Here is a 144,179-nt window from a genome sequence, read left to right as displayed (position 1 = left end):
GATCCTGGCACAGATGTCCGGATCCATGGTCACGTGACGCTCTTGTGAAATCTGGGTGCAGTGGTGTGTGAAGTCATCGTAAGAGGCTGTCACGAATTTCAGACTTGATAGGAGGGACAGGAAGCACCCAATCTGCACAGGGATCATGTGAATGCATTAGCAATCATAGATATCCTACCACTAGATGCTGTTTGGACCTAGCTTGCATGCATGGAGACGACAGCCATCTTGGTGAGGTATACTTGCCAGACGTTGCAAAAATAAATGTTACAACTTATAATGTCATTCAATGATGATTCAAAATACCAAATAAATTCGCATTTTTTTAAATTTGAATATTTTTCTCATAATAAAGTACTAAAACTTTCGTAAAACGTAGTCTTCTATTTTTTTTTCACAATCAAGCATTAATTGAAATGAAATATATAACTATATTTTTTCTAAATTTTACATCTCTCATTCTTTTATCTTTTTACACTTTATTTCTATCATGGTTTCATTTCCCTCTTTTATTCATTGATTTTCCTTCTAGAAGTCCATTTATTGCTTCACGATTCACTTATGTCTCCTTTCCCCCTGAGATGTTAATACAGAATCTACTCTCGTGTTGCGTTACTCTGTGATTTCCATGTTTTCGGTCGATATCAATTGGTAACATACTACCCTCTCGCTGGGGTTCTTTATGCTTGAACAGGGAATTAGGAACTTGGTGGTAAGTCGACTGCAGAATAAATATATGTTGACATTTGCACGTATGTATGTATGTATGTATGTATATATGTATGTATATATTTACACACACACACACACATATATATATATATATATATATATATATATATATATATATATATATATATATATACAATATCATATACAGTATATATATATATATATATATATATATATATATATATATATATATATATATATATTGAAACAAAATGCACTTTCACTTGCAGTGCCCAACATCCCAAGACAGAATTTTTTTCCAAAGCCTGTGTAACTTTCTCATCTTCAACGTTAAAAGAATTGACAAAAATTGTAGCCAAGTTGTAGGTCTACTATTTGTTTACCGACAGTTGTTTCGACATTAATGCTTGGCTATCGTCAGGGCTACTTTTCTTGAACTATAGGATTCCCCTTCAATATATAGATTACTCCAGGCAAAGCAAAATACAAAATAAATTAAATTGCCAAAGAAGAAAGATTGATGAGAACAATTTTCATTAAAACTTCACAGAATTACAAATTTATTTTATCTGGGTCTGTAAAAGGTTGTTCTAAACCTGTCGGCCAAGATGAAGCCCACGAAAGATGAGGAGGTTTTTTCAAGAAATTAAGTTCTACCACCAGTCAGAGGATGAAGGAATGCTTACTTTCCACTGGTATTATAGCATTCACTACTGGTACTTTCAGTTATCTAATAGTTACAGATATTACTATTGGCTGCATCGAATGATAATCATAACTAGAGATCAATTTAGATGTATCGAAGCAATTGCTATTCCAATATCAATGAAACCTCGAAATCTCCCGACCCTTGGCTCTTGCAATTTCTAAGCTTCATTTCATTTTACGCTGGTAATTATCCAATGTCAACTCTAGAGAAGAATGAACCAAAGTAATAAACAATGACTATATATACTAAGTGGGGAGTTACAAGAACAATGCTGATACTTACCAGAGAAATCCATCCAAGTATGAGCGTTCCAACTCTGATGCTTATACAGAGACAACATGATCTAGGTTCCCACGCCATCTGCAGGTCTGAAAAAAAAAATGGATAGAAAGGTTTTCTAAATCGCCAGTTCAATAGCAAACAAACTAATTATCTCTACAAGAATATAAACAAAGATAGGATCAAAGGTAGATTCAAGGTGCTTTGAAACATTTTTGTCTCGAGTTTTGTCAATTTTGTCATGTGATTTTTTTGTACACAATTTCAAGTTTTTTACCCAGGTAGTTATTTTTATTGAGGATATAGGAATTTCAGAAATCAAATTTTGCATTTAATTTGGACTTTCTTGCTCAGATAGATAAATAATATATCCAGTAATAGAGTTTTGAGAATCTGCTCTAGTAAGCAGAAATTGGATAAGTTGTACAAAATTGCCTTACAGATGACTTCAGATATTATGACTTTCATGTTTAATACTAACTCATACCTCTGTAAAGAGGGTACGAGCAATAATGTCCTTTTTTGGAGAACCCCTCATTTGATAACTCTACATAGTTTTTTTTTTATGTCAATATGCTTAATTCCACTTCATTTTTGTCACAAACGTTCCAAGTTCTAAGTCTCTTTTATTCTCACTGCCCTTATGTTTTGATATAACCATATTACTTGCTATTTCTCTAGTAGCATTGGATTTTCTCATATCTTTTTTACCCCCTCCCAAAAATCTATAAGGATCTTTACTGATTGTATTAGACTCTGCATTAGATGACTCTCATAAGGTATACATTAGGGCCTTTGGATAAGAGTATATCCAAGATCTTGAAGTTGATGGGGGTACAGTAGCGAATGAGAAATCGAATTGCCGATTCATTGTGTCACTGGGGCAGTTACCCACATTAGAGCCCATTAGTCATGGGGATATGCAAATACTCTCTCAGAATCCAAGATCTGTGGTTTATCCTTTGGATTTAGTTAGGTTTTCAGTAGATTTATTAAATAAGTCAGTTTTAATAAAAAATGAGGATGAAATATTCATGTTCCTTCTTTCATGTAGACTTTTTTCATAAGTGAAGCGATGTTAAGTACTCTTGCTCTAAAAAGATTCAAGGACACTATAGTCGCTACAAAGATTCCGGGCGAAATAAGCCCCACCCCTTGATTACGTCATATCCAATCACATTGTCTCCCATGTTAGCAAGGGTCACAATACATCCCCTTACAAGTTTCAAGCTATACTAACTTATAATCACTTTAAGAGGATTTTTTTGTGACCGCTGTTAATGCGGGAAACATGCTTATCAGGGGTGAGGCTTATTTTACCTGGAATCTCTGTGTTGACTTTAGAACAGGTCCTACTCTAACATCTCTTAAGAATCAGTCCAGTGGATTCCAACCATCACAAACATTGGTCTATCAAGTTTCCCATATTTCCCGTTTTTGTTTCTCAAAAGCAATAATATTATTATTATTATTATTACTATCCAAGCTACAACCCTAATTGGAAAAGCAAGATGCTATAAGCCCAGGGGCTCCAATAGGGAAAAATAGCCCAGTGAGGAAAGGAAATAAGGAAATAAATAACTGAAGAAAACAAATTAACAATAAATCATTCTAAAAAAAGTAATGTCAAAAGAGATATATCATATATAAACTATTAACAATGTCAAAAACAAAAATGTCATATATAAACTATAAAAAGACTCATGTCCGTCTGGTCAACAAAAAAGCATTTGCTCCAACTTTGAACTTTTGAAGTTCTACTGATTCAACAACCCGATTAGGAAGATCATTCCACAACTTGGTAACACCTGGAATAAAACTTCTAGAGTACTGCGTAGTATTGAGTCTTATGATGGAGAAGGCCTGGCTATTAGAATTAACTGCCTGCCTAGTATTACGAACAGGATAGAATTGTCCAGGGAGATATATATAGTAACTTCAACTTTACCTTCAAGAATACTTTACTTATTTATTTTGAAGAAAGTTTTCTGGTCTTACTATGCACAAAAGTGCCTCTCCGCACTTCAGTACCCAAAGGATTTGTTTATCCTATACATCCTTCAAGTTTTTAGAGAATCTTACATTGTAGTTTACGTTATCCTTTTGAACCCCATTGGAAGTAATGTACGTTCACCAATTCTACCCCCTTCAGCACCATATGACTTAATTCATGTCTAGTAATCACCAGTTTTTTCTTTTATTATTTAATTAGAGGAAAATTTCACAAAACATGTGTTGTTATATACAGTCCGCCCTTGCTTTTCACGAGTTCATTCTTCGTGATTTCGCTTGATTGCGACAGAGAACTTTATACTGTATCAATGAAAAGGAATATCAGTCAGCTATATGATGATAAATGTTGTAAAGTCCTATCTCATATGGATTTTGTGCTACGATGAGTTAAGTAAAGTATCCCCCCCCCCAAAAAAAAGGGGGCCTGAGGCTTGATGGCCAAATCCTTAGGTGAGGGGTTTGTGTTCAAAGGGTTGATTGTCTAATCCACGTTATTATAGCACTTTGTACATAGAAAAAGTATCTTCAACTTCTTCAAAGCCTTTATATCATTATTCCATTTATTGTCTAATAGGGGCTGGAAAAAACTCTAGTGTCTTATATTTGAAAGCTCTAAACCCATAGTTAAGGTGCTTCTTAGCTTCAGTAACTTTAAACCATCGGTAACTAGTCCCATGTCGGTTTGCTGGCCACACGATGTGTAGCAAATTTCTTGAATAGTTTGGTAATCCTGTTCTGATGACTTGACAATCATTACACATATCTTTAGATTTATTCTATCATTAATAGGCAATTAGGCAGTCAGTGTGGTTCCACCATTACTGGGTTAATATTACTTTTCTCGAGATGCAACACCACTTATCAATTTTGCTCCTCTGTTTATTATGTTTCGTAACTTCTCAAGTTGTACATTAGGTAAGTTGCAGTTCATAAGAGTTACAGTAATCAGTTCTGGTAATAACACACTTAATCGTCCAGACATTTCATACAAAAGCAATATTTGTGAAGTGATATCCAGTAATTCTTACATTATTTAAATGAGCAATCGAGAGACAAATTACAGTCCAATAACACACATCTAGATCAATAACTCTACTGTAGTCAATTCTTTTTAGTGAGGCAGATTTGCACCGACTCGCAGGGGTGCCCTTTTAGCTCGGAGAAGCTTCCTGATCGCTGATTGGTTGGACAAGATCATTCTAACCAATCAGAGAGCAGGAAACTTTTCCGAGCTAAAAGGGCACCGCTGCGAGTCGGTGCAAATGCGCATCATTAAAAAAAATTGAGTATTGATACCTGGACCAAATTGTTATTAATATTTATTTGAATGTCAACACTCTTAAATTCTTTTGCTTCTCCGCTACGTTAAAAACATTAAGGATGATTTTGATTACATCAGCGTCAATGAATCGTGATATAAAATGTATCAAAAAGTAACAAACCGTTTTATAAAATGTATCATGTGACGGTTCAAACATCTTCATTCTTATACTTTAGTGTTTGACTGTGACATAAAAACTTACAACCTTAAACTACAAAGTTTTATGCACATCAGTATATAGAGAGAGAGAGAGAGAGAGAGAGAGAGAGAGAGAGAGAGAGAGAGAGAGAGAGAGAGAGAGTAGTTTTATGCACAAGTATATTTGAAAATAACCTCGAGAGAGAGAGAGAGAGAGAGAGAGAGAGAGAGAGAGAGAGAGAGAGAGAGAGAGAGAGAGAGAGAGAGTAGTTTTATGCACAAGTATATTTGAAAATAACCTCGAGAGAGAGAGAGAGAGAGAGAGAGAGAGAGAGAGAGAGAGAGAGAGAGAGAGAGAGAGAGAGAGAGAGAGAGTAGTTTTATGCACAAGTATATTTGAAAATAACCTCGAGAGAGAGAGAGAGAGAGAGAGAGAGAGAGAGAGAGAGAGAGAGAGAGAGAGAGAGAGAGAGAGAGAGAGAGTAGTTTTATGCACAAGTATATTTGAAAATAACCTCGAGAGAGAGAGAGAGAGAGAGAGAGAGAGAGAGAGAGAGAGAGAGAGAGAGAGAGAGAGAGAGAGAGAGGTGTCAATACTAATTAGGTCATAAAAGGAACCCATATAGTGCTTCCAATAAGTTCTCTTGCTTGAGAGTATATTTAGGCACACTATTCTACCCTATTTCTTTACTTCTTGTTTTTTATTTTTATAGTTTATTTATGTAAGATCTATTTTAATATTGTTACTATTCTTAAAATGTTTCATTTTGATTGTTCATTACTTCCCTTGTAGTTTATTTATTTCCTTTCCTCACTGGGCTATTTTTCCTTGTTGAAGCCCTTGGACTTATGGCATCCAGTTTTTTCAATTAAAGTTGCAGCTTAGCTTGTAAAATAATAATAATAATAGTGCCATAGCCTCTGTACCATGGTTTTTCACTGTCTGAGGTTAGAGTTCTATTGCATGAGGGTACACTCAGGCACACTATTCTATCTTATTTCTCTTCCTCGTGTTTTTTTTGTTAAGGTATCATAGTTTATATAAGAAATATTTATTCTAACGTTGTTATTGTTCTTAAAATATTATATTTTCCCTAGTTTCCTTTCCTCACTGGGCTATTTTCCCTGTTGGAGCCCCTGGGCTTAAAGCATCCAGCTATTTCAAGTAGGGTTGTAGCTTAGTTTGTAATAATAATAATAATAATAATAATAATAATACATCCTTTTCGCTAGCATTCACAAGCCACAAAACATCAGAATCCCTCCGTTCTATTCCTTGTGACCCCTAATCAATAAGACCGTACCAGAGAATAGCCGGAGTTTTGCCAGTTACCCCTCCCCCTCACTGGTCCTTTAGCCCCTCCCCCTTAGGCTCCTCCCCTCCGCCCTTTCCTGCACGCACCGCAGATAGTTACTACAGTATAGACACGCCACGATCTCCATGCGAAGGCTTGGAGAATTGACTTTCTTCAAAATGTTAAATCCCTTTCTGGTTAATATCATAGAAATCTAATCTAAGGATGTGTCTTCTTCTTAGTCTTTAGTTAGTTTATTTATGTTTGGGAATGATGTTTACATCGATCAGTGTACGGTGGCCGATGTCTTCCTGAAAAAAAATCTACTTCCATTTGCTTGTTCGTGTGTACGAAATTCCTTATCGAAAGTGTAAGCCGAATCGATAGAGAACCCGCTTATGAAAGCGAAAGGGTCATTGTGTCCATGATACGTAATGCGTTCAGCTACATTTCCATAATAAACTTCTAAATATCAGTCATTAGCAGTTGGTGCCTCCTAGACCGTGGTCCTGGGAAGCCATCTATATGTGCCTTATTTATTGGAATGCTCAAGTATCATACAATCAGAAACTACCCGTGAAATTCACCATCCTGTAATTACAATTTAATTTTATAATATATTTTCTTTCGAGGTTTATCCTTTATAAGTAGGCCTATTTTATTTCAAGAAACATTATAAGTGGGCCTATCATTGTCGGCCTATGGAATTCATAATCTGATGCGTTCAGTAGGCTGTCAGTCATTGGATCAAATTGAACTGATGGGATTCAAAGAAGAAATTCTCAATACTCTTTTCTTTTAACATTTTTGGTGAAAATTACATTTCTTAGGCGGGAAAAAATATAATCTAAAGGAGTTTTAAAATTAAACCTCTAGTCCTTTCAAACCATATTCTTTTTCATTTTCAACTAGAACAACTTAAGTTATATACAGTAGTGATGCACCAATTTTGTTTAAGTTTTAAGCAAGTGTTGTTATTGATCTAGGTAATTTTGTAAGAAAAAAAAAACTCCTTTTGGTAATTTCAGTGAACCAAAGTTTGAAGTAGGCCTACTCCACATTCATTCATGCGAGAGGTTAAGTAACTCGGATGGATAATCTTCCTTTTTTTAATATTGATAACCTTTGATGCTAGTTGAATAACCCGATCCCATCTACGTTGGCACCACTGGCAGCAGTTCCTTTGCAAACACCTTATTGATCCCAGTGTCTCTCCTTACTACTGCAATCTATTAGTTGTACAAAATAGACTTTAACCAAATTAAACGATTGTTAAGCGATTTATCTCGGAAGGATATTAGTTCATTATTAATTTGATATTTTATATATGTTCTGAGATTGATTACTGCACTAAATTGGACAGCTAACATATCTAGTAGAAGTGGACTTATGGACTTGACAAAATTGGGTCACATGACCTATACCGCTGGGGCCGGGGATGCCATCCAGCTCAGATTAGTCCTTGAGAGAATGCTGACAGTTTATTAAGAAATAAAAGCTTAAAAGAGGAAAGCAGAAACCAATGAGACGGTTAGCTTTAGGTTCAGAAGAGGAAGGCGAATGGCAAGAGTGGGTCCTTCAACTCCAGATAAAGCAAGATTGAAATTAAATCCAATATTTTACCATGATGTTTTTTTCCAAACACAAGCTCTTCTCAGTCGTTTAAAAAAACGAAAAAGAAAGCTATTACGACGTTCACATTAAGCACAAGTTTACGAAACTCGTGTTCTTACAGAATAACTTTGCTTCTTTTTTTTTCAATTAATTCTAGGAATTTTATGTAGTTCCTTCATTAATTGTATGATCATTCATCCACGCTACGAAGCCAAATTCCAATGAACACATCTTGCAAAACTGATGAAAAACATATCCTTCCTTACCTCGACGATGTGTATAAACTCCTCACAAATTTCCAAAGCTAAATTTCAAGAATATGCATATACAGATATGTACAAAACTTACTTTTTTAATCCTTTTATAATCAAAGACGCACAGTTATCCAGCTAAGCCTGTCCTTGCACAAGTAGCCCACCACAACTACTGTCTGTAACAAATCTATTGGGCTAAAAAGGTTAGGTGACGTCTGGCAACAAGCTGTCGCTCTCATGACGTGTCCGTGACGCAATTATATCGAGCTGTTTAATTTCTTCGATTATCATAGCTGTAGATTCAATCTATATCTGTTAACATTTAGGTGCTTGTCTGTGTGTCCGGACATTTTTCTAGAGTCTGGACTCTAGACAGACCTATGGCTTACTCATATTAGGCCTATGTACATTAAAACTTCGATTTCAATTCGAGGAAGTAGTTTTCAAGTCGATTTGTTAACAGATATTACTACAATGCTTTAATATAACTCATTCCACTTGACATTTGGTTCATAAGATTACTTGCTCGATTTTATGTCTGGATTCACGTTTATAATAACATGAAAACGAAATAAAAAGTTGAATATTTATGTTGTAATAGAAAGTAAACGATTAGGCCTTTTCTGGGGTTTGAGATTATATATATATATATATATATATATATATATATATATATATATATATATATATATATATATATATATATATACAGTATATATATATATATATATATATATATATATATATATATATATATGTACAGTATATATATATATATATATATGTACAGTATATATATATATATATATATATATATATATATATATATATATATATATATATATATATATACAGTATATATATATATATATATATATATATATATATATATACAGTATATATATATATATATATATATATATATATATATATATATATACAGTATATATATATATATATATATATATATATATATATATATATACAGTATATATATATATATATATATATATATATATATATATATATATACAGTATATATATATATACATATATATATATATATATATATATATATATATATATATATATATTGATCAGCAGCAGCCGTAATTAGTCCACTGCGGGATAAAGGCCTCAGACATGGCCTTCCACTTGCTTCTGTTTATGGTCTTTCAATGCCCGCAAACTTTCTTAGCACGCCTTACTATTGTCTTCTCTTCCTTCTGTTTCTTTTACAATCTCTAGGAACCCATTCTGTTATTTCTAATATCCATCTGCCATATGTCATTCTCATTATATGTCCTGCCCATGTCCATTTCATTTTCTTACATGTTAGAATATCCTCTACCTTAGTTTGCTCTCGTATCCATGTTGCTCTTTTTTTTCTGTCTCTTTAGTGTTATTTCCATCATTATTCTTTCTATAGCTCTGATTTGTAACTAGCATATATATATATATATATATATATATATATATATATATATATATATATATATATATATATATATATATATGTATGTATATATATACATATATATATATACGTGTACTTATATACACAACTATATATATACATATATATATAATCTTTCGTTGTTTTATTTCTCTTTGTATTTAGTTCTAAGCATTAGCATTTATTTCATATACTGAAGCATTTCCAAACTAAATAATAATAATAATAATAATAATAATAATAATAATAATAATAATATCCTACTATTTCATATAGCAGATATCCAAAGTTCGTGTAACTAATTTAACATATTTTCCAATTTTTTGCATCACGTAAAACAAACAGAAAATTCTTATGATTAGCTTTTTAAGTCTGTACTAAAAATGGTCTTTCTAAATAGAACGATGCTGAAACCTAGGGATATCAACCTTAACTCAAATAAGTCTAATTCAGTTTAGAGGTAGTAGGTTGGCCAGGGCACCAGCCACCCGTTGAGATACTACCGCTAGAGAGTTATGAGGTCCATTGACTGCCCAGACAGTATTGCATTGGATCCTTCTCTCTGGTTATGGTTCACTTTCCATTTGCCTACACATACACCGAATAGTCTGGCCTATTTATGACATATTCTCCTCTGTCCTCATACACCTGACAACACTGAGATTACCAGACAATTCTTCCTCACCCAAGGAGTTATCTACAACACTGTAATTGTTCAGTGGCTACTTTCCTTTTGGTAAGGGTAGAAGAGACTCTTTAGCTATGGCAAACAGCTCTTCTAGGAGGACACACCAAAATCAAACCATTTTTCTCTAGTTTTCGGTCGTGCCATAGCCTCTGTACCATTGTCTTCCACTGTCTTGGGTTAGAGTTCTCTTGCTTGAGGGTGCACTCGGGCACACTATTCAATCTTCTTTCTCTTCCTATTGTTTTATTAAAGTTTTTATAGTTTTATAGGAAATATTTATTTTAATGTTACTATTCTAAAGATATTTTATTTGTCCTTGTTTCTTTTCCTCTCTGGGCTATTTTCCCTGTTGGGGCCCCTGGGCTTATAGCATTCTGCTTTTCCAACTAGGGTTGTAGCCTAGCAAGTAATAATGATGATAATAGTAAGGTGAATCTAAAGTTGTATATGTGTCCTTTCTTTGGCAATTATCGATTCGACTAAGAATTTCCAACAGTTTTTTAAGAGTTCAAAACGCTTAAATATCCATAGGAAAACTATAGAGTTAAATAGTCTTATTCGTGCCTTATTACTGTATTAAACTCAGGATACAATATTTCATTTAATTAAAAGTGTGGAATTTATAGACAGTCCGGATACAATATCTCATTTAATTAAAAGGTGGGAATTTACAGACAGTCAGGATATAATGTCTTATAAAAGAGTGTGACATTTATAGGCAGCCAGGATACAATATCTAATTTAAAAGTCTGGAATTTATAGAGTCTGAAAACAATATCTTACTAAAAAGTGTGGATTTATAGAAAGTCTGGCTCCATGTTCCATACTTGATCAATACGTGAACTTCAACTATATTAGCCGTCGTTATGCAGCAACCTACTGAGAATGAGCCTCCCACAATCTTCGAGTCTGCTGTAATGTCCTTGATAAGACATTACTCATGCACTTGCTTGATAGTTAACTGTCCTTTTGACGAGCATGAGAGGCAGAGACTCACCCCATCCCCTGTCAAGTAGACGTACAAGGAAAAGTCGAGCGGATGATAACAATTATAGTTAAGGAGATAGTGGAAGACCAAATAAGGGAATCATGTGGGGAATGCTGGGGGGAAATATTATAGAAATATGCAAAGAGTATGATATTAAGATTGAAGAAGTGGGAAAGTATAAAAAACAAAATTCAAAAAAAAAAAGAAATAAAATGTAAAGTGGTAAATCAAAGGAAAAGAAAAATAAAAGAAAAGAAAGCTGAAGTGACCAAACTGAGGTTTGTAAATAGTAGTTGGCAGAAGAGATTACATGAGAGAACTTAACACTATGGAAGCAGTAAAAATTATGAACACAAGGTAAAATACTTAGATTTAAAAGAAAGTTATAGAAACAGGAATGAAAAGGATAGGCTTTGTGTGTTGTGTGGGGAGGCAGAGGATACAACTGAGCATTTTTAGTCATCATCTCCTACGCCCATTGACGCAAAGGGCCTCGATTAGATTTCGCCAGATGTCTCTATCTTGAGCTTTTAATTCAATACTTCTCCATTTATCATCTCCCACTTCATGCATCATAGTCTTCAGCCCTGTATGACTGGATCTTCCAACTCTTCTAGTGCCTTTTAGAGCCCACCTGAACGTTTGGCGAACTAATCTCTCTTGGGGAGTGCAAAGAGCATACCCAAACCATCTCCATCTACCCCTCACCATGATCTCATCCACATATGGGACACGAGTAATCTGTCTTCTAGTTTCATTTCGAATCCTGTCTTGTCATTAAATCCCAATGATCAGACAGGAAAGCAGATGAGGCTGACAAAGCTATGAAATCACGGAGTGGCTATGGTGTAAGAATCACACATAGAATTATTGATGAAATCTCTACGGGGGCAAAGAAGAAGAAGCATATACTCATAAAAAGAGAGTTGGATCTCTTATAGCTACAGAAGATGAAGAAAGGCTACGCTGTATGGAACACTTCTGTGAGGTCTTGTATATGAGATGCGAAGGGAATAATTTGATTGATATACCCCCATTAAAGGACCTTGGATATACCTGAAGCTGATGAAGACCTTGATGTGCCCATGGGTGAATTCAGTGTGTTTGAAGTCGAAGCTATCCTAAAAAGAACTCAGAATATGGAAAGCCCCTTTTACGATGGAATAACTGCTGAGATGTCACTGGCTGAAAATGAAGTGACCCTCAAAATACTTCATCATCATCTCCCACACCTATTGGCGCAAACGGCCTCGGTTAGATTTCACCAGTCTCTCTATCTTGAGCTTTTAATTCAATACTTCTCCATTCATCCTATCCTACTTCACGCTTCATAGTCGTCAGCCCTGCAGGCCCGGGCTTTCCAACTCTGCCAAGCCTTGTGAAGGCCAGTTAAACGTTTTGTGAACTAATCTCCCTTGGGGAGTGCGAAGAGCATGCCAAAACCATCTCCATATATTGGTGTGCTACTGTCTTAAGCACACATTTGAGTATGAGTTGTTTTCAGATGTATTTAGATGGTTTATTGAACACATCTTGGTGGTTTTTAAGTTTTATTGTATATAAACAACTGAGTTAAACATCTCCATCACTGGAGGAAGCTGTGTTGGTCCACATGACCAATTCTGGTGAAGTTTAGATAAGAACTGACTAAACTATCGATATCACAGATATCGTATGCTTGGTTTACTTTAGACACGTGACGGAATCGGAAGACACCTGCATCCGGTGACGTCACAAACTTTCACACGAAGAGTTAATGTGTTGACACTAAGAAAGAATGACAACTTAGCATCTTACATCCTGTACACAATTTGAGTTGACCATAGCAAATCTCACGGCCAGCTCTTCCAACCAACATGACATATTACGTCATTTGTTTTAAACATGTAATATTACTATTCTAATCATTACATATGCTCGGCCAGCTATCTCAATTTTTTTACAAAAATTTAACAACAAGCCGAAACATGGTTATTAGGTGTGACTGGACATACGTATCATTCATTGTCCAAAACTAGCTATATCCAACTGAGGACGAATGTCCAAATAGGCACATCAAAATTAATAACAATAATGCATACAAAAAAAGATATTACCAAAGCAAAAAGAAAAATGCATGATAAAACCAAGATCATATATATGGTACATTGCTAGCAAATGATTACATGGTACCAAAAAACAAAACAAATTCTGACTTACAAATGATTCGGTAACTTGATAAAGAATAATTGTTACCTTTGTCAGAAACAAGATACTCAATATTCAGTGCACAAATACGAATTCCTGGTACGTACACGTACCACGGTTTCGTACATATATATATATATATATATTTATATATAGGGCTGATACATTTTATTAGATGCCCATAGATTCTGTTATATATCTTATATTTTTTTTTTTTTTTTTTTTCTCTTTTCTTTTTTAACATTCCGGCTTATATATTTTTATTAGATGCCGAGAGAAAAAAAATGATTTATATCCTTTTTTATTTTATTTATTTTTTTAAATGTTATTTTAAATGTATTTTTAACAATGCAAATGTAGAGAATTTCTTTAATTACATATTACTGGCGTACTAGTCAGCTTTTCATACAAACATCATCCTGACAAATTACTCCCTTAGCGAATGAGGTGGCCACTCATACAGCTTTGAATTGTATCAGGTAAGGGGTATTGTCAGGGCTATTCAACTCGTTCCTTTGTAGCTGCTTGCTGTGCCGTAACCTACGCCAAACAAGGATGTTCACGGCGATAAAAATTAACGCCGTTCCAAATAAACCTGCTAGTAATATAGGTCGAAGAATCTCTTTGTAAGTCGGCGACAGGTGGTCCTTTTCGGTAAGTTTCATTAAGTGTTTCGCCACACTTCCTTTATAGGGGAGAGGAAGTGCGGGCGTTATAGAGGTCCACGTGAAGTTCGCGAAGTAAGCACGTTCTCTGATGATTGTCCGTAGGCCAGTCACCATGGAATTCGGGGAAGTCCCGATACAGCCATCTGCTGCGACGAAGATGTGGTTAAATGATGTGGATCCGTCAGGGCATGATACATTGAAGCCGTCCTTGTCGTATCGTATCCACGAGCCATTATTTAGTCTGCAATTGAATTCTTTATTGTCAAAGGGATAAAGCTTATCCAGACAATTTTCACTTGTATGGGAGAGAGCACCGTCTAGCACTATACCTAACTCGCATGAATCCATTAAGTTTTTACGGAATTCAAATGAGTCAGCTGTACATATTTTTCTATCCATTGCGTCTGAACAGTGAGTTAATTGATTTAAGTCTTTAATGACCGTATATGTTTCCTTGTCTGGGGAAATCAATACGTGTCCTGTCAAACTGGATATTACTGGATTTGAGTGATTCGTCATGAAAGTCGGAAATGGTGATATCCTGTAAGATTGCCAGGCATCAGAAGAATCAAAGGGAATTGTAATCCTAACCTTGTTATTATCTACGTTTACTGTAATTAGGCTGTAATAAAATTCTAACCTATGTTCGTCTAACAAAGGAACATAGCCTAGTTTATCCCTAGTGTTCTCCAGAACCAATTTTAAGTAACGTATAGGCAACAAATGGGGCGACAATACACCTTTAGTTGCTAACGTGATAGCTTCTACATAATCCTTGGATTTCTCAATGAAATGTGCAATTCTGTTATGTATGTGATCTATCTTTGAATCATAATACGTTAATGTTGCTAACAAATCCTGTACTTCCATAATTTGAACGATATTATCTGAATGTTCATTTAACAAATCCATAATTTTATTGATTGAAGCTAACTGATCCCTTAGTTCTGACATAATCAATTCATCTTTATGAGTCAAGAACTCAATTTTCTTATTTTGATTACTAATTTTAAGACGATTGGAAAGTCCTAAACCTAAACTTGCAACAGACCCAAAGATGCTTAATGCAGCATAAATGAACGGATTCCGTCTTTCTTTTTGTTCGTGTCCTACAGTCCACATCAAAAGGTCATAAGCCAAAGATCCTGTCTCTCCAGTCTTATTTTTTAAGTCATCAGATAGCATCTCTGCAACTTTAAATGTTGATCCAAGCAAACTCTTAGTAGTCAAATGAAAATGTCTCCTATGCAACTCATCCAATGATGCAGAAAACCTTGAAATGGCGGTTCTTAAGCTAGTGACATCATTCTCTTGAAGAAAAATTGCTTGCATATGCACTTCGACAATTACGTTGGTTGATGTAATAAAAATGTCTTCTTGTCTTTCAACTATATTTCCATATTTAAAATATATATTCTTAGTCTTAGAACTCATCCCATACGAAAAAAATGTCTGAGCGAACAATATCACTCCCAACAACAAAAAATTCATCTTGGAAACCTGTAACGAGAAAAAAATATATGTAATTACTCCTGTATTAAAAAGAAAACTTATTAGTTACAAAAATTAAAATTTTTCCTCACTTCTTTTTAATTTCTTATGTGAGACAATGGTACTATTCTCTCATCCGTGGGTTGGGCTACGTTTTGAATTCTAAACCTATTGGCCGTTAATATTTCCAAAATGTTAAATGGGCCTTCAAACTTAGGTGTTAGTTTATAGTTGAGCCCTTTTCTGACATTGATTTGAATATAGATGTTATCACCCACGGTATATGTTTTAGTTGGTTTCGCTATTTTATCATGATTCCTTTTCATTATGATTTGTGATTCTTCTAAATTCTTTCGAAGGATATCATATCGACTTATACTTGCATTTATACATTCTTTTAAAGGATTTGATAGATTAGTTGTAGGCGTTAATACATGGAAAGGTGTTCTAACTGGGGTACCATACAATGCTTCATGCGGTGACATTTTAATTGATATATGATATGAATGATTCAGAGTACTCAGTGCCGCCGGTATTGCAATATCCCAGTTGGGGTCTGATCCCCCTAGTGTTACCCTCAATATATTTAATATCTTCCTATTTGCTCTTTCCACTAGCCCATTAGACTCTGGGTGATATATCATGGTATTGATCTTCTTTATTTTGAGGAATTCACACAATGAGATAAGAAAGTGATTATTAAATTCACCACCCGAGTCTGAGATTATCATGTGTGGAATTCCATGTTTACAAATGTAACACTCGTAAAACTTCCTAGCGCATTCAATCGCAGTTTTAGTTTTAAGCGCTATTAGTTCTGTATATCGAGTTAAAGCATCTATAATTACTAAGAGGTGCTTATTCCCTCTGTCTGACTCGTAAAATCCTGTTAACAAATCTAAATGTATTCTTTCAAAGGGTTGATTGGGAACAGGATAAGCTCCTAAGCTAACAGGTGTTTTCGTATGCCCTTTGTTTTCCTGACATGTGCGACAATTAGCTATGTGTCTTTTTATATCTGTAAGCATTGTATGCCAATAAAACAATGATTTGGCTTTCTGTGACATTAATGAGAACCCAGGGTGTCCATGTAATGGATTTGAATGCAACCAATTCAGGACAGTGGAAACAAGTGAGTTTGGTACTACTACCTGGTCGTTAGTTACATGTGGTGTATTGCGGGTTTTCCTTGTCACAGTCCTACACAGAATATTATCTTTGATTACATAATTCTGCTGCTTATACTTTATATATTCTTTTTCTTTATGATTGCCTTTCAAAGCATTTATAATTGTTTCTATTTTCTGATCTTTTCTTTGCTCAGTCTGTAACAATTCAGCACTCCAGCCTAAATCTTCTTGTTCAGATATTGTTTCTACAATAGGCATGGATGTTGATATATCTATTAATTCAGCTAAAGACTCCGTACAAGATGACACGGGGTTGCGTGATAATGCATCCGCAATGATATTTGCTTTCCCAGGTAAATACCCGATTCTTGCGCCAAAATCTTGAATGATTAAATGCCACCGAGTTCGTTTAGGGCTGTGATTGAAGCCTTTAAAGAACTCTGTTAGTGGTTTATGGTCAGTAAGAACCTTAACGGGATAACCGTAAATTATGAACTTAAAATGCACTAGCGAATTAACAATAGCTAGTCCTTCCTTGTCTATTACTGCATATTTACTTTCGGAAGTTCTCAATTTTCGAGAATAGAAAGCTATCGGGAAAAACTGTTTATCATATTGCTGAAGCAATACCCCTCCTACTCCTAAGTCTGAGGCGTCTGTTGCAATGAAGAATTCCTTACCGAAGTCAGGAAATTTTAAGATAGGAGAACTACACAGTTCATCTTTCAAAGTATTAAACGCCTGTTGATGTTGCTCAGACCATATGAAATCTACGCCCTTCTTCGTAAGATCAGTTAAAGGAGCGGCTATTATTGAATAGTTGCGTATAAAACGCCTGTAATATCCACTACAACCCAGAAATTGCTGTATTCCCTTGACATTAGTAGGTATGGGAAAATTACGTATAGCCGACACCTTATCATGGACTACTTTAAGACCTTGGCTTGACACCATGAAACCCAAATATATCAATTCTGTTTTGAAAAATTCACACTTACTAATCTTTACCCTTAAGTTATGTTGTCTTAATCTCTGTAGTACTAGTTCTAACTTACGTAGATGTTCCTCTAAGGTGTTGGAAAAGATTACAAGATCATCCATATAGGCATGCAATATATCCCCTAACAAGTCTCCAAACACTATGTTAATCATTCTTGTAAATGTTATAGGAGCACAACGTAAACCAAAAGGCATCCGTAAAAATTCATAATGTCCCCTGGCTGTGCTGAAGGCTGTGTATGGGATACTATCTTCTTCTAATGATATCTGGTGAAAGCCTTTAAGTAAGTCCAAACTGGTAAAATATTTATTCTGACCTAACAAAGACAAAATATCGTCAGTACATGGCACTGGGAATCGATCAGGGATCGTTTCCTCGTTTAGACGACGAAAGTCGACGCAGATACGCCATGTTCGATCTTTTTTCGGTACAACTATTAAAGGAAAATTATAAGGGCTATTTGATTTTCTAATGACTCCTTCCTCTAACATTTTACCTACTTCATCATTTATTTCATTCTGGAATTTCATAGGGAGTCTGTACGAGGGTACATATATAATTTTCTGTTTGTCTTTTAACCTTATTTGATGCTCGATCACATCTGTTTTCCCTAAGGATCCATCCGTAGTGGAAAAGACATCTGTATATTTATTTAAAAGTTCAAAAATTTTCTGCTGAATTTCTTCGTCTTGAATGTCCTTACTGATTTTATTTTTAATAGATCGTAAAAGGGATTCATCCGCAACTGATTTAGAGTGATTGATTTCAGCAACGGTAAGAATACGATGTTTATAAACTTCTACATCCAAGATATGTTGATTTTTGTGAATTACTAAAGTGTTATTTAAATGATTACAGACTTCGATATTACATTGCTGATGTGAGCCTACTGTATAAATAGCTTGTGTGACAGACAATCCGTTGGTTTTCAAAGTATCGGAAAGGATTAATATTTCAGATCCCGGTAGTGTTTTCTTTATTTGCACTATTAAATTCGAAGGTATGTTTGGTTCGATATATTGCGTGCAAGATGATATTACGGGTGAACGAGAATTCTGCTGGGTCGCGTGTATTATTTCTTTACTAGTGAGACAAGTTATTGGTTCTTCAACGTACGTTACGGTTACATTTGTCGTCTCCTTTTTATCCAAAACTGACTTTAAAGTATTAGAAGACTTATAGAATTTCCCTTTGATATACACGCCGTGCTTTGCAGGAGCTAAGATAATGTTTTGATTTCCCATAGATGGGTATCCTATAATTACAGCTGGATACATATTAATGTTTTTCACAACAACAAATGTATCGGCAAACGTGCGATTACCGACTCTGAACTGAATATGAGTTATGCCTATGACGTTTAATTCATTATTTCCTATACCTGAAAGTCTGATTCCTGATTTTTCAATCGGAAAGTTCGAAAACAACAAATGATGCGTCTTCAAATCCATAATATTACGTGGACTACCAGAGTCAAAAAATAACGTAAAGGATTTGTGTTCTAAATTTACAGCATATAAGGTTGGCCGTAACTCATTTTGGCTTATTATTGTATGAATTCGTTGCAAATCTACGGGAGCATGCACTGTTTTACTTAATTCGGCCGTGTGTTTCATAGGAAAATCTATTGTCTCACAATTATCTGATAAAACATTAAATTGATTATTCAATACTATTGATGTTGACATAAATGACCTTGACCCATCATCACTCTCTTCCCCTCTAGAGTTAACTATGTGGTATTTGCTTTGCTCTGCACATTCTGAAAATTAGGCTGACTTTGCGAGGTCTGGTTTGACGGCCCAGGCTCAGCGATATTTGAAGAAGTGTTTGTTTGTTTCGGACTCTGAACTGCATTGACATTTTGTTGTTTCTTCTTATTGTTAAAATGAGGATTTTTCTTTTTATTTCCATATGGAACTGACTGTGGAATTGACTGTGTATTTCTAGGATATTGTTGTGTCTTACGCGCGTAACATTGACTATAAGAATGTGATCCTGTGTTGTGAACTGAACAAAATTTCGTTCTACAGTCTGCGCTTATGTGACCTTGACGTTTGCAGTTGTAACACGTCACTCCCGCTACTGGATTATTAATTACGTTCACTGTTTGTGGTTTTGTTTCATTCTTAGCAAAAACTTGAGTTAACACGGGATCGAGATCTGGACACTTGGACATGTGCTTCTTTATCTGTTTATAGACATCCAATTCCGTACTTGCAGGCATTAACTTCTTATCAAAGCACCGCACTAAAGCTTCAGGCAACATAAGTGTCATGCAAGTTAAATACATTAATCGTAAAAAATCTTTCACGGAGATATTATCGTTAGTAACCCAAGTGGAATTACCTAAAATGTCCTGATATTCGTTAAGCCTATCAGCTATGAGAGCTGCTCTCTCAACAACATTAAGCCGATTCATAGTGGCTTGATTAAGTGTATTTCGTAACGTTAACACTACATCCAAAGCTTCTTCACCCCCATAGATCGCGCGTAACCTAACTTTGAAATCATCCCAAGTAACTGCTTCCTGAAATGAAACACCTCTTAAATACGCACTCGCATCCCCCTTAGAAAAATCTATAAAACTTTTAGCTTCTTGTAATTGTACAAAAGGATCTACGATTTGTTTGGCATTTAAATGGGCATCAACGGATGAAATCCATGACTCCACATTTTGTGGCAAGAACCCGTTGACACGGCCTTGAAAAGGAAGGATTGCTGACCTGGCATTTACAAGCGTCACAATTGGAGGAGGATTAGCCTGGCCTACACCACTAGGTCCAGGGGTAGGGCTGACAGGAGGAGCCATGACTGCTGTATTCTTTTTTTTTTTCTATCTCTTTGACCCCTTTCAATCCTATCAAAATATCTATATGAGTACAGACGCCCACTGCGTAAACGCATATGTATAATAAAATTCCCCCAACAATGTTACTAATCCCAATACATTTCCCCCCAAGAGTTTATGAAAGAAAAAGGAATTAGCACAAAGAAAGAAAAATTCTAAATGAGAATTAGCACAAAGAAAGAAAAATTCTAAATGAGAGTTCGGAGTTTCTTATAACAAAGTTTAGGAATTCACTCACCCCAGTAATAATTGACTAACGACTTGTGATAACTACACTTCACTGCACAAACTGAAATGAATACAAAATCTCTGTACTTAGCTTATATATGAAGTCGAGTCGTCTCTCTCTCTCTCTCTCTTGATGTTTTGTTAGCGATGTCTCGTTCTAGTTTCTTGTAGAATGTAGGTCTTCCTGGATATGTTTTGCAATAGTTGAATGCCAGTCCTTGGGTTTCCTAGGATGTTGATTGAAGATTCTATTTGTATACTAACATATGTTGGTGTTAGCATTTTCGTTGGACTTAGTCAAAATTGTAGATTTTTGTAGATAGTTCTGAGTTCTTGAAGATCTTTATCAGGTATTACAGCTTTTATGTTGAAGTCTTGAAGATCATTCTTTGGTTTTACAGCTTTTATGTTGAAGTCTTGAAGATATATCTCTGGTTTTACAGCTATTTATTTTGAAGTCTTGAAGATATTTCTCCAATTCTTAGAGTTTAATCGCTGTCTTTGAGTTTAACCGCTGCCACCATTTATTGGTGTGCTACTGTCTTAAGCACACATTTGAGTATGAGTTGTTTTCAGATGTATTTAGATGGTTTATTGAACACATCTTGGTGGTTTTTAAGTTTTATTGTATATAAACAACTGAGTTAAACATCTCCATCACTGGAGGAAGCTGTGTTGGTCCACATGACCAATTCTGGTGAAGTTTAGATAAGAACTGACTAAACTATCGATATCACAGATATCGTATGCTTGGTTTACTTTAGACACGTGACGGAATCGGAAGACACCTGCATCCGGTGACGTCACAAACTTTCACACGAAGAGTTAATGTGTTGACACTAAGAAAGAATGACAACTTAGCATCTTACATCCTGTACACAATTTGAGTTGACCATAGCAAATCTCACGGCCAGCTCTTCCAACCAACATGACATATTACGTCATTTGTTTTAAACATGTAATATTACTATTCTAATCATTACACATATACCCTTCATCATGATCTCATTCCCATATGGCACTCGAGTAATCTCTGTTGTAGTTTTTTTTTTTAATACTGTCCTGCCATTTAACTACCAATATCCTTCTGAGGGTTTTGTTCTCAAATCTAATAAATCTATTGGAGATTGTTTCATTGCCATACCATGACTCGTGTCCATATAGTAACATCAATTTCACTAAACTGATATATGGTCTGATTTTTATGTGGTATCAGGCGATTTTATTTCCAAATCTTACTTAACCTAACCATTGTCTGGTTTGCTTTTTTCAATCTTTCACTAAACTCCAATTGTTAAGCCCCTGAATTAGAAATCATAGTTCCTAGATACAGTACTAAAATGATTCTACCTTATTAATCCTTTCTCCTTCCAGTGATATTTCATCTTCCATTGCATATTCCGTTCTCATCATCTCTTGTCTTTCTTCTATTTATCTTAAACCCAACCTCGTGTAATATTTCATGCATTCTTGTAAAGAAGCATTGCAAATCCTGTGGTGTTCTGTTAACAAGGACATCATCAACATACTCTAGGTCTGCTTTTATCCTATTACCAATCCAGTTCAATCCTTCTCCACCATCTCCGACTGTTCTACACATTACAAAATCCATGAGGAGGATAAACAGCATAGGCGACAACACATTCCCTTGGAGTACTCAACTGTTTACTGGAAATTCATTTGATAGGACTCCACTAACATTAACTTTGCACTTGCTTTGCTCATGAACTGACTTAATCAACTTTACACATTCAAGAGGAATTCCATAATAATGCAAGACTCGCCACAAAATTGACCGGTGTACACTATCAAAGGCTTTATCATAGTCCATAAATGCCATCAAAAGGGGATTTCTATATTCTGCACATTGCCGTGCAATGTGTGTGTGTGTGTGTGTGTGTGTGTGTGTGTGTGTGTGTGTGTGTGTGTGTGTGTGTGTGCCGTTAGACCATTCATTTTTATCACTACAGAACCGAGAAAGAGCCTCAGTGAGCTGGAAAAAAAAATTCCACATAATTACTTGCTTGACATTAATATACAGTATACCAGAATGGCAAAGTCCCACCAATGGAGCTTCAAACTTGCTATACACACAATACTCTATTTACATAAACTTTGATCCAAATCTTGCAATTCCTGGATAGGCTACTAATACAGAAGTAAGTAGCTGAGATGAGAAACTACGAGTATCACGATAGGAAAAAAAATGATAAAGAAATTTAAAGGAAATTATTTTAAGACTAATTTCTTTATAAAAAGCTAAGGGAAAGGAGATTTTATATATATATATATATATATATATATATATATATATATATATATATATATATATATATATATATATATATATATATATATATATATATGTATATATATATATATATATATACATACATACATACATACATACATACATACACACATACATACATACATACTGTACATATATCTATCTCAGACTATGGTGCGCCGTTACAAAGGCAAAAGTTGGCCACCAACAATCCAGTTCTTCCCAATGTGTTGGGATAGCAACATTTAAAATGACGTCTGTCAAAACAATTGCTATCTTATTTCTATTGCAAGGACTTTCAGCTTTGGGAAATGTAGATGAAACATGTGAAATAGGAGCTTCGAAAGATGAAAAGTAAGTATGTTATACTTTACACAAATGTTTTTTTTTTAGGACTGTCATTGTATCCTTCCAGCTTAAGGACCTGGAGTCCGTAACCCAGGCAACGCCTTCTCCTCCCATAGGGTGTTAAGGCCGTCAGTGAACCTAATGTGGAACACTGTAGGCATTATTGAAGATGTCTTTGTAACATTCACATCTAAGAACAAAGGTAGCTAAAGGGGTACCAATATATGATACCCTTGTATTTAATTAGAGAAATATGAGCGTTTGTATATTGACAGACAGGGTCTCCCGTACGCTTAGAGAATGGGAATTTCCTTCCCATTTTCTAGTTGTACGTAGCTGTTGCCATCATACCTCAGAACCCCTACGCTATAACACTACCTAACCTAAGGTTATGCATACCAGCCAATTCAAGTGGGCCTACTAGATCAGATGAATTTTAGGTAATATTTCGGTAGAGTCCCACCCAGCCATTACTGCTTGCTAGTACATAGGAGCTTGATGTTTTTCTTTTTTCGTAAGCGGAAAAAACCATGAGATTTAGATATTATTTCGATGGAGTCCTTAATGGGTTTTGCTGCGCCGTGTGCTCGCTTCGCTCATAAAACCAAAAAAACACAAAAAAAGATATAGCTCCTATGTACTGGCAAGTGATCATGGCTGGGTGGGACTTTACCAAAATATTACTGAATGTTAAGTAGACATAATGAACTACAGTAATTAATTTTGTTTTTTCAATATTAAACTTACCCGATAATCATGTAGCTGTCAACTCCGTTGCCCGACAGAATTCTATGGAGGGATACGCCAGCTATCACAATACTAGAAGGGGGTGTATTTACCAGCGCCACCTGTGGCCAGGTACTCAAGTACTTCTTGTTGACACCTCCTCAATTATTCCTCTGTCGTGCTTCCGGCAAGACGTTCTGGGATACGCTTATGTTCTTGGAGTATTTTCACGACTTTGGTGAAGTATTTCTCTTTGATTTCGGCTGTCGCTTTACTGGAAAACTTCTATATTAGCTTAGTTAGCTTTTGGAATTATTTTGATTAATTTTGGTGACGAGAGAGTATGAACTCTCGTTCACCTTTCAATGGCCGACCCTTCCCTTAGACGGAAGTGTTGGTGTCTAAGAGAGTATAGACTCTCTTTCTTAATTTTGCCAACAAAGTTATAGATTTATTTTATATCTCTCCGCCTCTTATACGCCTCTTCGATTAACTTCCTTTTATTATAAACTCATTAAAATTAATTTTTATATTTGTTTATATTCGACCTTCCTAATAGTAGGCGGTCTTTTACCGAAGTTAATAAACTTTGAGCCCGTCATTTCGGTTTTACCTGTTAACATATTATGCTATTTCCGCCACAGAGTTTGAAAGATTTTCTTTGACAGTCTCGTACTGTTTTCAAAGCTGAACTAACGTTTTGTTTTGTCTCTGCAGTTGTTGACGTTCAGAACGTTCAACTTGCACTCTATCGTTACGATAGAGAAAGAATGTTCACGGTTTCACGTTGCAGTAAGAGTAACCGTGTCTAGCGTTTTGTTCATTCTTTCTTAACTTAATGGTTTTGATCCTAATAAAGGAACTTTTCAGTTTTTTCCTTTAACAATAATATGTTTTAACGATATATATGATTGGGCTCTTCTCTCAGGTTCTAAGTCAAGAGAGAGAGAGAGAGAGAGAGAGAGATGGAGACGGAGGGAGAAAGAGGATAAACGTTTCATTCAAGCCTGCCAGGCGTACGAGTAACGTCATTATCGATTTTTGCTCTTCTCCCTAGTCTCTTTAGGGGAAGAAACTAAACGTTTCTAGAGTGATCTAGTGTTTAGTCTCTTTCCAACCACTGATTTATCTTTCATTAGATTTTTCTGTTACATTGTAATTCTGTTTTCGCAATTACTAACTTTGAGAAAGGATAGAATTGCGTATTTCAGGTACAAACCACTTAAGTTTCGAGTTCAGTGAAATAAGTGCAAACAGAAATCAAAGTGATAAGTGATTAGTGCGTGAGGGTACTTTTGTGCGCGCCAGTCGTCCTCCCAGTCCGGGACCTCTTGCAAGCTCCCAAGCCCAGGGGAGAAGCAATGTCGAAGGGCATAAGGGTTCAGCAGGCCTTGATCGGCGCACAGAAGTATTCTCGGTGGTTGTGGGCGTGTCTTACCGAGACCGTCACTCCCACCCGCAGACGATTGAGCCCTTATTTTGCTCGTCTGCAGAAGAGATTAGGGGAGAAAATAAAGGCAGAGTAACGCTGGTCTCAGGTCTCAAGACTTCTTAAACGTTAAGTCCAGACCTATGCCAGACGTACGAAGTTAAAGTTCACAACCCGAATGCAGTCGTTGGGTTAGCTCTGACTCTCCTAAGTCATCAGTTGATTACACTCCGACTAAGAGGAGTAAGGTTCTGCCACAACAGATCTCTGCTGTTAAGGCTTTACCTCAGCAGAACTTAGTGTCTGCCGACCCCAAGTTAACTCTACTGCAGTCCATACAGTCACAACTTTCGGTCTTGATGCGTGAGTGTCGGGCTGAGAGTGTTGCACCGCCTGCACTCCCTCCACCTGTTCTCGCTGCACCTGTGCTCGCCCAGCCTGCACCTGCTCCGCCTGTGCTCGCCCAGCCTGCACCTGCTCCGCCTGGTCGCAGCACCATCTGCCAGGCGTACGATGTTGTGAACTCTACTACAGTCCATGCAAGCACAGCTTTCGGACTTGATGAGTGAGTGTCGGGCTGAGAGTGTTGCTCCACCGCCTCCGCCTACACTCCCTCCTCCTACACTCGCTCCGCCTGATCACAGTACCATCTGCCAGGCGTATGATGTTGTGGACTCTACTACAGTCCATGCAAGCACAGCTTTCGGACTTGATGCGTGAGTGTCGTGCTGAGAGTGTTGCACCTCCTGCACCTGTGGTGCACCAACCTCCTGCACCCGTTCAGCCTGTGCTGCACCCGCCTGCACCGGTGGTGCACCAACCTCCTGCACCCGTTCAGCCTGTGCTGCACCCGCCTGCACCGGTGGTGCACCAACCTCCTGCACCCGTTCAGCCTATGCTGCACCCGCCTGCACCGGTGGTGCACCATCCTCCTGCACCCGTTCAGCCTGTGCTGCACCCGCCTGCACTCGCTGCACCCAGTCGCAGCTCCATCTGCCAGGCGTACGATGTTGAACCACTTTCGGAGTTTGCTGTTCACAGTGTTGTTCAGCCTCAGCCTTCTTTAAGGCAACCCTTGCTTTGGGATCAGGAGAGTTACACTCTTCCTCCTCCTCCCCTTGCTGCTCCTCCAGTGGTGCAACTCTCGGTTGGGGTACAACAACCTCTCCCCTCCGTGAGTCTGTCTGCTCAACCAGCGCTGCACCGAGTTCAACCCTCATCTAGGCAAGCTCATCTACACCATGCACTTGCGCCTCAGGAGCCTCAGCTTGCTAGAACTTTACCTTGTTCTGCGCAGCCTCAACCTTCTCATGCTCCACTCATCTCTCAGGAACAGGAACGGACTACTCCGCCTCCGTCCTCCGCTTAGCTGGTACAATCCTTGGGTGCAACTCTTGCTAGGAGTCAACCTCCTTCACCCTTGCACCTGCCTTCTGCTCCGTCTGTTGTTCAGCCTATGCAGTCTGAACCTCAGGTTTTCCCTCAAGTTGAGGAAACCTCTGTTGTTGTTCCAGCTCGTTCTGACTCTGCTGTTCAGCATACCATGGTTTAAACCCCATGCAAGCATGCATTAAGCACTCTAGCACTGGTCATGGAATTTCTGAGAAATGTTAAACGCCATGCACACGCTCTGCTTTCCTTTCAGCAGGCTCTGCTTACAGCAGGCTCTACTTCCTACATGCTCAGCATTCAGCATGCTCTGCATTCAGCATGCTCTGCATACAGCATGCTCTGCATTCAGCATGCTCTGCATACAGCATACTCTGCATACATCATGCTCTGCATACCTTACCGCATGCTTCTCAACACATCTTGGGTTGTTGCCAACTCACTAGACTGTCAAGCAGTTTCATAACGTTGCCTTCTAGTCTGCTGCTTTGCACCAGTGAACCCTCACTCAGAGAACTTAGCTTTTCTAGGATAAGGTCCCTGTAGATGAGAAAGTTCTTTTCTCCCTCCTTCTGATATTCCCTTGAGGACTCTGTCATTTGGAGGGAGCCTTTAGCTGCATAACCTCTTATGGACTTTTATTTAAGCATAACATGCTTACAGGGAAGGTAATGGTTACACTTCAGCCGCTAATCCCGTCTGTTACCACACCTGCTCCCATAGACCTTGAGCTGTGTTGCATGACATGCAGTCCAAGCTTAGTCCTTGTTAGAGGATTTTTTGTTTACGGAGTCAATGTGTCACGGGGAAGACGTTCAACAACCAACAGAAGGGACTTGTTGTGACGCAGTGGGCAACCTCAGCAACCCGTTAAGGAGTTGTCTGTACGACCCAGACAGTCTAGACAGATTCGGGTTGTCACTGTACTTCCTCGCTTGCCCATGATTGACAGTTTACAGACTGTGCAGCAGTATCATGATCTTGTGTCCGGCTCCGTCAGACGACTGGCTTTTAAGAGCTCCCTCAAGTCGTCGCTGTCTGGAGATTTTCAAATGGACTATGGATCTGACCAAGGAACTGGGCCTCCTGGTCAATTTTGAGGAGTCTCAGCTCGTTCCATCCCAGACCATTGTCTCCTTGGGTATGGATCTTCAGAGTCGAGCTTTTCGGACTTGTCCGTCGGCCCCAAGGATCTTCCAAGCCCTAGAATGCATCCAGAGCATGCTGAGAAGGAACCGATGCTTAGTCAGGCAGTGGATGAGTCTAACAGGGACACTTTCATCGCTGGCCCTGTTCATCGAGTTAGGGAGACTCCACCTCCGCCCCCTTCAGTATCATCTAGCTGCTCACTGGATAAAGGACATGACGCTAGAGACGGGCTCAGTTCCTGTTTCCGAAGAGATGAGGTCTACTCTAACGTGGTGGAAGAACAGCATTCTTCTCAAGGAAGGTCTACCATTGGCTGTTCAGTCCTCCGACCACCGTCTCTTCTCGGACGCATCGGACACGGGCTGGGGTGCGACACTGGACGGACAGGAATGCTCGGGAACATGGAATCAGGAGCAAAGGACACTTCACATCTATTGCAAGGAGTTGTTGGCAGTTCATTTGGCCTTGATAAACTTCAAGTCCCTCCAGCTTAACAAGGTGGTGGAGGTGAACTCCGACTACACCACAGCCTTGGCTTACATCTCCAAGCAGGGAGGGACTCTTTCGAGGAAGTTGTTCGAGATCGCAAGGGACCTCCTCATTTGGTCAAAAGATCGAAAGCTCACGCTGGTAACGAGGCTCATTCAGGGCGATATGAATGTCATGGCAGATCGCCTCAGCCGGAAGGGTCAGGTCTTCCCCACAGAGTGGACCCTTCACAAGAATGTTTGCAGCAGACTTTGGGCCCTGTGGGATCAGCCAACCATAGATCTATTCGCTACCTCGATGACCAAGAGGCTCCTCTTGTATTGTTCTCCGATTCCAGACCCAGCAGCAGTTCGCGTGGATGCCTTTCTGCTGGATTGGTCCCATTTCAACCTGTATGCATTCCCGCCGTTCAAGATTGTCAACAGGGTACTTCAGAAGTTCGCCTCTCACAAAGGGACACGGCTGACGTTGGTTGCTCCCCTCTGGCCCGCGAGAGAATGTTTCACTGAGGTACTGCAATGGCTGGTCGACGTTCCCAGGACTCTTCCTCCTAGAGTGGACCTTCTGCGTCAACCTCACGTAAAGAAGGTACTCCCAACCTCCACGCTCTTCGTCTGACTGCCTTCAGACTATCGAAAGACTCTCAAGAGCTAGAGGCTTTTCGAAGGAGGCAGCCAGAACGATTGCCAGAGCAAGGACGACATCCACTCTCAGAGTCTATCAGTCTTTATGGGAAGTCTTCCGAAGCTGGTGCAAGGCCAATGCAGTTTTTCCTCAACCAGTACCAATGTAACCCAGATTGCTGACTTCCTGTTACATCTAAGGAACGTAAGCTCCCTATCAGCTCCTACGATCAAGGGTTACAGAAGTTTGTTGGCAGCGGTTTTCCGCCACAGAGGCTTGGATCTTTCCTCCAACAAAGATCTACAGGACCTCCTTAGGTCTTTTGAGACCTCAAAGGAACGTCGGTTGTCCACTCCAGGCTGGAATCTAGACGTGGTCCTAAGGTTCCTAATGTCATCAGGATTTGAACCGCTCCAATCAGCCTCTTTTAAGGACCTCACATTAAAAAACTCTTTTCCTCGTGTGCTTAGCAACAGGTAAAAGAGTAAGTGAGATCCACGCCTTCAGCAGGAACATAGGTTTCACATCTGAAACGGCTACATGTTCCTTACAGCTCGGTTTTTTGGCTAAAAACGAGCTTCCTTCCCGTCCTTGGCCTAAGTCGTTCGGGATCCCAAGCCTGTCCAACATGGTGGGGAACGAACTGGAGAGAGTACTTTGCCCAGTTAGAGCTCTTAAGTACTATCTAAAGGTCAAAACCATTACGAGGACAATCAGAAGCCTTATGGTGTGCTATCAAGAAGCCTTCTCTACCAATGTCTAAGAACTCAGTTTCTTACTACATCAGGCTTCTGATTAGAGAAGCAAATTCTCATCTGAAGGAAGAAGACCTTGCTTTGCTGAAGGTAAGGACACATGAAGTGAGAGCTGTGGCTACTTCAGTGGCCTTCAAACAGAACCGTTCTCTGCAGAGTGTTATGGATGCAACCTATTGGAGAAACAAGTCAGTGTTCGCATCATTCTATCTCAAAGATGTCCAGTCTCTTTACGAGTACTGCTACACCCTGGGTCTATTCGTAGCAACGAATGCAGTAGTAGGCGAGGGCTCAGCCACTACATTCCCATAATCCCATAACTTTTTAACCTTTCTCTTGAATACTTTTTATGGGTTGTACGGTCGGCTAAGAAGCCTTCCACATCCTTGTTGATTTGGCGGGTGGTCAATTCTTTCTTGAGAAGCGCCAAGGTTAAAGGTTGTGATGAGGTCCTTTAGTATGGGTTGCAGCCCTGTATACTTTAGCACCTTTGAGTTGATTCAGCCTCCCAAGAGGAACGCTGCGCTCAGTAAGGAAGACGATCTTATTAAAGGCAGAGTAACGGTTCAAGTCGACTTCCTTACCAGGTACTTATTATTTCATTGTTATTGTGGATAACTGATTATATGAAATATGGGATACTTAGCTATCCTTTAATCTTGTACACTGGTTTTCACCCACCCCCCTGGGTGTGAATCAGCTACATGATTATCGGGTAAGTTTAATATTGAAAAATGTTATTTTTATTAATAAAATAAATTTTTGAATATACTTACCCGATAATCATGATTTAATCGACCCTCCCTTCCTCCCCATAGAGAACCAGTGGACCGAGGAATAATTGAGGAGGTGTCAACAAGAAGTACTTGAGTACCTGGCCACAGGTGGCGCTGGTAAATACACCCCCTTCTAGTATTGTGATAGCTGGCGTATCCCTCCATAGAATTCTGTCGGGCAACGGAGTTGACAGCTACATGATTATCGGGTAAGTATATTCAAAAATTTATTTTATTAATAAAAATAACATTTTTAATAAATCCTTGAAAAAAATGAGAAATTATGTTACTGTACCAACATTCAGTGTTACTTATAGCTTGTACATCTTTATTGAGAAAAAATGAACAAGACCATTTCGTCTCTTAATTGACATTCAAGTTAACTAATAAGTCTTTAATTGCATAGCACAGTCTAGCATACATGATAGACCTTCTATCTTTGCCATATCTTTCCGCTCACAAACAGTAGTGAGTCATCCGGTAACCTTTGATAGGTCTTGAAGACTTCAAGATTGTTTATAGAATACTGTATAGTGACAATATAATTTGCTATAGAAACTGTCATGTTATTTTTCTATGTTTTATAACTTTTTTTACAGTAACTTTTTTATATTGCAGGTATCTTTTGTATACTGTGAACCCGGGAGAAGGGTTTAATCTGCGAAGGGATGTGTATTTACGAATAGCGAATTTAGTACGCAAGTTGAATGAAATTGACAACTGGGTTTTGGTAAGTGTAAAAAGTTAGTTATGTATAAATATAATCATACTTGTTTCTGTAAATGGGAAACAAAATATTACACCTAACTTTTGGCTTTCAGTTCAAATCTGCTTTTGTGAATTTTGTTCACATTCTCTGCAATTAAAATTATGAATTTATTAGAAAAAGAATAAGTAAGTTAAAGAGTCAAACAACTTATTGCATTTACAAGAGAATAGGGTTGCTTATAGCAGTGGACAGAGTTTCTTCGTTTTTGACATCATACATACATATACCAAGGCACTTCCCCAATTTTGGGGGTAGCCGACCAAACAAATGAAACAAAAAAGGGGACGTCTCCTCTCTATGTTCCTCCCAGCCTGACAAGGGACTCAACCGAGTTCGGCTGGTACTGCTAGGGTGGCACAGCCCACCCTCCCACATTATCCACCACAGATGAAGCTTCATAATGCTGAATCCCCTACTGCTGTTACCTCCGCGGTCATCCAAGGCACCGGAGGAAGCAGCAGGGCCTACCAGAACTGCGTCACAATCGCTTGCCATTCATTCCTATTTCTAGCACGCTGTCTTGCCTCTCTCACATCTATCCTCCTATCACCCAGAGCTTCCTTCACTCCATCCATCCACCCAAACCTTGGCCTTCCTCTTGTACTTCTCCCATCAACTTTTGCATTCATCACCTTCTTTAGCAGGCAGCCATTTTCCATTCTCTCAACATGGCCAAACCACCTCAACACATTCATATCCACTCTACAGTAGCTGCTAACTCATTTCTTACACCCGTTCTCACCCTTACTACTTCGTTCCTAACCCTATCTACTCGAGATACACCAGCCATACTCCTCAGACACTTCATCTCAAACACATTCAATTTCTGTCTCTCTGTCACTTTCATTCCCCACAACTCCGATCCATACATCACAGTTGTTTTTTGAAGGGCTATATAAATTATCTCCTTATTTTCCATGTCAAGTTTCAAGTCTGGATACCAATTAATGACTACAATGAGGTATAATTGAAGAGTAATAACTGCTCTTTTGAAACTGGTTAGTTTTTTATGGTATCTGTACAACCAATATTTAAATTTGGTAATTATGATTTTTATTTACAGGAAAAAAGTTTTGTGATTTAAAAAAAAATTGTCTAGTATTTAATGAAATTTTGATTTTAAATATTAAACTTAGCCGGTGAATATATAATAGCTGCAACTCTGCGGCTCGACAGACAACATACTCAAAAAAACTCGCGAGCGATCGCTATGCAGGTTGCGGGTGTGCCCACCAGCGCCAACTGTCGGCCAGATACCACTCTTGTATGTAAACAAAACCTTCAATTCTTCTCTGTCGACGTTGACGACAAGACGTACTTATACTCGCTGTAGAACCTGGAGTTTTCCCATCATATTTGGTGAAGTACTTTATTTTGGTTTGAGCTTTCGCAGTACAGGTGTTTTTTCAATATTAATCTTACCCGATGATCATGTAGCTGCAACTCTGTTGCCCGACAGAAAAAACCTACGGTCGGGATACGCCAGCGATCGCTATACAGGTGGGGGTGTACAACAACAGCGCCATCTGTCGAGTAGGTATTCAGGTACTTCTTGTCAACAAGAACCAATTTTTCCTCTGTCGTGCCACCGGCAAGACCTACTTGATACGCTGTTGTTTCTGGAGTTGATTTCACGCTTTTTGGTGATGTATTCTCTCTAGATATTAGCTTTCGCTGTACAGGAGTTATTATCATTAGCTTATCAAGCTTTTTTGATTAGTTTTGGATTAATTGTTGACGACTTTGATAGATTTTGGATTCCCCCCTTGGCTAATTCAAGATGTCTGACCATACTCAAGTCCCCAAGTACAGGCAGTGTAGCGCTAGGGACTGTTCTAGGCGTCTTCCGAAGGCCTCTATAGATCCTCACACCGTTTGTTCCAATTGTAGGGGTAAATCCTGTCAATTGGAAGATCGATGTGAGGAATGCGCTGGGCTTTCGGAATTCGATTTTAATGAATTCCTTAAGAATGCACGTAGGCTAGAGAAGGATAGGATCAGGAGGAGTTCGTCTCGCTCTTTTGATTTTTCCTCTCCCCATGCCCCTCAACCTATTCCTTCCCCTGTAGTGGTGACTCCCGACCCTTCTACTAGCTCTCAACCCTCGATGGCGGACATGATGCGTGCCATTCAGGCTCTTGGTGACAGAGTGGAGTCATTAGCTAATGACCGCAATCAACTCTTGGCCGATGTCAAAGAGTTGAAAGAGAAAAGTGCAGTGGGAAGTGTAGTGAGTGCAAGTGCGGTGAAAAGTGTCAGTGTCAGTGTTACGCATGAGGGTGCATCTGTTCGTGCCAGTCGTCCTCCCAGTCCGGGACCTCTTGCAAGCTCCCAAGCCCAGGGGAGAAGCAATGTCGAAGGACCAAAGGGTTCGACAGGCCTTGATCAGCGTACAGATGTACCCTCAGTGGTTGCGGACGTATCTTGCAGAGATCGTCCCACCCACAAACAGACGAGTGAGCCCATTCATTCCTAGTCTGCGGAGGTAGTTTCTCGTCAGAAACGCTGGACCAAGGTCTCACGACCTCTCAAGCGCAAGGTCCCTTCCGAGCGAGTCCAACGGCCCAGGTGTAGCCACTGGGTCAGTTCGGACTCGCCGCAGTCTTCCGAAGACTGCACACCTCCCAAGAGAGGTAGAGTGGTTCCGCAGCAGGCAATAACTCCGTCTGTTGCTGCACCAACCGCTGTAGACCCTAAGTGGTCTTTGCTGCAGTCTATGCAGACTCAGCTAGCTTCCTTCATGCAGGAGTATCGTGCTGAGAAGGTTGAAGCTGCACCCGTTAACCCACAACCTGCCACGGTTGTGCGCTCAGCTGACACTGCGGCTGCCTGCTCCCACACTCCGGCTGTGAGAGCTCCACCACCGATGCGCAGTCGACCCTGCCAGACGCATGTTGACGTTAGCCGACATGCGGCACCCTCCGTTGACATGCGTGAGCTACCGCATCAGCAGTGGGAAGGTGCTGTCAAGCTGCCGTGTTTTGACGCAATGCGGCAGTCTCCGCAACCCACGGCAGTCCCCACCACGCACCACCACTCCGCTTTTGTTGTTGCCAGCTCTCAGACTGACCAGCAGCGGCATGATGTTGGATCCAGTGCAGCTACGCATGCACCCGTGCTGCCGGATTCAGCCGTTCAGCTTTCTTCTCCTCCTTTGCCGCTTCCTCCTCAGCATTCGGATGAAGGAATCTCTGATGACGACGAAGCTGCTCATTTGGATGATCAACACTCCGACATAGATGAACCCAAGACTACGCCTCCCTCCTTAGACTTTAGGAAAGTTCTTGCTCTGTTTAGGGAGTTGTATCCGGACCAGTTCGTGTCTGCAGCCCCACGCTCACCTCCCTCTGAGTTTGCTTTAGGCATGCAGTCAGCAGCTCCTGCCTTTACGAAGCTCGTACTCGCGCGCTCATCCAAGAGAGCTTTAAGGGTACTGGGAGAGTGGTTGCAGGCCAAGAAGCAACTTGGGAAGACGTCCTTCATCTTTCCCCCCACCAAGCTTGCTTCCAAATCTAGCGTCTGGTATGCCACGGGAGAAGATCTCGGCTTGGGAGTTCCTGCCTCTGCCCAGGGCGACTTCTCAAGTCTGGTAGACTCTCCCCGCAGACTGGCTATGAGACGCTCCAAGATTTGCTGGACCTTTTCGGACATGGACCATCTTTTAAAGGTAGTTTTCCGTGCGTTTGAGATCTTCAACTTCCTGGACTGGTGTTTGGGAGCGTTGAGCAGAAAGACCTCCCCTTCGGATAAGGACTCTGCCATGCTCATCATGTCATGCATGGACAAAGCCATTCGGGATGGATTTGGCGAGCTTGCGGCTTCTTTCGTGTCTGGAGTTCTTAAGAAGCGAGATCACCTTTGCTCCTTCTTGTCGGCGGGGATCACACCATGTCAGAAGTCATAGCTGATGTTTGCTCCGCTATCCAAGTGTCTCTTTCCTGAAGAGCTGATCAAGGGGATTGCCGCCTCGTTGATCCAGAAAGACACCCATGACCTGGTGGCGTCATCCGCACGTAAAGTCACAGCTTTACCTTCCGTGCCTAGACCTAGGATGGACACACCAGCGTCTAGGTTCATTCCGCCCTTTCGTGGCAGAACCTCCAGCAGAGGAGGTACCCGTGCCGATAGTCAACGTGGCAAAAAGAAGAAGGGTTCCAAGTCCTCAAAAGGCAGAGTCTGACTGCCTTCTTCTCCAGACAGCAGTGGGAGCCAGGCTCAAGAACTACTGGCAGGCCTGGGAGAACAGGGGTGCAGACGCACAGTCTGTGAAGTTACTCAGAGAGGGGTACAGGATTCCATTCTTGCGCAAGCCCCCTCTAGCAACAACTCCCATCGACCTCTCTCCCAGGTACAGAGAGGAGGACAAGAGGCTAGCTTTACAGCAAGAGGTGTCTCTCTTGCTACAAAAGGGAGCGGTAGTCATAGTCCGGGACCATCAATCCCCGGGCTTCTACAACCGTCTCTTCTTAGTAGCGAAGAAGACAGGAGGGTGGAGACCGGTGCTGGACGTCAGTGCTCTAAATGTCTTTGTCACCAAGCAGACGTTCACCATGGAGACGACGAAGTCGGTGCTAGCATCGGTCAGGAAGGAAGACTGGATGGTCTCGTTAGACCTAAAGGACGCGTACTTTCACGTCCCCATCCACCCAGACTCCCAACCTTTCCTAAGGTTCGTCTTTGGGAAGGTGGTTTACCAGTTCCAAGCCCTGTGCTTTGGCCTAAGCACGGCACCTCTAGTGTTTACCAAACTGATGAGGAATATTGCCAAATTCCTGCATTTGGCAGACATCAGAGCCTCCCTCTATTTGGACGACTGGCTTTTAAGAGCTGCGTCAAGTCGTCGCTGTCTGGAGAATCTCAAATGGACTATGGATCTGACCAAGGAATTGGGTCTCCTGGTCAATATAGAAAAGTCCCAACTCGTCCCATCCCAAACTATAGTCTATCTAGGTATGGAGATTCAGAGTCGAGCTTTTCGGGCTTTTCCGTCGGCCCCCAGAATCAGTCAAGCCCAAGAATGCATCCAGAGCATGCTGAAAAGGAACCGATGTTCAGTCAGACAGTGGATGAGTCTAATAGGGACGCTTTCATCGCTGGACCAGTTCATCGCGTTAGGGAGACTCCACCTCTGACCCCTTCAGTATCACCTAGCTGCTCACTGGAGAAGGGACATGACGCTAGAAGCGGTCTCAGTTCCTATATCCGAAGAGATGAAGTCTGCACTGACTTGGTGGAAGAACAACATTCTTCTCAAGGAAGGTCTACCACTGGCTGTTCAGACCCCCGACCACCTTCTCTTCTCGGACGCATCGGACACGGGCTGGGGTGCGACACTGGACGGTCGGGAATGCTCGGGCACGTGGAATCCGGATCAAAGAGCACTACACATCAACTGCAAGGAGCTGCTGGCAGTTCATCTGGCCTTGAGAAGCTTCAAGTCCCTCCTTCTAGGCAAGGTGGTGGAGGTGAACTCCGACAACACTACAGCCTTGGCGTACATCTCCAAGCAAGGAGGGACTCATTCGAGGACGTTGTTCGAGATCGCAAGGGACCTCCTCACCTGGTCAAGAGATCGAAAGATATCGCTTGTAACGAGGTTCATTCAAGGCGACATGAATGTCATGGCAGACCGCCTCAGCCGGAAGGGTCAGATCATCCCTACAGAATGGACCCTTCACAAGAATGTTTGCAACAGACTATGGGCCCTGTGGGGTCAGCCCACCATAGATCTGTTCGCTACCTCGATGACCAAGAGGCTCCCAAATTATTGCTCACCGATTCCGGACCCAGCAGCAGTTCACGTAGATGCCTTTCTTCTGGATTGGTCCCATCTAGACCTTTATGCGTTCCCCCCGTTCAAGATTGTCAACAAGGTACTGCAGAAGTTCGCCTCTCACGAAGGGACAAGGTTGACGTTGGTTGCTCCCCTCTGGCCCGCGAGAGAATGGTTCACCGAGGTACTGCAATGGCTAGTAGACGTTCCCAGGACTCTTCCTCTAAGAGTGGACCTTCTGCGTCAGCCGCACGTAAAGAAGGTACACCCAAGCCTCCACGCTCTTCGTCTGACTGCCTTCAGACTATCGAAAGACTCTCAAGAGCTAGAGGCTTTTCGAAGGAGGCAGCCAGAGCGATTGCCAGAGCAAGGAGGACATCCACTCTCAAGGTCTACCAGTCAAAATGGGAAGTCTTCCGAAGCTGGTGCAAGGCGAATTCAGTATCCTCAACCAGTACCTCTGTAACGCTGATAGCTGACTTCCTTTTACACCTAAGGAATGTAAGATCCCTATCAGCTCCTACGATCAAAGGTTACAGAAGCATGTTGGCAGCAGTCTTCCGCCACAGAGGCTTAGATCTTTCCACCAACAAAGATCTGCAAGACCTCCTTAAGTCTTTTGAGACCTCAAAGGAGCGTCGGTTAGCCACACCAGGTTGGAACTTAGACGTGGTGTTAAGGTTCCTGATGTCAGCAAGGTTCGAACCGCTTCAATCAGCCTCTTTTAAAGATCTCACTTTGAAGACTCTTTTCCTCGTTTGCTTAGCAACAGCTAAAAGAGTCAGTGAGATACACGCCTTCAGCAGGAACATAGGATTTACATCTGAAACGGCTACATGTTCCTTACAGCTTGGTTTTTTAGCTAAAAACGAGCTCCCTTCTCGTCCTTGGCCCAAATCGTTCGAGATTCCAAGTCTGTCCAGTTTGGTTGGAAACGAACAAGAGAGAGTACTATGCCCAGTAAGAGCTCTTAAGTACTATTTAAGACGTACGAAGCCATTACGAGGACAATCAGAAGCTTTATGGTGTTCTATTAAGAAACCTGCTTTACCGATGTCGAAGAACGCTGTCTCTTATTACATCAGACTTTTGATTAGAGAAGCCCATTCTCATCTGAATGAGGAAGACCATGCTTTGCTGAAGGTAAGGACACATGAAGTTAGAGCTGTCGCTACTTCAGTGGCCTTCAAACAAAACAGATCTCTGCAGAGTGTAATGGATGCAACCTATTGGAGAAGCAAGTCAGTGTTCGCATCATTTTACCTTAAAGATGTCCAGTCTCTTTACGAGAACTGCTACACCCTGGGACCATTCGTAGCAGCGACTGCAGTAGTAGGTGAGGGCTCAACCACTACATTCCCATAATCCCATAACCTTTTTTTAATCTTTCTCTTGAAATGCTTTTTATTGTTGTTTTTGGGTTGTACGGAAGGCTAAGAAGCCTTTCGCATCCTGGTTGATTTGGCGGGTGGTCAAATTCTTTCTTGAGAAGCGCCGAGATTAGAGGTTGTGATGAGGTCCTTTAGTATGGGTTGCAGCCCTTCATACTTCAGCACCTAGGAGTCGCTCAGCATCCTAAGAGGATCGCTAGGCTCAGTAAGGAAGACGTACTTAAAAAGGCAGAGTAATTGTTCAAGTCGACTTCCTTACCAGGTACTTATTTATTTTATGTTTGTTATTTTGAATAACTGCTAAAATGAAATACGGGATACTTAGCTTCTATTGTTAACATGTATGCTGGTCTCCACCCACCCCCCTGGGTGTGAATCAGCTACATGATCACCGGGTAAGATTAATATTGAAAAATGTTATTTTCCTTAGTAAAATAAATTTTTGAATATACTTACCCGGTGATCATGAATTAAAGGACCCTCCCTTCCTCCCCATAGAGACCCAGTGGACCGAGGAGAAAATTGGTTCTTGTTGACAAGAAGTACCTGAGTACCTACTCGACAGATGGCGCTGTTGTTGTACACCCCCACCTGTATAGCGATCGCTGGCGTATCCCGCCCATAGGTTTTTTCTGTCGGGCAGCAGAGCTGCAGCTACATGATCACCGGGTAAGTACAGTATATTCAAAAATTTATTTTACTAAGGAAAATAACATATTGTTTTTATGGGTTGTTCGGAAGGCTAAGAAGCCTTTCGCATCCTGGTTGATTTGGCGGGTGGTCAAAGTCATTTCTTGAGAGCGCCCAGATTAGGGGTTTGATGAGGTCCTGTTGTATGGGTTGCAGCCCTTGATACTTCAGCTCCTGGGAGTCTGTCAGCATCCTAAGAGGATCGCTGGGCTCCGTGAGGAAGACAGACTTACAAGGCAGAGTAATCGTCTAAGTCAACTTCCTTACCAGGTACCTATTTATTTTGGTTTTGTTATATTGATAACTGTCAAAATGAAAAAACTCTTAGCTTATACGCTGTAAACATATTAACTCTGGTCTCTACCCACCTCCTTGGGTGTGAATCAGCTATTATATATTCACCGGCTAAGTTTAATATTTAAAAATGATATTTTAATTATAAAATAAATTTTTGAATATACTTACCCGGTGAATATATAAATTAAATGACCCTCCCTTCCTCCCCAATAGAGGCGCAGCGGGACGAGAAGAATTGAAGGTTTTGTTTACATACAAGAGTGGTATCTGGCCGACAGTTGGCGCTGGTGGGCACACCCGCAACCTGCATAGCGATCGCTCGCGAGTTTTTTTGAGTATGTTGTCTGTCGAGCCGCAGAGTTGCAGCTATAATATATTCACCGGGTAAGTATATTCAAAAATTTATTTTATAATTAAAATATCATTTTGTCATCAAGATGTCAATAAAATTTAGGTCTCTCTAGTAGATACTAAGTGTCTGTCTGGTAAGTTGCAAATGTTGCATTGTATTCATCCTCCAAAAAAGAGAGTTCTTGTGTATATAGAGCTCATGAATTCAAAAACAATTTTGGATCTGTCATATTTACAAGAGGCCAATTTTAGGATTCAGTAAGAAGTACATTTTTTTTGCATTTTATAAAGTTGAACATGGAAACAACTATCAAAACATTTTCCACACACATCTCCACTACAGTACATGCTATATGAAATTGCCTGTCCATCCATTCATTAGTGCATAAGTGTCTACTCGTGGATTTTTAACAGCCTGACAACCTTTTAAATACTATCTGGTTACCATTTCATTGTGCTAATGAAGGAGAAAACCTTAAAACTAAAGTACATAACATAGCGTGCTTTAGTTATGTTGAGATTTTCATCTCCAGATATTGTTCAGAACCTTTATCTTTTACCATTTATAATGCATGTTTACAACTTTACCTTTTCCTTCACTACTTAATCCCTTTTTAATTACCGTACTTGTGTATGTTTTTCACACACCAAAGAGTGTTGTAAATGCACTGCAGTGTGATTAAAAATGAGAGAAAGACACCTCAGAAAACAAAATTACAACTCTATGACAATGAATCATGGCAAAATGGATTCTCTACATTTAGTACTACTGTACATTGATCTGTTATATCTTGTCTCTATAGATTTAGAAATTGTGAAAATCCTCTTAAATTCTCAAGCGTTAATGTTGAAAGATTTGGTGCCGATAGGATTGGTAAGTAGATTGGCAGGGGTTGAGAATGGGAGAAGTAGGAATTGTAAGAAAAGTGCTTAGTAGAAATGGATGGAGCACGATGAAGACGTGTAGGCAGCTCAGAAAGTCAAGAAGATGAAGACCTAAGTTAGATGGGAATTTAGGTAGAAAATGCACATGACAGAAAGTAGTGGGGATAACTCAGTTCATGCATAACCCCTTGAAAGAAAATCCTGTTATAATAGAGTTGCCCCTCCGTATTCATGGGGTTTAGGCAACAGAGACAGCCGTGAAGATCGAGAATCCGGAATGCTTGTTGCTCTAGGGTGGGTCCATTCACAACCTACTGACTCACTGATCATAGCCTACGAGTGGTCGCCTAACACAGTAGATAACCCCCCTCGTACTGTACTACAGTATAGGTTCATAAAAGCTGATTGGTTTATGATTAAACAGGTTATCTTATGTGTCTTGTTTATTAGATATACTATATTGAGCAAGAAATAGATGTTAGGAGAAAATGTGAAAGTGAAACGGAAGGTAGCTGAGGTAAAGAGGGTGGCTGACTGGAGGTGGGGTCAAGGATTGGGTAGTTCATATGAAGAGAATAAGACATTTTGGAAAGAAGTGAAGAGAGTAAGGAAGGGTGGATCGAGGAGTGAAGAGATGGTGAAAGATGAAAATGGAAGGTGGTAGAAAGGAGATGAAGCAAGAAAAAGATGGGCTGAATATTTTGACAGGTTGCTGAATGTTGAGGATGATAAGGAGGCAGTTATAATTGCTGTTGGAGGTGTTGAGGTATCAGTGATGGGAGATGAGAATGAGAGAGATTACAAGAGAGGAAATGAAGAGAGCATTAGATGAAACGAGAGCAGGAAAAGCACTTGGTATGGATGATGTTATGGTTGAGATGTTGAAGGAAGTCGTGTGACTGTGCTGAAATGGTTGGTGAAATTGTATAATATTTTGTTTTATGTTGTCAAGGGTGCCAGTGGCCTGGGTGTGTGTGTGTGTATTGTTCCACTATGCAAAGTTAAGGGAGATGTGCGGGAGTGTTGTAAATCTATGGGTATTGTTTGTTGAGTGTGGTTGGAAAAGTGTATTGTAGAGTTAATTAATAGGATCAAAGATGAAATGGAGGATGCAATCTTGCAAGGTGGCTTTAGAAGAGGTAGGGGATGTATGAGCAGATTTTTATAGTTAGGCAGGTACGAGAGAAATATTTAGCAAAAGGTAAGGAGGTATATTTGGCATTTATAGATCTGGAGAAAGCCTGTGATAGAGTTGATAGGGATGTGATGTGGTTATATGGAATTGGTAGAAGTTTGTTGCAAGCAGTGAAGAGTTTATACATAAGCAATAAAGCGTGTATTAGGATAGGGAATGAAGTGAGTGAGTGGTTTCCAGTGAGAGTGGGGCTGAGACAGGGATGTGTGATGTCGCCATGGTTGTTCAATTTGTTTGTTGATGGAGCGGTGAGTGAGGTTAATGCTTGAGTGATTGGTTGTGAATTGAAACTGATAGATGAGAGTGATCATGGGTGGGAGGTGAATCAGTTGTTGTTTGCGGATGATACTGTATTGGTTGCAGACTAGGAGGAGAAGCCGTGTCGATTAGTGGCAGAGTTTGGAAGGGTGTGTGAGAGAAGGAAGTTATGTGTCAATGTGGCTAAGTGTCAGGTTATGAGATGCACGAGCAGGGAGAGGGGTGCTAGATTGAATGTCATGTTGAAAGGAGTGTTACTTGAGAAAAAAGATTAGCTTTAAGTATTTTGTTCTGTTGTTGCTGAAAATGGTGTAGTGAAAGCAGATGTACTTCAAAGAGTGAATGAAAGATGTAAAGTGTTGTGGGCAGTGAACCAGTGAAGGGAGTGGTAAAGAATAGGGAGCTAGGGATAAATGTATAGAGAGCTGAGTATGAGAATGTGATTGTACAAACTGTTATGTATGGGTCAGAGTTGTGGGAAACGAAAGTGACGTAGACAGAAATTGAATGTCTTTGAGATAAAGTATCTGAGGATTATGGCTGGTGTATCTCGATTGGATAGGGTTAGGAATGAAGTAGTAAATGTGAGAACTGGTGTGAGAAATGAATTAGTAGCTAGAGTGGGTATGAATGTGTTGAGGTGGTTTGGCCATGTAAGAAAGATGGAAAAATGTTGCCTGCTGAAGAAGGTGATGAATGCAAGAGTTGATTGGAGAAATGCAAGAGGAAGGCCAAGGATTGGGTAGATAGAATGAGTAAAGAAAGCTTTGGGTGATAGGAGGATAGATGTGAGAGAGACAAAAGGAGCATGCTATGAATAGAAATGAATGGTGAGAGATTGACAATTTCGATAGGCCACGCTGCTGCCTCGGGCTGCTGAGGTAGCAGTAGTAGGGGAGTTACCATATGAAGCTTCCTTTTTGGTGGGGGAAGGGGGAGAGTAGGCTGTGGTACCCTAGCAGTACCAATCAAACTTGGCTGAGTACCTCGTCTAGTAAGGAGGAACAATGATGAAAATATTACCTTTTTTTTTATGTCTGCTACCTCCCAAAATTGGGGGAATTGCCATAAGAGATAGCTAGATGTTTATTCTTTAATGTATATACAGCATTTTTGAGGATGTGAAAAACATGATGTAACTTATGGAGAGAATTTTCTTGAATAGACAAATATATAAATTTCTTATATTTACTTTCAAAAGTTCAAGAGTTATACACAATATAAAATTCCTTTTATTCTCAGGTTCTTCCACCTTGGGGAAATTTTTATCACTGGAAAAATACTCAGCGTGGAAAATACTTCCCATGGAGTAGTTTTTTCGACCTAAGTAGTCTGAATCGATGGATACCTGTCATGGAATTGAGTGATTTTCTTAAAGGCAAGTGGCAACAGTTTACTAATTCTGAATTGATAGCTTGCAAAGGTAGTTAACTTGGCTCACATTTGCAATTCTGCGACAACTTATTGATATGATTAACATTCCTTCATTTGCACAATTGTTTTTCTTAATAAAAGTTTAATCTTCACTTTGGGAGCTGAAAACATTGTAGTTGTTGGTGTTTGTTTTGTGTTTTAGTGCAAAAGAGAATGTTAAAACTTTAGCCATGCTAATGAATGAGCAATCTATACTGGAGGTAATAGTTTTTTCATTTACCTTTATAATCAGCAATTTTCAATATTAATCTTACCCGATGATCATGTAGCTGCAACTCTGTTGCCCGACAGAAAAAACCTACGGTCGGGATACGCCAGCGATCGCTATACAGGTGGGGGTGTACAACAACAGCGCCATCTGTCGAGGAGGTACTCAGGTACTTCTTGTCAACAAGAACCAATTTTTCCTCTGTCGTGCCACCGGCAAGACCTACTTGATACGCTGTTGTTTCTGGAGTTGATTTCACGCTTTTTGGTGATGTATTCTCTCTAGATATTAGCTTTCGCTGTACAGTGAACCCTCGCTACTTCGCGGTTCGACCATCGCGGATTCACCACTTCGCGGATTTTTTCCATAACCCATATACAGTATATACAGTAATATATATATATATATATATATATATATATATATATATATATATATATATATATATATATATATATATATATATATATATATATATGTATGCATGTATTTATGTATATATGTAGGTATGTATATGTGTATACATATAAATATATATATATATATATATATATATATATATATATATATATATATATATATATATATATATATATATATATATATATATATATATATATATATATATATACACACACACACATATATATATATATATATATATATATATATATATATATATATATATATATATATATATATATATATCTAAAGTAGGAAGATGTGATGTAGTTCTAAGGGAAAAGTATGGGAAATATGTCTGGGTAATAAGCAAAGCTCTACCTCCAGTTTGTTTCTACATTATGATCAGAGATAAATGTAAACAAAACATTGGTTGCCATTTTTTATCGTGCTTTTTAGCATGTTTAGGAAATGCATGATATAAAATCACCTTTAATATTTGTGCCTGTTTTAGTTTAGGGTACTGTAGTACATGCATTAAGTGTTCTGTACATTAAAGGGTAGTTTGTTAACAGTACTACGTACAAGGGAAGGTTTTAAAAGTCTGAATATACATGTTGAATAAATAGGTAAATATGGTGTCACTACTTCGCGGATTTTCACCTATCGCGGCCGCGACTGGAACCTATCTACCGCGATAAACGAGGGTTCACTGTACAGGAGTTATTATCATTAGCTTATCAAGCTTTTTTGATTAGTTTTGGATTAATTGTTGACGACTTTGATAGATTTTGGATTCCCCCCTTGGCTAATTCAAGATGTCTGACCATACTCAAGTCCCCAAGTACAGGCAGTGTAGCGCTAGGGACTGTTCTAGGCGTCTTCCGAAGGCCTCTATAGATCCTCACACCGTTTGTTCCAATTGTAGGGGTAAATCCTGTCAATTGGAAGATCGATGTGAGGAATGCGCTGGGCTTTCGGAATTCGATTTTAATGAATTCCTTAAGAATGCACGTAGGCTAGAGAAGGATAGGATCAGGAGGAGTTCGTCTCGCTCTTTTGATTTTTCCTCTCCCCATGCCCCTCAACCTATTCCTTCCCCTGTAGTGGTGACTCCCGACCCTTCTACTAGCTCTCAACCCTCGATGGCGGACATGATGCGTGCCATTCAGGCTCTTGGTGACAGAGTGGAGTCATTAGCTAATGACCGCAATCAACTCTTGGCCGATGTCAAAGAGTTGAAAAAGAAAAGTGCAGTGGGAAGTGTAGTGAGTGCAAGTGCGGTGAAAAGTGTCAGTGTCAGTGTTACGCATGAGGGTGCATCTGTTCGTGCCAGTCGTCCTCCCAGTCTGGGACCTCTTGCAAGCTCCCAAGCCCAGGGGAGAAGCATTGTCGAAGGACCAAAGGGTTCGACAGGCCTTGATCAGCGTACGGATGTACCCTCAGTGGTTGCGGACGTATCTTGCAGAGATCGTCCCATCCACAAACAGACGAGTGAGCCCATTCATTCCTCGTCTGTGGAAGAAGTTTCTAGGCAGAAACGCTGGACCAAGGTCTCACGACCTCTCAAGCGCAAGGTCCCTTCCGAGCGAGTCCAACGGCCCAGGTGTAGCCACTGGGTCAGTTCGGACTCGCCGCAGTCTTCCGAAGACTGCACACCTCCCAAGAGAGGTAGAGTGGTTCCGCAGCAGGCAATCACTCCGTCTGTTGCCGCACCAACCACTGTAGACCCTAAGTGGTCTATGCTGCAGTCTATGCAGACTCAGCTTGCTTCCTTCATGCAGGAGTATCGTGCTGAGAAGGTTGACACTGCACCTGTTAACCTACAACCTGCCACGGTTGTGCGCTCAGCAGACACTGCGGCTGCCTGCTCCCACACTCCGGCTGTGAGAGCTCCACCACCGATGCGCAGTCGACCCTGCCAGACGCATGTTGACATTAGCCGACGTGCGGCACCCTCCGTTGACATGCGTGAGCTACCGCATCAGCAGTGGGAAGGTGCTGTCAAGCTGCCGTGTTTTGACGCAATGCGGCAGTCTCCGCAACCCACGGCAGTCCCCACCACGCACCATCACCCCGCTTTTGTTGTTGCCAGCTCTCAGACTGACCAGCAGCGGCATGATGTTGGATCCAGTGCGGCTACGCATGCACCCGTGCTGCCGGATTCAGCCGTTCAGCTTTCTTCTCCTCCTTTGCCGCTTCCTCCTCAGTATTCGGATGAAGGAGTCTCTGATGACGACGAAGCTGCTCATTTGGACGATCAACACTCCGACATAGAGGAACCCAAGACTACGCCTCCCTCCTTAGACTTTAGGAAGGTCCTTGCCCTGTTTAGGGAGTTGTATCCGGACCAGTTTGTGTCTGCAACCCCGCGCTCACCTCCCTCTGAGTTCGCTTTAGGCATGCAGTCAGCAGCTCCTGCCTTTACGAAGCTCGTACTCGCGCGCTCATCCAAGAGAGCTTTAAGGGTACTGGGAGAGTGGTTGCAGTCCAAGAAGCAACTTGGGAAGACATCCTTCATCTTTCCACCGACCAAGCTTGCTTCCAAATCTAGCGTCTGGTATGCCACGGGAGAAGATCCCGGCTTGGGAGTTCCTGCCTCTGCCCAGGGCGACTTCTCAAGTCTGGTAGACTCTCCCCGCAGGCTGGCTATGAGACGCTCTAAGATTTGCTGGACCTTTTCAGACATGGACCATCTTTTGAAGGGAGTTTTTCGTGCTTTTGAGATCTTCAACTTCCTGGACTGGTGTTTGGGAGCGTTAAGCAGTAAGACCTCCCCTTCGGATAAGGACTCTGCCATGCTCATCATGTCATGCATGGACAAAGCCATTCGGGATGGGTCTGGCGAGCTTGCGGCTTCGTACGTGTCTGGAGTTCTTAAGAAGCGAGATCACCTTTGCTCCTTCTTGTCTGCGGGGATCACTCCATGTCAGAAGTCGGAGTTGATGTTTGCTCCGCTTTCCAAGTGTCTCTTTCCGGAAGAGCTGATCAAGGGGATTGCCGCCTCGTTGATCCAGAAGGATACCCATGACCTGGTGGCGTCATCCGCACGTAAAGTCACAGCTTTACCTTCCGTGCCTAGACCTAGGATGGACACACCAGCGTCTAGGTTCATTCCGCCCTTTCGTGGCAGAACCTCCAGCAGAGGAGGTACCCGTGCCGACAGTCAACGTGGCAAAAAGAAGAAGGGTTCCAAGTCCTCAAAAGGCAGAGTCTGACTGCCAACCTCTCCAGACAGCAGTGGGAGCCAGGCTCAAGAACTACTGGCAGGCCTGGGAGAACAGGGGTGCAGACGCACAGTCTGTGAAGTTGCTAAGAGAGGGGTACAGGATTCCATTCTTGCGCAAGCCCCCTCTAGCAACTACTCCCATCGACCTCTCTCCCAGGTACAAAGAGGAGGACAAGAGGCTAGCTTTACAGCAAGAGGTGTCTCTCTTGCTACAAAAGGGAGCGGTAGTCATAGTCCGGGACCATCAATCCCCGGGCTTCTACAACCGTCTCTTCTTAGTAGCGAAGAAGACAGGAGGGTGGAGACCGGTGCTGGACGTCAGTGCTCTCAATGCTTTTGTCACCAAGCAGACGTTCACCATGGAGACGACGAAGTCGGTGCTAGCATCGGTCAGGAAGGAAGACTGGATGGTCTCGTTGGACCTAAAGGACGCGTACTTTCACGTCCCCGTCCATCCAGACTCCCAACCTTTCCTAAGGTTCGTCTTTGGGAAGGTGGTTTACCAGTTCCAAGCCCTGTGCTTTGGCCTAAGCACGGCACCTCTAGTGTTTACCAAACTGATGAGGAATATTGCCAAATTCCTGCATTTGGCAGACATCAGAGCCTCCCTCTATTTGGACGACTGGCTTTTAAGAGCTGCGTCAAGTCGTCGCTGTCTGGAGAATCTCAAATGGACTATGGATCTGACCAAGGAATTGGGTCTCCTGGTCAATATAGAAAAGTCCCAACTCGTCCCATCCCAAACTATAGTCTATCTAGGTATGGAGATTCAGAGTCGAGCTTTTCGGGCTTTTCCGTCGGCCCCCAGAATCAGTCAAGCCCAAGAATGCATCCAGAGCATGCTGAAAAGGAACCGATGTTCAGTCAGACAGTGGATGAGTCTAACAGGGACGCTTTCATCGCTGGCCCAGTTCATCGCGTTAGGGAGACTCCACCTCCGACCCCTTCAGTATCATCTAGCTGCTCACTGGAGAAAGGACATGACGCTAGAAGCGGTCTCAGTTCCTATATCCGAAGAGATGAAGTCTGCACTGACTTGGTGGAAGAACAGCATTCTTCTCAAGGAAGGTCTACCACTGGCTGTTCAGACCCCCGACCACCTTCTCTTCTCGGACGCATCGGACACGGGCTGGGGTGCGACACTGGACGGACGGGAATGCTCGGGCACGTGGAATCCGGATCAAAGAGCACTTCACATCAACTGCAAGGAGCTACTGGCAGTTCATCTGGCCTTGAGAAGCTTCAAGTCCCTCCTTCTAGGCAAGGTGGTGGAGGTGAACTCCGACAACACTACAGCCTTGGCGTACATCTCCAAGCAAGGAGGGACTCATTCGAGGAAGTTGTTCGAGATCGCAAGGGACCTCCTCACCTGGTCAAGAGATCGAAAGATATCGCTTGTAACGAGGTTCATTCAAGGCGACATGAATGTCATGGCAGACCGCCTCAGCCGGAAGGGTCAGGTCATCCCCACAGGGTGGACCCTTCACAAGAATGTTTGCAGCAGACTATGGGCCCTGTGGGGTCAGCCCACCATAGATCTGTTCGCTACCTCGATGACCAAGAGGCTCCCAAATTATTGCTCACCGATTCCGGACCCAGCAGCAGTTCACGTAGATGCCTTTCTTCTGGATTGGTCCCATCTAGACCTTTATGCGTTCCCCCCGTTCAAGATTGTCAACAAGGTACTGCAGAAGTTCGCCTCTCACGAAGGGACACGGTTGACGTTGGTTGCTCCCCTCTGGCCCGCGAGAGAATGGTTCACCGAGGTACTGCAATGGATAGTAGACGTTCCCAGGACTCTTCCTCTAAGAGTGGACCTTCTGCGTCAGCCGCACGTAAAGAAGGTACACCCAAGCCTCCACGCTCTTCGTCTGACAGCCTTCAGACTATCGAAAGACTCTCAAGAGCTAGAGGCTTTTCGAAGGAGGCAGCCAGAGCGATTGCCAGAGCAAGGAGGACATCCACTCTCAAGGTCTACCAGTCAAAATGGGAAGTCTTCCGAAGCTGGTGCAAGGCGAATTCAGTTTCCTCAACCAGTACCTCTGTAACGCAGATAGCTGACTTCCTTTTACACCTAAGGAATGTAAGATCCCTATCAGCTCCTATGATCAAAGGTTACAGAAGCATGTTGGCAGCAGTCTTCCGCCACAGAGGCTTAGATCTTTCCACCAACAAAGATCTACAGGACCTCCTTAAGTCTTTTGAGACCTCAAAGGAGCGTCGGTTAGCCACACCAGGTTGGAACTTAGACGTGGTTTTAAGGTTCCTGATGTCAGCAAGGTTCGAACCGCTTCAATCAGCCTCTTTTAAAGATCTCACTTTGAAGACTCTTTTCCTCGTTTGCTTAGCAACAGCTAAAAGAGTCAGTGAGATACACGCCTTCAGCAGGAACATAGGTTTTACATCTGAAACGGCTACATGTTCCTGACAGCTTGGTTTTTTAGCTAAAAACGAGCTCCCTTCTCGTCCTTGGCCCAAATCGTTCGAGATTCCAAGCCTGTCCAATTTGGTTGGAAACGAACAAGAGAGAGTACTATGCCCAGTAAGAGCTCTTAAGTACTATTTAAGACGTACAAAGCCATTACGAGGACAATCAGAAGCTTTATGGTGTTCTATTAAGAAACCTTCTTTACCGATGTCGAAGAACGCAGTTTCTTATTACATCAGGCTTTTGATTAGAGAAGCTCATTCTCATCTGAATGAGGAAGACCATGCTTTGCTGAAGGTAAGGACACATGAAGTTAGAGCTGTCGCTACTTCAGTGGCCTTCAAACAGAACCGTTCTCTGCAGAGTGTAATGGATGCAACCTATTGGAGAAGCAAGTCAGTGTTCGCATCATTTTACCTTAAAGATGTCCAGTCTCTTTACGAGAACTGCTACACTCTGGGACCATTCGTAGCAGCGAGTGCAGTAGTAGGTGAGGGCTCAACCACTACATTCCCATAATCCCATAACCTTTTTTAATCTTTCTCTTGAAATGCTTTTTATTGTTGTTTTTGGGTTGTACGGAAGGCTAAGAAGCCTTTCGCATCCTGGTTGATTTGGCGGGTGGTCAAATTCTTTCTTGAGAAGCGCCTAGATTAGAGGTTGTGATGAGGTCCTTTAGTATGGGTTGCAGCCCTTCATACTTCAGCACCTAGGAGTCGCTCAGCATCCTAAGAGGATCGCGAAGCTCAGTAAGGAAGACGTACTTAAAAAGGCAGAGTAATGGTTCAAGTCGACTTCCTTACCAGGTACTTATTTATTTTATGTTTGTTATTTTGAATAACTGCTAAAATGAAATACGGGATACTTAGCTTCTAATGTTAACATGTACAGTATGCTGGTCTCCACCCACCCCCCTGGGTGTGAATCAGCTACATGATCATCGGGTAAGATTAATATTGAAAAATGTTATTTTCCTTAGTAAAATAAATTTTTGAATATACTTACCCGATGATCATGAATTTAAGGACCCTCCCTTCCTCCCCATAGAGACCCAGTGGACCGAGGAGAAAATTGGTTCTTGTTGACAAGAAGTACCTGAGTACCTACTCGACAGATGGCGCTGTTGTTGTACACCCCCACCTGTATAGCGATCGCTGGCGTATCCCGACCGTAGGTTTTTTCTGTCGGGCAACAGAGTTGCAGCTACATGATCATCGGGTAAGTATATTCAAAAATTTATTTTACTAAGGAAAATAACATATTATACAATATCATGTACCCTTACTGGGAATTTTTTTTCACCCTTGAAAAAAATGTCATCAGTGGAAATGGAATATGTATGTACACTTTAAAATGTTCAGCGAGTTAGTGATAAGGCAGGACCCAGGATGGGTAGTTTTTGCTGGTAAGCACTTTTGAAATACTGTACCTAGTTCATTTTCTTATAAATTTTGTTCTCATTTTTAACTTTACAATATAGAATTACAGTATATCTAAAATGATAATCCTAATCTATATGTAATCCAGTCAGGGTATATTCATTATTCTTTTTGTCTTATTTTAGTAAAGGGTGTAACAGTGGACGCAGCATACATCTTGCAACACTATGCTGAAGGCTGGAATGGTAATTGGGAAGAAAAGTATGATGAAAGGCCTTGCATTGAACCGATTCCATTCACGTAAGGTCTTGAATATATTTCTCTTAGTTTATCACTTTTTATTTATGATAGCAGATCATTCATTTCTGTATACAGTGAACCCTCGTTTATCGCGGTAGATAGGTTCCAGTCGCGGCCGCGATAGGTGAAAATCCGCGAAGTAGTGACACCATATTTACCTATTTATTCAACATGTATATTCAGACTTTTAAAACCTTCCCTTGTACGTAGTACTGTTAACAAACTACCCTTTAATGTACAGAACACTTAATGCATGTACTACAGTACCCTAAACTAAAACAGGCACAAATATTAAAGGTGATTTTATATCATGCATTTCCTAAACATGCTAAAAAGCACGATAAAAAATGGCAACCAATGTTTTGTTTACATTTATCTCTGATCATAATGTAGAAACAAACTGGAGGTAGAGCTTTGCTTATTACCCAGACATATTTCCCATACTTTTCCCTTAGAACTACATCACATCTCCCTACTTTAGATATATAGATATATATATATATATATATATATATATATATATATATATATATATATATATATATGTGTGTGTGTGTGTATATATATATATATTTATATGTATACACATATACATACCTACATATATACATAAATACATGCATACATATATATATATATATATATATATTACTGTATATATATGGGTTATGGAAAAAATCCGCGAAGTGGTGAATCCGCGATGGTCGAACCGCGAAGTAGCGAGGGTTCACTGTACAGTATATGTCCTGTTAGTGCCTTTTTTATACAGTATTGAATGGAGAATACGTATCTTTTCCTTATGATTTTGTAAAGACTGTAAACTTTTGCTTAGATCAAAGTTTACAGAGGGCATTTAAGCAAATGTAAGCAATTCAGCAAGTTCTAAATTTACCCAGTTCCAGATAGATGTTTTGTTTTAGCCTTTCATCAAGTCTGCAAACTTGAGACAAATCATTATATCCCGTTTATACCAAGAAAAATGTAAAAGTCTCCAGTACATTGCTTGACGATTTTAATATGTGGGTATTTGCCCCGTTTCCTTTGCATTTGTCTTTATGGTTCCATATGGTATGTAGATTCAAGGGATTAATCTTCAGTAGTACCAAGAAGCCCCTTAATGCCTTTGCACTTGGTATTGTGGTGGCTGCTCAATTATTTGTGTTGCAAGCCCAGCTCCCATGCAGGATGGAAAGCATCTTGTCTTAACAGATAGGTGTAAGTGTGGAATGAATGCCGGAAGACTTTCTCCTCTCCTCCTTTCTTCCTGCCCCTCTTATAGGGATGAAGTGGTTGAGGCATTACACATGTTGGCTCTTCATGCTTGTAAACTACACTTCTAGCCTCCATTCTTTAGAACTTAGAGAAGTTCTTCTCCATACGCCTTAGACGAGGGGGACGATGGTGGAATATTTATCAACCTGTTGATAATTATATGCCAGGTATATTATTCTGGACTGCTATCCCCTTTGGGAAAAGGGAACCCTCCTTGGACAGGGCAGTCCTTATCATTCTATTCATCCCAATGATAGACAGATAGGAAGCTGCTGGAGTCAAATCCTTTGCTCCCGTACAGGATCAGGTAGATTGGCATTTCTAGTGAAGAAAAAGAATCAAACCAGTTCTGTTCTAGGGGGAATGCCAACCCACCAAGCAGTGGGTCTCTCTACTTAAAGGATGATTGTTTTGTATTTCGTGTAGGAACAAATCACTTATTTTTCAATATTAAACTTAGCCGGTGATTATATAGGCTGCAACTCTGTTGCTCGACAGAAAACTCTACGTTCAAAATACGCCAGCGATCGCTATGCAGGTAGGGGGTGTACATCAACAGCGCCATCTGTCGAGCAGGTACTCAGTACTCAATGTAAACACAGAACCAATTTTCTCTCTGTCGGGCTACCGGCAAGACCTACTAATTCGCTGTTACTAACTGGATTTGTTTTCACAACTATTTGGTGAAGTACACTATTCTAGTTTTGAGCTTTTGCTATGCAGGTGTTTTATCTTCATCTCAAAACTTGAACTCGTTTTGGATAGATTTAATTATGGTGACAAAGAGAGTATGGACTCTCTTTCACTTTTAAATGGCCGACCCTTCCCTTAGACGGAAGTGTGTTTAGGTTTTTAGTAATTTTGCTTAACACGTTATATATCTATATATTTTATATCTCTCCGCCTTTATTAGGCCTCTTCGATTAACTTTCCATTTATTATAAACATATAAAAATAAATTTTTATGTTTTGTTTATATGCGACCTTTCCTGATAGTAGGCGGTCCTAACTTGGAACCGAAGTTAATCAACGTTGAGCCCGTTATATCATATTTAGCCTTTAAAGAATTTAAAACTTTTTAAATTTAATGTTTTTTGAAAGAATTTCTTTGATAGTCTTCGTACTGTTTTCAAAGATGAACTAACGTTTAGTTTTTAAGACTACGCAGTTGTTGACGTTCAGAACGTTCAACATGCGCTCTATCGTTACGATAGAGAGAGAGTGTATCACGGTTTCACTTTGCAGTAAGAGTAAATCGATTCTGACGTTTTGTTCATTCTTTCTTAGCTTAAATGTTTAAATTCTAAATTAAAGGAACTTTTTATTTGGAAAACCTTTCAGTTTTTTCCTTTAGTCAAATAACATGTTTTTTTTTGACGATATATAATTGGGCTCTTCTCTTAGGTGCGAAATCAAGAGAGAAAGAGAGAGAGAGATAGAGACGGAGGGAGAGGAGGAGAGAAAACGTTCCGTTCAAGCGGGTAACGTTGTTCTCGTGTTTCTCTCGTCCCTAGTCTCTGTACGGGGAGGAAGGTAAAACGTTTCTAGGGTTTTATTCTTGTCCCCAGGCTATGTGCGGTGAGAGATTGTAAACGTAGTTTATTTGAACTAGTGTTTAGTCTCTTTCCCAGCCACTGAATTTTTTATCTTTATATATGTTTTCTGTTTTTTGCTAGTATTAATGAGCTGCATTATACGACTGATTTTGCAATTACTACCTTTTAATGAAGGGTAGAATTGCGTGTTTCAGGTAGAAATCGGTAAAAGTTTCGATTTCAGTGAAATAAGTGCAAAACAGAAAATCAATAAAGTGATATGCGCAAAGTGTTACAGTGTTGCGTCCGAGGGTTCGTCTGTTCGTGCCTGTCGTTCACCTAGTCCGGAACCTCTTGCAAGCTCCCAAGCCCAGGGGAGAAGTAATGTCGAACGACTTATGGGTTCGAGAGGCCTTGATCAACGAACAGACGTTTTTCCCTCCGTGGTTTCGGGCGTATCTACCCAAGATCGCCCCACCCACACAAAGACGAGAGAGCCCATTTATTTCTCGTCTGCGGAAGAGGGTTCTCGTAAGAAACCATGGACCAAGGTCTCGCGGCTTATTAAGCGCAAGTCGGTCCCTTCCGCGCAAGTCCAACGGCCCAGTTGTAGCCACTGGGTCAGTTCGGACTCGCTGCTGTCTTCCGACGACTGCTCACCTCCTAAGAGAGGCAAAGCGGTACTGCATCAGGCAGTCACACCGTCTGTTGCCGCACCTGCTCCTGTAGACCCTAAGTGGTCTTTGCTGCAGACCATGCAGTCTCAGTTAACGTCATTGATGCGGGACTTTCGTGCGGAGAAGGTTGACACTGCACCAACCTCTAGCCTACAACCAACCACGGTTGTGCGTCCTGTGGACGCTGAGGCGACCTTCTGCCGCACTCCAGCTGAGAGAGTCCCGCCACCCATGCGTTCCAGTGTACCCTGCCAGCCGCATGTTGACGTTCAGTAACGCACGGAACCTTCCGTTGACGTTCGCGAGGTACAACAACAGTCTAAGTTGTTTTGTTTTGACGCGATGCGTCAACCTCCGCATTCTAGAGTTGTTTTGACTGCTCAGTCTAGACAGTCAAAGCAGTCTCGAGTGGACACTGTATGTCCTCTCGCACCTGTTGTGGTTGACAGTTCAGTTGTTGACAGTTCACAGACTGTCAAGCAGTTACATGACGTTGCCTTCTGGTCTGCTACTAATGCACCAGTTAGAGACTCACTGAGGTAACCTAGCTTTTATCGGACAAGGTTCCTGTAGATGAGGAAGTTGCTGTTCTCCCTCCTACTGATATTCCCTTGAGGACTCTGTCATTTGGAGAGGAGCCTTAAGCTGCTTAGCCTCCTATGGACTTTAATTAAATCATGATGATTTTTTTTTAGGATCTTCGTCCGGATCTTGTAACTGCTGCTCCTCGTTCGCCTAAACGTCAGAACTTACACTAGGCCTAGCTACTTCGAAGCCGCTGTTTTTAAGCTAGTGCTCTCTCGCTCTCCTAGAGAGCGTTACGTTGGCTAGGCGACTGGTTTTTGCACCAGGAGGAGTTTTAGGGATACAGCCTTTGATTTCCCTTCTTTTAAACTGGCTTATAGAGCGAGAGTCTGATACGACACGAGAGAAGTTCTCGGCTTGGGAGTTCATGCCTCTGCCCAGATAGACTTCTCAATCCTGGTAGACTCGCCCTGGCGCCTAGCCAGGAGACGCTCCAAGTTGTTTACAGGTCAACTTCTCAACTTTTGTCGAGCCTTTGAAGTTTTGCTGTACTATTATGTCACACATAACAAGGCTTTCAGGGATGGTAAATGGTTCCGCCTCAGTCGCTAACCCCGTCTGTTGCCACACCTGCTCCCGTAGACCCTAAATGGGCTTTGCTGCAAGACATGCAGTCCAAGCTTGCGTCCTTGATAGAGGACTTAAATGCGGAGAAGAACCTTCTGGCCAACAACCTTCCAACCGGTTGGTTGTGCGCCCTGTTGACGCTGAGGTAACCTACTCGCGTCTGCCAGTTGAGGTGGTTCCTCCTTCTGGCCAACAACCTTCCAACCGGTTGGTTGTGCGCCCTGTTGACGCTGAGGTAACCTACTCACGTCTGCCAGTTGAGGTGGTTCCTCCTTCTGGCCAACAACCTTCCAACCGGTCGGTTGTGCGCCCTGTTTACGCTGAGGTAACCTACTCGCGTCTGCCAGTTGAGGTGGTTCCTCCACCGATGCGACCCAGTGTGGGTTGCCAGTCGCACGTTGACGTTAAGCGACGCTCGGAGGTGGTTGTTGACGTTCAGGACGTTCAACAACCAGCAGAGGTGACTTGTTGTGACGCAGTGCGTCAACCTCAGCAACCCGGTAGGGTGTTGACTGCACAACCCAGACAGTCTAGACAGTTTCGGGTTGACGCTGTACTTCCTCGCGCACCCATGGTTGTTGACAGTTCACAGACTGTGCAGCAGTTCCATGATATTGCGTCCGGCTCCGTCACGCATCCACCAGTGCGACCGGATTCAGCGAGTCAGACGTTGCACACTCCGTTGCCGTTTCCTCATCAGTTTCGGATGAGGAACCCTCTGATGAGGACGTTGCTGAACAAGACGATCAGCCCCCAGCCCTGCTATCCATCCAGAAGATGCTGAAGAAGGAACGCTGCCCAGTCAGGCTGTGGATGAGTCTGGTAGGGACACTGTCATCCGTGGATCAATTTGTGTCACTAGGAAGACTACACCTCCGTCCTCTTCTATACCATCTAGCTTTTCACTGGAAAAAGGACAGACGCTAGAAGCGGTCTCGATCCCGGTTTCCGGAAAGATAAAGCCTTGTCTGACTTGGTGAAAGGACTATATCAACCTTAGAGAGGGTCTTCCCCTGACTGTTCAGACTCCCAACCACGTTCTCTTCTCGGACGCATCGGACGTAGGCTGGGGTGCGACATTAGACGGTCGGGAATGGTCGGGATTATGGAACTCGAGTCAAAGGACAATGCATTTCAACTGCAAGGAGCTACTGGCAGTACGTCTGACCTGGAAAAGCTTCAGGTCTCTCCTTCAAGGCAAAGTGGTGGAGGTGAACTCGGACAACACCACGGCTTTGGCGTACATCTCCAAGCAAGGAGGGACCTACTCTCTGACATTGTACGAGATCGCAAGGGACCTCCTCACCGGGTCAAAAGGTCTAGACATATCACTAGTAACGAGGTTCATCCAAGGCAACTTGAATGTCATGGCAGATTGTCTCAGTCGGAAGGGACAAATAATTCCAACAGAATGGACCCTCCACAAGGATGTATGCAAGAGACTTTGGGCCACCTGGGGCCAGCCAACCATAGATCTCTTCGCAACCTCGATGACCAAGAGGCTCCCAATATTTTGCTCACCAATCCCGGACCCAGCAGCAGTTCATATAGATGCCTTTCTGCTAGATTGGTCACATCTAGATCTATATGCATTCCCTCCGTTCAAGATTGTCAACAAGGTACTGCAGAAGTTCGCCTCTCACGAAGGGACAAGGTTGACGCTAGTTGCTTCCCTCTGGCCCGCGAGAGAATGGTTCGCCGAGGTACTTCGATGGCTAGTAGACGTTCCCAGAACACTTCCCCTAAGGGTGGACCTTCTACGTCAGCCACGCGTAAAGAAGGTACACCAAGGCCTCCACGCTCTTCGTCTGACTGCCTTCAGACTATCGAAAGACTCTCGAGAGCTAGAGGCTTTTCGAAGGAGGCAGCCAGAGCGATTGCTAGAGCAAGGAGAACATCCACCCTTAGAGTCTACCAATCGAAGTGGGAAATCTTCCGAAACTGGTGCAAGTCAGTATCCATATCCTCGACCAGTACCTCTGTAACTCAAATAGCTGACTTCCTCTTATATCTGAGGAAAGAACGATCTCTTTCAGCTCCCACTATCAAGGATTACAGAAGCATGTTGGCATCAGTCTTCCGTCACAGAGGCTTAGATCTTTCCAACAATAAAGATCTACAGGACCTCCTTAAGTCTTTTGAGACCACGAAGGAGCGTCATTTGGTTACACCTGGTTGGAATTTAGACGTGGTACTAAGATTCCTTATGTCAGACAGGTTCGAACCGCTACAATCAGCCTCCCTGAAAGATCTCACCTTAAAGACTCTTTTCCTGGTATGCTTAGCCACAGCTAAAAGAGTCAGTGAGATTCATGCCTTCAGCAAGAACATCGGATTCTCATCCGAAACGGCTACATGTTCTACAACTTGGTTTTCTAGCCAAAAACGAGCTGCCTTCTCGGCCTTGGCCAATATCGTTCGATATTCCAAACTTATCGTATGGTTGGAAATGAACTAGAAAGAGTCTTATGTCCTGTAAGAGCTCTTAAGTTCTATTTAAAACGAACTAAACCTTTACGAGGCCCGTCTGAAGCTTTATGGTGTTCAGTTAAGAAACCATCTTTGCCTATGTCAAAGAATGCTTTATCCTATTTTATCAGACTGTTAATACGAGAAGCTCATTCCCATCTGAATGAGGAAGACCAAGCTTTGCTGAAGGTAAGGACACACGAAGTTAGAGCTGTCGCAACTTCCGTGGCCTTTAAACAAAATAGATCTCTGCAAAGTATAATCGACGCAACCTATTGGAAAAGCAAGTCAGTATTCGCGTCTTTTTATCTTAAGAATGTCCAGTCTCTTTACGAGAACTGCTACACTCTGGGACCATTCGTAGCAACGAGTGCAGTAGTAGGTGAGGGCTCACCACTACAATTCCCTAATTCCATAACCTTTTTAATCTTTCTCTTGAAATGTTTTATTATTGTTTTTTGGGTTGTCCGGAAGGCTAAGAAGCCTTTCGCATCCTACTTGATTTGGCGGGTGGTCAAAGTCATTTCTTGAGAAGCGCCTAGATTAGAGGTTTTGATGAGGTCCTGTTGTATGGGTTGCAACCCTTGATACTTCAGATCCTAGGGGTCGCTCAGCATCCTAAGAGGATCGCGAGGCTCCGTAAGGAAGACGTACTTAAAAAGGCAGAGTAATTGTTCAAGTCGACTTCCTTACCAGGTACTTATTTATTTTATGTTTGTTATTTTGAATAACTGCTAAAATGAAATACAAAATACTTAGCTCATAATAATGTAAACAAGTAATGCTGGTCTCTACCCACCCCCCTGGGTGTGAATCAGCTTATATAATCACCGGCTAAGTTTAATATTGAAAAATGTTATTTTTATTAATAAAATAAATTTTTGAATATACTTACCCGGTGATCATAGATTAAAGGACCCTCCCTTCCTCCCCAATAGAGACCCAGTGGACCGAGGAGAAAATTGGTTCTGTGTTTACATTGAGTACTGAGTACCTGCTCGACAGATGGCGCTGTTGATGAACACCCCCTACCTGCATAGCGATCGCTGGCGTATTTTGAACGTAGAGTTTTCTGTCGAGCAACAGAGTTGCAGCTTATATAATCACCGGGTAAGTATATTCAAAAATTTATTTTATTAATAAAAATAACATTTTTAAAGTAATTTGTATTTTTAAATATTTAACTTAGCCGGTGAATATATAATAGCTGCTGCTGCTGCTGCTCCAGCGGCTCGACAGAAAACACACACAAAAACTCGCGAGCGATCGCTATGAAGGTTGCGGGTGTGCCCACCAGCGCCAACTATCGGCCAGATACCGCATATACATGTAAACAGACCCAATTTTTTCTCTGTCGGCCTTAACGACAAGACGTATCAATACTCACTGTCTAACCTGGAGTTTTCTCAACATATTTGGTGAAGTACCTGTACTTCCTTTTGGTTTGAGCTTTCGCAGTGCAGGTGTTTTATCTTCAACTTAAATCTTGAACTCGTTTTTGGATAGATTTAATTTTTGATGACTTTGGATTGTTTTTTTGGACTTTCTTTGACTTTTAAATGGCCGACCCTTCCCTTAGTACGGAAGTGTGTTTTAGGCTTTTAGCAATTATCTTATCACGTTATAAATTAATTATAGATTTTCCTCTATATATTTTATATCTCAACCGCCTTTATTAGGCCTCTTCGATTAGCTTTCCATTTATAATAAACATCAAGATAAATTTTAATGATTTGTTTATATGCGACCTTTCCTGAGAGTAGGCGGTCCTAACTTGGAAACCGAAGTTAAACAACGTTGAGCCCTTTCAATCGTAAATAACTTTTACAGAGCAAATGATTTAAAACTTATTAAATGAATATTTTTTAGTAGATATTTTATGAAAGATTTTCTTGGAATAGTCTTCGTACTGTTTCAAAGATGAACTAACGTTTAGTTTATTTATGCTACGCAGTTTGCGCTCTATCGTTACGATAGAGAGAGAGAGTATCACGGTTTCACTTTGCAGAAAGAGTAAATCGATTCTGACGTTTTGTTCATTCTTCTTTCAAAGCTTAAATGTTTTAAATACTATTTTAGAGGAACTTTTTAATTGAAAAACCTTTCAGTTTTTTCCTTTGGTCAAATAACCTGTTTATTGACGAAAGGTAAGTGGGCTCTTCTCTTCAGTGCGAAATCAAGAGAGAGAGAGAGAGAGATAGACGGAGAGAGAGAGAGGAGAGAGAACGTTCCGATCTTTATTCTCGTCCCAAGCGAGTAACGTTGTTCTCGAGTTTACTCTCGTCCCTAGTCTCTGTACGGGGAGAAAGGATAAAACGTTTTTTAGTTTTTATTCTCGTCCCAAGGCACTGTACGGTGAGAGATTGAAAACGTAGTTTTGAATGAACTAGTGTTTAGTCTCCTTCCCAGCCACTGATCTTTTTATCTTAAAATATGTTTACTGTTTTTTGCTTGTATTAATGTGCTTACATTATACGACTGATTTCGCAATTATAACCTTTTGATGAGGGTAGAATTGCGTGCTTCAGGTAGAAATCAGTTTTATTCATACCTAATGTGAATTGTTAAAAAATTCGATTTCAGTGAAATAAGTGCAAAACAGAAAATCGTAGTGATAAAGTGATAATTGCGCAAAGTTTTATCAGTGTTGCGACCGAGGGTTCGTCTGTTCGTGCCTGTCGTTCGCCTAGTCCGAGACCTCTTGCAAGCTCCCAAGCCCAGGGGAGAAGTAATGTCGTACGACTTATGGGTTCGAGAGGACTTGATCAGCGAACAGACGTTCCCTCTATGGTTTCAGGCGTGTCTCATCAACACCGCCCCTACCATAAGACGAGCGAGACGATTTTCTCCTCGTCATCCGAAGGCTTTTCGCATAAGAAACCGTGGAACAAGGTTTCGAGGCCCTTTAAGCGAAAGTCAGTCCTTTCAGGACAGGTCCAGCGTCCTGGTTTTAACTATTAGGACAGCTCTGACCCTATGCAGTCATCGGAAGACTGCTCGCCGCCTAAACAAAAGCGTAACACAGGCTCCGAGAGTCTTTTTGTAGGCAAGGTTTTGCAGTCACAGACGTTACCCTCGTCTCTTACCGCAACCATTCCCGTTGATCCTAAATGGGTTGTACGGCAAGACATGCAGAATAAGCTTGCCTCTCTTATGGAGGACTATTCTGCTGAGCAGGTTCACGATGATCCTCGCCGCTTAGCTGATTGAGATCCTGGCCGTCAGCCGCCCAAACGAACCTTTGCTCGTCCTGTTGACGTTGACGTTTCAAAGTCACGTCAGTCACGTTTTGTAGAGCCTCACTCGATGCAGTCCAGTGTTGACTTTCAGCCGCTTGTGGACGTTCAGCCGCTGCCACATGCTCTTGTTGACTTTCAGGACGTTCGCCAACCAGCGAATTTGACTTGTTTTGACGTTGAGCGTCAAGCACCGCAGTCAAGAGTTGTTTTGACTGCTCAGTCTAGGCAGTCAAGGCAGTCTCGAGTTGACGTCGAGCGTCCTCCCGCACCTGTTGGTTGTTGCTGGTCAGTCCTTTAAGCAGTTACATGACATAGCGTCCTTGACTGCTACTGTTGCTCCTTTGCGTGTGGACTCTGTTTGTCAAGCATTGCCACCACGGCAGGTCTCTCCCTTGCTTGAGACTCGGCTATTGTCGGACAAGGTTCCTTCAGATGAGGAAGTTGCTGTTCCCCCTCCTACTGATATTCCCTTGTGGACTCTGTCAGACGAAGAGGAGCCTAAAGCTGCTCAGCCCTCTATGGACTTTAAATAAATCATGCTGATTTTTAAGGATCTTTGTCCGGATCTTTTTGTAACTGCTGCTCCTCGTTCGCCTAAACGTCAGAGTTTACACTAGGCCTAGCTACTTCGAAGCCGTTGTTTTATAAGCTAGTGCTCTCTCGCTCTTCTAAGAGAGCTTTACGTTTGCTAGGCGACTGGTTTATCACCAGGAGGAGTTTGGGGGAGACAGCCTTTGCTTTCCCTACTTTTAAGCTGGCTTATAGAGCGAGAGTCTGATATGACACGGGAGAAGTTCTCGGCTTGGGAGTTCCTGCCTCTGCCCAGATAGACTTCTCAAACCTCATAGACTCTCCCTGGCGCCTGGCCATGAGACGCTCCAAGATTTTATGGTCGACTTCAGAGCTACAGTAGACCATCTCCTGTTAGGAGTTTTTTCGAGCATTTGAAGTTTTGCTGTACAATTATGTCATGCATAAACAAGGCTTTCAGGGATGGCTCCAAAGATCTGACAGCCACGTTCTCTGCAGGAACAAGTCCCTCAGGGATGGCTCCAATGATCTGGCAGCCATGTTCACTGCAGGAGTACGTAAGAGGCAAGTGCGCTCAATGTGTTCATTGTCAAGACAAACTTCACGATGAAGTCTACCAGGCTGTCTTGACAGCATTAATGGAAGGCGACTGGATGGTCTCTCTCGACCTTCAGGAGGCATACTTCCACATTCCTATACACCCGGATTCACAACCGTTTCTGAGGTTTGTTTACAGGAATGTGGGGTACCAGTTTCGAGCCCTGTGCTTTGGCCTCAGTCCTGCTCCTCTCGTGTTTACGAGGCTCATGAGGAATGTGGCAAGATCCCTCCATCTATCGGGGATCCGAGCCTCCCTGTACTTGGACGACTGGCTTCTCAGAGCATCGTCCAGTCTTCGCTGTCTGCAGGATCTACATTGGACGTTGAGTCTGGCCAGGGAGTTGGGACTTTTGGTCAACCTAAAAGTCCCAACTGATCCCATCCCAGATTATTCTATATTTGGGGATGGAGATTCGCAGTCCAGTTTTTTCGGGCTTTTCCGTCTACCACCGAATAGAACAAGCCCTGCTTGAAGTCCAACTAATGCTGAAAAGAAAACGTTTGTTCAGTCAGGAGTTGGAACAGTCTCGTAGGGACTCTCTCATCCCTGGAGCAGTTTGTCTCACTAGGGAGACTACACCTTCTGCCTCTCCGGTTCCATCTAGCCTCTCACTGGAACTAGGACAAGACGTTAGAGACGGTATCATTCCCAGTCTCCGAACCAGTAAAGGCATGCCTGAAATGGTGGGACAGCAATATCAGTCTGAGAGAGGGACTATCCCTAGCAGTCAAGAACCCAAACCACGTGTTGTTCTCAGACGCGTCGGATTTGGGTTGGGGTGCGACCCTGGACGGTCGGGAATGCTCGGGTCTGTGGACCTCAAGTCAGAAGAGCATGCAGATCAACGGCAAGGAGCTATTAGCAGTCCACTTGGCCTTGATGATATTCGAAAGCTTCTTCGAAACTAAGTGGTAGAGGTCAACTCAGACAACACCACAGCTTTGGCGTACATCTCCAAGCAAGGAGGCACACACTCCTTCACGCTGCTCGAGATCGCAAGGGACCTTCTCTTATGGTCAAGAAATCGAGGCATCTCCCTGTTGACGAGATTCATCCAGGGGGACTTGAACGTCTTGGCAGACTGTCTCAGTCGGAGGGGTCAGGTGATACCCACGGAATGGACCCTCCACAAGGACGTGGGCAAGAGTCTTTGGGCTACTTGGGGTCAACCCACCATAGACCTCTTTGCCTCCTCGTTGACCAAAAGGTTACCAATCTATTGCTCTCCAGTCCTAGATACAGAAGCAATCCACATAGATGCGTTTCTACTGGATTGGTCTCTTCTGGACTTGTATGCATTCCCACCATTCAAGATAGTCAACAAGGTACTGCAGAAGTTCGCCTCTCACGAAGGGACAAGGTTGACGTTGGTTGCTACCCTCTGGCCCGCGAGAGAGTGGTTCACCGAGGTACTTCAATGGCTGGTAGACTTTCCAAGAAGTCTTCCTCTAAGGGTAGATCTGTTACGTCAGCCACGTAAAGAATGTCCATCAAAGCCTCCCCGCTCTTCGTCTGACTTCCTTCAGACTATCGAAAGACTCTCAAGAGCTCGAGGCTTTTCGAAGGAGGCAGCCAGTGCGATTGCAAGAGCGAGGAGAGCTTCTACCATTAGAGTATACCAGTCGAAGTGGGAAGTCTTTCGAGACTGGTGCAAGTCAGAATCTGTGTCCTCGTCCAGTACCTCTGTAGCCCAAATCGCAGATTTTATTTTACATCTGAGAAAGGTTCACTCCCTTTCAGCTCCCACGATTAAGGGCTACAGGAGCATGTTGGCTTCGGTCTTTCGACATAGAGGCTTAGATCTTTCCAACAATAAAGATCTCCAAGATCTCCTTAAGTCTTTCGAGACCTCTAAGGAACGTCGTTTGGCAACTCCTGGATGGAACTTAGACGTGGTCCTAAGGTTCCTCATGTCAGACAGGTTTGAGCCATTACATTCAGCCTCCCTGAAGGATCTCACCCTCAAGACACTTTTCCTAGTGTGCTTGGCTTCGGCTAAAAGGGTCAGTGAACTTCATGCCTTCAGTAAGAACATCGGCTTTTCTACAGAAAAAGCCACTTGTTCACTTCAACTTGGTTTCCTGGCCAAAAATGAACTGCCTTCTCGTCCTTGGCCTAAATCTTTTGATATTCCTTGCTTATCAGAGATCGTAGGCAACGAACTGGAAAGAGTATTATGTCCTGTTAGAGCTCTTAAGTTCTATTTAGCTCGTACTAAGTCATTACGAGGTAAATCTGAGGCATTATGGTGCTCAGTTAAGAAACCATCATTGCCTATGTCAAAGAATGCTTTGTCATATTTTATCAGATTTTTAATACGAGAAGCTCATTCTCACTTGAATGAGAAAGACCGATGTTTGCTTAAGGTTAAGACGCACGAAGTTAGAGCTATAGCAACCTCCGTGGCCTTCAAGCAAAATAAATCTCTGCAAAGTATTATGGACGCGACTTTTTGGAGAAGCAAGTCAGTGTTCGCGTCATTTTACTTAAAAGATGTCCAGACTCTTTACGAGGACTGCTACGCACTGGGTCCATTCGTTGCAGCGAGTGCAGTAGTGGGTGAGGGTTCTACCACTACATTACCCTAATTCCAATATCCTTTTTAATCTGTCTCTTGAAATGTTTTTAATATTGTTTTTTGGGTTGTACGGAAGGCTAAGAAGCCTTTCGCATCCTGGTTGATTTGGCGGGTGGTCAAAGTCATTTCTTGAGAGCGCCCAGATTAGGGGTTTGATGAGGTCCTGTTGTATGGGTTACAGCCCTTAATACTTCAGCTCCTGGGAATCTTTCAGCATCCTAAGAGGATCGCTGGGCTTCATGAGGAAGACAGACTAATAAGGCAGAGTAATCGTCTAAGTCAACTTCCTTACCAGGTACCTTTATATATTTGGGTTTTGTTATGATATAACTGTCAAAAACTCTAAGCATATACGCTGTAAACTTAATTAACTCTGGTCTCTACCCACCACCATGGGTGTGAATCAGCTATTATATATTCACCGGCTAAGTTAAATATTTAAAAATGATATTTTAATTATAAAATAAATTTTTGAATATACTTACCCGGTGAATATATAAATTAAAGGCCCCCCCTTCCTCCCCGATAGAGACCCAGCGGGATGAGAAAAAATTGGGTCTGTTTACATGTATATGCGGTATCTGGCCGATAGTTGGCGCTGGTGGGCACACCCGCAACCTTCATAGCGATCGCTCGCAAGTTTTTGTGTGTGTTTTCTGTCGAGCCGCTGGAGCAGCAGCAGCAGCAGCTATTATATATTCACCGGGTAAGTATATTCAAAAATTTATTTTATAATTAAAATATAATTTTTCCTAGCTTTGCAAGCCTGAGTCCTTTAGGTTAAACTTCCTACCTCAGACCTGAGCCAAATGGACTTAAAGGAATCACTTTTGACAGGTGGTGCCTAGGGCTCCTCGCCTTCTCTCCCACCTGTCGCTTAACTGGTCGTTAAATGATTCAATGGCTGTCCAGCTCATGATGACAACATATTCCCTACTTAAAGAACTCAGGTTTGTATATCTAGGAAAAATACAAATTACTTGGAAATTTGTGTGCTTGCTTTTGTATATAAAACTATACTGTATTTTCATATTTTGTAGCTTTTTTGTTTTTTACAGCTAAGGAAGTAATTGTGAAAACTTTATAGTTTATAGCAATGCATAAATTCATACATTTTATTAATTTTTTAGTGTTTCTAATATGTATGTAATGTAGTTTATTTTGAGTTCTAGATTATATATAGATTAATCACTTAAATTAAGCATGTATTTTGGCTGTTGTACAGTACAGTGCCATATTTTTTTCTGTTTTAAAGAATTTATTATTGTTATATTTTGCTCTTTTCCTTTATTATTGTAAATTGCATTTCCATCTTTCCTTTGTGTATATTTATATCTTTTTCTCTAGTATAACCTGCCTAGAAATCTGTTGGATATCTAAGAACATCTCAGATATGAAGTTTAACTTTCACACTTTTTGTTTCAGTCAAGAAGATGGCAGTAATCAGTGGGTTGGACGTATCTGGGGAACTCAAATCTCCACCGAAAACTTCAGCTGCATGTCTGTCCAGGGACATGCTTCAACAATTGTGCCACTAGTCAATAAACCTGGTGTTAGGTATTGAAAATTTCTTTTTTGGTTATTATTGGATTGAAGGTCAGATACCTCATTTTAATTCTAAATGGATATAACTTTTAAACCATTTAATTTATTCAGTTCAGGTGTCGAAACAAGTAGATATAACCGAATTATTATTTTTATTTTAGAATTATTTTGCAGAAGTCTCTTCCCTTTCCTTGTGCATCTGTTGTTATGTAAAGCTCATGTACTATTATGTTTGAGTGAGCTTTTATTAATTTTTTTTAGAGCAATGCCTGATGTAGGTTAGTCTGTGATGTAAGAGTGTCATTTCCCTGCTGAGGGTGAATTTGTTTCAGGCAATGAAACTTCTTTTTTCAATATTAATCTTACCCGATGATCATGTAGCTGTCAACTCCGTTGCCCGACAGAAATCTACGGTCGGGATACGCCAGCGATCGCTATCCAGGTGGGGGTGTACACAACAGTGCCATCTGTGAGCAGGTACTCAAGTACTTCTTGTCAACAAGAACTCAATTTTTCCTCTGTCGTGCCGCCGGCAAGACCTACTTGGATACGCTGTTGATTTTGGAGTTATTGTTCACGATTTGGTGATGTATTTGCTCTAAAGTTTTAGCCTTCGCTATTCAGGAAGCTTTCTCATTAGCTTAGCAAGCTTTTGGAATTAATTTAGATTAATTGGTAACGAACTTTGCTAGATTTTGGAATCCCCCCTTGACTACTTCTAAATTCAAGATGTCTGACCAGTCTCAAGTACCTAAGTACAGGCAGTGTAGCGTTAGGACTTGTACTAGGCGTCTTCCGAAGGCCTCTATAGATCCTCACACCGTATGTTCCAATTGTAGGGGTAAATCCTGTCAATTGGAAGATCGATGTGGGGAATGTGCTGGGCTTTCGGAATTCGATTTTAACGAATTCCTTAGATATGCACATAGGTTAGAGAAGGAGAGAAATAGGAGGAGTTCATCTCGCTCTGTGGATTTTTCCTCTCCCCATGCCCCTCAACCTTTTCCTTCCCCTGTGGTGGTGACTCCCGAACCTGCTACGAGTGCTCAGCCTGGTATGGCGGATATGTTGCGTGCCATTCAGGCTCTCGGTGACAAAGTGGAGTCATTGGCTAATGACCGTAATCAGCTCTTGGCAGATGTCAGAGAGCTGAAAGCGAAAAGTGCAGTGGGAAGTGTTAGTGCTAGTGATGTGCAAAGTGTCAGTATCAGTGTTGCGCATGAGGGTACATCTGTGCGCGCCAGTCGTCCTCCCAGTCCGGGACCTCTTGCAAGCTCCCAAGCCCAGGGGAGAAGCAATGTCGAAGGACCAAAGGGTTCGGCAGGCCTTGATCGGCGCACGGATGTATCCTCAGTGGTTGCGGACGTATCTGTTAAGGATCGTCCCATTCACATACAGACGAATGAGCCCTTACATTCCTCGTCTGTGGAAGAAGTTTCCAGGAGGAAACGGTGGACCAAGGTCTCACGACCGCTCAAACGTAAGGTCCCTTCCGAGCGAGTCCAACGGCCCAGGTGTAGCCACTGGGTCAGTTCGGACTCGCCGCAGTCATCTGATGACTGCACACCTCCCAAGAGAGGTAGAGTGGTCTCTCAACAGGCTACTGCTCCGTCTGTTGTTGCTCCAACCACAGTAGACCCTAAGTGGTCCATGCTGCAGACTATGCAGTCTCAGCTTGCTGCATTCATGCAGGAGTATCATGCTGAGAAGGTTATCACTGCTCCTGTTAACCTACAACCCGCCGAGGTTGTGCGCTCAGCAGATACGGCGGCTGCCTGCTCCCACACTCCACCTGTGAGAGCTCCACCACCGATGCGCAGTCCACCCTGCCAGACGCATGTTCTTGCTGCACCATCTGCTAACATGCCTGAGCTACCGCATCAGCAGTGGGAAGGTTCTGTAGAGCTGCCGGGTTCCAGCACTATGCGGCTTTCTCCGCAGCCCATGCAGCATGCTCTGCATACCTTACAGCATGCTCCGCATACCATGCAGCATGCGCCGCATACCTTACAGCATGCTCTGCATACCATACCGCATGCTCCTCAACCCACCGCAGCCCCTCCCACTCACCAGCCCTCTGCTTCTGTTGTTGCCAGCTCGCAGACCGACCAGCAGCGGCATGATGTTGGATCCGCAGGTACGCATGCACCCGTACTGCCGGATTCAGCCGTTCAGCTTTCTGCTCTACCTTTGCCACTTACAACTCAGCTGTCGGATGATGGTGTATCGGATGACGAAGCTGCACATCTGGATGAACCTCACTCTGATTTTGAAGGGCCCAAGTCTACGCCTCCCTCCTTAGACTTTCGTAAAGTCCTTGCCTTGTTCAGGGACTTGTATCCTGAGCTATTTGTGTCTGCAACCCCTCGTTCTCCTCCCTCCGAGTTTGCTCTGGGCATGCAGTCTGCTGCGCCTGCCTTCACCAAGCTTGTTCTCGCCAGATCATCTAAGAGAGCTTTGAGGGTTATGGGAGAATGGTTGCATTCCAAGAAGCAACTGGGAAAGACTTCTTTCGTCTTTCCCCCTACCAAGCTTGCTTCTAAGTCGGGCGTCTGGTATGCCACGGGAGAGGAACCCGGCTTGGGAGTTCCTGCCTCTGCCCAGGGCGACTTCTCAAGTCTGGTTGACTCTCCCCGCAGGTTGGCTATGAGACGTTCGAAGATCTGCTGGTCCTGTTCTAATTTGGATCATCTGTTGAAGGGAGTCTTTCGTGCCTTCTAGATATTCAACTTCCTCGATTGGTGTTTGGGAGCCTTAAGCAGGAAGACTTCCCCTTCAGACAAGGACTCGGCCATGCTGATCATGTCTAGCATGGACAAAGCAATTCGGGATGGGTCCGGTGAACTTGCGGCTTCGTATGTGTCAGGAGTCCTTAAGAAGAGAGAACATCTTTGCTCCTTCTTATCAGCTGGTATCACTCCTTGCCAGAAGTCAGAGTTGTTGTTTGCTCCTCTCTCCAAGTGTCTGTTTCCGGAGGAGCTGATTAAGGGGATGGCTGCCTCTCTTATCCAGAAGGATACTCATGATCTTATGGCATCTTCTGCACGTAAGGCTAAAACCTTACCTTCCGTGCCTAGACCCTTCTGCCCTGCAGCAGTTGACACTCCTGCATCTAGGTTCATCCCGCCCTTTCGTGGCAGAGCCTCCAGCAGAGGAGGTACCCGTGCAGACAGTCACCGTGGCAAGTCCAAGAAGGGTTCCAAGTCCGCAAAAGGCAAGTTCTGACTGCCTTCCTCTCCAGACAGCAGTAGGAGCCAGACTCAAGACCTTCTGGCAAGCTTGGGAGAGCAGAGGTGCAGACGCTCAGTCTGTGAAGTGGCTAAGGGAGGGATACAGAATTCCGTTCTGCCGCAGTCCCCCTCTAACTACGTCTCCCATCAACCTCTCTCCCAACTACAAGGAGAAGGACAAGAGGCTAGCGTTGCAACAAGAGGTGTCGCTCTTGCTACAAAAGGAAGCGGTGGTCATAGTCCGGGATCATCAATCCCCGGGCTTTTACAACCGTCTCTTCCTGGTAGCCAAGAAGACAGGAGGTTGGAGACCGGTGCTGGACGTCAGTGCTCTCAATGCTTTTGTCACCAAGCAGACGTTCACGATGGAGACGACGAAGTCGGTCCTAGCAGCGGTCAGGCAGGAGGACTGGATGGTCTCGTTAGACCTGAAAGACGCGTACTTTCACGTCCCCATCCATCCAGACTCCCAATCTTTCCTAAGGTTCGTCTATGGAAAGGTTGTGTACCAGTTCCAAGCCCTGTGCTTTGGCCTAAGCACGGCACCTCTTGTGTTTACCAGACTGATGAGGAATATTGCGATATTCCTTCACTTGGCAGACATCAGAGCCTCCCTCTATTTAGACGACTGGCTTTTAAGAGCTCCCACAAGTCGTCGCTGTCTGGAGAATCTCAGATGGACTATGGATCTGACCAAGGAACTGGGCCTCCTGGTCAATTTAGAGAAGTCCCAGCTCGTCCCATCCCAGACCATTGTCTATCTGGGTATGGAGATTCAGAGTCGAGCTTTTCGGGCTTTTCCGTCGGCCCCAAGGATCAATCAAGCCCTAGAATGCATCCAGAGCATGCTGAGAAGGAACCGATGTTCAGTCAGGCAGTGGATGAGTCTAACAGGGACACTTTCATCGCTAGCCCTGTTCATCGAGTTAGGGAGACTCCACCTCCGCCCCCTTCAGTATCATCTAGCTGCTCACTGGATAAAGGACATGACGCTAGAGACGGTCTCAGTTCCTGTTTCCGAAGAGATGAGGTCTACTCTAACGTGGTGGAAGAACAGCATTCTTCTCAAGGAAGGTCTACCATTGGCTGTTCAGACCCCCGACCACCGTCTCTTCTCGGACGCATCGGACACGGGCTGGGGTGCGACACTGGACGGACAGGAATGCTCGGGCACATGGAATCAGGAGCAAAGGACACTTCACATCAATTGCAAGGAGTTGTTGGCGGTTCATCTGGCCTTGATAAACTTCAAGTCCCTCCAGCTAAACAAGGTGGTGGAGGTGAACTCCGACAACACCACAGCCTTGGCTTACATCTCAAAGCAGGGAGGGACTCATTCGAGGAAGTTGTTCGAGATCGCAAGGGACCTCCTCATTTGGTCAAAAGATCGAAAGCTTTCGCTGGTAACGAGGTTCATTCAGGGCGATATGAATGTCATGGCAGATCGCCTCAGCCGGAAGGGTCAGGTCATCCCCACAGAGTGGACCCTTCACAAGAATGTTTGCAGCAGACTATGGGCCCTGTGGGGTCAGCCAACCATAGATCTATTCGCTACCTCGATGACCAAGAGGCTCCCGTTGTATTGTTCTCCGATTCCAGACCCAGCAGCAGTTCACGTGGATGCTTTTCTGCTGGATTGGTCCCATCTCGACCTGTATGCGTTCCCGCCGTTCAAGATTGTCAACAGGGTACTTCAGAAGTTCGCCTCTCACAAAGGGACACGGCTGACGTTGGTTGCTCCCCTCTGGCCCGCGAGAGAATGGTTCACCGAGGTACTGCAATGGCTAGTCGACGTTCCCAGGACTCTTCCTCTAAGAGTGGACCTTCTGCGTCAACCTCACGTAAAGAAGGTACACCCAAACCTCCACGCTCTTCGTCTGACTGCCTTCAGACTATCGAAAGACTCTCAAGAGCTAGAGGCTTTTCGAAGGAGGCAGCCAGAGCGATTGCCAGAGCAAGGAGGACATCCACTCTCAGAGTCTATCAGTCTAAATGGGAAGTCTTCCGAAGCTGGTGCAAGGCCAATGCAGTTTCCTCAACCAGTACCACTGTAACCCAGATTGCTGACTTCCTGTTACATCTAAGGAACGTAAGATCCCTATCAGCTCCTACGATCAAGGGTTACAGAAGTATGTTGGCAGCGGTATTCCGCCACAGAGGCTTGGATCTTTCCACCAACAAAGATCTACAGGACCTCCTTAGGTCTTTTGAGACCTCAAAGGAACGTCGGTTGTCCACTCCAGGCTGGAATCTAGACGTGGTATTAAGGTTCCTAATGTCATCAAGATTTGAACCGCTCCAATCAGCCTCTTTTAAGGACCTCACATTAAAAACTCTTTTCCTCGTGTGCTTAGCAACAGCTAAAAGAGTAAGTGAGATCCACGCCTTCAGCAGGAACATAGGTTTCACATCTGAAACGGCTACATGTTCCTTGTAGCTCGGTTTTTTGGCTAAAAACGAGCTTCCTTCCCGTCCTTGGCCTAAGTCGTTCGAGATCCCAAGCCTGTCCAACTTGGTGGGGAACGAACTAGAGAGAGTACTTTGCCCAGTTAGAGCTCTTAGGTACTATTTAAGAAGGTCAAAGCCATTACGAGGACAATCAGAAGCTTTATGGTGTGCTATCAAGAAGCCTTCTCTACCGATGTCTAAGAACGCAGTTTCTTACTACATCAGGCTTCTGATTAGAGAAGCCCATTCTCATCTGAAGGAAGAAGACCTTGCTTTGCTGAAGGTAAGGACACATGAAGTGAGAGCTGTTGCTACTTCAGTGGCCTTCAAACAGAACCGTTCTCTGCAGAGTGTTATGGATGCAACCTATTGGAGAAGCAAGTCAGTGTTCGCATCATTCTATCTCAAAGATGTCCAGTATCTTTACGAGAACTGCTACACCCTGGGACCATTTGTAGCAGCGAGTGCAGTAGTAGGTGAGGGCTCAGCCACTACATTCCCATAATCCCATAACCTTTTTAACCTTTCTCTTGAATACTCTTTATTGTTGTTCTTTTGGTTGTACGGTCGGCTAAGAAGCCTTCCGCATCCTGGTTGATTTGGCGGGTGGTCAAATTCTTTCTTGAGAAGCGCCTAGGTTAGAGGTTGTGATGAGGTCCTTTAGTATGGGTTGCAGCCCTTTATACTTCAGCACCTAAGAGTCGTTCAGCATCCTAAGAGGACCGCTAGGCTCAGTAAGGAAGACGTACTTAAAAAAGGCAGAGTAATGGTTCAAGTCGACTTCCTTACCAGGTACTTATTTATTTTATGTTTGTTATTTTGAATAACTGATAAAATGAAATACGGGATACTTAGCTTCTTTGTTAACATATATGCTGGTCTCCACCCACCACCCTGGGTGTGAATCAGCTACATGATCATCGGGTAAGATTAATATTGAAAAATGTTATTTTCATTAGTAAAATAAATTTTTGAATATACTTACCCGATGATCATGAATTAAAGAACCCGCCCTTCCTCCCCATAGAGAACCAGTGGACCGAGGAGAAAATTGAGTTCTTGTTGACAAGAAGTACTTGAGTACCTGCTCACAGATGGCGCTGTTGTGTACACCCCCACCTGGATAGCGATCGCTGGCGTATCCCGACCGTAGATTTCTGTCGGGCAACGGAGTTGACAGCTACATGATCATCGGGTAAGTATATTCAAAAATTTATTTTACTAATGAAAATAACATTTCATGTATATTTGTTTATATAAAACTTTAAATATTGAGTGCTGTTAGTCATTAGGTAAGGTTATTAGTGTTTAAGTGACCATTTATGGTAAGGTAAGGTTTCAGTAGTTAGTAGGTAGTCTCTTGACATTCCAAAAGTATTGGGCTTATTTATTGATCATTTGTTGTCCCACTCCATCAACTTCATCAAGTTTATTTGTATCCCTTTACAAAACTCATTACTTTTATGCTTGCACTATGTTCTAATTCTTATACACTCCAAGTACAAAAGATCAGGTACCTCTCAGATGGTGAGGTAAATTTAGGTCTTCGGTAGCAATAAGGGATTACTTACTCTGTGTGTTTTGTCTTGAAAACATCTTGCAGTGTTCTAAGTTTTTTAATTGATTTTGGATTACTTTTTGATGTTTGATATATATTTATTAACCTTTTAATTCCCATGAAGTGCTCTTTTTATTTCAATTTTTGAAACTATACAGCTTTGTAATCATAGCATTAAATGTTTTCATTACTTGTTTAGAGCAAGATAAGGATCTTCTGTAAGAACCCATGCTGTAATACTGTATCTGTAGCTAGATGCGGTAAAATGGCTCTATAAAACTTTTCATTTATATAACAAATTCAATCTCTGAGATCCTTGCTGATGTTCTGGAGTTCTTAACCAAATTGTAGGTAAAGGATCTTGATGCTAAGACAAAGCCAATTGCCACACATCAGCTATTTGCCATTTGCCCTTCCAAACTCCTAGCTTCAGCACTTTGATAAGATAAAGGTTGCTCTTTACAGTTCTTCCAAACGATAGTGGGATGGAAAGGTTTGTCCTCGAACTTCTGCAAGAATAGAGGCTCTTTCCATGTACACAGTTGGTAGTAAATTTATTAGAGAAGATTCTTTCAATGACTAACTGATCAGAGTGAGTTCTATGAACCTTTAACACCCTCTTTTCAAGTGCTTCATATGAGAATTGTACTAATATTCAATTTTTCAATATTAAACTTACCCGATAATCATGTAGCTGTCAACTCCGTTGCCCGACAGAATTCTATGGAGGGATACGCCAGCTATCACAATACTAGAAGGGGGTGTATTTACCAGCGCCACCTGTGGCCAGGTACTCAAGTACTTCTTGTTGACACCTCCTCAATTATTCCTCTGTCGTGCTTCCGGCAAGACGTTCTGGGATACGCTTATGTTCTTGGAGTATTTTCACGACTTTGGTGAAGTATTTCTCTTTGATTTCGGCTGTCGCTTTACTGGAAAACTTCTATATTAGCTTAGTTAGCTTTTGAAATTAATTTGATTAATTTTAGTGACGAGAGAGTATGAACTCTCGTTCACCTTTCAATGGCCGACCCTTCCCTTAGACGGAAGTGTTGGTGTCTAAGAGAGTATAGACTCTCTTTCTTAATTTTGCTTAACAAAGTTATAGATTTATTTTATATCTCTCCGCCTCTTATAGGCCTCTTCGATTAACTTCCTTTTATTATAAACTCATTAAAATTAATTTTTATATTTGTTTATATTCGACCTTCCTAATAGTAGGCGGTCTTTTACCGAAGTTAATAAACTTTGAGCCCGTCATTTCGGTTTTACCTGTTAACATATTATACTATTTCCGCCACAGAGTTTGAAAGATTTTCTTTGACAGTCTCGTACTGTTTTCAAAGCTGAACTAACGTTTTGTTTTGTCTCTGCAGTTGTTGACGTTCAGAACGTTCAACTTGCACTCTATCGTTACGATAGAGAAAGAATGTTCACGGTTTCACGTTGCAGTAAGAGTAACCGTGTCTAGCGTTTTGTTCATTCTTTTTTAACTTAATGGTTTTGATCCTAATAAAGGAACTTTTCAGTTTTTTCTTTTAACAATAATATGTTTTAACGATATATATGATTGGGCTCTTCTCTCAGGTTCTAAGTCAAGAGAGAGAGAGAGAGAGAGAGAGAGAGATAGAGACGGAGGGAGAAAGAGGATAAACGTTTCATTCAAGCCTGCCAGGCGTACGAGTAACGTCATTATCGATTTTTGCTCTTCTCCCTAGTCTCTTTAGGGGAAGAAACTAAACGTTTCTAGAGTGATCTAGTGTTTAGTCTCTTTCCAACCACTGATTTATCTTTCATTAGATTTTTCTGTTACATTGTAATTCTGTTTTCGCAATTACTAACTTTGAGAAAGGATAGAATTGCGTATTTCAGGTACAAAACACTTAAGTTTCGAGTTCAGTGAAATAAGTGCAAACAGAAATCAAAGTGATAAGTGATTAGTGCGTGAGGGTACTTTTGTGCGCGCCAGTCGTCCTCCCAGTCCGGGACCTCTTGCAAGCTCCCAAGCCCAGGGGAGAAGCAATGTCGAAGGGCATAAGGGTTCAGCAGGCCTTGATCGGCGCACAGAAGTATTCTCGGTGGTTGTGGGCGTGTCTTACCGAGACCGTCACTCCCACCCGCAGACGATTGAGCCCTTATTTTGCTCGTCTGCAGAAGAGATTAGGGGAGAAAATAAAGGCAGAGTAACGCTGGTCTCAGGTCTCAAGACTTCTTAAACGTTAAGTCCAGACCTATGCCAGACGTACGAAGTTAAAGTTCACAACCCGAATGCAGTCGTTGGGTTAGCTCTGACTCTCCTAAGTCATCAGTTGATTACTCTCCGACTAAGAGGAGTAAGGTTCTGCCACAACAGATCTCTGCTGTTAAGGCTTTACCTCAGCAGAACTTAGTGTCTGCCGACCCCAAGTTAACTCTACTGCAGTCCATACAGTCACAACTTTCGGTCTTGATGCGTGAGTGTCGGGCTGAGAGTGTTGCACCGCCTGCACTCCCTCCACCTGTTCTCGCTGCACCTGTGCTCGCCCAGCCTGCACCTGCTCCGCCTGGTCGCAGCACCATCTGCCAGGCGTACGATGTTGTGAACTCTACTACAGTCCATGCAAGCACAGCTTTCGGACTTGATGAGTGAGTGTCGGGCTGAGAGTGTTGCTCCACCGCCTCCGCCTACACTCCCTCCTCCTACACTCGCTCCGCCTGATCACAGTACCATCTGCCAGGCGTATGATGTTGTGGACTCTTCTACAGTCCATGCAAGCACAGCTTTCGGACTTGATGCGTGAGTGTCGTGCTGAGAGTGTTGCACCTCCTGCACCTGTGGTGCACCAACCTCCTGCACCCGTTCAGCCTGTGCTGCACCCGCCTGCACCGGTGGTGCACCAACCTCCTGCACCCGTTCAGCCTGTGCTGCACCCGCCTGCACCGGTGGTGCACCAACCTCCTGCACCCGTTCAGCCTATGCTGCACCCGCCTGCACCGGTGGTGCACCAACCTCCTGCACCCGTTCAGCCTGTGCTGCACCCGCCTGCACTCGCTGCACCCAGTCGCAGCTCCATCTGCCAGGCGTACGATGTTGAACCACTTTCGGAGTTTGCTGTTCACAGTGTTGTTCAGCCTCAGCCTTCTTTAAGGCAACCCTTGCTTTGGGATCAGGAGAGTTACACTCTTCCTCCTCCTCCCCTTGCTGCTCCTCCAGTGGTGCAACTCTCGGTTGGGGTACAACAACCTCTCCCCTCCGTGAGTCTGTCTGCTCAACCAGCGCTGCACCGAGTTCAACCCTCATCTAGGCAAGCTCATCTACACCATGCACTTGCGCCTCAGGAGCCTCAGCTTGCTAGAACTTTACCTTGTTCTGCGCAGCCTCAACCTTCTCATGCTCCACTCATCTCTCAGGAACAGGAACGGACTACTCCGCCTCCGTCCTCCGCTTAGCTGGTACAATCCTTGGGTGCAACTCTTGCTAGGAGTCAACCTCCTTCACCCTTGCACCTGCCTTCTGCTCCGTCTGTTGTTCAGCCTATGCAGTCTGAACCTCAGGTTTTCCCTCAAGTTGAGGAAACCTCTGTTGTTGTTCCAGCTAGTTCTGACTCTGCTGTTCAGCATACCATGGTTTAAACCCCATGCAAGCATGCATTAAGCACTCTAGCACTGGTCATGGAATTTCTGAGAAATGTTAAACGCCATGCACACGCTCTGCTTTCCTTTCAGCAGGCTCTGCTTACAGCAGGCTCTACTTCCTACATGCTCAGCATTCAGCATGCTCTGCATTCAGCATGCTCTGCATACAACATGCTCTGCATACAGCATGCTCTGCATTCAGCATGCTCTGCATACAGCATACTCTGCATACATCATGCTCTGCATACCTTACCGCATGCTTCTCAACACATCTTGGGTTGTTGCCAACTCACTAGACTGTCAAGCAGTTTCATAACGTTGCCTTCTAGTCTGCTGCTTTGCACCAGTGAACCCTCACTCAGAGAACTTAGCTTTTCTAGGATAAGGTCCCTGTAGATGAGAAAGTTCTTTTCTCCCTCCTTCTGATATTCCCTTGAGGACTCTGTCATTTGGAGGGAGCCTTTAGCTGCATAACCTCTTATGGACTTTTATTTAAGCATAACATGCTTACAGGGAAGGTAATGGTTACACTTCAGCCGCTAATCCCGTCTGTTACCACACCTGCTCCCATAGACCTTGAGCTGTGTTGCATGACATGCAGTCCAAGCTTAGTCCTGGTTAGAGGATTTTTTGTTTACGGAGTCAATGTGTCACGGGGAAGACGTACAACAACCAACAGAAAGGACTTGTTGTGACGCAGTGGGCAACCTCAGCAACCCGTTAAGGAGTTGTCTGTACGACCCAGACAGTCTAGACAGATTCGGGTTGTCACTGTACTTCCTCGCTTGCCCATGATTGACAGTTTACAGACTGTGCAGCAGTATCATGATCTTGTGTCCGGCTCCGTCAGACGACTGGCTTTTCAGAGCTCCCTCAAGTCGTCGCTGTCTGGAGATTTTCAAATGGACTATGGATCTGACCAAGGAACTGGGCCTCCTGGTCAATTTTGAGGAGTCTCAGGTCGTTCCATCCCAGACCATTGTCTCCTTGGGTATGGATCTTCAGAGTCGAGCTTTTCGGACTTGTCCGTCGGCCCCAAGGATCTTCCAAGCCCTAGAATGCATCCAGAGCATGCTGAGAAGGAACCGATGCTTAGTCAGGCAGTGGATGAGTCTAACAGGGACACTTTCATCGCTGGCCCTGTTCATCGAGTTAGGGAGACTCCACCTCCGCCCCCTTCAGTATCATCTAGCTGCTCACTGGATAAAGGACATGACGCTAGAGACGGGCTCAGTTCCTGTTTCCGAAGAGATGAGGTCTACTCTACGTGGTGGAAGAACAGCATTCTTCTCAAGGAAGGTCTACCATTGGCTGTTCAGTCCTCCGACCACCGTCTCTTCTCGGACGCATCGGACACGGGCTGGGGTGCGACACTGGACGGACAGGAATGCTCGGGAACATGGAATCAGGAGCAAAGGACACTTCTCATCTATTGCAAGGAGTTGTTGGCAGTTCATTTGGCCTTGATAAACTTCAAGTCCCTCCAGCTTAACAAGGTGGTGGAGGTGAACTCCGACTACACCACAGCCTTGGCTTACATCTCCAAGCAGGGAGGGACTCATTCGAGGAAGTTGTTCGAGATCGCAAGGGACCTCCTCATTTGGTCAAAAGATCGAAAGCTCACGCTGGTAACGAGGCTCATTCAGGGCGATATGAATGTCATGGCAGATCGCCTCAGCCGGAAGGGTCAGGTCTTCCCCACAGAGTGGACCCTTCACAAGAATGTTTGCAGCAGACTTTGGGCCCTGTGGGATCAGCCAACCATAGATCTATTCGCTACCTCGATGACCAAGAGGCTCCTCTTGTATTGTTCTCCGATTCCAGACCCAGCAGCAGTTCGCGTGGATGCCTTTCTGCTGGATTGGTCCCATCTCAACCTGTATGCATTCCCGCCGTTCAAGATTGTCAACAGGGTACTTCAGAAGTTCGCCTCTCACAAAGGGACACGGCTGACGTTGGTTGCTCCCCTCTGGCCCGCGAGAGAATGTTTCACTGAGGTACTGCAATGGCTGGTCGACGTTCCCAGGACTCTTCCTCCTAGAGTGGACCTTCTGCGTCAACCTCACGTAAAGAAGGTACTCCCAACCTCCACGCTCTTCGTCTGACTGCCTTCAGACTATCGAAAGACTCTCAAGAGCTAGAGGCTTTTCGAAGGAGGCAGCCAGAGCGATTGCCAGAGCAAGGACGACATCCACTCTCAGAGTCTATCAGTCTTTATGGGAAGTCTTCCGAAGCTGGTGCCAGGCCAATGCAGTTTTCCTCAACCAGTACCAATGTAACCCAGATTGCTGACTTCCTGTTACATCTAAGGAACGTAAGCTCCCTATCAGCTCCTACGATCAAGGGTTACAGAAGTTTGTTGGCAGCGGTTTTCCGCCACAGAGGCTTGGATCTTTCCTCCAACAAAGATCTACAGGACCTCCTTAGGTCTTTTGAGACCTCAAAGGAACGTCGGTTGTCCACTCCAGGCTGGAATCTAGACGTGGTCCTAAGGTTCCTAATGTCATCAGGATTTGAACCGCTCCAATCAGCCTCTTTTAAGGACCTCACTTTAAAAAACTCTTTTCCTCGTGTGCTTAGCAACAGGTAAAAGAGTAAGTGAGATCCACGCCTTCAGCAGGAACATAGGTTTCACATCTGAAACGGCTACATGTTCCTTACAGCTCGGTTTTTTGGCTAAAAACGAGCTTCCTTCCCGTCCTTGGCCTAAGTCGTTCGAGATCCCAAGCCTGTCCAACATGGTGGGGAACGAACTGGAGAGAGTACTTTGCCCAGTTAGAGCTCTTAAGTACTATCTAAAGGTCAAAACCATTACGAGGACAATCAGAAGCCTTATGGTGTGCTATCAAGAAGCCTTCTCTACCAATGTCTAAGAACTCAGTTTCTTACTACATCAGGCTTCTGATTAGAGAAGCAAATTCTCATCTGAAGGAAGAAGACCTTGCTTTGCTGAAGGTAAGGACACATGAAGTGAGAGCTGTGGCTACTTCAGTGGCCTTCAAACAGAACCGTTCTCTGCAGAGTGTTATGGATGCAACCTATTGGAGAAACAAGTCAGTGTTCGCATCATTCTATCTCAAAGATGTCCAGTCTCTTTACGAGTACTGCTACACCCTGGGTCTATTCGTAGCAACGAATGCAGTAGTAGGCGAGGGCTCAGCCACTACATTCCCATAATCCCATAACTTTTTAACCTTTCTCTTGAATACTTTTTATGGGTTGTACGGTCGGCTAAGAAGCCTTCCACATCCTTGTTGATTTGGCGGGTGGTCAATTCTTTCTTGAGAAGCGCCAAGGTTAAAGGTTGTGATGAGGTCCTTTAGTATGGGTTGCAGCCCTGTATACTTTAGCACCTTTGAGTTGATTCAGCCTCCCAAGAGGAACGCTGCGCTCAGTAAGGAAGACGATCTTATTAAAGGCAGAGTAACGGTTCAAGTCGACTTCCTTACCAGGTACTTATTATTTCATTGTTATTGTGGATAACTGATTATATGAAATATGGGATACTTAGCTATCCTTTAATCTTGTACACTGGTTTTCACCCACCCCCCTGGGTGTGAATCAGCTACATGATTATCGGGTAAGTTTAATATTGAAAAATGTTATTTTTATTAATAAAATAAATTTTTGAATATACTTACCCGATAATCATGATTTAATCGACCCTCCCTTCCTCCCCATAGAGAACCAGTGGACCGAGGAATAATTGAGGAGGTGTCAACAAGAAGTACTTGAGTACCTGGCCACAGGTGGCGCTGGTAAATACACCCCCTTCTAGTATTGTGATAGCTGGCGTATCCCTCCATAGAATTCTGTCGGGCAACGGAGTTGACAGCTACATGATTATCGGGTAAGTATATTCAAAAATTTATTTTATTAATAAAAATAACATGTTTAATTGTGTCCCTTGGAAGAACTTACATTATCCACTCCTATATGAGTTCGTACTTCAGAATCAACACAATGTCTGTGAAGATGGACTTCTATAGGAGGGTTTAAGTATGTGGGTATTATGGGCTTCCACTTCTTTGAAAATATCTTAAAGGAACTTACTTGGCAGATGGACTGTGCCACTGTTTTTGGCAACTTTAAGGAATCTAGGAAATATTCTTTTGCATGACCAGTAATTCACCAGTAGAATGTTGCTTTTCCAACCATGGTTGTAGCTTGGCTATAGATAATAATAATAATGATAATAATAATCATAATAATAATAATAATAATAATAATAAGGATTTCTGGCACTTTGGAGTTTCTTCTTATGACAGAAACTGCCCAAAAGGCCTGTTAGGTTTTCCCTCAACACAACTCAATTCTGACTTTATTTTAGAGGATATCAGTAGCCTTTTAATACTGTAGGAAGTGGCAGGTTTTCCTTCAAGTCACGTTTATTTTGTATGAGGTAAATAAAAGCTCCTTCAACACTGTTACATCCATCTCCAGTGAGGACTCAGCTTAAAAAATATTGGAACACTTTGTATGAGGTAAATGCCAAACCATGGGTAGTATAAACCTTTTGACTCCTACGCTTAAGGAAGCACTCGAGGAACAGGTTATTTTTCTGTAGATGAGGATATACGGATGATGGTGGATAAGTAAATTCTAGTGGAGGTAAAATTTGATTCTTGAGGCTTCTGCAGTTGCTTTTCTCTGGTTCTCAAAGTAAAGCAGGAATACTTTGGAGGCTTCACCTCATCACTTCAAATTCTTTTGGGGATTGAATCAGCGTTCTCAGTTCAGTGTTCCACTCGGAAAGATTTTCTCATATCCATCGTCTTAATTGACCTCTGCTTTCAGGTACTGTACCATTAAATCCAATGTCCAAGAAATTTCTTCAGTTTTCTAGAAAGGTGAAAGTGTTATAATTTTGACCAACCATGATATAAACTGAGGTGCTGTAAATGAAGTGAATACCAGTCAGGTACAGATCATTTCTAGTATCTGCATCCATATGTAGAAAATACATCAACTTGTATTCCAAATTCATGATGAAGACATATTTACTATAAATGCAAATGCATTTTTTCATATCTAAAAAAATATGTCTTATACTTTCTAACAGAAGCTCAAGTAACTGTTGCTGTCGCTGTTATTATTACAATAAACAACAACAATCTGGGAATCATATTGGTTTCTCGGAGTTGGTTAAATGTCTAATTTTACTTTAGAATATAAAAATGTCCATTTTCCTTTTACTGTAATAGTATTATCCTTCGGTGGAGATTGAGATTTTATGGCAATGTATGGCAGTGCTTGGGTATCGTTTTAGTCTCAAACTCAAAACATGTTCAACAGCCACTTGACTTCACTAATCTGTGGGGAAGTAAGGGGTAATGCTATGAATGCCAGATGAAAATAGAATAATCTTGATGGTTTCAGTTTTGTCTAAATCAGACTTGACCCCTCTAATGTGACAGGAAACCTATTTTGTGAAGAATCACTGACCTTATTTTTCCAATGAGGGAATGTTGAAAAATTGAGGAAGACCTCTCATCTTGACACCATTTTTAGACCAAAGTTTAGGTAACAAAATCATTTTCTTAACACTAAAGCTCAAATTATTAGAAGCGGATAAATCCAATTTTCAATATTAAACTTACCCGATAATCATGTAGCTGTCAACTCCGTTGCCCGACAGAATTCTACGGGAGGGATACGCCAGCTATCACAATACTAGAAGGGGGTGTACTCACCAGCGCCACCTGTGGCCAGGTACTACAGTACTTCTTGTTGACACCGCCTCAATTTTTCCTCTGTCGTGCTTCCGGCAAGACGTTCTGGGATACGCTTATGATCTTGGAGTATTTTCACGGCTTTTGGTGAAGTATTTCTCTCAGATTTCGGCTGTCGCTTTACTGGAAAACTTCTATATTAGCTTAGATAGCTATTATTTAGTTCTGATTAATGGTTAACGATCTTTTTGCTTGATTTGGAATCCCCACTTGGCTAACTCTTTGATTCAAGATATCTGACATTTCACAAGCCCCACCCCATAGACGATGTAGGTCTTGTAATAGGCGTATTCCGAAGGCCTCGGTAGATCCTCACACCGCTTGTTCTGACTGTAGGGAAAGACCCTGTCAGTTGGAAGATCGATGTGAGGAATGCGCCGGACTTTCGGAACTTGATTTTGTCCGATTTCTTAAGTATTCAACCAAGTTAGAGAGAGAGAGAGTTAGGAGAAGTTCTTCTCGCTCTTCACTTTTTTCCTCACCTCATGATCCCCTACCTTTTCCTCCCCCTGTAGTGGCTACCCCCGAACCTACTATTTGCCCTCAACCTGATATGTCTGTTGTTTTGCGTGCCATTCAGGCTTTAGGTGACAAAGTGGAGTCGGTGGTTAGTGATCATAAGTCTCTTATGGCCGAAGTCAAGGAACTTAAGGTCAAGAGTGCAGTGGGTGGTAATAGTGCCAGTGCTGTGACGAGTGCTAGTGTCAGTGCAGTGCCAAGTGCTAGTGTCAGTGTCAGTGTGGTGCGTGAGGGTACTTCTGTGCGTGCCAGTCGTCCTCCCAGTCCGGGACCTCTTGCAAGCTCCCAAGCCCAGGGGAGAAGCAATGTCGAAGGGCAAAAGGGTTCGGCAGGCCTTGATCGGCGCACAGAAGTATCCTCGGTGGTTGCGGGCGTGTCTTCCAGAGACCGTCACTCCCACCCGCAGACGATTGAGCCCGTCTTTTACTCGTCTGCTGAAGAATTGTCAGGGAGGAAACGTTGGACTCAGGTCTCAAGACCTCTCAAACGCAGAGTCCAGACCTCAAGAGCTCTACAACCTGGCTGCAGTCATTGGATCAGCTCTGACTCGCCGCAGTCATCAGTTGAAGGCACTCCTCCTAAGAGGAGTAAGGTGCTGCCGCAACAGATCTCTTCTGTTAAGGCTTTGCCTCAGCAGACCTTAGTGTCTGCCGACCCCAAGTTGACTCTACTGCAGTCCATGCAGTCACAACTTGCGGTCTTGATGCGTGAGTGTCAGGCTGAGAAGGTTACACCTCCTCCTGCGATCGCTCCGCCTAACCGCAGTCCTGCCTGCCAGGCGTACGATGTTGAGGCTCCTCAGGATACCTTACCACGTACTGAGTTACCAGTTTCCAGTGGTGTGCAGCTACCTCCGCCTTCCTTAAGGCAACCTCAGCAATGGGAACAGGAAGCTTATACCTTACTTCCTCCGCTTCCACTTGCGGTTCCACCAGTGAGGCAACACTCTCTTGAGGTACAACAACCTCTCCCATCCATGAGGCAGACACCTCAGCTCTCGCTGCAGCGACCTCAACCCTCCTCAAGGCGAGAGCCTCAACACCTTAGCCTTGCGCCTCAGGAACCTCAACTCGCGAGACAAGTTATGCGTTCTGCGCAGCCTCTACCCCAACTCTCGCAGCTCACACCTCAGGAACCTCAACTCGTTCCTCAGGAACTTGCTACTGCGCATCCGCTCACCTTACAGCAAGCGCAACCCTTGAGGCAAGACACTCATGCCAGGAGTCAGCCTCCTCCACCCATGCACCTACCTTCTGCTACTTCTTTTGACCAGCCTTTGCAGCCTGAGCCTCAGGTGTTCCCTCAACAGAGACTTGAGGAGGAAACCACAAGCGTTTTTGCTCCAGCTCGTGCAGATTCTGCTGTTCAGCATACCTTACCTCTCACTTCGCTACACTCTGGTGATGAGGTTTCTGATGATGAGGCTGCACACCTGGACCCCTCATCAGACGTGGATGAATCCAAGTCTTCTCCGCCTCCTATTGACTTTCGTAAGGTCTTGGCTCTTTTCAGAGAGGTATACCCAGACCATTTTGTCTCTGCTACCCCCCGCTCTCCGCCATCTGAGTTTTCGCTGGGCATGCAGCCAGCCAAGTCAACGTATACTAAGCTCGTCTTTGCAAGGTCCTCTAAGAGAGCGTTAAGGATTTTAGGGGAGTGGTTGCAGTCTAAGCAGCAACTAGGAAAGACTGCCTTTATGTTTCCTCCGACTAAGCTCACTTCTAAAGCGGGCGTTTGGTATGCCACAGGAGAGGAACCAGGCTTGGGAGTACCTGCCTCTGCCCAGGCTGACTTCTCAAGTTTGGTAGACTCTCCTCGTAGAACAGCAATGAGACGCTCTAAGGTTTGCTGGACCTTCTCAGATCTTGATCACTTCCTAAAGGGTGTATTTAGAGCCTTTGAGATGTTCAATTTCCTAGACTGGTGCCTGGGGGCCCTTAGCAAGAAGACCTCCCCTGCGGACAAGGACTCAGCCATGCTCTTAATGTCCTGCATGGATAAGGCTATTAGGGATGGATCTGGCGAGCTTGCTTCGATGTTTGTGTCAGGAGTGCTTAAGAAAAGGGAGCAGCTTTGTACCTTCCTTTCCTCCAGCATCACACCTTGTCAAAGGTCTCAACTCCTTTTCGCTCCGCTCTCTAAGTTCCTGTTTCCCGAAGAGCTTGTTAAGGACTTGTCTGCGGCCCTGATACAAAAGGACACCCATGATCTTGTGGCCTCATCAGCTCGTAAGACTAAGGTTGCTACCTCAATCCCCAGGACTTATCGCACCCCAGTGGCTGATACTCCTGCTACGAGGTTTATTCCGCCCTTTCGTGGTAGAGCCCCCAGCCGAGGAAGCTCCCGTCCAGACTCTTCCAGGAGCAAGTCTAGGAAAGGTTCCAAGACTTCTAAAGGCAAAAACTGACTCTCCTCATCTCCAGACAGCAGTAGGAGCCAGACTCAAGATCTTCTGGCAAGCCTGGGAAAAGAGAGGTGCAGACACCCAGTCTGTCAGTTGGCTGAGGGAGGGTTACAGGATACCATTCTGCCGCAAACCCCCTCTGACCACATCTCCCATCAACCTCTCTCCCAATTACAAAGAAAAGGACAAGAGGCTAGCGTTGCACCAGGAGGTGTCGCTCCTTTTACAGAAGAAGGCAGTGGTTATAGTCCGGGACCATCAATCCCCGGGCTTCTACAACCGTCTCTTTCTGGTGGCCAAGAAGACAGGAGGTTGGAGACCGGTGCTGGACGTCAGCGCGCTCAATGCTTATGTCACCAAGCAGACGTTCACGATGGAGACGACGAAGTCGGTCCTAGCAGCGGTCAGGCAGGAGGACTGGATGGTCTCGTTGGACCTGAAAGATGCTTACTTTCACGTTCCTATTCATCCAGACTCCCAACCTTTCCTGAGATTCGTTTTTGGAAAGGTTGTCTACCAATTCCAAGCCCTGTGTTTTGGCCTAAGCACAGCTCCTATGGTGTTTACGCATCTGATGAGGAATATAGCAAAATTCCTCCACTTATCGGACATCAGAGCCTCCCTTTATTTAGACGACTGGCTGTTGAGAGCCTCCACGAGTCGTCGCTGTCTGGAGAGTCTCAACTGGACTTTGGACTTGATCAAAGAACTGGGTCTGTTAGTCAATCTAGAAAAGTCTCAGCTCATTCCCTCCCAATCCATTGTGTACCTGGGAATGGAGATTCGGAGTCAGGATTTTCGGGCTTTTCCATCGGCCCCAAGGATAAGCCAAGCCCTAGATTGCATCCTGAGCATGCTGAAGAGGAGCAGTTGCTCGGTGAGACAGTGGATGAGTCTCACAGGGACCCTTTCATCGTTGGCCCTGTTCGTCGAGCTAGGGAGACTCCACCTCCGCCCTCTTCAATTCCATCTTGCAGCTCATTGGGACAAGGGTTTGACTCTCGAAGCAGTCTCTATCCCAGTCACCAAAGAGATGAAGACCACCCTCTTGTGGTGGAAGACCAATCTCCTTCTCAGGGAGGGCCTATCGTTGGCGATTCAGACCCCCAATCTTCATCTCTTCTCGGATGCATCGGACTCGGGCTGGGGCGCGACCTTGAACGGACAGGAGTGCTCGGGAACGTGGAACGAGGAACAGGAAACGCTCCACATCAACTGCAAGGAGCTACTAGCAGTTCATTTAGCCCTATTGAACTTCAAGTCCCTCCTGCTAGGCAAGGTGGTGGAGGTGAACTCCGACAACACCACAGCCTTGGCTTACATCTCCAAGCAAGGAGGGACCCATTCGAGGAGCCTATACGAGATCGCAAGGGACCTCCTCATTTGGTCAAGAAGTCTAAACCTCACCCTAGTTACGAGGTTCATTCAGGGCAACATGAACGTCTCAGCAGATCGCCTAAGCAGAAGGGATCAGGTCATCCCCACGGAATGGACCCTCCACAAGAGCGTGTGCAACAGACTTTGGACCTTGTGGGGTCAGCCGACCATCGATCTGTTTGCCACCTCCATGACCAAGAGACTTCCTTTGTACTGTTCCTCAGTTCCAGACCCAGCAGCAGTTCATGTGGATGCTTTTCTGCTGAACTGGTCCCATCTCGACCTTTACGCATTTCCACCGTTCAAGATCATAAACAAAGTCCTTCAGAAGTTCATCTCGCACGAAGGGACACGGCTGACGCTGGTTGCTCCCCTTTGGCCTGCAAGAGAATGGTTCACAGAGGTACTACAATGGCTGGTCGACGTCCCCAGGACTCTCCCTCTAAGAGTGGACCTTCTACGTCAACCTCACGTAGACAGGTTGCACCCAAACCTCCACGCTCTTCGGCTGACTGCCTTCAGACTGTCGAAAGATTCGCTAGAGCTAGAGGCTTTTCGAAGGAGGCAGCCAGTGCGATTGCCAGAGCAAGGAGGGTATCCACTCGTAGAGTCTACCAATCCAAGTGGGAAGTCTTCCGGAGCTGGTGTAGAGCCAATGCAGTTTCCTCTACCAATACCTCTGTGACCCAAATAGCTGACTTCCTATTACATCTTAGGAATGAGAGATCCCTTTCAGCTCCTACGATTAAAGGGTACAGGAGTATGTTGGCTTCAGTTCTCCGCCACAGAGGTTTGGACCTTTCTTCCAACAAGGACCTTCAAGACATCCTTAAGTCTTTTGAGACTTCTAAAGAGCGTCGTCTACCAACTCCAGGCTGGAACCTAGACGTAGTCTTAAGGTTCCTTATGTCACCTAGGTTCGAACCTCTCCAGTCAGCTTCCTTCAAGGACCTTACCCTCAAGACTCTTTTTCTCGTCTGCCTTGCGACAGCTAAAAGAGTCAGTGAGGTTCATGCCTTCAGCAAGAACATTGGGTTCACATCCGAATCTGCAACATGTTCTTTACAGCTCGGATTCTTAGCTAAGAATGAACTTCCTTCACGTCCTTGGCCTAGATCGTTTGAAATACCTAGCCTCTCCAACATGGTAGGTAACGAGCTAGAAAGAGTTCTTTGCCCTGTCAGAGCTCTGAAATATTATCTTAATAGGTCAAAACCTATTCGAGGACAGTCAGAAGCCTTATGGTGTGCCATCAAGAAACCTTCGAGGCCCATGTCCAAAAACGGGGTTTCGTATTATATAAGGCTTCTGATTAGAGAAGCCCATTCTCACTTAAAGGAGGAAGACCTTGCTTTGCTGAAGGTAAGGACCCACGAAGTGAGAGCCGTAGCTACTTCGATGGCCTTTAATAAAAACCGTTCTCTGCAGAGCATAATGGATGCAACCTATTGGAGGAGCAAGTCAGTGTTTGCATCATTTTATCTTAAAGATATCCAGTCTCTTTACGAGAACTGCTACACCCTGGGACCATTCGTAGCAGCGAGTGCAGTAGTAGGTGAGGGCTCAGCCACTACATTCCCTTAATCCCATAACCTTTTTTTTAACCTTTCTCTTGAATGCTTTTATTGTTGTTTTTATGGTTGTTACGGTAGGCTAAGAAGCCTTCCGCATCCTTTTGATTTGGCGGGTGGTCAATTCATTCTTGAGAAGCGCCTGGGTTAGAGGTTGTGTAGAGGTCCTTTAGTAGGGGTTGCAGCCCTATATACTTTAGCACCTTTGAGTTGATTCAGCCTCCTAAGAGGAACGCTGCGCTCAGTAAGGAAGACAAATTTAAAAAAGAGGCAGAGTAACGGTTCAAGTCGACTTCCTTACCAGGTACTTATTATTTCATTGTTATTTTGAGATAACTGTTATATGAAATACGGGATACTTAGCTATCCTTTAATCTTGTACACTGGTTTTCACCCACCCCCCTGGGTGTGAATCAGCTACATGATTATCGGGTAAGTTTAATATTGAAAAATGTTATTTTTATTAGTAAAATAAATTTTTGAATATACTTACCCGATAATCATGATTTAATTGACCCTCCCTTCCTCCCCATAGAGAACCAGTGGACCGAGGAAAAATTGAGGAGGTGTCAACAAGAAGTACTGTAGTACCTGGCCACAGGTGGCGCTGGTGAGTACACCCCCTTCTAGTATTGTGATAGCTGGCGTATCCCTCCCGTAGAATTCTGTCGGGCAACGGAGTTGACAGCTACATGATTATCGGGTAAGTATATTCAAAAATTTATTTTACTAATAAAAATAACATTTCTAGATGTTTGGGGGACAGTATTAAACATGGACCTATAACCATTAATAACTGCAATAGACACTTTCCTTTCATAAAATATGAAAAGCAGAAACTTAACAGTATTATCAAGACATTCTTCTTGTTGAAACATTCCGAGACCTGCACCAATTGAAATATGCAGTACATTCCATTGTCTTTTATACACATTATTGGTAGACTTGGAACTTAATATGGACAATCTTGAGTACCAAGCAAACTTTTTCTTTGAGAATACAGTGGACAGTCTCTATGTGTTTAGATGTAGAGTGTGGGGTTTAGGACAAACTGACCTCCAAACTGTCTGAGAAGATAGATCCTGCAAGGTATTCTCCTCGGACACTTTGAGAACATAGGGTACCAATATGTAAATCACTCCCTCATAGGTGAAAAGGGAGTGGGGCTCTTCGCTCTTGCTTCCAGCTGTTGTTAACTATCTCATCAACAATTTTAAAGACCATTCCAGCTCGTGCTGAAAACATACCCTTATATAAAGGACTCTGGTTTGTATACCTAGGAAAAATACAAATTACTTTTAAAATTTGTCATTTTTGCAAGTAGGTTGCATTATTTACATTTATTTTTTCTTTATCCTTTTTTGTACTGTACTCACATTACATGATTTACTTTACAACATTCTTCACAGATCTGTACTGGTAGGAAGAGCAGAAACGGTATTACATGATGAATTTGGTGGAAAGTGGTTCTGGTCTGCCCGTCGAAGCATGCGATTTGCTAATCATTTACAAGAAGAAGCTAACAGATTCAGAAAGCAGTTTTTGGATTCGGATGATGCAAGGGACCTAACTGAGAAAAAGGAAGATTGGAGAGATTCTAAGGTAGTTTGAAATTGCAGACAGTAATGAAATTGATTGCAGGGTAACTGGTTTTTGCTGTTTTCTTTAAATTTGTTTCTTTACTTCCTTTATATTTAGCCCTCTGAGATTCCAATGACTTCAAATGTTGTCATTCATAAAAAGACAAGTACTGTAACCATAATTTATTCCTATGTACATATGAATCTTTCGTCCTTTAAAATAGTTTGCATGTCTTCACGAAGCTGGAATGTCCATTGAATTTGTTAACGAGGTAGTTAACGACAGGTGTTGGCTGCAGGGAGTAGTCCCCCATCCACCTTTCGAAGCTCTTCACTTTTTTCTTCGGTCTTAACGAGTTCAGACGTACTGTTAGACCCTTACCAAACTTTTTCATCCTTCAATTTCTTACAGGAAGTGAATGCTGGCTGTTGCTTGTGATTATGGATGTGAAATAAGAAATTTGTACTTGCAGGGGAAAGTGTAGACATCTTAACCTTTTTATGGTTAAACCTCCTGTAGATTGACATTCTCTGTGTTTCTTGTAGGGGGCATAGCCTAATTGTTCGCAGTTATCCCCATGTGCCAAGTGTAGGTCATAGCCTCCTATACAGTGGCAGGCATATGCCTTGAAGGGGAGGAAGCGAGCCAAATCTCTGAGGTCTGTCTTAGCAACGCCCAAGAAGACATCAAAGAAGTCTGTAGCCTCCTCCGTTCTCTCGTGGAGTGCGTCTGCTACTGCCACTTATGTGCATATGCCCCTGTCTCAGTCCCTGCGGAAGATGCATCATTAGCAAGGAACCCTCAAATATACATCAGCGGGCTTTTTAGGTTCTGGTGGTGTGTGGGGCACCCCATTGGATTTCCATGCAGACTGCTGTCAGTGAGTTTGACCTTAGGAAGGCATTATGTTGTTTAGTATGGATATAAGTGATTTCAAGGGTATGGCTTTTATTTTTCCTCTTTGAGAAACCACATTCTAAAAACTCCCAATTATTCCTGTGATTTAATTGAATAGGGTTTGATTGAATTTAGGTCATTAAGCTGATTTGAGATTTAGGAAGGAAAATATGAGGTTATTACAGTATTGTGTACATTTCTTCTTTCCATTTTTATGCAAACACCAATTCTGATTATTTCTATGGGGCTACAATCTTATGATAAAAACAGCCTTGAAATAAAAGGGAGTCACCATTGGTAAATTGAGTTGTATAAAGTTGCACTGTTGGATGTCACTCCTACTGCTCATACCATAAGCATTTAATATTCAAATAATATTAATTGCACATGCAAACAAAACTGGTGAAGATTAATAGGAATTTCTGATCCTAATATATTGCAATGAACAAATATTTAAATAATTTACATCAATTATGCAATCGGTATGGAGAGCGTAACTTTAGACAAAAGGGATTTTGACGAAGGAAAAATCTATTTCTCGGGAGATACCTGTGACGCCCAGTGAAAAGGGTCCTTCTTATCTCTTTTCTGATATAAATACTTCCAAATATACCAGAGAAAGTTAAAGCATGGAATGCAGAGGTTACTGCCCTCGTGCGAGCACCCTAAGGGTGTCGTGTATAAAGAAAGGGCGTGTGAAAACCACTACTCACAGGTCATCTTCCATTTAGATCAATCCTTCATCAAAAGGGGGAGCCGCCCTAACGGCACCAACCAAACCCACCTGATCCACTCAGCAACGCCTGCCTCGAGCGCCATCTACACATCCTTCTACATGAGATGGCTTGGAAAGGAAAGGGACGTGGGAAAAAACCAGGGAAGGGTTTCACCGGGCATCACAGGTATCTCCCCAGAAATAGATTTTTCCTTCGTCAAAATCCCTTTTCTGGGTCGACCTGTGACGCCCGGTGAAAATGTACCAGAGAATGCCTTCCAAGCCCACAAATCAACAGGTTAAAGTAAAAAACGTTATGTATAACTGGAGATTACTATATTAAGGCACGTAATGCGACAGACATAAACATCAAAACCTCATCAAAAATACAGGTACTGTAAAGTAAAAATATATATGAAACCGGAGGTTAAGTATAATAAGTAACATACAGTCCCATACAAAATAACAATTCCTTAATAATTAAACAATGCCATGTAGGCACAAGTAAAGTAAATGTACAAAACTCCAGAACGTCCTATTAGACCAATCAAAAACATAGGTAGCAATGGAATCAAATATGGCAAGAGGCAAAATATAATAAAATGGGTACAAAAGACAAGGTAAACTGTACAATACCCTAGGATACCAAAAATTATATACAATCCAAAATTAAAAGCTACCAACATGAGTAAGTTAACATGACATAAAATAATAAGTGGGCTAATCCACCGACATAACATAGCAATGAGGCAAAAACACCGACCAAGGTGAGAGGCAACGCGGTGGGAGTGGCAGGGGGGAGGGAGAAGGTCGAGAGGAGGACGAAAAGAAGAAAGGCAAGAAATTAATCGGGGGAGATGACACTCCCAGCTGCAATAGTAGGAAACTTAAGGGCCTGCAAGTTCTTCAAATAGTGGCGTTTGAAAACCATCGGGGATTTCCAACCCGTTTACTTCTTAAGGTCATCAAAATCCATGTTTTGAAAGTAATTGATGGAGGTGGCTACCGCCCGGATATCATGTGCATGTGGAAAAGATTCCGGGTTAGCTTGTTTGATAAAATAAAGGATTTGCTGTCTGATGCCTTGGATGGAAATAGTACCCCCTTGTTCCCTGACAAACAAGGGGCCAGATGAGCGTGATGCAGTCCTCGCTAAAAAGGCCCGAAGTGTAGCGACAGGACACAAAGAAGCATCTTGGGGCAGATGAATAATTTTCCAGGGGGACCACCTATTTTGTGGGTCCTCATTTTTGGCTAAGAAAGCTCTATCTGGAGAGAGTAGAACTTCTCCTGACGGGAGGAAATCTAGGTTTTCGGGATTACGGGAGAGAGCTGCTAATTCCGAGATTCTAGCACCTGAGGCCATGGCCGTGAGAAATAAGGTCTTCCTAAGAAGCGATATGTAAGAGCAGGATTCGTTAACAGTGTCTGACGCGAGCTTGAGGACGTCGTTCAGAAACCACGAGACCTTTTGTGGACGAACAGAAGGTCGAAGCCTAGCACAGGCTTTTGGAATGGATGAAAAATAGGAATCTGCGAGGTCAATATTGACACCCACATAGAAGATCTTTTTCAAAGCTGATTTGATTGTGGTTATAGTACTAGCTGCAAGGCCCTTGTCAAAAAGGGACCGAAAGAACGAAATGGCCAGGTTCGGGGTCATTCGAGTTTCATCTGAAGTTTATAGAAATTCCGCTAGCTTCTTAACTGCTGAATCATACTGCCTAATCGTGGAGTCTCTCTTGTCCGATTCAATAAAGAGGACATTTTCCGGGTCAATATTTGCATCCTTATGGGTTGCAAACTTCATGAAATCCACAAAGTTAGGGTTTGCGCTATCCTTGAGGAATCTGACACAGTCCGTGTTTGGACCACTTGGGTCAGCTTGGGGAATGGGATCCGGAACGGGCGAAGTTTCAACTCTAGGAGGAGAGGAAACCAGCTGTTTTTCGGCCACTGAGGTGCTACCAAGGCCACCTTTCCGTGGAAGGAGCGTAGCCTCGGTAAAACTTTCATCAGAAGATTCACCGGAGGGAATAGGTAAATCTTCCTCCAACGGTTCCAATCCAGGGTTAGTGCGTCCATAGCACAAGCCTGAGGGTTCAGGTTCGGGGCCACGTAACAGGGAAGTTTGTGGTTGAGCTGTGTCGCGAACAAGTCTACCTGGAGACCTGGAACCAGTCTGGAGATCCACCGGAATGAATTCGTGTCTAGGGACCGTTCTGATTCTAGTGGTTTTGTCCTGGATAGTGAGTCCGCTATCACGTTCTGGACTCCTGCGAGGTGAGTGGCTGACAGGAACTAGTTCTTTTCGTTTGCCAAGGTAAAGATTGTGACCAGGACTTGATTGAGATTGGGAGATTTTGATCCGCCTCTGTTTATGCAGTGAACTACCACCGTGCTGTCGGAGACTATCCTGATGTGAGTGGAGCGTGGAGGGGATAGTCGTTTTAAGGTCAGTAATACTGCCATGGCCTCCAACACGTTGATGTGGAACTGTTTCATCGCAGGGGACCAAGAGCCCTGAAACATCTGGTGTTGGTAATAGTCCCCCCAACCACTGAGAGACGCGTCTGTGTGAATCGTCACTCGTAGAGAAGGGAATTGCAGAGGAACCGATTTGGAGAGATTCTCCGGTTTTGACCATGGTTGGAGTCGACGAACTAAGACTGAGGGGATCTTCGATATCTTGTCTCGTAATCGGGTTGATAGCTCTCTTTCTCCAAACTCGGTTGATGTCTTTGAGTTTGGCCTTCAATAAGTGGTTAAGAGGTCTGTCACTGAAGCGAATTGGAGTAAGCCTAGAACTCTTTCTAAGGCTCTTTGTGAAATATGTTTGTTCTTGATGAAGTGTCTTGTCTTCGAAGCTATCTCCTTGACCTTTTTGGGAGGGAGAGATAGTTCGTGACTTGTGAGGTCCCATCTGATGCCTAGCCATTCGAATTTGCTTGCTGGTTGTAGGCGAGATTTCTGTAAGTAGACTTGGAATCCTACCTTGTGCAGAAACTGAACCACTTTGGTTGTAGCCCTGTGGCAGTCTTGAATCGTCCGTGCCCAGATGAGCCAGTCGTCCAGATAAGCGATCACCATGATCCCTTGGCTCCTGAGCTGTTCTAGCACCGTCTCCCCTAGCTTTGTAAATATCCTGGGAGCAATGCTGAGGCCGAACGGCATCACTTTGAACGCATAAGATTTCTTGCCTAGGCGGAAGCCGAGGTAAGGAGAGAAGTTTCTTGCTACTGGGACGTGATAATAGGCGTCTGTAAGATCGATAGAGGTGGTGACGGCCCCACGGGGAAGTAAGGTTCGTACCTGAGAGATAGTCAGCATGCGGAACCTATCGCAAAGAATGTAAGAATTCAGTTTGGACAGGTCCAGGACCACTCTCAACGCCGATGAATTCTTTTTGGGAACCGTGAACAGACGGCCTTGAAATTTCAGTGACCGTACCCTCTTTATTGCCTTCTTCTTCAAGAGGTCCTTGGTATACTCCTCTAGGATGGGAGTGGGCTTCTGGAAGAAGGACACTATCGGAGGTGGAGAACCTAGTGCCCATTTCCAGCCCAGGCCTTTTGAGACTATACTGTGGGCCCAAGTACTGAAGGTCCACTGGTCCCGAAACTGGTACAATCTCCCCCCCTACCAGATTCGCTTCATTGCGTGGGGTTGAACTTAGCCCCACGTCCTCCTCGGGAACCTCTGGCTCTACTCTAGGTCCGCCTCGCTGGCGGAAGTGACCTCTACCCCTGGTGCCGCCTCTAGGGTATCCTCGAAAGGAACCCGAGGTCTCGTACGCCTGATTGAAGGAGGTCATCCAAGATGTTGCCGAAGTTGGTTGGGTACCTTGAGGAGCCGGGAGGAAGACAATCTGTTGAGGAGGGGCGGCTTTAGCCGTAGAGGCAGTTGAGGAGTAAGGGCCTGCGGAATGATGGAGTTGGCCTCTACCCGTCTTGTAAGGAACATAGGACCTTTGTTTTTCTTTGGGAAGGGTTGACGAGGCATGTTCTCAAATTTACGCTTATTTGAGAGGCCCCATCTAACCTGAAGGTTCTGATTAGCCCTCGCTGCGTCCTGGAGAACCTTATCGACTTCTTCCTGGGGGAACAGGGTTTTACCCCAACAGGAGGAGGCGATGAGTCTGTTGGGTTCATGCCGAATAGAGGCTTCTGCGAGAACATGCTTCTGACAATTAGTTCTCGCAGTCCAGAAGTCATGGAGGTCCGACTGGAACGAATGCAGGAGGTTCTTTGCCTGCACTCGAAAGAGTGGCTCGTCGCTGTATAAGGAAGCTATCAGCTCTGATGAAACTACCGAGTTGAGAGTTCTCGCCAGCCGGCTTCTCGTCTCGAACTCTATTTTCAATAAGTGGTCCGGGATCTTAGGGAGTCTTTCCGAGAAGAGAGAGGAAGCGCAGTCAGGGTCTAATTTACCCACCGTAAACGTAGAAGAAGCTTCGTTCCAGAGCGCCGAGGTGCCAGGAACGAGGAGAGAGGTGGGATCCGTTTCCTTAAGGGTCGGCATGGGGATGCCGTCCATAACTGACTGAATAGTCAATTCCGCGATCTTGTCAGTAAGCGGAGACGGGATGGACGGAGGAGTGATAAAGATTGTATACGCTCCTTTGTAGGGGGTTAACTTAGAATTAGTACAACCCCATTCCGCCAGAGTACGGGCCCTGACAGCTTGGGCTTGCTCTTTCGGGAATATTATCGTCTCCTTTGGGACCTTGTCCATCCGTACTAAAGCGTGCTCACGTAAACGAACAAAGCCATTGAAGGGGAACTGGAGGTCTGGAGGGAAGAACTCCAGATCGTCTAGAGGGCGGGTCCCCAACCCTTCAATCATAAGCGTACCATCCAAATAAGGGGCATGCTTCGCGAACCTCCAAGGGTTATTTTTATCGAAGGGTGGAAGCTTCGATGCATCAGGAACTGGGGACGGATCAGGGTGAGACTTGTCTCTTATGAGGCTAGCCACCATGTCCTTTAGCTCTGATATGACCCCGAAGTGTCTTGCAGCTTCGACTCCACCATATCTTGAATGAATTCCAAGGTTACTTGGAAATCCGAGGAGCTACCTACAGCGGGAGCCTTGGACTTCGCGGACTTACCCGTCTATCCTTTAGGACGAGGAGGGGTGCGTGAAAGCATTGGAACGTCAGGGGCTGAGGAAGGTCCTGGGACCGGGGATATAGACTGTGGCGAAGCTGAAGTATTGCTTTTGGGTTTAATCTTACGAATAGGCTTCACCTTGGGACGGACCGAGACGGAACCTTCCCAAGGAGAAGCCTGAGGTTTGTCAAAGCCGTGGAAAGAGGAAGAGGAGGAAGGAGTAGGGGAAAGAAAGGTTTCTGCCATATCCACACCACTCACCTGCTCCTCTATTGGTTCGGTGTGAATGTCCAGGGATGAGATGTCTCCTGAGAGCAGGTGTTCCTCTTCTACCGGAAGGGCCGCCCTGATACTCTCAATGATGGGGGCAGCTTGTTCCAGAGGTACTGCGGCCGAGGAGGAACCAGGGAATAACCTGGACGCCATGTCTGTATCAAGGAGGTAGGGGCAACCGGTCGGGGCATTTCGTCCGAAACCAGACACCCAGGAGCGTAGGCTGGTCTTGGCCGTCCGGAGTGAATCCTCGTCAGCCTGAAAAAGGAGGGGTAACTTAGAACGGCAGACGGGAAACATTACAACAGAAAGGATTAGGATAATACCTGAATACGCTGCGTCGCCATATAAAAGCAATAGAAACACAAACAACCAAATATATAAAGCAGAGCCTTAAAAACTAGCATGCAGATAACATCGCTAACTTACCTTATCATTGAGGAGAATGGATGAAAGCTCATAGCAGAGCGCACATGCTTCCGGGAACCAGATCATATAGGGTGATTGGCCATCCACCCGGACAAAGGAGATCGCACAGTGGGCATGCGACCGGCAAACGTCATGGCCTACCGGATCGAGAAAGGTTGCGGAACAGCCCTTGGCAGCACAGCGTACTTTCTGTAATAAAAAGGATCAATAAGTACAAAGTTTCCTACGGGCTTTACTAAGTAAAATAACAGTAAAGACAAGGAAGTTTATAGATGATGTGCCGAATTGAGGTCGCGTAACTAAAGGAGCCGGAGCTCCGTCCTAATTACTACAAATTAAAAATAATAAAGATATACTATGATAGATCCTAATATATAAAGTGCATATGTAGGAGCCGGAGCTCCGGAGTAATTACTTTTTAACAATTATGGCTTATGTAATGGGAAAGCCGGAGGGCGATGGAAGCCCGGCGGCTATGAGGGGGGGTGGTTGTGTTTGGTAATAGATCCTTAACCCAATGAAGGGATACGTTAACTGGATGTAGTAATAAATCTTCATAGCACTCCGGGAGGACGCGCCGGAGAGTAAAAAAACCAAAAAGAAGACACATCAGATTCGTGTGAATGGAAGGCCGAAGCCGGAGTCAAGTTGCGGAAAGCCAACGAGGGGCGGATTCCCTGTCGAAGGGGCGCAAAAGGTAATAGGTAATAAGCGTTCCCAGATAGGTTGAAACTCACGGCGGAGTATGAATAATGTTCCGACCCAACTCCCATGCCGGAGCGAGGAGAGAGCGGAACTAAGGGGGGGGGGGAACATAAGGCCGCGCAAGGCAGGCCGATACTTAAAGCGACTCTTAACACGAAACGGATCGAACACCGACAATAAGCCAAGAAAGATCGTCGTAACCGTAAAATAAACACGTGTATAACATAGTCATCCCTAAGTGAGACAGAGAACGGGCTCCCGAGTCTATAAGAAAGAAAATGGGAATCCCATTCTCTCGGACTCGTCGGATGCGACGGTCAATCTAACAAGCACGAACCTCAATACATAAAGCACATCTGTCCGAAAATAACAATACTGTAAAAACTAACAAAGAATAGCGACAGGGGAATACAGTTCTAAATATAATATAAATCGAATGATAATAATAAAAGACCTACCGAATTGGCGGTACTAAACTGTAATGATTTCCTTGAACGCTATTTTTCGGTAACAGAAACGGACTTGTAAATGACTAATAAGTACCACACAAAAGGTTCAAACAGAGGCATGGAGCCTACCATCTTAAAATAAGATTAAAATAAAATTACTTAAGATTAATGAACCTAACAGATAACAGTACCAAAAGGACAACGAAAAGTAAATAGAAAACGCACTGAGTGAACACAATAAAAATGGCCGCGTGGACCACGGAAGGCACAAGGCCGAACGTATTAAAAAACACTTCCTATTACTTAACACTACTTGCCCGGTACTAGAGAAAACTGTCAAAACAATCTGTGGTACTTAACATTGGTGCAGGAGTAAGGAGAGCTTCAGCCATGATGAAGAAATCCACAAAAACAGCTAAAAAGCGAGACACAAAACAAAGCAATCGTCGTTAGCATAAGTCCAACAGAAGGATGTGTAGATGGCGCTCGAGGCAGGCGTCGCTGAGTGGATCAGGTGGGTTCGGTTGGTGCCGTTAGGGCGGCTCCCCCTTTTGATGAAGGATTGATCTAAATGGAAGATGACCTGTGAATAGTGGTTTTCACACGCCCTTTCTTTATACACGATGCCCTTAGGGTGCTCGCACGAGGGTAGTAACCTCTGCATTCCATGCTTTAACTTTCTCTGGTATATTCGGAAGTATTTATATCAGAAAAGAGATAAGAAGGACCCTTTTCACCGGGCGTCACAGGTCGACCCAGAAATATAGAATAAGTACCTTAAAATGCATTTTAAACAAATAGCAGCTTCCAGCCTAACTAATTACAAAGTTGAAAACTCATAAAAGACCACTATCCAAGATAATTCACAAGGAACAATACTGTAACTCACTCTACGTCCCTTTTCAATGCAACTACCAGGTCACTCATGACTGTTTTTGCATATTGGAGTCCAAAGGTAGACAGGAAGGAACTGAACCTTCTGACTTTTACCTTATAGTGTAACAAGGGTTTTTCTCTAAATGCATTGGGGCACTGAATGAACCCACAGGCCCCAGTGCCAGGCTCTATAGTCCAATGCAGATTCAATCCATTACTGTATCCTTCAAGTATTTGCCTCAATGCTGAATGAAAAGCCATCAATTTGGATGTGGCAAGAGCGAGTTCCATTCTGCTTATCATTTATTTGTCAGCCTGGTGGGGACTGGTTTCCATTGATACTGATGTAAGGTGGTGAGGTTGAATATAAATTAAGTTTCATTTCTTCTTGACTACTTCTGGTTTTGCTGAATTAGATTGTCACACGAAGTATAATGACTGGATGTCATGGGGCATTGCCATGATGGCCAGGTATGTTTTTGTATGTGGCCTTCCTACCATTGATAAGAATGTGTATTTTTGTTTACTCACGTCCATTGTTAATTGGGTGTAACACTCCTAATGATTACGGAGTGTTTAGGGCCATGAAGTTGGGCCTCTTTTGCTTTGCTCCCAAAGGTTCAGACAAGCAAATCTCTCGGACATACCATCCTTTGTAGTACCAATATAGGGTTCAATTTAGTTTGTTGCCTAAGGAAGAGCAGACAAAATTGGACAAACTAACTGACAGCCAAACTATTTTTTTATGAGTAAGCAAATCAGAGCTGTAAATAGGAAAGATTCCAACATTAAAGAATCTGGGCAGTCCTCAACAGGTGATTGGCACCTCTTAACTTTTACTTCATTGTACAACAGTGCAATTTTTCGCCCGTTGCACCCCAGCAGTGAGTGGCCTCCCCAGCACTGGGCCATATGGCCCTAAATCATAAATCCAACCCAGTTCTTGGCTAATCAATTAAGTTGTTGGGTCCCAAGCCAAATTTTGGTTGTTTATGGGTATACATTTATTTTAGGGTGAGGGTTAATTTTTGTAGTGAGGCCAGTCATCTAAGAGAGAAGTTCATATCTGTGTCCTTTGAGGTAGGAATAATAGTTTTGTGTTTTTTTATGTCTCTTTAGGATTAATATCCATTCTTTTTGCACATTACATGGTCCACCAGCAGAGGAAATGAATGCCTAAAATTTTATCCATGTTTGTATGATATTGTTAAATTTCTAATGAAGTCTTGAAGTAGATAAACAATAGATAGGATAATTGAGAATTACTCTAGTATGATTATGATTTATATAGTTTCAAGTTGCTGTTACATGTAAAGCTGAAAATTTCTGAAAAAAAATAATAATGTAAATATGAATGTTTACTGAGGAAAATATATTTGCTTTTCAGCCCAAACAGGATGCTGCGAGAGGAGGCCCCTATGTTTCCGTACATTTACGCAGGAGAGATTTTATATATGCGAAAGGGGATGAGGTTCCTTCTTTGTCAAAGGCTGCTAAACAGATAGAGAAGCTCTTGAAGTCTTATAGTCTCACCAAAGTATTTGTTGCTACTGATGCTTCTTTTGATGGTAGGACCTCAGAGTTTGCTAATCAAGTTACACTATATGGGTAGTGCTTCATAGCATTGTTTGAATAGTTGTAAATATAGTGTATTGTAATGATGAAGTTGAATTCATGTATCTTGCAAATTTTTAAGCTTAATTTTGAAATTTTTTATTTCTTAAACTTTTTATAAACTTTAATATTGTAGTTTGTAAAATTTAGAAATAGTATTTGCAGTAGGTAAACTCTTAATGCACTTATTGGTTCTACAACTTAACATTATTGTCTTACTATCTGTTGTCAGTGAAGAGGTGATTAAATTTTCATGCGACAGCAGCAAACAGAAACAAGTAGATTCTTATTATGAATAGAATGTATAGGAGACTGGCTGATCCTGGATGCTTGTTATGATCTGAGAATTGTTACAGGTTTTTTCAATCTCAAAATAAAAAGAATTCAACACAGTAATTGAAATACGGAAAATTAATATAAAAAGAAACTCCCAAAAAATACACATGTTTATTCACAAATTTATTTGCAAATACAATTAGTGTTGCTGCTCCTTTACTTTCAGTGACTGGTAGGAAAGTAGAGCAATAGAATACTTATATGGACAGTTAGCAAGTTATCTTCAGTTTTCTGGTACAGTGACTTTAGGCTGAGAATATTGCGGAAGGGCGAGCTGCTTCCATCCATTACTTATAGGACCTCTTTTCGTCTCGGACATGACAAAATTTTGGCGATAGGTATTTGTTGTCTGATTGAGAGAGACCTGTCTAAACCTAACTGTATCTTAACTATCTCTTTGGACCAGTTTCTTCTTGAAGCTTATACACCCATGTGTGGTCCAAGCTAATTACGATGGACAATCATTTACTGTACTTACTTTTAGATTGCTTTACCTTATGTAAAACATGGGCTCTTGTGTTGGCAGGCCGTAAGACGGACAATCGACATTGCCATATAGGGAGTTGTTTTTATTTTGTTCTTCCTGATTAGTCTCCTTTAGAACGCCCACTTCGGTCATGTTGTAGAAGCTTCTAGAGCAAGTTATTTGATGCAATCTGGACTCACTGTTGTGCCATATAATAAAAATATGGTAAGGAAAGCCAGGTGTTGGTATTTCCCAAAAGAAGAAATGATATTCACTGAAACTTGGTTTGTCCCCGAAGTGTTGCCCATAGTAATGAAGGTGATGCAATCTATGACGAATCACTTGGAACATATTCAGTACAGTTATCCTATTCATAGTGAGAGGTCAAGGATGGCTTCCAGTAACACTCCTACCCCTACCTTTGGTAAGCCAGCAGGAGTAGCCAGACTTGTCATCAAAGCAAGGAATGTTGTCCTTATTGTCTTGAAGCATTTCGATTTTAAAGACAAGAGGGACCTGATACTAAATAAAAGGGTTGAATAAGGAAAATTATGAAAAGTAAAAGAAAAAAGTTCTAAGTGCTAGTTTTCTATTTACATTAGATTCAAGATGAGTAAACTGTATTTTTGTCTTATCATCACACCACCATCAGCAGTACTAGGCAACACTACGCCAATTTTTGCCAGCAGTCAGTCTCCTGTTCTTTCCTGTTTCTGGATGGGTTGAGGGTGGTAGTGTTTTGCTGTCTGAGGTGGAAGGAGGTTGGGGTGTGCTTGGGCACAGTTTTCACTCTTGACCTATCTTTTGGTGAGTGGAGGGTTGGGTTGCTTCCTTCTGGGTTCTACTATTCTTCCTTGGGAAAAGTGATTTACAGAGGCCATTAATGCATGTACGCACACACACACACGTTTATAGATCTATTGTACCAAAATAAATTCCTATTAAAAGGTTCTAGAGTTTCATTTGGTTATTGATTAAACAAATTTTCGTTGTTGCCATTGCCATAGCCAAGCTGAAACTAGTATCAACTGAGAGTGCGGTACAATAATGTTCATGCATTATCTATGGAGCCAGGGAAAGGGGGCAGGGCCCAGTGATGCTCTTAAAATGCGCCAACTATAGTTGTAGAACCAATACCTTTTTAACAGGTTACCAGTACAATTGATATGACTACTTGTTTATCTAAAGATCCTCTGGTTTCCCAAATACTTCACTCCAGATATTTGTAGACTCCAAAGACTTGTTTAGTCTAAATTTTCTAGCGGGCAAGAATTATGTCCATCTATAGTAGATAGATATGAGGGTATTGTATTGGATTTTTGACAAAAAAGGTTTTTTTTCAATATTTAACTTAGCCGGTGATTATAATAGCTGCAACTCTGTTGCCCGTCAGACAACTCTAAGGTAAAAACTCGCCAGCGATCGCTACACAGGTTGCGGGTGTGCCCAACAGCGCCATCTGTCGTCCAGATACCCAGTACTCAATGTAAACAAAGACTCAATTTTCTCTCTGTCGTGCTATCGACAAGACGTACTTACTCGCTGTTGCTAAACTGGAGTTTTTTCACAACTAATTGGTGAAGTACTTTATTCTAGTTTTGAGCTTTCGCTGTGCAGGGTTTCTCTTCACACAAATCCTTGAACTCTTTTTGATAACGGATTCTTTGTTGATGACTTTTTGATAGTTTTTTGAATTTCCCTTTGACCAATTCAAAATGGCTGACCCTTCACAAGTCCCAAAATTTAGGAAGTGTAATGCTAGGGACTGTTCAAGGCGTCTTCCGAAGGCTTCTATCGACCCTCACACTGTTTGTTCCAATTGTCGGGATAAAACCTGTCAATTGGAAGATCGGTGTGAGGAGTGCGTTGGGCTTTCGGAATTCGATTTTATCGAATTCCAAAAGTATACACGTAGGCTGGAGAGAGATAGAGTTAGGAGAAGTTCTTCTCGTTCTGTTGATATATCCTCTCCTCATGCCCCACAACCTATTCCTTCCCATGTAGTGGTTGCTCCTAACCCCCCTCCTGGCACTCAGGAACCTTCGATGGCTGATATGATGCGTGCCATCCAGGCTCTGGGTGAGAGAGTTGAGTCCCTTGCTAGTGACCGTAATCAGCTCATGGCGGATGTGAAGGAGCTTAAGTGCAAAAGTGCAGTGGGAAGTGCTAAAGTGCCGAGTGATAGTGTTGTGGATAGTGTTGCGCTTGAGGGTTCGTCTGTTCGTGCCTGTCGTCCTCCTAGTCCGGGACCTCTTGCAAGCTCCCAAGTCCAGGGGAGAAGCAATGTCGTACGACAAATGGGTTCGAGAGGCTTTAATCAGCGAACAGACGTTCCCTCCGTGGTATCGGGCGTATCTACCCAAGATCGCCCCTGCCTAACTAAGACAAGAGAGCCCATTTATACCTCGTCTTCGGAAGGTGTTTCTCGCAAGAAACCCTGGACCAGGGTCTCACGACCGTTAAAGCGCAAGTCGGTCCCTTCCGCACAAGTCCAACGGCCCAGTTGTAGCCACTGGGTCAGTTCGGACTCGCTGCCGTCATCCGATGACTGCTCACCGCCTAAGAGAGGCAAAGCGGTACCGCTTCAGACAGTTACACCGTCTGTCGCCGCACCTGCTCCTGTAGACCCTAAGTGGTCTCTATTGCAAGACGTGCAGTCTAAACTAACGTCTCTTATGCAGGACTTTCGTGCGGAGAAGGTTGCTGCCGCACCAGCTAGTGCAGCTCCTTGCCTACAACCGCCCACACGATTGGTTGTGCGTCCTGTGGACGCTGAGGTAACCTTCTCACGCACACCAGTTGAGAGAGTTCCGCCACCCATGCGTTCCAGTGTGATCTGCCAGCCGCATGTTGACGTTCAGCGACGCACGGAGGTCTCCGTTGACGTTCGTGAGGTTCAACAACCGTCAGAGTTGTTTTGTTTTGACGCGGTGCGTCAACCTCCGCAACCCAGTGTGGTTGCCACTGCTCACCCACATCAGTCCAGACAGTCTGGAGTAGACGCTGTGCGTCCCCGCGCTGCTATGGTTGTTGCCAGCTCACAGACTGGGCAACAGTTCCATGACGTTGCGTCCGGCTCAGTCACGCATGCACCCGTGCGACCGGACTCAGCTAACCAGCCGTTACCCACTCCGTTGCCGTTCCCTCATCAGTTATCGGATGAGGGACTTTCTGATGATGATGTTGCTGCACACGTAGATGAACCGCATTCAGAACTGGACGAGCCTAAGTCTACGCAACCCTCTTTGGACTTTAGGAAAGTTTTGGCCCTTTTCAAAGAGATGTTTCCGGACCAGTTTGTTTCTGTGGCTCCGCGTTCTCCTCCGTCAGAGTTTGTGTTAGGCATGCCGTCAACCACTCCTGCCTTTACTAGACTCGTCCTCGCACGCTCGTCCAAGAGAGCTTTGCGGGTGATAGGAGAATGGCTGCAGTCCAAGAAGAGTTTAGGGAAGACAGCTTTTACGTTTCCCCCTGCTAGACTCTCTTCTAGATCGAGCGTCTGGTATGCCACGGGAGAAGTTCTCGGCTTGGGAGTTCCTGCCTCTGCCCAGGGCGACTTCTCAAGTCTTGTAGACTCTCCCCGCCGCCTTGCCATGAGACGCTCAAAGATATGTTGGTCATCTTCGGACCTGGACCACCTTTTGAAAGGTATCTTTAGAGCCTTCGAAGTTTTTAACTTCTTAGACTGGTGTCTAGGAGCTCTAAGCAGAAAGATCTCTCCGACAGAGAAGGAGACTTCCTTGCTCATTATGTCCTGCATGGACAAGGCCGTACGTGATGGGTCTAATCATGAGCTTGCTGCATCATTTGTGTCCGGAGTCCTTAAGAAGCGTGAAAACCTATGCTCATTCCTTTCAGCTGGAGTTACACCATGCCAGAGATCCGAACTTCCGTTTGCTCCTCTTTCCAAGTGCCTTTTTCCAGAAGACCTGATTAAGGAAATTGCCGCTTCTTTGATACAGAAGGACACTCACGATCTTGTTGCGTCCTCCGCTCGCAAAGCCACCCCTTTGCCTACCTTGTCAGTTAGACCAAGGATGGACACTCCAGCGTCCCGTTTTATTCCGCCCTTTCGTGGCAGAGCCTCCAGCAGAGGAGGTGCACGTGCCGAAGGGAAACGAGGAAAGAAGAAAGGAACCAAGTCCTTTAAGGGCAGAGTCTGACTGCCAGCTTCTTCAGACAGCAGTGGGAGCCAGACTCAAGAACTTCTGGCAGACCTGGGAAAAGAGAGGCGCAGATGCACAATCTGTGAAGTTGCTCAGAGAGGGGTACAAGATCCCGTTTGTACGGAAACCCCCTCTAGCAACGTCTCCCATCGATCTCTCTCCCAGGTACAGAGAGGAAGACAAGAGACGAGCCTTGAAACAGGAAGTGTCTCTTTTACTAGAGAAGGGAGCGGTGGTCAAAGTCTCGGACCATCAAACCCCGGGATTCTACAACCGACTCTTCTTGGTGTCAAAGAAGACAGGAGGGTGGAGGCCGGTGCTAGACGTCAGTGCTCTGAATGTCTTTGTCACAAAGCAGACGTTCTCCATGGAGACCACAAAGTCGGTTCTAGCAGCGGTCAGAAGGGAAGACTGGATGGTCTCTTTAGACCTAAGGGACGCCTGCTTCCACGTCCCCATCCACCCGGTCTCCCAACCTTTTCTGAGATTCGTTTTCGAAAAGGTTGTCTACCAGTTTCAAGCCCTGTGCTTTGGCCTAAGCACAGCTCCTCTTGTGTTTACGAGGCTGATGAGGAATGTAGCCAAATTCCTTCATTTAGCGGACATCCGAGCCTCCCTCTATTTGGACGACTGGCTTCTCAGAGCTTCTTCCAGTCGTCGCTGTCTGAAGGATCTAAAGTGGACTCTAGATCTGACCAAGGAATTGGGTCTCCTTGTCAATATGGAAAAGTCACAAGTGGTCCCATCCCAAACTATTGTGTATTTAGGGATGGAGATTCACAGTCTAGCTTTTCGGGCTTTTCCGTCGGCCCCCAGAACAAGCCAAGCCCAGTTATGCATCCAGAACATGCTGAAGAAGGAACGATGTTCAGTCAGGAAGTGGATGAGTCTGATAGGGACGCTATCATCCCTGGAACAGTTTGTGTCATTAGGAAGACTACACCTCCGTCCTCTTCAATATCACCTAGCATTTCACTGGAAAAAGGACAAGACGCTAGAAGCGGTCTCGATCCCCATTTCCGAGAAGATGAAGTCTTGCCTGACTTGGTGGAAGGACAGTATCAGCCTCAGAGAGGGTCTGCCCCTGGCTGTTCAGACTCCCAACCACGTTCTCTTCTCGGACGCATCGGACGTAGGCTGGGGCGCGACATTAGACGGTCGGGAATGTTCGGGATTATGGAACTCGAGTCAAAGGATAATGCATATCAACTGCAAGGAGCTACTGGCAGTACATCTGGCCTTGAAAAGCTTCAGGTCTCTCCTTCAAGGCAAGGTGGTAGAAGTGAACTCGGACAACACCACTGCCTTGGCGTACATCTCCAAGCAAGGAGGGACCCACTCACTGACGTTGTACGAGATCGCAAGGGACCTGCTCATCTGGTCAAAAGGTCAAAACATATCACTAGTTACGAGGTTCATCCAAGGCAACTTGAATGTCATGGCAGATTGTCTCAGTCGGAAGGGACAAGTAATTCCAACAGAATGGACCCTCCACAAGGATGTATGCAAGAGACTTTGGGCCACTTGGGGCCAACCGACCATAGATCTCTTTGCAACCTCGATGACCAAGAGGCTCCAAATATATTGCTCACCAATCCCGGACCCAGCAGCAGTTCATATAGATGCCTTTCTCCTAGATTGGTCGCATCTAGATCTATACGCATTCCCACCGTTCAAGATTGTCAACAAGGTACTGCAGAAGTTCGCCTCTCACGAAGGGACAAGGTTGACGCTAGTTGCTCCCCTCTGGCCCGCGAGAGAATGGTTCACCGAGGTACTTCGATGGCTAGTAGACGTTCCCAGAAGTCTTCCTCTAAGGGTGGACCTTCTACGTCAGCCACACGTAAAGAAGGTACACCAAAGCCTCCACGCTCTTCGTCTGACTGCCTTCAGACTATCGAAAGACTCTCGAGAGCTAGAGGCTTTTTGAAGGAGGCAGCCAGTGCGATTGCTAGAGCAAGGAGAACATCCACCCTTAGAGTCTACCAATCGAAGTGGGAAATCTTCCGAAACTGGTGCAAGTCAGTATCCGTATCCTCGACCAGTACCTCTGTAGCTCAAATAGCTGACTTTCTCTTATACCTGAGAAAAGAACGATCTCTTTCAGCTCCCACTATCAAGGGCTACAGAAGCATGTTGGCATCGGTCTTCCGGCATAGAGGCTTGGATCTTTCCAACAATAAAGATCTACAGGACCTCCTTAAGTCTTTTGAGACCACGAAGGAGCGTCGTTTGGTTACACCTGGTTGGAATTTAGACGTGGTACTAAGATTCCTCATGTCAGACAGGTTTGAGCTGCTACAATCAGCCTCCCTGAAAGATCTCACCTTAAAGACACTTTTCCTGGTATGCTTAGCCACAGCTAAAAGAGTCAGTGAGATTCATGCCTTCAGCAAGAACATCGGATTTTCGTCAGAAAAAGCTACATGTTCACTACAACTTGGTTTTCTAGCCAAAAATGAGCTACCTTCTCGACCTTGGCCGAAATCGTTCGATATTCCCAGCTTATCGAATATGGTAGGCAATGAACTAGAAAGAGTCTTATGCCCTGTGAGAGCTCTTAGGTTCTATTTAAAACGAACTAAACCTTTACGAGGCCTATCTGAAGCTTTATGGTGTTCAGTTAAGAAACCATCTTTGCCTATGTCAAAGAATGCTTTATCCTATTTTATCAGACTGTTAATACGAGAAGCTCATTCCCATCTGAGTGAGGAAGACCAAGCATTGCTGAAGGTAAGGACACACGAAGTTAGAGCTGTCGCAACTTCCGTGGCCTTTAAGCAAAATAGATCTCTGCGAAGTATAATGGACGCAACCTATTGGAGAAGCAAGTCAGTGTTTGCGTCTTTTTATCTAAAGGATGTCCAGTCTCTTTACGAGAACTGCTACACACTGGGACCATTCGTAGCAGCGAGTGCAGTAGTGGGTGAGGGCTCAACCACTACAATTCCCTAATTCCATACCCTTTTAATCTTTCTCTTGAAATGTTTTTATTGTTGTTCTTTTGGGTTGTCCGGAAGGCTAAGAAGCCTTTCGCATCCTGGTTGATTTGGCGGGTGGTCAAAGTCATTTCTTGAGAGCGCCTAGATTAGGGGTTTTGATGAGGTCCTGTTGTATGGGTAGCAACCCTTGATACTTCAGATCCTAGGGGTCGCTCAGCATCCTAAGAGGATCGCGAGGCTCCGTAAGGAAGACGTACTTAAAAGGCAGAGTAATTGTTCAAGTCGACTTCCTTACCAGGTACCTATTTATTTTGTTTTTGTTATTTTGATAACTTCTAAAATGAAATAAAAACTCTTAGTTCATAATAATGTAAACATATATTGCTGGTCTCTACCCACCCCCCTGGGTGTGAATCAGCTATTATAATCACCGGCTAAATTAAATATTGAAAAATGTTATTTTGATAATAAAATAAATTTTTTAATATACTTACCCGGTGATTATAAATTAAAGGACCCTCCCTTCCTCCCCAATAGAGACGCAGTGGAACGAGGAGAAAATTGAGTCTTTGTTTACATTGAGTACTGGGTATCTGGACGACAGATGGCGCTGTTGGGCACACCCGCAACCTGTGTAGCGATCGCTGGCGAGTTTTTACCTTAGAGTTGTCTGTCGGGCAACAGAGTTGCAGCTATTATAATCACCGGGTAAGTATATTCAAAAATTTATTTTATTATCAAAATAACATTTTTTTCAACATTTCAATACAAACCCAAACAAACACCGAAGTTATTATTAATTACTTTTGGAGATGCTTTGGAACCTTGATATACTGCCAGACAGGTGGGAATTTTTCTTTTGCTACTGAGCTTGATGTACAAAATTAGGGTATTGGAAAATAATGAGTTTGTAAAACCCTTTTTTTCCACAATGTCCTCGACTGTTACTTAGCTTTTTATGTAAACATAAATACATACAGTAAGGGATCCGAGACACTACTGTCAAATAAAGTATTCACAGTAGACTGGAGTACTGTATGATTGGACTAGAAGATTTTTGTGATTCTAATCAATAACATAAATGGCCAAACCCCAGACATGACTAAGGACATGTCTGAGGCGTTTGTCTTGCAGTGAACTAGTGTATGGTGCAAATAGTGGGGCATGAAGCTGTATCCTAACAAAACTCAAAGTATGATTGTATGTAGGTCAAGGGCAGTGGCTCCTCAACATCCGGGTCTCAGCATTGATAATGTTTCTTTAATCTTTTTGACTAAGATTTTAGGTGTGATTCTCAACAGCAAATTTACTTTTGAGAAACACCTTAGGTCTGCGTCTTCTTCAATTGCACAAAAAATTGGCTTATTGAGAAAGTCTTTTAAGATTTTCGGTGATCAATCTATTCTGAAGAAGTGTTTTAATTCTTTCATTCTACCTTCTTTTAATATTGTTCTCCTGTCTGGTCTCCAGCTGCTGATTCTCATCTTTTGTTGGACAAGAACTTACAGTCTATTAAAAATCCTGTTTCTAATCTGAATATTAATCTCTGGCACTGTCATTCAATTAGTTTGTTATGCATGTTGGATAAGATTTTTCATAATTCTTATCATCCTTTACATTCAGATCTTCCTGGACAGTTCCATCCTGTGCGTAGTATTAGGTATGCAGTAAATTCTAATAGTCAGGCCTTCTCCATCATGAGGCTCAATGCTACACATTATTCTAGAAGGTTTATTCCAGCTGTGACCAAGTTGTGGAATGATCTTCCTAATCGGTTAGTTGAATCGGTGGAACTTCAAAAGTTTAAACTTGCAGCAAATGTTTTTATGTTGTGCAGGCTGACATAAGTCTTTGTATAGTTTATATATGAAATATCTGTTTTAATGTTGTTACTGTTTTTAAAATATTTTATTTTAATTGTTCATTATTTTTATATCATATATTTATTTCCTTATTTACTGTCCTCACTGTGCTATTTTTCTCTGTTGGAGTCCTTCGGCTTGTAGCATTTTGCTTTTCCAATTAGGGTTGTAGCTTGGCTAGTGATAATCATAATAATTTGTTGTTGTGGATGTGTATATGTATGTGTGTATGTATGTATTTAATGACAAAGTAATGAAAATTTAATAGAAATACAGCATTCTGAACTTTTGGGTAGTAAAGATGTATTCTTCCATCAGAAATTGAAGAACTCAAACTCAAGTTGAAGGAATACGAAGTTCACTACTATTCTCCAAGTCAAGAGTTCTTCAATCAGTGGGGAGATGGTGGAGTGGCAATTGTAGACCAGATCATCTGCTCCTATGCAAGGTAAGAATCTTTGATATTTGTATTTGTATTTTAGATATAAATTTTGAGTATCAGTGTGAGATGGTGGTTTATTAAATTTGTGCTGTACAGTATTTCCATTTTGATCACGTGATTGTAACTTATTTTTGAACCTTGACCTGTCAGGATAATCCATGTTATCTGTGTACATCTTACAAAGAGTATGAAAAAAATATTTTTCTTCGTATACATATACAAATATCTCACAAAATGTATGAAAAAGGGATTTTGACGAAGGAAAAATCTATTTCTGGGCGAGAGACCTGTGCCGCCCAGTGAAATGCTCCTTTAGCATCATTTCTAAGGTATATAACTGCTAAATATTACCAGAGAAAAAATTGCATAGGAATGCCAGGTATGAACCCAGCTCGCTCACCTAAAAGGTGTCGGTATATTATAACTGGGGCGTGAAAATCACTAGCAGAGGTCTCGAACCAATTAGATATCTCCTCATCAAATATCCCCGAAACCAAGAGTCCACTACTGACCGTCGCTACCAACACGTCCACCCACGCCATTGACGTCACTCCTCATAGCACCCAAGTTTGGGTCCATCAGGGAGGGAGAGCAGAGGGTGGGTTCACTGGGCGGCACAGGTCTCTCGTCCAGAAATAGATTTTTCCTTCGTCAAAATCCCTTTTCTGGGCTCGACCTGTGCCGCCCAGTGAAATAGTACCAGAGAAATGGTCCCAAACTTGGAACCAAAATTTAAGTAGGAAAGAAAAATTAAAGTCTAACATACCAAAAACATGATTTAATACAAGGTAAATGTAAATTACAAGGTATTCGAGATAAATTAAAATTCTCCTTACGTAACTATATTAAGGTAAGGTAAGTATAAAAACATAGAATGCAAAACTGAATGTAAAATCCTTGATTATAAAGGAGGAAAACACAAGTCACCAAAATGAGGTCCCAGCTAAGGGGACACCAGGACAAAGTTCAAAACAATGAGATTTCTGTAAGGATAAAGAATTATTAACAATCTCGAATAAATATAAAGCGAGGCATGGAAATTTTTTTTTTGAATATTAAGGACTGTACATAAGGATGCAACTGAAGGGTGCAATCCATAAAAATAAACCAAACTACTGTAGGGACAATAAGTGAGGCAGGTAGGGGGAGGAAAAAGGATAAAGCAAGACCCTGTGATTAAGACTCATGATGTTCAGAAGGAACCACATTCCTGCCACTGTTGCAAATTTTAGGGCTTCCAAAGGTTTTAAATAGTGGCGTTTGAAAACTGTTGGGGACTTCCAGCCTGTATATTTCGTGAGGTCATCAAATTTCATATGATGGAAATAATTAATAGAAGTAGCTACAGCTCGAATATCATGGACATGTGGGAATGATTCTGGGTTAGCCTGTTTAATGAAGTACAGAATCCGTTGTCTGATTCCTTTAAGGGTGATGGTTCCTCCGTTCTCTCTAATAAACAAGGGCCCAGAGGACTTAGTGGAAGTTCTATTTAAGTAGTCTTTCAAAGTCATAACTGGACATGAGGATGGATCCTGTGGAAGGGGAACAATCTTCCAGGGGGACCATCTATTCTGGGGGTCCTCATTCTTTGCTAAGAATGTTTTGTCAGGGGAGAGAAGAACCTCTCCTGACGAGAGAAATTCAATATGACCTGGATCTCTAGACATGGCTGAAAGTTCCGAAATTCTGGCGCCAGGGGCTAGGCTCATTAGGAATAGGGTTTCCCGTAATAATGGAATATAAGCACATGATTCATTAAGAGTGTCAGAAGCCAACCTAAGAACGTCATTTAGAAACCAGGAAACTGCGCTAGGACGAGTTGATGGTTTCAATCTGGCACAAGCTTTTGGGATGGAAGAGGGGTATGAATCCGTAAGGTCAATATTGAAACCAATTTGAAAAATCTTTTTCAAGGCCGATTTAATAGTAGTAATAGTGCTAGCTGCTAGGCCAGATTCAAATAGTTCTAAAAAAGGTTACTGTTAGGTTCATAGTCATCATCTCAACCTTTGAGTCCCTTTAAAACTTGGCGAGTTTCTTAACAGCCGAGTCATATTGTCGAAGGGTGGATTCTCTTTTATTCGATTCCAAAAACAAAGTATTTTGAGGATCAATATCTGCACCTCGTTGGGCTGCAAATTTCATAAAGTCCATAAACTTAGGGCACTCTGAGTGTTTGAGGAAGCGAACACAGTGCAAGTTTGTACTGTCTGTGTTAGTATTGGATTGGGGATTTGTCGAGGGTGGAGACCCAGTTCCACCAGAAGGGGGAACCAGTTGCTCTTTGGCCAGTTGGGGGCTACTAGAGCCACTTGCCCTTTGAAAGTTCTGAGCTTGTCCAACACTTAAATCAACAGGTTGATTGGTGGAAATAGATAAATCCTCTCCCAAGTGTTCCAATCCAGTGACATTGCATCTGTGGCATAGGCTAGGGGGTCCAGGTTGGGGGCTACGTAGCACTCTAGTTTGTGGTTGGACTCTGTCGCAAACAGGTCCACCTGGAGGCCCGGAACCTGGGATAAGATCCACTTGAATGACTTGAGGTCCAGGGACCATTCCGACTCTAGTGGGGTTGTCCTGGACAGAGCGTCCGCCACCACATTGCGTACTCCCGCCAGATGGACTGCTGACAGATGCCACTTGTTCGATGTCGCCATGGAGAAAATGGCTATCAACACATGGTTTATGTGCCCCGATTTGGAGCCTCCCCTGTTTATGCAGCGAACTATGACTTCGCTGTCTAGAACCAATCTGATGTGTTGGTTTCGGGCTGGGGCCAAGCGATTCAGAGTTAGGAACACTGCCATGGCTTCTAAGACGTTTATGTGAAGTTGGCGGAACATTGGCGACCAAAGGCCTTGGGTTTTCTTGAACTGGGAGTATCCCCCCCAGCCTGTTAAGGAGGCGTCTGTGTGAATGACCAGCTTTGGAGGTGGATATTGCAAAGGGACGGATTTTGCCAGATTTCTGACCAATGTCCATGGTCGGAGCCTTTTCTTTAGGATTGAAGGGAGACGAGCTCTTTTGTCTCGATACCTCTTGTTCACCCTGGAACGCCAAATCCGGTTTATATCTTTCAACCTGGCCTTCAGTAATATGTCTGTTACTGAGGCAAACTGGAGGGCACCCAGAATCCTCTCTTGATTTCTCCTGGACGTCAATTTGTCCTTGAGGAAGCGTTTCGTGTTCTTTGCTATTTCTTTTCTTTTGGCTGATGGGAGGCATAAGGTGTGGGAATTTAGGTCCCATTGTAATCCTAGCCATTGGAATTTCGACTTCGGGACTAGGCGAGATTTCCCGAAATTGATCTGGAACCCCAAGTGTTGAAGGAATGATATGACCTTGTTCGTTGCCGTCAGGCAGTTCTCGACGCTGTTCGACCAAACGAGCCAGTCGTCTAGGTAAGCTACTACCTGAATTCCTTGGGTTCTCAATTCTTGGAGTACCGTCTCTGCCAGTTTGGTGAATATTCTGGGTGCTATATTGAGTCCGAACGGCATTACTTTGAAGGTGTATGCTTGTTTGCCTAGTTTGAAGCCTAGGTAAGGACAAAAGTGCCTTGGTATCGGAACGTGATAGTAGGCATCTGTAAGATCGATAGAGGTGGTGACGGCCCCACGGGGAAGTAAGGTCCGCACCTGAGAGACGGTTAGCATGTGAAACTTGTCGCATTGAATGTAAGAGTTCAGATAGGACAGGTCTAGGATTACTCTTCTTTTGTCTGAGTCTTTCTTTGGTACGCTGAACAAGCGACCTTGAAATTTCAAGTGACGTGCCTTTCTGATTGCATTCTTTTGTAGCAGATCGCTTGCATACAAGGCTAACTCTTCTGTTGGATGTTGGTAAAAACTGCTTGGTGGAGGGGGGGGGGCCCTTCTATCCAACTCCACCCCAGACCTTTGGAAATTATACTGAATGCCCAACTGCTGAAAGTCCAATTCTTTCGGAAGATGTAGAGTCTTCCCCCTACCTGAGATCTTTCAATAATTCGTGGAGGATTTACCTCCTCGGCCTCGGGGGGCGATTCTTCCACTACCTCTGTTACGAAAGGTACCTCCCGCGCCAGAGCCTCTGGTACGCTGGTAACCTTGATAGGCACCCTGAGTCTCAAAGGTGGGGTTGAAGACCGGGCAAGCATAGGTAGTGGAGGCTATCTGGGCTTGAGGGACCAACACATACTGTTGTTGGGGTTGGCCCTTTGAAGTGGAAAGGAGATTCCCTTGAGCCAGCGGGACCGTTTGAACCACCTGCTGGGGCTGCCGGTTTTGAAAGGAGTGGAATGGCCTTAGTCTCTTCCTGCCGCGAGATTGGTTAGTGGCAGGTTCGAACTTACGCTTAGAGACTAAACCCCATCGAACCTTAAGGCTCTGGTTGACCCTAGCCGCTTCACTGAGGACGCTATTAACCAGATCTTCGGGAAATAAGTCCGTCCCCCAAACTGGGGCTTTAATGAGTTTGTTAGGCTCATGTCTGATGGTGGCTTCAGCTAAGACGTGCTTGCGGCAGCGGCGTCTGGCTGTCAGGAAGTCGTAAGCATCCGACAACAAAGTGTGGAGTAACGACTTGGTCAATACTTTGAAGAGGGGTTCTTCTTCATACAGGAAAGAAGTCAATTCCGCCATCATCGCAGAGTTGATAGAACGAGTCAGGCGCATACGTGCCTCAAACTCAAGGCGAATCAAGGTATCCGGGAGCCTGGGAAGCCTCTCACTAAACTGAGTGGAGGCACAATCAGGGCTTAGCTTACCTACGGTAAATGTCACCGGGGCGTTAGACCAGCAATCATGATCCCCCGGGAAAACAAGGGAAGTCAAGTCCGTCTCCCGCAACTGCGGTAATGACTTGTCTTCATTTACGGCTTGCTGAGCAAGGTCCAAAATTTTAGTGACACACGGAGTAGGGGGTCGCTCGTCTGCCACAAACATTGTATATGAGCTCTTAAAGGGAGTGAGCATCGTATTCACACACTCCAGCTCATTCAGGGTCCGAACCCAAGTGGATTGAGCCTGTTCCTTAGGGTAGATCACGGTCTCCTTAGGAACTTTGTCTAGCCGAACAAGCGCCTCCTCGGTGAGGCGGACGAAACCAGGGAAAGGAAACTGCAGACCCGGCAGGTAGAACTCAAAGTCTTCCACCGGCCGGGTGCCAAAACCCTCGATGGTCAACATCCCATCTTTAAAGGGAGCACAAATGGCCAACTTCCACGGATTGTTCTTGACAAATTCCGGGAGTTTCGAGGCATCCGGGATAGCGTACTGCTGTTGTTGGGGCAGGCCGGAGCGCATGAAATTCTCGACGAGAGACTCTTGGTTTTGCACCTTCGTGACGAGGGTGTTAACCAGGGAACCAATTCGTTCCAAGGTGTTGGAGAAAACTGTAGCGTCGAAGGAAGGCGCCGGGGCGGTCACTGCCGGCTGCGTAGGATGCGAGCCGGGTATCACTCTCGACTCCGGGGCGGGAGGAGCATGTGCGACTGAGTCCACGGGGACTTTAGAAGACGAAACTCTAGAAGACGAAGTCCTAGAGGGTTTGGAAGGTTTTGTCGATTTGGAAGACCTGTGGGTCTTCGTTAGAGGTTTACGGGAAGGTTTAACCTTAGGCAACACAGAAGGATTGCTGACATCAGCCAGATGTCGTCCTGAAAACCCCTGAAAAGAAGAAGCAGAAGAAGTAGAGAAAGCCGGGCTAAGGACAGGAATCTTAGACCGAGACCTACCTGGGTCTGGCTCGTCCAAAGCCATAGGCTCGATGTCCAGATTCATAGCCGCGACGTCGCTAGTAATCGATTCTCCCGGAGCACCGTGGTTCTCGGAGAGGAGTTGTTCATTGATCCCAGCAATGATAGGGTCCGCCACCTCCTTGGGAACCGCAGCTGAATGTTTAGCGTTAGGGTAGATAAGGGTGCACATTTCTTCGGAGAGGACGTAGGGGTTCCTAGCCTTGACATTGCGGGCGAACCCACCGACTCAAGACCTTAAGAGTCGCCAAGGCCGAAGTCTTAGAAGACTGTGAACTCTGAAAGAGAATGTACCGTTACTAATAAAGGGGAGGTGGAGAACTCCGAGAAGGGGTGAATAGACCGAACATATGCGTCGTCTAACGAAGAGAAAGGAGTAAATTCAATCAGAATACACCAGGATAACAAGGCAAATCCAGAGATTAAACCTGAGTAAAAATTAAAATGTTTAATAACGGTAGGAACACTTACTGAGTCCGAAGTGAGCGTAGAGACAAGTTCGTAGCAGACCACACAGTTGTCGGGGTGCCAAATGAACAAATCACCGACATGGACCGCACAGTGGGCATGGGATCTGCACACATCATGGCCGCATGCTTGTTGCAGAACGGCAGCACAGGCTGTCATCAGACAGCGGACAACCTGTAATAATAAGGATACATAAGTATCACAAGCAAACTAGTATCCTAAGGGGATCCCGGGTGTGCCGGATCTTAAAAGTAAAACGATAAAGAAACCTTTTTCAATAGGATACTATAAAGAGGTTCCCCCGGTAGGACCGGGGGGAACAAGCATAATAAATTAACTTATAATGTTAAAACGATTCCGTGTTATCGAGATCATTCTAGATAAATAAAGGTAAGGGAGATATCATCCCTTTGGCATCGGAGTGTGTAAAAGTAAAGATGTAAGGTTAACACAACATGCTTCCCGTTGGCTCCGGGGAGACAACTGAGGAAGGTAGTAGGACACCTCGACCTACCGGGGTAGGGAGGGGGGGAGGGGGTCGATGACTCCCCGCCAACCGCAAGAACCTTAATAACAATAGTCTAAAAAACACTCTCAATAAACACTCAATAAAACTCGTGCAATATTACCCCGGCATAGGAGTACAGGCGGAGAAAGCTCAAAACAAAAAAGAAACAACCAAAACTCCCCGATCTCCAGATGGCCAATCGAGGAGCGCGGGGAATCCGGCTGCGGCGAGGTAATGAAGTGAGCAACTACACTATAGGTAACGGCTGTTCTCGGCTCTGGTAAGGCAAAGGGTCAGGCGGTATCCCGGGGAGGGATGGTAGGGGGAGGGGGGGGTTGGGTGTAAGGACGAGAGGACTCGGCCGAGAACCCGAACAGCTGACTCCCAAGTCTCGTAGAGACGGCAGGTATCCCCAGAGGGGATGGGGAGTATGGGGTGGCATACTCATGGGCAGGTAGTGGGAGGAGCCAGAGAGAAGCAGCAGGTGGAGCACGAGGTGATCACGTGAAACCGAGTGAGGACAGGAGTACCAACCTGTCCGACCGGAATCGCGAGATACCAACAGAACGAATGATCACATAACGGAATAAAATGAAATATAACTAGGTTAAGGCATGCAAAATAAGCTGATAAAGCTATAACAACGCTGAAAGAGAGGAAAGCAAGAAAAAGGCAGGGAAAAAACAAAACGCAAAGGGGAGCCCTCCAGCACGGGTAAGTAGCGAGTTTGACAGGGGGGCCAACATGACACCAATCAGGTACGATGCCGAACGGTAAACTAAAATACGTTAAAAATCTGCCGATCGAGAGTCCTCCTCGAGAAAACAGGACTAAACTCTTAAAAATAACAGCGAATCCGTAGTATCGCGAGAAAAGAGTAAACTAATCCTAAAATACCAGCATAAAGCGTCTTCACGGAACTAGCCGAGAAGGAGGCCGCCATAACCTAATAAAAGCATGGGAGTAACCATAGCAATAACAAAAACAGTAATAATAATCGCCAAAGCATCGGTAATAGCGCAATAAGTTCAAAACGAATAACAATTAGTATGGGAGACCAATTGTAAAGCGTTAAGAACGAGCTAAGAGGTAGCAAGAACCAAAAATGGCCACCGCGTCACGGGGCCGCAAACAATAGCGAAACAAATAAACATGAATAACACTAAAATTAAAGGTAATGCTACCTCCAAAAGCTCAGAAATCATAAATCTGGTACTTAACTTTGATGAGGAAGCTTGAGAGTCCGACATCATGAACAGAAAAAGGCGCTAAAATCCCGAAAGCACAAGTGAAAAAATCACAGCAACAAATCAAGTGAGATGCTAAATGAGGAGTGTCGTCATTGGCGTGGATGGACGTGTTGGTAGCGACGGTCAGTAGTGGACTCTTGGTTTCGGGGATATTTGACGAGGAGATATCTAATTGGTTCGAGACCTCTGCTAGGGATTTTCACGCCCCAGTTATAATATACCTACACCTTTTAGGTGAGCGAGCTGGGTTCATACCTGGCATTCCTATGCAATTTTTTCTATGGTAATATTTAGCAGTTATATACCTTAGAAATGATGGTAAAGGAGCATTTCACTGGGCGACACAGGTCGAGCCCAGAAAAATATCTTTCTCCATAAACATATATCTCCTGTATACATCTTACAAAATGTATATAAAAAAAAATATTTTTCTCCATATACGTACGCAAATCTTTTATCTATTATGAGTACCTTAATCCATACTCTTCTGACTGAATATGTTGCAGTGTCATTTAGTTGGAGCTTCAGAAAAAAATAAAAATAGTTTTTGCTTTTCTTTCAGAAATAATTTTATCACTGGTTTGAGGTCACATTTTTATGGATACTACTCTTGAGTTGGTTTGTCAAATGCTTACCAAGATCTATAAATGAATGATGAAATTTTGTTTGCATTATACTTCTGTTTAGTTGGTTCTATCCAAATATTCTTTATCAGAACTTTCTTGTGTCTACAGTTACACGGAATTAAGCTTTGTATGAAATTTATTTTAGTAGATATACTTATGACTGACAGTGTTCTACTCCTTTGTTAGGTAATATACATACAGAAGATTAAATCAATTAAACATGAATCTTTGTTTGACATGTAAGAAAAAATTTTCTTTTACTATTTGAGATAAGATGCATTGCTTGTTAAAGGTTATAAGCTCTGTTTCACCTTTTTATTTTCAGGATTTTTATTGGATCGTATGAATCTACATTTTCTTTCCGAATTCAAGAGGAGAGAGAGATTTTGGGATTTCCAGTGGAAACTACCTTCAACAGATTATGTGGGAAAAAGAAGAAATGTGAACAACCTGCTAAATGGAAAATTGTTTATTGAGGAATTTAAATTCATACAATATTTTCAACACCAGTATTATATTTCTACTTTTATTATTCTGTATACAGTTCTGTGTAGCAGTATTGATACAATTTTATCAAAATATTTACTTCTATGGTGTACAAACTTTTAACTTCTTATATTTCTAGATTAAGCAGTGTTTGATTCTTTTTTTTTTTAGAATTAGCACAGATGTATGGTAACTGTTTCCATAAAAGGAGAGAGGAGATTTTTGTTCTTTGTTAGATGAAACTATTTCAGAGGCTCAAAAACATATTAATGTTGGTACCTATTATAAGCTCTCTGTTTGATCAAAGTAGTTTACACAATATGGCTGATCAATTTCATTCCAGAACGCCAAGTGATTCAATTTCCCAAGCCCTTCATGTTGCATAAGTTCAACCTTCCTCCCTAGAATCTGGGTCTTCTAATTTTCCTCAAGCTCAGTTTAGGGGCAAATATAGGTCCGAAACTAATATAAATTTTTGTCAAAAACTCTAGGTTTTATCACCTAGTTGACAAACATGACAAGTGATGACTATAGATCCCAAAGAGTAGGGATAGACTGTCTTGCTTCCTTCATGTTTGGAGTTTGCTTCTACTAGTCCTGTGGGTGATAATGTGAGGGCAACTCAATGCTTTACAACTTCCAACCCCCATTCTAAATTGTATTAAAGTCTTTCCTTTCTTACGTAGCTTCACCATCAAGATAAGATAGATTTTACGGGAAGAAATATCTTTGGGGTTATCTAATTGAGTGATATAAAAAGCTACAAAAGGAACTAGAACTTATAAGTCTGCAGTATCGAAGACTTCACAAGGTTTGAGACCAAATTTAGATGTTTCTTTTCTCAACAAGTTCCTATTTCTAATAAAGTTCTCCAGTTGTTTTTTAGGCTATTTCATCTAGAGGATAATTCAGAATTTTCTGGTCAAAATATGCACAAGCCTTTTAGGGACCATAGCCTCCCTATAGAAATTCCTCCCTATTGCCGAACCTCGGATGAGGTCTTTTTGTATTTCATCTCATTCTAAACAATTTTGGGGCACTTCAAAATTTCTGAAGCAGTTTCTGTTTCGACTATCAAGAATCGATAGAATCTTCTTGATTGGTGTCACTCTTGTTATGTATTTCAAGGAGTGAGTCTCAAGTTACAGGTTCTGCTACACTTCTCTGGCAGGCAAGGGTGCTACTTTTGAGTTATCATTTGTCAGGAACTTGGTCAATTGTAGACTCACAGATGTACAGATATTGTTTAGAGTTACTGGTTGTGTTCCTCAAACTAGTTCTTTCAGAGGATCAATTAAAAGGAAAGGTGATTGCTGTGCATTTAGACAGCACAACAATTTTGGCATATATCAAGAAACAAGGAGGAACAAGTCAAGAACACTTTTCCTTCCAATTCAAAAACTTCCATGATGGACAAAAGTGAGGCAATTCTGCATTTTTCCAGATTTTATTCCAGGAAATCGGAATGTCGTAGCCGATCAACTAAATAGTAATAATCAGTTGTTACCCATGTTTATTTCAAGTTTCACCAATACCTCTTTCCCAGAGGAGCAAAGGGTTTTACTTAGTCATGGCAAAAGATTTTAGTAGGTTTTTATTTGGGTCTAAATTTTTCATTAATATAATGGATAGCACATAATCTTGAAAGTTTATTTTTTAAGTGTTTAAATGGTAGTATTGTAATGAATACCGAGACATAGTTAAGCTGGTCCAACAATATAGGAAGGTTATAATATTTTTATCTGATTGTTCAGTGGTCTGCTTGAACTATTAATTACCGATCGTGTTGTTCTGTACTATATTACTGTAAAATGTGAAATTTTACGATCAAGCCTTGTATTTTTGCAAGTTATTGGCTCTGTCCTTTCTAATTTACTCTTTTTTTTTCCCATTAAAGTAATAACCTTGCCTAACTTTGTTACTAGATTCTGCCCAGGGTATAATTTATTTGTCTGTTATTTCTTAAATTGTTTCCTTTGTACTCTCTTCCCTTCTAATTGTCCAACTTCATTAACTTAAATTTCTTCAATTTCTACCTTAAGAATAGTTCTTTAAACAAGCCTTATGTATGAGAGCCTGGAAATAGGACTGGCCAATTGCTTTAAACTGCTTTATAATAACCTCGGCAGTAACAATATTTGTTAATTATTCAATTTTTTCCTAATTGTGATGATAGCCTGTTCTTCAATACTTTATTTAGTAAGAAATTCCCCATTTTTCTTTGCCAACCCAGCACCTCGGAAGTTCGATGTTAGGATGCACCATTGTTGTGGGTTTGAAAATACTTTGCTTTAGTTGTTTTAGGTTCATTTTATAGTTTTAAAAAGTCCCAAGTAACTTGCATCACTTCAGAGTAGTGTAGCCTCAGCAAGTGGAACTTAAGACTTTCTTCAGATGTGGGCAGGATTTATGATTTTAGTTGGGAAGAATCTCTTCTTTCTAATTCTTTCATATCTTGATTTTGTTTTACTAATTTTGGAAGGTATTAGTGACAGCAAGGACTATAGTGCAGCCTTTTGTACTGCTGTCCTCAGGAAGGTGATTGAAATTTCTCCTTAAATGAGGTTTACAAAATAATCCCTTTACTTGAAGTTAATGATCAACTCCATGAAACACTCTCTGAAGAGCATTCCTCTTAGCTATTTGCCTGGCAATGTATTGGTGATCTGTATAGATATGTAGTGTTACCCTTTATGCTTCTTTGTCCAGACAATTTAATGGATCCTTCATTATAATTTCCTTCTCAGAATCAGTGGAGTTTGCTTAAAGAGAAAGTCCTATACCTTGTTGGCCCTTATAGCTGCTGTAGTCAAGTCACCTTATCCACAAAAGTTCCACCCATCTCACTTTCAACAGATGGACGGACTTGCCTGTGAATACAGTTTTGCACAGGAAAAGGAGAGTAAAACTTGAAAGGTATGGCTCACTTGAATGGTAAATATTAACCCCAAGAAGAAATTCTAAATTCTTTCAGTTGTATATTTGAACCACTCTTACTTTTTAATCAGATTGGTATGTTATAATGAAAATTTGTGTTGATAAAAACTATAGCATCAGAGAAATTCATAAGGTATTTGTTCTTACTTGTATACAAACCTTTCATCCTTTAAAGTAGGGAGTGTCTTCAGTAGAGCTGGAACAGCCAATGACCTCATATAGTACGGATATAATGGTAAGCCCTGTAACCAAGGCTAATAATCTTTTTCATATACTCTACCTAAAGTTTTGAACTGCTGCTTGCTGGCTTCGTTTTTTATTATGAGGCTTGTCTGGTGATTGATCCACACTCACTATGCTTTTTGTAGGGAGCATAATTATTCCCAATCATTCACGTGTGCCAACTGGATCGTGGCTTCCTGTTCAGTGGCAAGCATTCACTTTGAAAAAGAAAAAGAATACCGAGGACTCTTTGGCATCTTCCTTGGTAATGTCCAAGCTGATGCCGAAGAAAATCTGTACCTCTTTTCTCTCTCTATTGAGATTATCGGTCACTGAATCTCCTGGGTTGTTCCCCAGGGAGTACATGTCAGGAGCCTGGAAAGTTCTGATCTACATCTTCAAACTTTTCTGGGTTTGGTGGCTTATGGAGTTTTATCAGTGAACACCACACTCTAATATGTGCTGAGAGCACTCTAGTTGCCAAGTAGACTTCTACCGACAAGTTTGACCTGAGGAAGGCATTCACTTCCATAGGCCTTTCAGGTACTCACTCTTGACTTTTTTGAAGGAGCTGGTAGCTAATTCACCCTCTGTGTTCCCAGTGCCAGTGAGTTCCAATTGAGCTAGTATGGTCTAAGAAAAAGAAGCCTCTAGTGCTTGCACTTGTGCTAGTGAATCTGGTTTTTATTAGACCTAAAAAGGTGCCCTGTCAGTGCTCGCTCTTATGCTATTGACCCCAGTGGCTGCGAGGCCCAAGAATGTTTGCCCCAGCACCCGCCCATTTACCTGTGACTCTGAGGTTCCTATAATCATCCATGTGCTAGTAATTCCAGTACTGATGTGCTAAGTGTTCGAGAAAACCATTTAGTTCCTCCCACCGTGGGAATGTTGTCGTCATTGGTCACTCAGATTTCAACTCTTGCACGCAGAACCTGTAAGGAGAAGGAAAAGGTGTGCTCCTCATCCTTTTCTAGCTCTTCCCCATATCCTCTTAATACTGATGCTTTGAGAGAAGTAGTCTAGGAAGGCTGATCGCAAGAAATCACGTGAGACTCGTAGCAATCTCACCTCACTTCCAGGAGAGATGGATGAGCCCTTGGTAACTGTGCTGGAGGGGGTCATGGTCCAGGGGATGGGTATGGCTACCCTGATAGCAAGGCCGGTCGAAGGTGCACGTCAGCCTGAACGCCTTACCACACCAATCTTGCCTTGATGGGAAAGTATTGCTCACTTTCTTCCATTTACTGGATTTAGAAGATGGCATCTTATGAAGGAGTCATTACATGTTTGTGTGAAGCTAGCAAGCCCGGGTTGGTGTGTGACAGGCCACCGCTGGTACTCGACCATAATCAACAAAGGGAAGGGTATGCTTCTTCTGCCTTGTTCATCATTATCCATCAGTTCTATCCTTGAACATGTATGCTCATATTTGTGGGAGAGGGATAGACCTTCGGAGCAGCCTGCCAAGCTTTTAACTTTTGCAAGGGATGAAAGTGTTTAGCATTCTCTGGACCTTGGCTCAGAACCTATGGAGTCGGAGAACCAAGAGTCGGAGTGGTCATTTGTGGAGGTTCTATGTGAGTGCAACAAACTAGGTGCAGCAACCAAGGTGCCAGCAGCAAGTGTTTCCTCAGTTATTGATATGTTCTTCAACACAACTCAAGGATCAATACTTCCTCTGCTGTGGTCAGACCTTGCAATCGTCACTTTGAACGGGGTGAGTGATCAGACTCTCTCACTTTCAAAGCAGTGGAGGTTGTACATGCCAGGTCTGCTAAGGAGTCACCTATTCTGGTTGACCCGTCATTTTCTGCCTACCCTTTTGATGAGCCTTCCCTTTGAGAGACTCGGAACAGATTGCGTGTCCTTCTCTGCTTCTTAGTTGACAGACATGGCCACCCCCCAAGTAGTTTCGTGGTTTGACCAGCGGTCAAGTGCTATGATGTATTTCGTGAGATGATAGTGTTATCAACCCCTGGTTCTGTAATGAAAGTACTGGAGATATGTGCTATCTGGTGGCAATGCAGCTGCCTTTTTGGTTAACCAGGCATTAAGTTAGTGGGCTAACTGGGTGTTGAAGAAGATATATGCTTTGGTGTCCCGACTCTCAAAATAAGTTGGTCCAGATGCAGGTCATCCGCTTAAGAAAAGCTTTGGTTTGGCCATGCCTTTGGGTGGGGGAAGAAGGCCAACCTGGCTTATCCAGGACCCCAATCAGGATTACCAGCAACTTTCTCCACTTGGAAGGGGCATGTTCCTGCACAGTCATTTCAAAGCCATCAACCTGGCCAGTTCAAGCAGGGAGATGAAGGAGACACTGAAGTTGGCCTTTCCCCATCTCTTGCTGCTGGGAATAGGAAGATACCTGTCATGCCATTGGGTGACTTGGCAGTAATATGGGGGCAAGACCTGGGATAGTTACTTACTACCTTATCAGGACTGCTGTTTCTCTTATCTTGCAGAATTTTAGTGTTTATTACCTATCCTCCATCACTGAAAGCTATGCCTTGGTGGGCAGTGGTAGAAGGGATGTTTGAGATCAGTCATCGACCTCTCTAACCTTAACCTATTTGTCCAGCAAACCAAATTCAAGATAAAAACATAACAGACTAATCTGAATTTCATCAGAGAAATGGACTAAATGCTTTCGGTTGAAATACTTCAACTTCTAAATCAATGGAGCTGTATAGCAATTTAAGACACGTTTCAGACTATGCACTGCTACTCATGTGTTCAATCACGCGCTGGTGTTGGCTTGGGTCGACTCGCTTGGCATACTTCTCTTTATGTATCTGGACGATCTGTTGATCCTGGTCTACTTGGAGAGTAAGTTTCTAGAGGATTGTGAACATCTGTTCTCCTGAGGCTGTAATCAGGGATTATGTTAAATTGTGAAAAGTTGAATTCTTACCCAAACAGAGGTGGTAATATCTGGGCATGAGGATAGATATAGTGCAAGAGAGTGTCCCTTGACCAGGGGAGTCCCACTCCTCCTCAACTCCCTCTTCCAGATATGCAACTGTTTAGAGATACATTACAGGAAGCGTGGGGCGCTCACCTGGTTGCATCAGGAGTGTGGTCCATAGAAGAACTGGCTCCAGAACTTTGATGTGTAGATGCTATGTTTCTTGCACTGCTATCATCATAATGTTTGATGAGGCACTTCGTAGTGCTGAGGAGCGACTATACTGTCATAGTAGCTTACACCAACAAACAAGGAACCAAGGGTTCCACTTTCCCATTGTAAGTTGGTAAAACAGAAGCATATCTCAACAGCAAGATTTACTGTTAAGAGCTGTCAGCTACAGTAGGTACAATTCAGGCAAGAGAAATATATTGGGTGATGCTTGCTTACCCGGGGCAGGTTGTAGGATCAGTGGTGTCTACATGCTTGCATAGTGGAGAGGCTTCTTACGTTGTGGTGGCTCACCTAAAATCAACCTGTTTGGCACAGCTAAGAGAAGCTCCTGGTGTTTTGTTACTCCAATTCAGACCCATAGGCCATGTTCAGTGACACTTTCCAACAACAATGGGATCATCCAGATGCTTACACCTTTTCCCCATTCTGCCTGACTTTTTCGTTTTTCTTGCTAGGACTCCGAATGACCCAAGGTGGCTCCCAGACATTTGCTAGACCAGTGGTATCTCTATCTGTTCTTATGCTCAAGATCCAGAGAGAACTGGCCTCAGGGAACACACTTCTCTGTCAGCTGCACTTCCAGAGGTACCACCAATCCATCAAGTCGGTTGCACTTCATGGTTGCGAAGGACTGCATGGAAGATGTCTGGGTACCTACAACAGTTCTCTAAAGCCATCTACCTTGGAAAATTGTCTGGTACCCGAGACAGTCTTCTGCAGCTGTCTCCCTTTGAAAATTGGCAGTCTTCTACAACTGGTGTCATAGAAGGGAACCTTATCCCGTTGGAAGTCATAGAAGGAGTCCTACAGTTGGAGCATCTCTAGCACAGATTGTGGAATTCCTCATCTATCTTCACCAAGAGAAGCACGTCTCTTTCTAGCTTTAAGACCATCAAACGTGCATACACCCCGACTGATGATGATGTCAGGTACCAGCTTGGCTGAGGACTCTCAAAGTCAGGAGCATTGGTCTTACCTTGACCCTCTGAAAGAATCTTGAAGTTGGCCAAGTGATAGAAGCAGGATTTAGGGAATGCCAAACAACCTTTGTTGCTCCTTATCAAACTTCTTTGACACTTGTTCTTTGGGGGCTGCTCAAGTAGTTGTGTAGTCAGCCAAGCTCCCACACAGAACAGAAGGCATCTTTTATAGTAATATGTTTGATTTTAGTCAGGAATGAAAGGTAGATTGACTTGGTCTTCTGCTCTCTCTTCCCTTACCTTTCATCGGGGGTGAAGAGGCTGAACTGTTACATGCTGAATCTGAGCACGTTCTTTTTAGACTAGATCTGTAAATATTAGTTCACCATCCTCCCTTAATGAGGGAAAGGATGGTGGAATGAGCACCAAACCAAAATAGTGGTCACCATACACCAGGTATTTCATTCCAGACTGCACCTCCCATTTGAGGGAGACGAGACTAATTCATTGACCCAGTCTCAAGAGCATATCAGGGAGACAACAGATTTTAGGGAAGAAAAAGAACCAACTGGTTAAGTTTTTTTTTAGGGGCCTATTTTATAGAATCAGAGGTTTGTATACATGTAGGAACAAATAAATTTTGAAAGTAATTTGTATTTTTCTTAGTTATGCAGACATAAGACCTTTAACTTTTAAACTTCTTACCTCAACTGCCCCTATTAGTACTGAGCCAAAGGTCAAAAGTGGAGAGTCTGTGACAGGAGAGTAGGTGGGGTTACTTGCCCATGGTCGCCCCCCTCTCGTTAACTACCTCTTGGTAAAGCTATAAAAATACAAATTACTTTTAATGTTTGTTGTTTTGTGATGAATTGATCATGATCATATCAGGAATGACTATATAGAATAAGTATTGTATTAAAAGGCAGAATTAAGTTCTTATGATAGTATAAAATTTTCTTTTTAATATGTCACAATTAAATTCTTTATGGTCACAAGCTTACATTTATCAAGATTGCTGTTTCTATTTTCATCTTTTGTCTCATTGAATTTTTCTGATATTTGAAATATGTAATAGTAGTGTTCCTTTTTATTTGACATTTTATCTATTAAGAATAATCTACTGTAATTTATTTTAGAAAGTTTAATATTTATGTTTAAACATAGAACGTTTTCAGACATTTCAATCACAAATGGTGCTATGTAAAAAAAAAATCGGCCAAAAGGCATACCGTTCACTCGTATTTTTAATGTTTCTAAATAATGACAATTTTCAATGTAAAACGTTGTACTGTAAATAAAATTAGTGTATGTGACATTAGTCAATTTAATTAGTTTTATTACTTTGTTTTATGGTGTGAAAAGTAATGAAAGGAGTTCATTATAATTGAAGCATGAAGCAAAGATCTATCTCAAGCTTCATTAGAACTGTATGATATTGCTTTATAATGTAAAGTACATCAATTTATCTAATACTTGGGATTTTAAGTTGTTTATATGACTAGGTCATTACTGTTATCAACCAGCTATCTCTAGCAGTAGAAGTTCATCAACTTACAAACATTCAGATACAAACACAAATCAAACAGAAATTATAAATCTCCTTTTGTATCAAAAGTTTGTATACTGTAATCAAACAATATTATATAATTTATTACAGTAAGCAAAACAACATTTTACAATAACCTGATATTTAGTTTCTATGAAACGGGATTACTTGTTGACTTTTGTAGCTGGAAATCGTAAACTTGGGAGTCAGGTTAGGCCTAGGGTTTAACTTACAAACAGCTTCTTGGAACCTTTTAAGTTTGTAAATTGAGGACCTTCTGTATAAGTATTAAAGCAAACCACGCAAGCTGATCGCTGTCAAGCAGATGATTGGCTGCAAGCAACTAATTCAAAAAGACGGCTGAAACGTACCTTCAATTACACTCATCAAAAAGGTAGTCGTGTGCGTAAGTCCGCACACAGACCAATGTCAATCTCTTAAGCCCAATCTTATGGAAGGGATCCCCTGTGATGGGTCCTCCAGGCCAGACTGAAGATCTGGGAGCAATACGAATGGTCTGTTGTACCCAAACTCAATTGGTTAACATCGATAAATGTTCACAAACGAGACCTCCTCCCTGGTGATGTATTCCTAGAAAAAGGCAAATCTCATCTCAGATCTCTGTTTACTGATCGGAATAACTAGGATAAGCTCCAATTGTCCCCACAAGGGAACCAACTCGCTTTGCAAAGTCTCGGAGTTCAAGTACCTTTGATACCTAACGATACGATCCGGAGATTTAGGGATGACCTGACGAGGATGAAGGAGAAGCCCACTTGAGGACAGACCTATGCCTGGGATCTATGGAGAGGTAGGGGATCTTTGGAGAACCTCCTTTCCTTCAAGGGATACGACCATTGGCTGAGAAAGAGGACAATTTGTATTGGAACAGGGTTCAAAACTGCCAGATTCCAGGCTTCAATTGGCTGAACCCAAGTGTATACTTTCCAAATGAAGGGACGTCAGTAGGTTCAAAGCAAACAGCCTTCGTCAGCAGTAGGAGCTCACTGGCGGGATAGATGCGTGTGTGTCAACGCACATCTTCACTACCCTAAAGGAAGTGTTCGTCCCAAGCCATAGCATTGTGAACACGTTTGTGAGCATGTGTGCACCCCTGAGGTAGCATGTGCATCTGGCAAAGCGATCAGACCTTCATCGGCAAAGTAGCAAGCCCCCCCACCTTGCAGGCATGATAATGACTTGTGTGTTGATGCACAGCTTCATTGCCCAAAAAGAATTGATCGTTCACGAGTCCTAGCACCGTGAACATGTCTGCGAGCATGCGTTCACCTATGAGGTAACTCCTGCAGCTGACAAAGCGATCAGTCCTTCGTCGGCAACTCCTTTGCTACCAAAGAGTTGCAGTGGCAGGGAGGAAAATCAAAGTTTCTCCTGTCAAGGAAACCCAGCATGCTAAGCAAACTCAGGCCACTGGGCGCACTCAGCTGGCCAGCTCAGCCCAAAGGGATTGAAGCCTGACAGGCACTTCGGGGAGAACCCACCAGCAACTCGTCTGTTGCCAAGGAGTTGTGGAGAATGCATCAGCGAAGGGTATGACACCTGTAGGAGTGTAAATCCCTCCAGAGGCAGGGGGGGGGGGGTTAAGGCCAAGGCCAACTCCTGTGGAGGCAGATGTGTGTTTTTGCTGTGACACATATCACCGATTCCTTAACTGGGTGACCCGAAAGCCCCTAGGAAGGGGAGAGACTTACTTGCAGTCGTGGGCACTGCAGCTTCACTAGGGTTAGCAGCTGAGCCCTCTAAAACTGAGTGTTATTTAGGGGTCAACTATCGACACTCTTGCTTGTTCTTCCTCCGAAGAAGACGGAACAAGCAGAGGCCACTGGGAGGGTGCGAGAAATAAGTCTGGAAATCTCAACATTCAGGGAAACCATGAGGGAGACGAATCCTTTTCGAACTTATTCTTCCATCGCCTAACGACCCGCTAGCCTGAGAATACTCAATGTTTACAGCCAGTTTCATTAATAGCAATAAAGAGAGACTGGGCTTTTTCAACTTCTTAGAAGTGTAAACAGAGACAGAAGTTGAAGAGGAATAAGAACTCTTAACATTTCTTCTCTTTCCAACCCTCCCCTGCTAAGTAATGGCGGGTTGTTATACCTTGTGTAAAATTTTACGGGTAGTTTCCAGCAAGCCGGAACAAATATATCCATAGGTAAAGAGCGAAAGGGTTCGAATTTGTAAAGAAACCATTAAAAATCCATGTTATGATCTTGCAAAAATACATATCCTTAAATAAAAGAGTCCTCCTCAGGATAAACCTAAACTGGTTGGTTTAACTTTCTTGGGAAATGGCAGAGCACCTGGTGTTGTATAGGGGTGAAAGTGATGGCTACTACCAACTTTCTAGTGGTCTGAGCATGGAGATGTCACAGGTCTTAGGTTAGGCCGATACCAAGTGTGAATGGTAAGTGATCACATGAAAACCTATATTCTTGAACAGAATATATTGTCTGTATGTATAAACATAATGAGAAATGGCTTTTTATACTTTCTCCCTTGTTGGGAGGAAGGGGGAGATACTTCTTAACAAATCATATCTGAAAAGAAATTTTGCTCAGTTTTGAAGCTTACATGCATCTGATTTCCAGTGCAGTTCATAACAGTCATGACTGATGCACCCCTGAGCAAGAGGGAAGAAAGAAGAGTAGAAAATAAAAGCCATTCATACCACATAATTGGGGACTCAAGACGACAACAGCGTGGAAAGGAACTCTAGCTGTGAACACGGCAGACATGGAAGGAGTGCTCATACTCTACCCCCCCCCCCCCCCCCATAGTCTTTCACTGCACGCAAACGCGCAATGAAAACTTTGCGAAAACTTTGAGTAGTGCCATCCTCTCAACTTGCTCTACTAAAATCTTGAGTTGAAGCAGGGGCAAGTCCAATGATCTAGCAGAAAGGGAGATGGAAAATGTTGAAGCAGCCAAAAAGTGTATGGAGGCATAAGCTCTCTCAGCTACTGGAATAGCCAAAGAACCCTTTTAGTTGGCAAGGGACCCAAGCTACAACCTCAGCCCCCTGCATCAGCTGGGGTGTCAAAACTCGCGGTCATTACACTTGTTCTTCTTGGCTACTGGAGCCGCAGCCCTGGGTACTCAAGCCACAGTGTGAGGGCCTGAGGTGCGAAGTTGTGACACTGGGTCACGGGCCCAGCACGTCAACCTGGTCACCAGGGTAGCCGGGGCCCCAAAGCTTGAAGCAGTAACCAGTCCCATGCATTGGTCCTGAAGAGGTGAAACATGAGGATGTAACACCTGTCCTGCTTGGCTATGGAGGTAGCCGGAGGCTCGAAACACTAGTCCTGTTTGACTACCTCGCTTGAAACACTTGTCCTGCCTGGCAGGGACTTGAGCCCCAGGTCTAGGGGACTGAAGTATAGAGCCCAGTGCATCAGCTCTAAAGGACTAAAACACAGGGCTGTGGCTCCCTCCCCATGAGGCCAAAAGCTCCTTGGGTGCCATCCACCTCCCATGAGAAAGGTGTTTTCGAAAGGAGCCCTTTCTTCAACTACGGCGGACTGGACTTTTTCAACTTAGAAGAATTGTGAACAAAAGTTAGAAGTCGAAGAGGAGCTGGAGGGGGAAGAGGAATTCATTGTTTCTTCTTCCCAACCCTCCCCACAGGCTCTGCAAGCAAAGGTTTCAAAGTCTGAGAGAACCCGACAACAACACATCCCAAAAGGGAGGAACCACATGGGTTGCTCCTACAGGAACCAAACCACTTGGGGAACACTTTCATGGGGAGACGTCTGCACACTTAGAGCAGAGTGGAAGCCCCTGACACCCCCCCCCCGCACTAGGGTCAAGGTGAAAACCTACACTCGGCACACGGATGATTATGAACAATCATGTACTGGCAAGAGCATAGTGTGTGTAGATCTATAACTGGTTTAATAATAATCATATGTAGTCCATTCTTCCATGTACTACTGTCTTGCTTCACATCATAATAATCAATAGGTAGAATTCACTTCCAGAAAGAAAAAAAAATTAAGTTTGATTAAAGCCACATCAGTAAGTTAGTACTCGATGTGGCCAAAACATACGTGAAGAGATTTTGACAGGTAAAGAGGCAGGGCTTCTTGCCCTCGCTCCCAATTAAAAGACGATGGTTTGTGCTTCACATAGAAACAATTGTAAATTCTATCTTCCATACATGCTAAGTTAATTCTGTTTAATGATCTATATCTAAACAAATTCAAATTAAGATCAAAGCTGTAAATTTCTTCCTACACCTCTGCAAGGAAGAGAATTTCAAGTAAATTCCTCTTTAATTCTCCTGTACTCAGAAGATTTTTTGTTTACAAAAAATTTTGTTCTTCATGAACAAGGCTACACTACTAATTGTTCATTAGATTATTTTAAGAGAAAAAGTCTCCACACTAAATGGGAAACTTTTCTTTTAAAAGATATAGTAATTTGTCTATAAAATAACTGCAAATGTGAAAATAGGTTGGCTTAGAGAACAAAAAAAAAAGAATGACAAACTTACCTCAACTAACGTACATGGATGTCCTACCAAAACAAGTTTCCGTATATTCTCGGCACAAAACTCATTCAGAAGATTTATCGGTCGAGAAAAATACACAAGGTAAAATTCTTATGAGACCAGGCTCACCTCACCTCCAATCAAAACATGAACAGTTCACTTCCTGAAGTTATATTATAAATATGTTTATTGAATATTCACGTCATTGTGAATGTAAAAATACATGTACACGATCACTTACTATTTTGGAACTTAGTTGTCCAAAAAGCAGAAAGGTTGCATTTAGTAAAGATAACACAAGAAGTAAACTAAAACACTAGGAAAAAATATCAGCTTAATGTTTTGTTTTCTCTGCACTATGCTGTACTGAACCATATTCTCTCTAGATCTGTACTCTGCATGGTTTCAGAAGTTCACTGAGCCACTGGTTAGGGACTACACATATTGACATAAAACATCCACCTAATAGAACTCACTTTAGACATGAGTTTCTTCAGTTGATAAAATAATTAAAGAATCATTAAGTATTGCACAATAAAATAACAAATCCTGCAAGGGAAAGTAAACCTTAAATCAAATCTGCACTTTATTAAGAGAAATAATAGTGTCTAAAGAAGTGAAGACCTTGAAAAGTTCAAAGACTTGTTGGCAAATATTGTAAACTTTATATAAGAACATCTACAGCTTAAAGTCTGAAAGATTCTATGAAGAATAAAATATTCAATCTACACAATGTAAGATACTTTAGGTTTTTATTACAAAAATTAACTACACTTACATCTGTGCAGTTTTATTAGAAGAAAAACATTTTAGAGCCATTCAATCATTCTGGTTCACCTTTATACAACAATGCATTTGCTTACCATAAGTACATGATGATAAAAGTTTGTTTCAATGTCAATTATTACACCCAAATGTACTATTAAATTTCAACAAATTATCTGGAGAAATTTCCAAAACTTGTGAGTTTGAAGGGAGTCAATTTCAATCAGTAATCTAAATTCTAACCATACAGATCTTAAACAATGAAATAAAACCTACGATGGAATCTAACTACAGTGCAAAATATGCAACAAAACAAACTAGTGTAAATTAATGTGAAAGGGTCTAAAATTTACTTTTCTTACCCAATAAGCCATTGGGCTGGATAATCTCCCCATTTTAATAACAATTCCCAACAAGCAATTTCATGACAAACTTGTGAATACAATAAAAAAAAGGTATTTAAGTTATTGTAACTTCTCAGCCTAGTCCCATTTCTATAGGGGTCACTATTTAATGATAATGTAAGGATGAGAAAATATCCCATATTTAGAAAATACTTTTACCCAATATAGACCTAAAATCATAGGGAGTATTTCACAACCATACAGAAACAATACAGTGAATAACCATACACAAACAGTACAATGAATGTACCTACACAAACAGTGCAATTAATGTACCTTTGTGCATTAAATATATATTTCCAGTTGCTTTGAACACTTGTCCATACTTATTTCCACAGTCCTGCTATAATTTTTATATCTATGAATAATTAATTCAGGCATTACGAAGAATAATATTGTAAAAAGTAACATACCTGTTATTCAATGAACTTGTAGTCTACCAATGCCCCTTCTTGGACTTTACTTTTACCTACTTTTTTACAGTTAGCTATCTGGTTGTTATGACTGCATGAAGCGGGGAAGGTTGGACATTCAGAAAAACATCTCCCATTACTTAGTCCTATGTCTTGGGCTACATACATTCATAATGCTGTGTTTGGTTGGTTTACTTCTTTTTGTGTACATAATATTTGTTAATTGAATACATGCAACATTATTCTATGCTTATTCCTTGCCGTCTTTCCCTTATAAAGTTATTTCTCTTCATATATTTTCCTCTTTGTTATTCCCTACCAAATATACCTACATTACCTCAAGTATATAATTTTTGAAGGGTGATTTAATCTGTCAATTCATTCTAGTGCAAAGGTAAGCCTTCAACAATTACTGTTAAACAGTCATTTACTATACTCAATGTGTAGCAAATAGAATGGAAACTATTCTCACAAAACTCTGCTATTAAGACAGCTTAATAGTCTGATGCAACTTTTCTAAACTGAGCTTTCCAAGTAATTTACATAATTACTTAGATAAATTTCTTTACTAATTCAAACCTAATTAAAGTATTAAATTTATTTTGATATAATAAATGACATTTTATTCCTACACTTAAATGCTCTTTTCTCACACATTTTACAGTCTACTTTGAAGATCACTAAATTAATTAACACGAATCTTGCAGGTGCTTAAGACTTTTGGAAAATAATTTACATGTGGAGTAGCAAACTCTTTAACCATTTGAAACAATTACATACTACTAGATAAGATATAAACAACTTTTCAATCAGTATTAAGTACCCTTAACATACTGATCTATATGCCGTAGCACTTTATGATTTTTCACATACAGTATAAAAAGTTGTCGTTAAGCAAGTCTACAATATTTGTCAACTTTGCTGCAAGATGAAGTGACTACATTACAGGAATGTGACTATTGGTTACATTTTCCTCAAAAGTTGCTGATCAATAAAGCAGTAAAGCAATTGTGTAATGAAGTGGAGAGCTGAAATAATGGCTGACTAGAGTGACTGTACCAGCACTCACTATATTTAAATAAGAGAGGAGGAAAACTTTGGCATTAAGTAATGTTTTCTATGTAAATAGTCATTTCTGGTAATATATAAAGGGCACCATCAAGAGCATTGATTGGCTTTACCAGAGATAATTATGAATAAATTCATTATTTATAACTTTATAAATGCTTCATTTGATGCCACTTACAACAATATAAAAGTTCACTTGGTAATTCAGTTGAAACAGTATAGTTCTACATATATGCTAATTCTCTTAAAGTTACCAATAGCACATATTGAACTTAAACTATGAGGAATAATATATTAAGATCTATGACAGTTCAGATTTCCTTACCCCGTGGATAACAATAAAATTATAAGGCCCATCAAAATATTATAGTCCATGCATCTGCACAACAATAATAATTATTACAGCAAAGAAATTATCAAACTACCCTTCAAATTCTAAAAGACTTCTACATAAGTAAAGGAATTACTATGTTACAGGTACTTTACAAATAAATATAGCATGTGAGTTTAATCTACATAACGACTACTGAATTATATACAAAATCTTCCACTGGTATGATTTATATTCTTCAGAATTCGTTAAAAATTCAAACTATTTGCTAAAACTAATAACCTCAACATTTCCTATTATGATGTTACAGTAGTTTTCTTTTATAAAGATTACCTTAAACTATTAAGTTGAGGCACTGCAGGTATTATATTATTGATAATAATTGTTCACAAAATGCTAAAATTTAAAGCATAGTACAATTCATTACCAGGAATATATAGATTTACAACAAAATATATCGCAGGCATAAAAAAATCCTCATTATAAAGAAAAAAATATTGTTACATCTAATAGTTTTGGTACCGTACGTGTTTATTCCTACTATACTGGAATACATTCTTTATTTGTTACAAATTATTAAAGTAATAAGTTACTGAGACATCCTTTCAAAGATGCCAAAATACAATTTTGAATTCCATACTAACTGTTTATAGGTTTCACCTCTGAGAGAGAATATATCTAAGAATGTCAGAGTGTACCAAGAATGTTGCCATGAATACGTTATCCAAAAGCTAAAATCAAGCTTTACATAGGGAAACGTCTGTGAAACGTTAAGAGCATTTGTTCAAGTCTTAAGTACTCTGTGTAGTCATGCTAATTATTTCATATCAGTGGATCATTATTCATGAACCAGAGATAGTACGTTAATGGATGGATTTCTAATTCACCAATTAACATGCTAGTAGTCATGATTAAATTTTTCTTTTAACTAATAAATAAAATAATGACAAAGGGAAATTATATCGAAGAATTTAAAATGAAACATTTTCTGTTATAATTCAGTACTATAATGCAAAATTATTTTTCAATACAGTGCTTTTAAGGTGATGTAAGCAAAATGTCCAACTTTACTTGAAAATATGTATACAGGTATTATTTTTTTTTCAATTTACAAGAACAACCAATCTTCATATACTTATAAATTTTAAATTTTAATATGCAATTTTATGAATAAGTGAATAGTGTAGGGTACATTTTTTACGAAAATATTTATAGGACGCTTTATGTATTTACTTTTAGAAGTTGTTATAATTGTCAAAATAGGCTTATATGAAATAATTAATAAATTCCCTTATTAACATTCAACTTCTTAACGCTGAAAAAGTATGAATGGCAGTACAGTACTATTGATAACATAATAAGACACGAGTACCAAGTTGGAAAGCGTATGCTAATATTAAGTCATTATGTAAATGTAACCTCCTTCGACAAGGCTACTAACTTTATTCTGGTTGGGAACTGTATTTGATAGTTGGTGGAAGAAAGATCTCACTTGTTAACTTCAAATAAAGGTTTCAAGGCAGCTTAGCTGGTATGCCACCTTAGAATTCAATTCACTTGTCAAGTTCTAAACCTTTTCAATAAATTTCACCTTTGATCAAATGTAATTCATTTACACTCATTATCTCTAGGAACCTCCATGCAGTATAAAAGCAAAGCATGTGAATATCTTGAGTAAAAATGGTCTTTCTGAAAGATCAATCCTAGTTTTACAAACTATGTTTGTTATCCCTGATGGTGATTTGTTTACTGTTGTAAAACTAGAGGATTCTGATAGCATGCCTTTTATATACTGTATATCATAAATTTATGAAAAAAGGCAAGAAGTTCTGATAAAATTATGAAACATCCTTAGACAGTCTTATATGCATTCCAAGAAAGAAGAGATTATAAATTGACTTTGAAATTATGTATACATATACTACGTGAACAAGCTAAAGAAAACTATTCAAAGAATGGTCATATACTTTTCAATGTTAAAGTAAATGTACTTTAAACTTTATGTCGATTCATTACTTCTAGTTTACTGTGGCTAGACTCTGATGTTCATTGGCATTGTTACAACTACTTAGGTATTAGACGTGATTCCAGAATGTATTGATGAATGAATCACTACACTGCAATTCTGTGCAAGGCATGAGCACAATTTGGTTGAACGGTTGTTACTGTCTATCTCCAAATCTAATACTGTACCCACAATGAGGATGTTGGTACACATAGCTAGGTATTTATACAGATCAACAATAGCCATTATTATCCAGTCCTTTACAGTGGTACTACCCTTTGCTGCATGGTGAACCAGGCAGTTAAAAGTATTGCTAAAGCAGCTTGCAATCCAGATAAATTTGGAATTCTCTTCAGCCTACCTAATCTTCAACTGAATAGTCTTCCAGTTACAGAGAAGTTAAGAAAGATTCTATAGTTTTTGATAACCTACATCCAAAATTTCCTTTTAACACTTGTCTTAAAACCCTCACTAGAACTTAAGCTACAAAATAATGGAGCAACACTCATGATTGCCAACAATGATATATCTTCTGGTAATTAGAAAGAGTGTTATTCTTATGGACAAAACACCTCCTGTGTTTGGAAATAGAAAATGGCTTTCATTTCAAATTCCATAATGTCCAATCAATCAGCTTTGCTTTCCATTCTATAAAATCCATTAATTATAAAGATGTGGCATGCAAAGTTCCATTCTCTTGCTCTTGATCTTTGGTTGGGAGACTGTTATTATGGGGTTTTTGTCCCATACATAAAAAAAAGGTAATTCCTAAGAAAAAACTAAACCATGACACCAAAAGTTAAAATTACAGATCTTAATTAGTTACAAGTAAGATAATTACATACTTTATAATATTTTCATTGATTAAAATCTCGTCATGTTCAATTTTAAGGTTTTCTCGCTTTTTATTACCCATGAAGCTTTTCTGTTAGAAACATAACCTTAAATAGTTTTGTTATTCAGAAATGTGATCACTACTATACTTTCTGAAGATGATACAAAATTTATAGTGACTAACAGGAGTGGCTCCTTACTTGGGATATTTCTCCCACTGGCTCCAGTTTGTAAAGAAATATACAAGGTAAAGACTAACCTGGCAATGGTTTTAGTCCCAGATAGATGGCTTAATTTAGAATTCTCTTGTTACATCAGTGAACTATTAATCATGTAGAATTTTCCAAAATTAATCCTATAAGGGGCATATGGCTCAAGACATCTTTTATATTTGTCATTCATATACACTTCATTTTATCACTGTTGGTACATCTGCAAATAAGAAAACATAAATAAAGAGTGAAAAATCAGAAAACATTTGAGTACTGTACTACAGTAACTATGAGGTACAAGAAAAACATCTTAAAGATAGACTGCATAAAATACCTGAAAATTATTAAGTTGTCTGTACTGCTGTAATTCAAACTTAAATGTTATTACAGTACATTTGAAAATAATTATGTGAAGCCGGGTAACATAAGAACAGTTCTCCATCAACGTAACATTTAAATCACAAGAGAAATTTCAATGGAACTTCTGACCAAGATCTAACACAAATCTAACTTTCTAACCTTATCCTTTACCCAACTTCTTTTACATTAGAATTTGGTTAAGAAACCTTCGTGCATTTAAATAGTTAAAAATAAATCTTTCTTTATTCTAATTTTTTCTTAAAGGAAATAGGACATTCACTTACGACTAATACAGAAATGCAGTGGGTCATTAAAATTTCTCAAATACCGTATGTTATAAATACTTCCACAAAACTTCCTTCCCTAGTTTGGAAAATCATGGTTTTCATGCAGTCTGTGGCTATAACAATCTAAACTTAAAACTATAAAAATTTCCACAGGTCTGATATTTACAAATCTATTACAGTATTACTATAATTATTATTACTTTACATTTCATCGAGAACAATTACTAACATCCATAATTCACTCAGAGCAGATAAATGATTAATCCTTAAGGACGAGACTTTTATGCTAGTTTATGGATATTGTCAGTTACATTATAGAATAAAACTTAACGAATTCTAACCTTCAAATATCTCCAAAATTTTTGCCAGAGCCTTTACATTATTCTGTTATTCTTAGCTTTTGATTTCAAAGTGAACCACATGTTTGTGGAAATGCTGTATACAATGAAGTAAGCAAATTAAAAGATGGAAGTACTTCCATGTTTTCCACATGATATAGTATGTATCTTTATTGTTTATATATATATATATATATATATATATATATATATATATATATATATATATATATATATATATATATATATATATATATGTATATATATATATATATATATATATATATATATATATATATATATATATATATATATATATATATATATATATGTATGTATATATATATATATATGTATATATATATATATATATATATATATATATATATATATGTATGTATATATATATATATATATATATATATATATATATATATATATATATATATATATATATATATATATATATATATATATATACTGTATGCTACACATCATATTTTGCTCTAAGCCAAATTGGACCTAGCACGTACTTAACATATATACTTTATTACATCTGAGAACTCTTATTTAATGTACATGCACATTACACCTAAATAACAAATGTACAGAATTCTGCAAAAATTCCAATCAGTAACATGCCTCAATGATTATCCCACAAAAACTTGAAAAAAAAATTGTTTACAATCTATAAAAAGAACTACAATCATTCTGAAATATCAACAGTTCCCCCAAAAATATCACATCACCCAACCTAGGCCACAGAAAATATAATCTCTTAATAATAAAATGCCTTAAATGCTTTACACCTGTATAAAAGAAATTTACAAAGTAATGCCTTTAAAAAATAAGTTTTATGGAAATGATTACACAGTATAAGATATTATCGGGGGAGAAATTTTCAATAAAATATACCAAAGGGAAGAATAGCATACTGTATAGCACCTACAGTAATAATTGTATCTTTTTTGGAACTTCGTATAAATTGAATTGCCATTTTTAGCTCCCTATATCTCTCATAACTATAATTTTTATTATTTAAGTAAGAAAATCATTATTGTTTCAATTGAAGTTACCATATTTGTATAAATATGCATATAAACTTTTATAAAATATGAAATAAAAGCACCATTAGCCTTTACAGAAAAGCCAGTATAGCACATTAAAGCTATTTTCTGTACTTTGAACACAGAGACAAGACATGTTCATGACAACAGTAGAAAGTAGTAACACGCAAAATCTTATAAGTTTATAGATGGCAACAATTATAAAATCTGTTTTTTAACAGGAAGTACATCATAACAACAGGAAAATTCAAAAGGACAGCAGAAGTCAAGCTTCAATAATCACACGTGGAATGCTGTAGAATTTGAATGCAGCGAAGTTACTTCATCTGCAAACTACACATTCTTTCACAACACCATGTAATTACTAGAGCTCGACTGTAATTAAATCTCAGTCATCCATTGCTTCAAGATATGCAATTGGAACGCGGCCCTTCTGTGTCCCACGCTTGGCAATAACATAGTCAGTCATAGCTCCCTCATGGTCTTGAAACATAACAACCTGTTGAGAAAAATCAATTTCACTGTTCCATATGTAATCAATTGCAGAATTTGCAAAATCAAATAGAGATTTCTTATATCATTTCTCAAATAATTTATTTTTATTGACACAAACAATATGCTTGTAAAGCAAAAAAATTTCGAGCCATAGAATAAAATGTGTACAATAAGGATTTTGTAGTAAGCCAGAGAAATGTTTCCATTTTTATATTTGAGATGGTCTGTGGCACCCTAGTAGTATCAGCCAAACTTGGCTGAATCCCTTGTCAGGCTGGGAGGAGCAGAGAGAGGAAAGGTCCCCTTTTGTTCATTTGTTTGATGTCGGATACCTCCAAAAATTGGGGGAAGTGCCTTGGTA

General features: G+C 42.2%; 3 protein-coding genes across 4 annotated transcripts in view; 1 reads left to right on the top strand and 2 right to left on the bottom strand.

Moving 5' to 3' along the window:
* The window catches only part of LOC137622513 (lysosomal-associated transmembrane protein 4B-like), a 12,578-nt gene extending 4,069 nt beyond the window's left edge, over positions 1-8,509 (bottom strand). The window contains exons 1-3 of the mRNA XM_068353120.1: positions 8,411-8,509; positions 1,685-1,770; positions 1-132 (exon numbers count right to left, since the gene is read on the bottom strand). The exon at positions 1-132 is cut by the window's left edge and continues 1 nt beyond it. Coding sequence (XP_068209221.1) covers positions 1-132; positions 1,685-1,762 — 210 coding nt within the window. The 5' untranslated portion in view covers positions 1,763-1,770; positions 8,411-8,509. The remainder of the gene's footprint in view (positions 133-1,684; positions 1,771-8,410) is intronic.
* A 14,976-nt stretch (positions 8,510-23,485) lies between these two features.
* On the top strand, positions 23,486-127,263 carry LOC137628838 (GDP-fucose protein O-fucosyltransferase 2-like). Its single transcript, XM_068360083.1, has 9 exons — positions 23,486-23,647; positions 31,597-31,708; positions 43,830-43,965; positions 51,853-51,967; positions 67,447-67,578; positions 91,430-91,622; positions 102,444-102,624; positions 112,761-112,890; positions 121,802-127,263. The coding sequence occupies exons 1-9, from the start codon at positions 23,544-23,546 to the stop codon at positions 121,950-121,952; spliced, it is 1,254 nt and encodes a 417-aa protein (XP_068216184.1). The 5' UTR covers positions 23,486-23,543; the 3' UTR covers positions 121,953-127,263.
* Positions 127,264-142,786: 15,523 nt separating this feature from the next.
* EndoB (endophilin-B) overlaps positions 142,787-144,179 on the bottom strand; it is a 146,315-nt gene continuing 144,922 nt past the window's right edge. For both annotated transcript variants that reach the window (XM_068360058.1, XM_068360065.1), the window contains one exon: positions 142,787-143,822. In XM_068360058.1, the coding sequence (XP_068216159.1) occupies positions 143,712-143,822 (111 nt within the window). In that variant the 3' untranslated portion in view covers positions 142,787-143,711. The remainder of the gene's footprint in view (positions 143,823-144,179) is intronic.

The sequence above is a fragment of the Palaemon carinicauda genome, chromosome 2, assembly GCF_036898095.1.
Source record: "Palaemon carinicauda isolate YSFRI2023 chromosome 2, ASM3689809v2, whole genome shotgun sequence".
Lineage (NCBI taxonomy): Eukaryota > Metazoa > Arthropoda > Malacostraca > Decapoda > Palaemonidae > Palaemon > Palaemon carinicauda.
This window is presented reverse-complemented; position numbering and strand designations above follow the sequence as displayed.

What these genes read in the sequence shown, in the direction of transcription:
- LOC137628838 (XM_068360083.1), top strand. Translation starts at nt 23,544, where the DNA reads ATGACGTCTGTCAAAACAATTGCTATCTTATTTCTATTGCAAGGACTT. An exon ending in AAATTGACAACTGGGTTTTG is followed by an intron (nt 31,709 to 43,829) that starts GTAAGTGTAAAA and finishes TTTTATTCTCAG; the next exon opens with GTTCTTCCACCTTGGGGAAA. An exon ending in ATTGAACCGATTCCATTCAC is followed by an intron (nt 51,968 to 67,446) that starts GTAAGGTCTTGA and finishes TTTTTGTTTCAG; the next exon opens with TCAAGAAGATGGCAGTAATC.